This window comes from Phaethon aethereus (assembly GCF_964289735.1).
Source record: "Phaethon aethereus genome assembly, chromosome: 5".
Lineage (NCBI taxonomy): Eukaryota > Metazoa > Chordata > Aves > Phaethontiformes > Phaethontidae > Phaethon > Phaethon aethereus.
The window spans coordinates 14,660,931-14,805,109 of NC_138579.1; the positions used below are offsets into that span (position 1 = coordinate 14,660,931).

Here is a 144,179-nt window from a genome sequence, read left to right on the forward strand (position 1 = left end):
ATATTGTGATAACTCTGAGACAAAGAACTTGTTGGCTGACAACTAACATGTCTCTCTTTTTTCTGGTGATGCCACAATACATTTCTGTTGGCAAAGGATCTTAATTTACATTGCAGACTACTAGTAAAATTACTTTGAAGTCATCTATCAAAAGCAAATGGTTCACGTGTGTTCTTATCTACTACTAAAAAGAAAGGTAATACATTTAAATAAGCAAATACAAAATACAAAAAAGGCTGACAAATCCAATGTGCAGTGTCAGATGAAATCTAAAAAATCCAGAAATTTAAAATTTAATATTCTTTAGATTAAGACTTTTAAAATGAAGCAAATCCAAGGCAGCAGCAAGCTTCAAAGTGTGCTGAGTCTGCTAATAAAAAGGGTATAAGAACAAAGACAGTGCCGGTGTCCTCTCTCACCATCTTGCATGACCTTGGTACACTTAGAAATGATCGTATCTTCCAAGCATTCTTAGTACCGTCCAAATGCTTTGCAATCATTATGTTGTACTGATTCTACTCAACTCCTGCCGTATGGCTAGAAAACCAAACCAAAAAGTTAATGCATAATGTTATACCCAGTGTGACGGAAAATGCTAAGTATAGAGGTTGCAGAAAGTACACGCTAGTAAAAGGATGAGTGGAGGGTAAAAAGATGAGTAAGGGTAAGCAGTCAGCTGTTTGCTTGCAAACTGCAGTACTAGTTTAAGAAGTTGCATCTGTGGTTTATGTGAATGTCTTATTTTGCACTGGAATGAACTAGGGAGGCTCTGAGGGCCAAGCTGCTGGGACGGTAGCGTACGGGTGAGGGTCCCCTCCACTGTAAACTGCCCTGAGTTTTTGTGAGCATATGGGTCTAGGACAAGGGGACAGGGAATGGATTTTAGCTGTTTTACAGTCTCCTCTTTTTCCCCTGCTGCGTGAATCTAAGATGGGGAGTGCAGAGTGTGGACATGCATCTTCATATGCCCTAATGCGGGCTCCAAATAAGTATTTTGCTGTGCATTTCAGTAATGGCCCCGAAAAATACATTTAGGCATATATTGCAGAGCAATTTATAAAAAAGTACTGATACATTTAGTACAGCTGTTGTACTTTTCAATGAATTATAAAAATACATGGCTATTGGGAAAGCTGTAATCGAGTGAAGGTCTGAAATAGCTCTTTAAGCATAGGAAGCCTACAGAAGATGCTTGGGAAGGATGTTCAGGTTGGTACCTTTGTCCCCTCCACATCCCGGACCTGTGTGGACGGCTAGTTACAAGCAAATTCACGCTCCCCGATTGTGATAAATTGACATGCCACGGGCTACGGGCAGGCCCTTTCTCACCCACCCACCTGTGAGAAACACCAGCCAGTGAATTTCTCACAGGTTGGGAGTGAAAAGTGCTCGTCAACAGCATAAAAATAAAGGATGTAAACACAATGTCACGATCAGAGCTCAGATAAGGTAAGATGCTTGTTCTTCAAATGTGTATGTAACTCAGAGCTGCTCAGAGAAGTCTGAAAACACCAGGGAACTCTCTGTAGTTCCTATCATCTTATCTATGGGAAATTAGTCATAAAGATGAGAAAAATAATAATTTTTCTCTTTCTTACCATCAATTATCTCCTCTTTCACTTTGTGTAACTCTCTTACAACTTCCTCCAATATTTCCTGATGAGACAAAACACAAGTCAGCTGCTCAGAATTTCCTTCTAACCGGTGGAAGAAAATGCAAGTTTAACACGGTTGTGCTGCGTCCCCCGCCTCCGCTGACCGTCAGAGCCTAGCACTGCTAACAGCTACGTCTGCACTCCCAGGCCAAGGATGCAGAAGATGCTGGCATATTTATTGGCACGTTTCTGTACAGACATTTTGATCAAATAGCAGTGAGATTGTGCTCTCTTGCTGCTCACCAGCTAGCCCTTCTCTAAGCACCTAGTTATAGTGGAAATCAGAGGACTGAACAGCTGTTTTGCTTGTACAGCGCATGCATGGGGGAAAATGGGTAGCTTGTCAAATCTCGTAAGTGCAGGAGACCTTTTCACTCACCTGTTTCATTCGATCAAAATCTAAGGCATCCATAGCCACATCATTGCTGCTGCTCACTGGCTTCATCCTTGAGAAAATGGAAGGACAAAAAAAGCCAGTCAGTTCCTTGCAATGCACGCCAAGCTACTCCCACCTGATGGTGTGGATGAAATCCACCCCAGAGCAGGAGCACCGTGTTCCAGCGCTGGACCAGAGGCTCCCTCTTGTGCTGCTCGGGAGAGTTCGGCAGCCAGAGAGCAGCACGGCTCCCGTTTTCACTGCCTGACCCTCAAAGATGCTGCCTTCTCCTATTGCAGACATACTGGAGGGAGTGCAAAGACTGCACTGAAACGTAAATTTGTGGGGTTTTTTTTGTTTGTTTTTGTTTGTTTTTGGTTTTTTTTTTGTGTTGGGAGTCTCCATGATTTCAGACTAGAAGATGCTGGGATGTCTTCAGGGGATAAAGCCTGTTTAACAATGTATTTTATTACTGCATTTGCAATCTGTAAGCTGAATGTCTGGTTTTCTTTCTTTCACAGTCTCTTTTCTGTACAGCAACCCTGTCTTTGCCACCTAGGCTTTAATTGGGTGCTAAAGTAATAGCAGAATACAGGTTGGAAAAAGATTACGGGAAAACTAATAACCTAGTAATCCTTTCCTTGGAAGGCCTGACTCAGGTGGAGCTTGTTTGATAGCACAGGTACTTTTTCTTGACCCAGAAATCAAACCAATCTGCCCTTAAAGACTAGCACACTTGAGTGTTATTGGTCTTCCAGGACAGTATTAGTCAGTGGGCTGAACTCCAATGACGGCTGATAAAATAAATTAAGGAGGCAGAAGCTACTTGACTTTCTCTTTTAATCAGTAATTCTAAAACATTTCAAAAATTAACCATGCTATATAATTTATAGAAAAGGCTTCAAATAACTTTGCTGTCAGCTTTGGGCCCAAACTGGGGGCTGGCAGAGGTTCTGCTGCTCCTGAGGGTCTACTTGGTCTTGCAACTTTTTCTTGGGAAAAATATTAACATGTCTCCTACCATCTCACAGCTAAGCTGGGAGGTAAGACAGATATAAATACCATCAGATGGAACAGGAATGGAAACACATCACTGCTGAGCTTTTCAAACCTGCCCCACTTCCCCCACAAAAGGAATTCGAGCAAGTAAGACTGAGCAGTACTCTAGGTGTTAAACTAGGAAGGGATTTTTTTCCACTGAACGCCCTCCTCCTCCCAAGATGGAATGGCATCGTAGAAGATAGATGGCAAAAACCGGATGGCTGCTTTAAATAGCCCACATTTCATTCCCATTTGCAAGGAGGAATGGTCTTTCTACATCTCATATAGATGTCTACTCTCATATGTATATGAGAGTTGGAAACTCTCATATACTTCCTAGAATCAGTGTGTCCCATTGGTTTTAGGAGAGCTGGAGAGACTGTATTTTGCTCTAGGAACACGGGGCACCCCTCTGAATGTTTGGGTAGGCATGTTCCAGCATCTTTAACACAGCAGCAAGTACGTGCAGATAGTTGCCACTGGCAACTTTCTGCAGACTATCTATCTGCACTGTTGTACAAGTGACAGTTTAAAATAAAGGACATCTCTTTGCAGTAAACACTAAACACATGTAAGTCTGTGTTCTACCTCCTTATTCAGCTTCTCCATCCATCTCAGTGTTCAGTTCTGCAGTACCACTGGGTAGTCCCGGAGCAGCACTGGAAGGAAGTCTCTCTTTACCCGTCCAATATCAAACTTAAGTCTCCATGGGTAAGAACATGGGTGATACTGCAGCTGGGCTGTTCTGACCGACAGGACTTCTGGAGTCCTACTTTAGGCTTCTCAGCTTTTGACACCTGCCACCTTTTGTACCCCATATTTCTGAATGCCCTGTCTGTGCCTGAGCCTTCTTACAGCTTGATGTTGTTAACTTACTGCACCAAGCTTTGCCCTCCTTTCTCATGCACCTACGGCAGTTGCATGGATGGAGCAATAACTTCCCTTCTCCCAGTTGCAGGCTCTTCAGATCATTTCTGCCTTTGCTTTTGAATTTCTGCAGAGGTTGGACAATGAAAACTTATCCTATTGGCAAGGTCATCCTGAACCTGCTGTAAAAAGCTGCTCCAAAACCTGCCTTCCACGTGGCACTGTGCGCTGCCAAGCCCGTGCCTCTGATTCACGAGCACGGATGCTTTAAGCTCTTGGTTAAGTGCGATTAATGCCTGTGATGCCTGCGGCCACCTGAGCAGGGGGCTGTTTCCGTGGAACAAGCCTTGACAGGACACACTCCACCTTCACACTTAGTGCAGCGACAGACATAGCACATTGTCACAGAATGAGTAAACGACGTGACAGAAGACGAACATTAGTGCTGAATGATGGGATTAGCCAAAGGACAAGCCATGACAGTAAGAAGCCGGGCTGTTAGCCAGTACCTAGAAGACACGTGGGATTGTGTGGGGCTCTTAGCTTCACAGCTCTTCACCACTGATGGATTTCTACAGCAATGGAATGAAACAAGACATGAGTTGTGCACGTGCCACGGGGACAGCATGACCAGCCCGACTGCTAGCCAGCCACAGGGACACCCCACACAGCTCACCTAGAAAGTAATGAAGATACAGGCTTTTCAACAGAATTGCTCCTTTCCCATGGCTTCTTCCCAGAGTCTGGAAAACAAAAATGAAAAGTTACAGTTTATTATTTTTTCTCTAATGATAAAAAAATCTTGAAGTTGATTGTCTTGTACTGCTGCTTTCATTCAGTGAAGATGAATGACTTAGAAAGATCCATCAAAGCAGGAGTGCTGAATGAGTGTGGTTGCCTACATTAGAGAGAAAGCATTGGCAAAAATCTGTTTAGGGATCCCTTTAATTAGGGACCAGATAGTTAAACAATACTAAAAAGACATAGAACTGGAACAGTAGGAGGAAAAGCACAAATCACTTCTATTAAGAAATACAGGCTAATTGCTTCGAGGCTTATTTCATTCAATACAATACTTATTTATAAATATTTCAAGTTAAAATGTGGGTGTATCTAAAAAAAGGCAATGAGACCCCCACACTGCAAATCTCCACAGAGAAGTTATTTAATGTTGTCTACATTTCTAACTCAATAAAAGCTGCACTACATAAACCATGTTACTGAAAACACTTATCATCCCAATCTCCTCCTATGCAAATAGTCTAAAATAAAGTGAACTGTTTCAGAGACTTGAGTAACACACAACTTTATACATAGAGGTTTGCTCTTTTGTGAAGTCCTAAAAAGCTCTTTAAAAGAATTACGGGCACTCCCAGGAAATCTCTAGATCTCGCTCCTCATTTACATGCACCATTCTCCTGGCTTCTTCCCCTTCCCTTGCAAAACACGCAAATCATGGCTTTGTTCCAAAAGGAAGCTGGAATGGTTAAATAGTCATTCCCTTGGGAGAGATTTGTTTTAGCATATATGAATGCCAAGGCTGATGCAAGGATGAATCTGACAGGCTTGCAGCTTGCCTACTCAGGTACACTTATTGCAACTCATCATAGGAAAAACATATTTTGGAGGCTCCTTAATTTCACCTAGTAACTCTCAGGGTCAGGCTTACTGCAACAAGCTCCTAGGTTAAGGAAGGATAACAGTCTGAGACCCAAACCCCAACTGTATAAACCAGGACAGCTACACTACCAAAAGTAAAATAATGTAGCTTTTTTCTCTTAGAATATTCAGGTGCACAATGTTGAAGACACAGATCCTCAGCTGCATGTCTGGACCTCTTTAACTAAATTGGCTGTAATGTCATTTTCTTGACCGTGAAGCATATAAAATCACCATTTCTTGCTGAGTACAGTCTTTAAAACAATAGGTATTTGCGAATTTTTCTGCTAGTTACTGCTGCTGCACTCAGAAATAGGACAATGAACCCAGAATCTAGAGGTGGCGGAGAAGACTAGATTAAGAAGGCAACTACAACACTAATAGTTTGATTTAATACCTGACGAATTTTGCTGCTGCTGGGCAGGACCTCGTGTACTGGGTGAAGGAGAGGTGCTAGCATCATCCTAGGAAGAGAAAAATAGGACATTACTGAATTCTGGAGATGAAGCGCAGAGTCCTCTTCTACTCTGGAGACCAGCTGCAGCACAGGTGATACAAAAGCAAGCTTCCTCCAAGCATGTCCAACAGGCACTGCTGCCAAGGTACAGGCTGAAGTCCATTTAAACTTTAACCTTTCTCTCCCTTTAGCATGGGAAAATACATACTTTTTAATTTCTTGCCAACATGGACACTTTTTAATGGTTCCACTGACTCACTCTCATCCCTGTATGCCAAACCAGGCTGAATTACCACCGGAAAGTGCTGTCTGCTGTTGTCTAAATACAAACCATCCATTTCCCAAATTTAGAAACTCTCCGTGATAGGAAAGCTGAGCCACCTGAAGGAACCGTAGGTCAGAACCCAGCCTTTTAGACCAGGACAGCCACGGGTATCAGTGAGGGTAGTGCAGGTACTAACAGAATGTAACTCAATCAATGAATACTCCTCCTAAGTAAAAGATTAAACACTACATCACAGCTTTGGACTCTTTTTTACCTGGGATTTATGTGTTATAGATCATAAAACATTAACCCATATATTTGATATGTCAGTATTATTTAGCAGCCCTCAAAAAATGCTCAGGCAAAGCATTAATTGTGCATTATAAAATGGAATTGCACCCAGAAGATACCCCCACCACAAAGTGTACTCAAGATACACATTAAACAGATGTTCTCTAAAACACCTTTCTAGTTTGGTGGTATCGAAAGTTTGATTGGGGATATATATCAACACAGAGCTTCAAGGAGAGAGAAGGGGCAGGAAGACAGCAGAGGCTGAATAGTTAGAAGCTAAATGGTGCCTTTCATCTCTGAGTGTATGGTTCAAAACCAGCTTTGGGGCAAGATTAAAAGCAATGGTTGCATAGTGGGTTCAATAGGCAAATTCCATGCTTGAAGCATCCCTTGAGGAACATGCAAAAGACAGCTGCTTTTCTCCTTAAACAATGCAAGGTGCTTTTTCCTGCTCTTGCTACAAACCTTTCAGACTGGGGTGAGAGCTACATTTTCTGAATGGATTTTCTACTGGGCATCTGTTACTTTGTCTTTGGAGGGAGTATCTCTGTATAGATGATACGAGGCACACGCAATGTTTTATGAACTTGCAGCTACGGCAGAGAGCCTTCGTGAGGGCACTGGCTAGCAACAGGAATGCTGTATGAGCAGCAGCCCAGAAAAGCACCACATGGGAAGGGACACAGTGTAAATCCTGGCCTCTCTTGAAACTGGAAAGATCTCCCATGCTTTACCAGTTCAGCAGGTAAAAAAGTGGTTTAATCTGCATGCTGAACTCAAAATTGCTGCATCAAGTTCAGTGTAAAGACTGAGTCAAATCAAAACTCTTGTTTAATCACTTTTGTGGACAACATAGAGACAGAACAGTTAAAACAGAAATGAATCAAAGTTCCCCAAAGTTGTCCAAATTCTACCTCATTTTAGTGTAAGTATCATGAATGCATATCTTTCTTAACTTTTGAATGGTCTAATGGTTAATACACCATTTCCCCTTCACACCCCCAGAGATGTGTTTTATGTGCAGTCTGGGGTCCGAAGTGAGCTGATTCTTGCTTTGCATTGAGGTTGGCAATCCAAAATTACACCACGTGGTTGATGATCCACTTCGGATTAGCTGAAGCCGCAAATTTAACATGAACTTGAGATCGAGTTGACTTGCCAGAAGGTTCAGTGCATCTTCTTAAGGGGCAAGAATCTATCATACCCTACAACACTCAGATCAGACCATGAGAAAGTGCCTATTAACCTGGTTTGGACAATAACTCACCTGTGAATAAGGTGACAATTCTTGTTTATAGGGTGCTCTTCCCAGGAAAGGCAGAAGCAAAGTTACATTTAGCTTTTGATTGAATGTGCAAATCTATTCCTGGATCAGCACTACTTGTCATTGCCTGCCACACACAGTGAATGAACACAGGACTTTGGCTTACAAGGCAGCACATCAACATATTTGCAAGAGCAGAACAGTGAGGAGTCTTTCACTTACGTTTTGGCTTTCCTCTTCCTTTCTGTCAGCTGGCTTGTCTGACTGCGACGCCGCTTTCCTCCTTTGCAAAGGAACATGAGATAGGACACACAGTCAACCCGCTAGGAACACATCATGTGGAAAGGCTGATTCAGGCTCTGGTGGGAGTTATTATTTACTTGGTTCACCCTACAGAACGTGACAGAGGCTGGATGTGTTCGGTTGTGTAGGATTGGGGTGGAGGTGAGGAATCCAGACCTCGGTGATACGACTCAGGGAGAGGGGCAATATTACGTGTTTAACAGAGGAACGCAGGGTGCACATAAGAAAATGTGTCGAAGCGGAGGAAGGAAGCGCAGCTGGGTATGAAACTGGGTGAGAAAGGGATGGCTTCTCTCTAGGGCTCAGGAAGGGGTGTCCTACACAGGAGAAGCAACCCAACACCCCCCGTGGTTTCTGAGGACCAACCCAACCCCCCAGGTGGCTCAGGTGGGTATTGCAGCGATGACACTCTTAGCCAGCTCCAATGTCATTTTGCCACCTGTCCTATATCCCCCCCATCCCTGTTCCCACCCAAAGAAAGAGCTGTGGCAGTGCTCCCATGTGATGGGAGGACAGTCAAAAAAGCCCTTCAACCCCGGCCCATCCTCACCAGAAAAGATCAGGCACCATTTCTGCTCAGCCAAGACCCCCGCTCCCTCCAGGGTGGGAAAGCTCTGGCTGGAGACCCGGAGTCAGGAAACGAGCACACCAGCCTGGGTTTTCAAGTGCCTTTTGTGACCGATGGGAGATTACTGCTGTCTCAAACACAATTCAAAGGCAGCAGAGCTCCTGAGCCATGTAGTCCCAGGACTGGCAGTGTTGGCGGTGCCTACAGAAATTGAGTGAGGACCTGAGGCCCTCACTCTGTCCTGCTTCCTGAGGAGAGGCAAAGCTCTCTGAGAAACAGGTGGCAAAGAGCTGTAATCCATCCACTGGAGAAACTGGACATGAGAGTAAACACATATGTTGGTCGTTTGTATTTGAAGAACACATGGTAAAACTTCTTGGGTCTTAGCCACACTGGCTGAAGAAAACAAAATTCTCGATTTTCAAGCCATATTTAGGGTCTAAACAGTACTCAAGTGTGCCAGATACTGATTCTCTAGACACCAATTCTAGATTCCAATTTCTAGAAATTGGAAATTCTCCAATTTCCCATTTTAGACAATTAGGGGAACTGCAGCTCTAGTCTCCACATGGATTTTGGTGGAGACTTATCCTTATCCACCTGTGAACACTATCCTTAGCAGATGTATTTTAAAACACCAATATTACAGGTTTTTCATTTAGTCTTGCTTCTGAAGCAGACAAAATTAATCTCACAGGAAAAAAAAAAAATTGCCAGTGGCACTTAGAAAGGCTTCTGAGTTTCAAAACACTGCCACAAGTTTGTCAAAGGATTTTTTTGTCATTTCACTGGCAAAAGAAAAGCCTCACTGGATACATAAATTGGACAATTTGACGTAGTGACAAAAAACCAGAGGAGTAAAACACATGAACTGTGTTTCTAGGACACAGTGCTCTCTGGGAATTATTTCCAGATATTCAACTGCATTAATAATTTTATTAGCTCAGTAATAATTCGTATAGTCTTTCGTTAAGATTTACTTGATTCTTCTGAGCAAAAAAGTTCATAATGATTACAAACCTGAGCAAGGGAAATATTTAACAGGGTGAGAGACCAGTGTTAGATTTATGTCCTGCAACAAACTTAACTGGCATAGAAATGATAGTAGTTTGTGAGATAGTCCATTATTCTGCTTGCACCTTAATCCTAAAGCAAAGGGCTGCTCTCAAGGGGGCCACTAAATCTAGAGAGCTATATTTTATACCACCTGAGCTCTCAGAAGCATTTTCTTCTGTTACTTACACAGCATTAGACACATTCCCTGATCCTGAGCATGTGGTTTTCTGCTCAGAAAATGGCCCCCGAGATCTCATGCTCATCCGTCAGTGATTTCTGTATTGAACATGTTCAGTTTAAAAACCATCTTTTTTACATCCTGGCTGCCAGCTCAGTAAGGGCAACCTGAAACACAGTGCCAGGTTGTTTCCTTTCCCTCTGTCATCACACATAAAAAGGGTTCTGCAGCCAAAAAAAGTTCTCTCAGCATCAGTTTAACAGCATGTGCCCAGATCGCACCCTTGACTGACACGTACGTTATTTCCAATGACTTGCATGGCTTTGTGAAGCAAAATTTAGGAGACAATTCTGTTGCTGTCAACTCCCTGGGAAAGGATTTGCAGCTCAGTTATTTTCAGAGTAGAGGCAGCACGGTGCTCACTGCAGTACAGGTGCTTTTGTTAAGATAGCAAGGGGATTCGACCCTGAATAACTGAAGACAGCAGATCCCACAGCCAAAAGCCATACTGGAGTACATTTTGGACTAGAACCACAGAAATTTGTAGGATTTCTATATCCAAGCACATGAGATGTCCATTTAGCTTGCTTACTTGAACAGAGCTAGTTACCCCAGCATCCAGTCACTGAACCTTACTTTGCTTACAGACATCTTCCAGTTCAATAAGGTCAGTCTTGATATGTAGCAACACAAAATAGATCAGAATGTGAACCAGTAAATAATTATTTAAAGCTATTAGAATATTTTAATTCTGAAAAGAGAGAAAATTATCTATTTGGTATTTTACACGGCTAAATTTTTGTAGTGTTGTGTGTTGATATAATGCTTTCCAAAGGATTACATCCATAGTCCATGTTCAGAATTCCTTCCAAAAAGACCAGAACATGGAGAAAAGTTGGAATCAGACCCTCTGAACTGGGAACTGTTTTCATCCTAGACAACATTACTTAAAAACTCCATCTCTGCACACTATACCATTGTACCTACTCTTCATTATTTTACTCATCCTTTTCTTTCACTATTCATAAGTTAAAAAATCTTTAAACCCAAAACATTTAACACTAGGAACTTGGGAGTTACAGCCTAACAGAACATTATGGATGGAATCAGGGGGAAAAGAGAAAGCAAAAATAACTGGAATAACTGAATGCCTTTTAAAAGCTAGTAGCTTGATGCATCACAACTTGCTTTAGTGGAGAATATCTTGGCTAGACTGTCTGAAACACACTGAGAATCGATAATAATTTACCTGCCAAGATGTTGTTCTTTTATTGCACTTCTGTTTATATTGTTGGGCCCAACATTCTGAATGTGCTGCATAAAGAAGGATTTGTCTAAGCTCCTTTCACAGTTTATTCTTTCCAAAAACAGTAACTTTGAAATAGATCTGGTAAAATGGCAAAACCCCCGAGGATATATTTATCACCATCTTTGAAGGTTACCACACTGCAGGATTTGCTACAGCAGCTAAACTCTGCCAGGTATCATTGCTGCAACACCTACACTTTCATATTAAAGGCCAGGCAATGCTGGCGACTAACACCTATGCAGGACGTGTCAAATTGCAAAGCAGCACCAAAGTGACCCATTGCTAATCAAAAATGACAGCATCTTGTTCCACAGTTTGCTGCAGAGCTCATGCTAGTGCTTACTTGAAGTCTAAGTACAAACCTTTTTGCCAGTAATTTATTCATTTCTTCCATTAGTCCTCCTCCGCCTCCTCCGCTACTTGTTCGATTGGCATCGCTCTTAGAGACCCCACTGGGGCTAGACCCTCCTGAACCATCTTCTGGCTTAAGACAGAAATCAACATTGGAATTAATGAAAAGAGTTTCATTTATGACCACACCCTTAATGATTAGTTTTCCTAATTATTAGGAGCAGCGATCACAATCACAGCCCAAAACCAGAGATGGGATATGTTCTGCTTTAGGAAGAAGACGCACATGGGCCTTAATAAACCCAGGACAGTCTGGGTGATGCAAATAATATATGGGCAAATGATGAAAAAACCCACAGAGCTGTTTGCTCATGATTATGTTTATGCATGATTATGCAACCCTTACCTAAGTGGACACCCAGTGACGTGAGCCCTCAAGAGTCTAAGCTGGTTTTTGTAAGCATGGTATAGTTTTAACCACTTACTTACAGTGAAACCAATAGCAGAGAGTACAGTGGTGGACTTTGCAGAAGTAATGAAATCCTGGCAACATGAGAACTTGGAGCCATTTGCTAATTAATATTTTCTGAAGAGCAGAAATTCCACCAAGCATTTCCTGCTCAGCTTTATTTGCCCTACAAACGTTTAAAAGTTCACCTAATGGTCAGCTGAAGCGTGTTTCACCATGCTTCACGCTGGATTTGCAGACCATTACACCAAGCTGCAGGTGTAATGGTCTCTCCATTCCCCAGTGGAGAAGAGCCCATTGGGGGGTCCCAGTGCCACGTCCTTACCCGTTGAACTCTCCTTAGTTTGGCACCAGCCAGAGCCGCTGCGAGCCCTGACACTGACCCATCTTCAGTGCCGGCCCCTTGGCCGGCGCCTGCCGGCAGCGGGGGCGGCGGGGGGGGCGCAGCTCCCATGGGTGGTGGAGGGACTGGGGGGGGTGGCGGAGGTGGGGGCCCCCCGGACGAAGCAGGGATCACAGCAGCGCCACTGGGATGGCCAGGTGGAAGCGCTGGGCCTGAAACGTAGAGAAGGAGAATTAGACGTGAAGCGCGGTCTCCTCAGCCCACGCGCCAGGTCACGTTCCCGTTGCCAAGGCCGTGACCTGACTGCGTGACGAGCGCAGCGCAAGGAAGCACCAAGCACGCAGAAGAATGGGAAACGGTGGTTGCATCGATGGTCAAGTCAGCTACTGCTGTGTCCTCCTGCCAGACCCTGTCACTGAAAAACTAGCCTTCTTCCTCCCCCCGGCTGGGCTAGTGTTTTATTCTGTGCCAAAATCAAAACACAGAGGACGCTTCCCAGTTTACAAGTGCCACCTTCTACTGCTCCTCTCGTAGCTTTCTACATGGAGATAATACGCCAACTCCGTGGACTTAGTGAACATCAGCTTTTCACCGCAGTCATGAGCTGCAGCGACACGTCCTCCTTTCCGCTGAACGCAGAGCGCGTGGTCTCAGCTGGTCTTGCAAAATAGCAGGGGGAGAGTCCAGCTCCAAGCACCCCCCGGCTGAGCAAAGCTCCCCAAAGCTCAGCCTGTTGGAGGGACCGATGGTGGGCAGCTCTGTGGCAGTGTTCTGCCTGTCTGTAATGGGTCAGTTGAACGAACCCGCCTCACCGAGAGTACCTCCCCACGATACACCCTCTCAGAGCAGGCTGCTCGTGATATATATCACCGGTTCGGTTGTTCAGTAAGTGTTACCTTGAAAGACAGCCGGGTTTTGACTGAGCAACATTTGGAAACTGTATTTAACATTAGCAGCCTGGTTTTCTTCTTATCTAGGTTTTCTTACAATACTGCTTTATTCCTGTGGTTACTTCTGCCATTATTTCACACTCCCGATTCCATTCTTAAAATGAACCATAGCTGCTATTAGAAATACTTTAAACGTTTCAAGTCCTCTTTGGTTCACGAACATAATAGCTAGTAATTCATTGTGGGTACAGTTAATTGTAATTGCAAAACTACACCCACCTAATTAGAGGCCAGCCTGAGGCAAAAATTGAACTGAGTCAAAATAATGGACTGATGTGAGTTTAAAATAACTTTATTGAACTAAGTGGATTTCAAGGACTTATATCAGCTGAAGGACTGAGCCTCCAGCGGTTGCTGTAATATTTCTAGGAGAAAGTGGAAGGAAACATTTCAGCTTTTTTCCTTTTCTAGGCGCATCATTTAAGCATTATGTGTGGTTATGAACAGGAATGGATCCAAGTCACAAAACGTATGATCTGCATTGCAAACAGGCATTACTCGTAACTGTTCTAACTCCGCAGGCTTTAGATGAGCACTAGAAATCAAGACCATACGCAAAGTGGCAGACCCAAGCTCTTGATTTGCCTGCAATGAAAAAGGTTTGCTGGAATAGTTACAGTGACAAGCCTTCAACCATAAATGCAGTTTAGACCAGGAAGAGAGTTTCTAGAATGAAATAAATTACACAAGCACGGGTAACTATACTATATAATTACCCAGATAACTATAACAAAATCTATGTTATATCTTTTGCTGGTAACAGAAATGCCACTTAAGAAAAAGAGTAACAATCACAACCTCTACCAATATGGCTACACAGACAAGAAGTCTATTGCAGACCTGGCCTCCAGCTTCAGAAGAGCCCTTCCACTATAGATGGACCAGCTGAATATAGTTTTTGTACGAAGCTCGCTGCCAAATGCAATTTGACTCTGCTGAATGATAAAAATCTCCTTCTGGGCTAATACAGTAAGAACATGCATTGCAACCCAGCTACAGGGCCTTGGTCCTGTAATTCTTGCTTTTTGCCTTGCTTTTAGCTTGGAAGGTCCCTGGACCAGTCCTGAGTGATTTCGATACTTTTTCACCTTGGTTTCAGAAAGCAGGTAGAGCAGGAGTAGCCTTGGGTCTCTCAAGCCCTTTTTCTACCGGTCATGGGCAGTGCCAACTGGGCTTTTGAAAGAGCTGAAAGCTCAGGCTTTCTACAGGTCACAACTCATTCAAAATCAGTACTTACTCAAGTGGGCAATGGCTGATGAAGTCATGTAAGGAGGGGTCCTCCTGGGCATAGTCACCTCAGACACAGCAGCGTAAGGGGGAGGCAATGGAAGACAGTGTGACATGGGCTGATACCACTGCTGTGGAGGACGAGATGATGGATGGGAGGATAGGGAGGGAGCCTGGCCAAAGGAGCTGGGGGAGCTGGCGATGGTGGGCAGCAGGGAGGAGAGTGCAGCTCCTAAGTGTGGAAAGGACCTGTCCACGCTTTTCACTTGGGTCCCAGAGGGGCCTAAAGCAATTTGTTCTTCAGGATGGCCATTCAGAGGTACGTTTGCCGAGGTCTCCTGGCCTGCTTTATCTGTGGGTCCCCTGACCCTGTCAAGCGGGACAGGAATCACGGGCAGGATGGTGGGACCACGCAGCTGCAGGACATCACCCCTCTGCAGAGGCGGTCCATTTGCGGTGGAGGAAGCAGAAGACCGAGGAGAGCATGAAAGAGAAGAGCGCCTGAGAGGCTGGCGAGAAGCGAAGGGCACGTGGGAGGGACGGGGAGGTGGTGGAGACAGCGAGGTTTGCCTGATGCCTGGCGTTACAGTCCTGTGGTTTGGGCAGGCTGGAGGGGAGGAACCTGGGGCCGTCGGCAGCTCGGAGGCCGAGTGCCTGTGCAGGAGCTGCGGGGGCTCTCTGGCTCCCTGCCGGGGTCTGGAAGAGGAGTGACTAGTGGGCCCGGGGCCAGCGGGTGCCGCAGAGACAGCGCGGGCGTGAGGTGGTGGCGGGGGCACAGCGCCAGTGGCGGGAGCACCGCAGTTACTGCAGGCGGGAGAAGGAGACTGGGGCTGAGAGTGGGGAGAGCACACGCTTATCGGAAGGGTGGAAACTAAAAGGACAGAAAAGACAAATGAAAAGAGTAAGATGGGTACACGGCAAGGAACGAAACCAAGGCAAAGCAGAATGGAGAAAAAGGAACCGTGAAGTAAACGCAAACAGAAACTCAAAACAAAGAGGAGATGGTGCAGGCACCGGCTTGGGGGTTTCCAACCCTCGGCAGAACCGGCGGGCTCCGCGGAGCAGGACCCTGGCAGCACAGGGGGGCTGTGTGCTCCAGTGCTCGTGGGGCTCCGGAGTCCCGTGTGAATCTGGGTCAGGATCGCGAGCATCACCCATGCGCAAGGGGCAGCTGCAAAGGGACACGCTGAACACAGCGGTGGCCACCTCGTAGCCAGGGAGGGGACAGCCAGAAGCCCCTGGCAGCCACGTCCCACTCCTTGTGGACGCCAAGGCAGGATTTTGGCTGTGTTCCCTATGCGGAACAGCACACAGTAACCTCTGCCGAAATGGGAGTCCAACAACTTCTGTCGCTGACTGTGGTATGTGTGTATGTCTGAGCTGGTTTCAAGTCAAAAACTAAGAAGTTGTAACAGCTGGGGAAAAACATTTCACTTATGTGGCCAAATTAACTGAAAAAACTTCCCCAAAACAAAAGCCCAAACACAAGATGGCCATCTTGGCTGGCTTGCTCTGCCTTCTTTCAGAGAGGCAAAGCCATACTTTGTGGTTATAAGCTATTCCTGTCACCTCTTCTCTCAGCTTAGTGCAACTTAATATGCTATAGCAGATTTTTGTAAGCTCATTAAATATACATTTTTTTTTCCATTAAGCTCACTGAAGAATCCTGACTTCATGGCCACAAAATCCCCATCGATGAGCATTTAGAGCTATATTTTCCTCTGCGTTGCGGTTTGCTTTGAGCTGCAGAGTGAGGGGGAGCGCCTGACCTGGCACATCCAGCACATCCACCCTTTCATGCTGACATCCCCTGGAAAAGCAGAGTCAATCTTTTCTACCTGCTCTCCTCATGGGTGTGGAAGAAGCATGGCCAGGCCCCCTTGGTATGCCTAAAACCCCCCTCAGCTGTACAAGTTTTGCCAAGCGCAAAACCTGCCTAGCTCCACCTGCACGCCCCGGACCTGAGCCTCTGCGAAACAGCACAGCCAGGCCCAAACGCATGTAAGTCCCTGGCTGAAAATGCTCTAAAAGCGAATCAGAACTATACCCATTTTTAGCAGTCTAGCTCTTGTATAGCACCACACAAAACCCGACTACAGCTAGAGGAGAGAAGCAGGGCGAGACTATCTGCTTGGTTTGATACGTGCCTGTGGTAGAGGTTCTTCTTTCCAAAGATTCCTGGCGCTGTTGCTGTTGCTCCATCACTTGTCTAAAATAGCAATGAAAAAACCCTCGGTCATTACGTATTCTTTATAATTTTGAGTAAAAGCTTTACACATGGAGAAGCACTCAAGCTGTATGTCTCGGGTGGTGTGAGCCAGTCCCTCACGGAAATGCTGTTCCCGTGGGAGGGAGGTGGGTTTGATTTCACTCGCCCTGGCCGCAGCGGTGCCATTGCACACGTTGGGCAAGCGCAGCCAGGACGTCACCCCACACCTGCCGGACACTGCGGCGGCTGGTTGATCCATTTAACTCCTCAACAGGCTCTGCAGGAGGAACAGTCAGTGCCCCGGGTCCAGGAGAACGCAGCAACCATGCGTGTGGTTAACCTGGAGCGGATGAGCATTGCCAGGGAAGAGTAAGGGGCGTCTCGCATAAAATAACACAGTCCTGAGTCTTTTACGGATCGGGAGCCCAAAGGACTTGTAGGACTTAAAATGAAAATATAAAGAAGCCTGATCTGTGCTCAGGTGGTGGCTGTACAACATCTGTTTTGCCCAGCTGCACAGCCAAGCCCTTTGCTGGCACTGGACAGCCTGCCATCTCACGTGCCGGCGCAGCCACGCCTGTGCCGGCCAGCGTGGCCACGGGGACCACGACCACCAGCTCTCCTCCACAAATGCAGATCGCGATGCTGCTTTTTTGGCACCTTGCCCCACCCAGGAGCTGCTACCTCCCGTGCTACCCAGGCCTGGCGTCCTGCCGGGAAACGCACTGCCAAGCCTTGTCCCAAGCTCTGCTTCCCAGAGCCGCGCCGTTCCCAGGCTCCGTCAGCAGAGGTCTGCTCTCGCACGCCCCAACGCTGCTGCGGAAGGAGCCGTCACCCTGGCCACGAACCCGCCCCGGCACGCCTCTTCTTGTTAAAAAGCCCGAGAGCTGAAAGTTAGGCTATTTGCCGGACTTTTCACCATGCAGGTGGATATGGGCTAAAGATTTCAACAATATTAAAACATGACTCTGCACTTACCTTACTGGAGTACTTGGTAATAGGGTTTGTTACAATTTTCTTCCGTGAATTCTACACCAAGTTTGCCTTGAATTTGTTACACGTATGTTTCAACTGCATAGAGATTTCTTTTTTCTGTGACAACTGTACTTCACGGTAAGGCAAGCTTAACTCCAGGCAACACTTCTATTTTGACTCCTTATGTAGTATTTTAGAGAGATCTCCCTGATGATACATTTTTACTTGTACTTTTCTGAGCCTGCAATTTTAAATACTTCTATCTTCTTATGTACAAATAAAGCTTTTTTAGAAAAAAGTCCAGAAAAATAAAGTTACATTATGTAAGGAAAAAAGAATGCCTTAATTTGTAAAACAAATTTCCCATATTTAAAGTCTCATTCAATAGATGGGACAGGAAAATCCACAATTATAATTATTTGCTGTGGAGGGATCAATCCTAAACTGGTTTTACGTTCAGGTCATCCAATCCATTCACACTGGCAATTTCTGGAAAACTGTTATAGGCAGCTGAGACAATTATTACATGTGCAAAAGGGAAAAAGTTTTGAGGAACAGCCTGAGTTGGCTGATTCAACTAGTTTGATTTAAGCTACGACCCTTTAAACCAAATAAATAGAAATCTTTACTTCAGTACATACCCCGGCTCTGACTTGATAGTTAGGGGCTGAGCACATATACAACAGCATCAATTGCACTGCTAAAATTTCAATTGTAAACACATGTACTAAGAATTTCCTAAGCATACCATCCTCTACCTTCAGTTGGCATTTATGAGCAAAATTTGATGATGAACAACAACTTGACATACATTTTCTCCGTTAAACCTAGGGGAAATTCTACGTTTATCTGGAGGACAGACTTGGAAAACTCCAGCCTGGCAGACCAGGAAAGAAATATGGGTAAGAAAGACGTCTCCAAGTCATTAGAGCTGCGGCAGAGCAGATACGGGTGCGAGGTGCTCCCCGAAATAGGGGTCAGTCACCACCATTTAAAGTCATTGGGGTTCATGCCAGTCCTGTCTGCCCTTGGGCAGATGTGGTTTATATGTGCCAAATGCACCTTCCCACCTGTGCTAAAAGGAAAAGTTCTTACACTATTAGGAAGTAAAATTTATTCCAGTGGAACTAAATAAAGCCTGAGATTGGCGCAAGGCTGCTTAAGGAGTATGCAAGGAGTAAAGTACAAGAGGGGACAAATTACACTCTAACTTAAAAACATAGTCTTTCAACATTTGTTGTAAAGGTCTCTAAAAAACCTTTTAAACAGCCAAATTTGCAGGGTAGTTACCATAGCTTCATTTCCTTGCCTGCTTAGAAGATGATTAAAAAAAGCTAGGCCTAAAATTAGGTCTGCTCTATGCTTAAAGAATGCATCAGCATAATTAAAGCTGAAAATCCTCTAGTGCAGATGCAGTAATATCTAAGTGCATCTACTGGCATAGATTATTCCAGTCCAGTGGAGCAAAAGAAGCTTTCCCAGAAACATGTGCCCTGTAGCAGTCAAATAATACCTACCCAAAAGGCTTTTACTGTCTCTAAACAAAAAACAATAAATAAAATATTGTTTTTCCCTAACGTAGTTACGCTGCTCACACTTTAAATGTATGGACCAGACACCTAGATCTGAGGTCTGAGTTACATATGCTCCGTGATTTCCGCTGGTTAAATGAAGAGCGGGATGAGGTCCTTCAGCGGGGGGGTGGGGACAGGCGGCACCCCCGCCTCGGGGCGGGCAGCAGCTCCCCTCGGACCCAGTCGGAACGGTGGCCCTGGAGCATCAATGCAAATGATATATCGCAACACTTCACCTCTGCTGCTGCAGGAGCGCGTGACATTAAACCACCCAGCGCACAGGGCCAGGGCAGTCCCTGGACCCTGCAAGGAGGGACCCTGCCTGCTTACAGGCTGCACCTACGAAGAAACGCAGAGCCCACCGAGCGCCTGTCACATCGGACCAACAGCCGACATCTTTGGTGCTGAACTGCCCCTGCAGGTCTGGCTCCACTAAAATCCTTACAAAGCTATTTATTATCTGAACCAAACACTGGGGCAAGCCCTCTGGAGGGCTACCTGCACCGGCTGATCCTCCTCTCCTTACAGGAGCAAAGGCAGACACCTCATTTAAGCAAAGCCAGGCACCAAACCTGGGGCAGCGACGGGTCCTGCTGGTGTCTGTTCTCCAGCGCACTCCTGATGGAGCGAGGCTCACCACCTTACACGTGTCATGGCAGAATATTCTTGGGTGGTTCTCGTACAGTAGCAGAAACGCACTTGCAGTGAGCAGGAATATGGGGAACAGAGGTGCTTTTTTTGTGTGCCCAAGGCTACACTTCAACAAGGAAGCACAAGCCTGGCTAAGCAGAGCTGCTGGCGGGGCCACCACCGATGCTGGGCAGACAGATCACAGCTCTGAAAGCACGGACTACAGGTCGGACTAGAAGACTTTGTCCAGAACGGTATGGGTATGTCCTATACTTAGCAAAGAAAGCTGAAGATGCTGCCGCTACAGGGATTTCTACTGCTGCTACAGGAACCTGGGCTGCATCAGCAGGTTATGAGATGGGCCTCATAATTTCATGATGGAGACAGGAATCTAATGCCAGACACTCCTGCCCACCTCACCTTTGATGTCAAGACCACTCCTAGCAGCTAGAGAAAAGGCCATGTGCAATAATGGCACTAAGTCTGACATGTGTAAAAGTGAAGGGTATGACTTCACACTTTCATTTATTATCCTGGAGTAGAGCAAAACGTTCGTAAAAGGAACGGCATACGATATAGGAAGTAGTCATACACAAAATGGGCCTAAGCTATTACTGAGAATGTATATGGTCCATCAGATGCTCCCTGGGCCATATGACCACCAGCTGCCAGCAGGTGATCCAGAACAGGGTAAGGTTAGGCTTGCTTAATGCGCTCGAGAAACACACACTCTACAAACTGCTTTTAAATGTGTTTTGTCTTGAATTCTGAACATCGCTTGCCTTTGAGCAAAGAGTTTACCTAGAGCTTCAGTTCACCCTTTAAAAGTCATTACAGAATCATTAGCGGTAACTACAGAAAACTCAGAATCAGCTTAAAACAGGTACAAGCAAAAAGACACATTCATCCGAGTTACAAACTACAACTCTACCATAACTGATTACACTCACCTTCTCTGAGCTTCCATCTCATCCGGAGATGGCCCATTCTGGACCTGGCGCTGGGCAGCTGGACCTACAGAAAAAATGAGAGAATGCTATTATGAAAGCAAACGTGGCTGTCTTTTTCAAAAAACAGTGCCACTCAGATTAACTGATTCTCCATCTCACTATGAGTAAAAAACCTCAATTATTATTATATTCTCTTTGCTTTATTTTTTTAAAATTTTTTTTTTCCTATCGGACAAATCATTGCCTCCTATAAATTTTTAGTCCCACTGGGAAATCCAATGGCTAAATGTGCAAGCGGATTTGTCCAGAAACTTGGCATTGTGGTAGCTGTAGACTACATACTAATCCCTTGGTGTTGGTGAAGATCCGTAGTGTTGCCAGAGATGCCCTGTGGAAGAACAGTCCATCACACTGGGATGCATTTCTATCTTCTACAGGGTTCAGATCTAGCTTCCCTGGATTATTCTGTGCTTGCACAGTAATTCAGTCACAGTGCTGAGTTTGTGAGCATACATGCTAGCTGGTGCTGCTCTGATGCTGAGGTGGCATCAAGAGGCTACCTGATGGAAGGTGCAAGGAGATGCAAAATTAAACAAGCCTTTCACAAAGGTGGCTTTTCTTTTTACAACACTGTTGGCCTGCTTCTGCAGGATCCACATCAAGCTGAGAGTTCACTGGTATTCACCAACCAAACCCAACTACACACGTCACCATTTAAGTCACAACTCCTCTCTTGACTCTGATCATTTAATAGCTGTTCTTGGACATTTAATCAAGCACACTGACGCTACATGCCATTTTCAGAAGGAAGCAATTATTCTGAAAATAAAAATAATTGGTGGTAACATAAGCTACAGTGTCTTGCATCTGGTGGAAGGAGGATGTTGCAATGATTTGACAAGATGGGTTTCAACTGGGACTAAACAGATAGGAGTTAATTAAAGGCAACAGCAATTTTCCTGATAAACAGCACTGAGAAATAGATCAGTTATATGCAGGAAATTATTATGTCTACCCTGTTTTTTTTTCATTTTCAAATGTAAAATTTCATCCTTTTAAAAGTTATCCAACAAGAGCAAATCAGAATTAAACAGTTACAAACCCAAATATGTCACTCTCAAATTGTTAAGGATATTTCTCTCCATTTTCTTTATATGTTTCTGCCAGGCAGAATGCCATCTGAAAACGAATTTAGAAAGTATGACTACGTGAAAGATGGCAGAAATGCATTGCAGTCAGAAAGTCCAGAGCGTTGACTGATCCTGATGAAATGATGCATGTTTTTGAAATGTGTTTAAGGACTAACATTTGCAGAAAGGGAACACAGCACTTTCTAAAAATTGTGTCCTTGTATTCCAGTTTTGGGTATCCCAAAAATGAAGCCAGTGACAACCACTGAGTCAAAAGTTCTGACATTTAAAAATATCTTAGGTCTGGGTATGAAGTGAAGACAGTTCACTTCTTTAGTGTCTCACGACTGACAACTTAATGTTGTTTGTCACAGGCCTTTGCAAACTATTTAGACAGAAACGCCGCATTTTGTAAAGATCACAGAAAACAATGAATGGTGGGGGAGAGGGTGGTTTTTTTGGAAGCAAGCCTCAGGAAAAACTTCGCAGGTATTTGGGAAGCACAGAGCAGGCGGCTCATGTGTAAGGAGGATGCCATGTTACTGCGTGAATGCTCGTACTGCGCATCTTCTCCACTGAAGTGAAAGAAGGCTTGAGCTATCCCTGAGTAGCAGTTACAGAGTGAACTTAAACTTCTTCTTTACAGTAGAAAGACAGGTGAGGTCCCATCCCTAACCTGCGGAATTGGACCAGACTTCCCACAATTAGCAGGGTCACCAGTTTGGACCCTGGCTCTGGTGTGTGCAGGTAGCACCCACGTTCTGCACACACACACGTACCTGTGAGATGATACTTCAGTAAGCAGACTTCTGGGTGAAAGACTTTCAAGGCTTAAGTCAGTTACACCTCCCTCACCGGGTAACAAACTCCACAATGACAAGTCTTAGCCATGCTCTTCGCTGCATATGATTTCATCACGAGAAAACTTCCCTTGTGTAAAGACTCAGTGCATCATACAGAAGCCAGCACTCCGCTTGGAAAGAGGACTAAAAGTAGGCTCCAACATGAACAAGGAAGACCAGAAGATGAGGCAGCAGAAACAACAATTATTCCCTGGCAATAAATCTTGTCAAAGTATATAGGAGACTCTAATGATGCCACCTTAATCTGGTACTTTGGCATTAATCTTTTCTTGGGGCCAAATGTCCAGAAAAATCATAAAATCATGGAATCATAGAATAGTGTGGGTTGGAAGGGACAATTAAAGGCCATCTAGTCTGTCCCCCCGCCGCTGTGAGCAGGGACATCTTCAACTAGAGCAGGTTGCTCAGAGACCCGTCCAACCTGACCTGGAATGTTTACAGAGATGGGGCGTCTTCTACCTCTCTGGGCAACCTGTGCCGTTGTTTCACCACCCTCATGGTGAAAAACTTCTTCCTCTTATCTAGCTGAAATCTGCCCTCTTTTAGTTTAAAACCATCACCCTTGTCCTATCGCTACAGCCCCTGCTAAAATGTCTGTCCCCATCTTTCTCATAAGTCCCCTGTAGTGTGGCCAGTGTGACTAATACTAGACATGCAGAAGGAATCAAAGACCAGACTATCAACACCACACAAAAAAACCCCCGTCCTTTTTCCTGTGGGCACTGTTATGAACTGGCTATGTAGGTTTAAAACCAAACAAATCCAACCAAATCAACAACCCTTTTAAAGCAACTTTACATAACACATCTGGAACTTGGGGTTGCTTTTTATCATCTGGAGCTTCCTGAAGCTGATCTTGCATAGCAGGCAGGTAAATGAAAGAGCATACGAATCTGCAAACAAGTCCATCTCAGTTTTCAGCACAAAGGAGTCTTAGTAAATTCAGTGAGTTTACTTACATTTTCCGGTGTGTATGTGTATGCTTGCACTTGAAACTAAATACACTGCTTTTGGTTGCAATACACGGTTACAAAATGAACACTGGCATTAAAAAAATTGTCTGTGGTACAACAAATACCCGATGTACTCCCAGGGAAGACCACAAGTCAATTCAGACAATGCTACTGGAAATTTTTTCCCTCACTTCACTGAAAAATTTAATTTCACTCCCTTATTCAGAGATTAGCTCCATGCATTACGAGTCTTTTTTTTTTTTGTATTAAGAGCCCCAGATGATTGTTTCAGTTGGCAGCATTTTGTTCTTATTATTATTTGGTCATAGTGTGAAATGTCCTTAAAATGAAACACATAAAGCTCCTAATTATGTTTTGAAATTGTCAATATCTTCATAGTTTCTATAGAAATACTCTCCTCCTTTGGCAGACAAAAACAAGAGAAAAAATATCAGAAGGAAAGAAGCTACTTCGGACCTGACTCAGTAAATAATAGACATTCAAAAACTCTTTGCGTAAGTGGTGACAAATTTGCAGATATTTTTATTTGCATATTAATTTAAAAAGCCAGACAACTTTTCCGATGCACAGGGTACACGACTGCATGGCCACCAAATGCCTTAATTCTCTCTCTGATACCTTGAGCCATGTAACAGTGTTTTCTGAGTAATGACTAATTCCTCTTTTACTTTTTCTCTTTCTTTAGCATTAATCTTCTCTTGGGGCCAAATGCCAAGAAAAATCATAGAATCATAGAACAGTTTGGGTTGGCAGAGACCTTTAAAGGCCATCTAGTCCCATCGACCTGCAATGAGCAGGGACATCTTCAACTAGAGCAGGTTGAAAGAAAAAAAGACTTTCCTCTTTTTCTTACTCTAAGGTTTAGATTTCTTACGTAAATGAACACACTACAGCAAAACATCATTCATTTATTTAAATCTTTTCCAGACTAATTTTTCTTCTATTTTACTAGTGACCAGTAGTGAGACATTAAAGAAGTGGACTTCATACCCAATCCTAAGACATTTTTAATGTCCTCTTCTGCACATTAGTTTTGTTTAGCACAATTTTCTTCTCAAAGTGCTTTAGAAGTGAAGTACCTGACAAAGCTGGGAGACAAAAAAAGGCAAGCATGAACAGAAGAGGAGGATGAAGCTGTAGTAGGTAGCTTGTCCTCTCTCCTGTGTAAAACAAACAGCAGTGGAGTAAAAGCTGGTAAGATAATGCAACCTACACCAGCTCCAGGGGTCAAGCACAGCCTGTGGGAACAGGGATACTTGTTTTGTCTTCCTGCAGAGGCTTGTATTGATTGGAAGTGGCTGGAAAAGAGTCTGAGGAAAATTGTCTTCCTGGGGTAACAGGGTGTTCAAGGTCACACCTTTTGCTGCCAGTGGGGTTACAGCTCGTCTTGCCACCAGTGGGGAAACACACTGGTTCTGTTTGGCACTGGTTGTTGTTTCACTTGAGTTATTCACGACCATAAGAAATATATCCTTCTGGCATCCTGCTTGTGATCTTATTCAAACCAGTCATTATTCTAATACGAAACCTTAATTGCAAACCCTAAAGAAAAAGGTTAGATTCACGCTGTTTTGGCAACCAAGATTTTGCCTGAGGGTGGCAAATGCACTTAAAAGTCCAATCCAAGGTTTCAGGTCTGTTCATTGCCAGAAACAGAAAGCCTGCTAGATTTCCCTTGCTTCCCAATCCATCCAGACCCAGGCACATCACCATCTGATGTGAAGCCTGCAAACAACTTCAGTCTCCATAATGGTGGAGCTCCTCGCTTCTCTCATCCTTGAGCTTACTTTTAGTGTGCTCAGCCAAAGCTCATAGAGACACTGAAGGCAGGGATTATTTTTACACTTGGCTCCATATGTGCTCTACAGTGCACATACAGCAGACACCTGTTTGACTAAGGGTTTTTTAAATTCAAGTGGATTTCTAGGTTTAACTACTCTCCGCATTTTTAGATATTTCTCAGACTTGAGCAGACACGAACAGTAAGTGCTCTTGGTGATGGCATCCTCATTCAAACATGCTTCTCAAGTTGCCTTGTGAGCTGCCTCTGACCCTGCCAGCCTTTGGGAACAGCCTCACAAGAGAAGAGCGCTTCTCGGCACAGGAACCAGGAGAGAGGGTTTTGCTCCTGACCCATTCACAGCTTCACAGCTGCGATCTGCATTTTTAGCAACTAATTAACGCAGGATATACGCCATGAATGTCTGTGTTTCCTCGCTTCGTTGTATTGTAATAATTAACTGCGTTTTTATATAAGCATCTTGTGATTCAGCTCAAGGCAGATTTTGGGAGCACATGGACGTTTTCTGTGTTTGCTTCTTCTCCTGCTCAGCCGTCCCAGCACTGCTCTGCCCTTGCGCGGCTGTCCCTGGGGACGGCGATGGGGAACTCCTGGCACAGGGCACTGCTTCACGGTGGGTGTGATGGTTTCCATATGCTGGTGGCTGCTCCTACACCACTGCTACTGCTCGGACATGTCCACATCCAGACCCATGGCCAGCCATAAAACAGGACCAAAGTTTTCACTGAGGGAAAACCCATGCTCCTGCTTCCACTCTGGCACAGCTGCAGTGAGAAGGCACAAGGAAGCAAGACCACTCTCATCATTTCTCTCCCGCTGAGGCAGCCCCAAGTGGCATTTCTTTTTCCTCTTTTACTTATGCTACAGCTGCAAGCACCACTGACTGCATGCACTCAAGAAAGTGGCAAAATTAGGACCATTTCCCTGAGCAACCAGGATTTTGTGCTTCTTCAATATAGAAGCAGCACAGAAGGTCCAATCTAACCTTACAGATCTTTCATTCATTATACACACTGGAAGCAGCCCCCAGGTGGGGTTTCTGCAACCCCTATAGCCTCCAATGGTGCTTATGGACCAGTGTAATGAATATGGTGGGCTAAGGAAAGGGTCCGAAGTAAGAAATGAGTAACAGATATATCTGGGCTTTAAATTCATGAGATGATTGAAAATTTTTGTTCTGCATATGAACATGATTTTGTGTGAAAAAAACCACAGCAGACTATGGGAGGAAAAGAGGTTGAGAGACAGACAGACAGCCCTCCCTCATTGCTTGATGGTTGCAGCATGTATTTGGATTGCGGGAGATTCAGGTTCAGGCACCGGGTCTGACTTGTCATTTAGACCCTGGGAATGTGACATAAACACTTGCTTATCCTGACCAGAACAGAATAAATCATTCCAGATTACAAGTTCTTGCAAAGCTTTTCTTTCCCACAGAAGTATCTTTTAAATAAACTGGCGTTTTCTAACAGAAAAAGAAAAATCACAGAATCACAGAATCATTAAGGTTGGAAAAGACCTTTAAGATCATCAAGTCCAACCATCAACCCCACACCATCATGCCCACTCAACCATGTCCTGAAGTGCCACGTCCACAGGTTTTTTGAACACTTCCAGAGATGGTGACTCCACCACCTCCCTGGGCAGCCTGTTCCAATGTTTGACCACTCTCTTAGTAAAGAAATTTTTCCTAATATCTAGTCTAAACCTCCCCTGGCGCAACTTGAGGCCATTTCCTCTTGTCGTATCGCTGGTTACTTGGGAGAAGAGGCCAACACCCACCTCACCACAACCCCCTTTCAGGTAGTTGTAGAGAGCGATAAGGTCTCCCCTCAGCCTCCTCTTCTCCAGACTGAACAACCCCAGTTCCCTCAGCCACTCCTCATAAGACTTGTGCTCCAGACCCCTCACCAGCTTCGTTGTCCTCCTCTGGACATGCTCAAGCACCTCAATGTCCTTCTTGTAGTGAGGGGCCCAAAACTGAACACAGTATTCAAGGTGCGGCCTCACCAGTGCTGAGTACAGGGGCACGATCACTTCCCTACTCAATAACACTTGTCAAAATATCAGTTGTCAAAAGCATTTCTGACGAAGGCTCATCCCGGCATCCCCGTTCAGGTACAGCCTGGGCTGCCGTTCCCCATGCCAGGACACAGGGGACGGAGTCCTGGCCAGGCTGCTGCCAGCTCCCAGGGCCAACCTGCAAGCCCACGCCGGGACTCGTCGGGACGGTGCGTTTCGCTGTCTCCCCCATCTCCCCCATAACCTCTCCCCATCCCCCCCACACAGCTGGGGGGCTCCTTGCTCCCGGCTCCGCTGCTGCCCGATGCCCCCCGAGCGACGCGCAGGCGGACCAGCCCTGCGATGTGGCTGTGAAACCAGGTGGGGCCCGGCCCCGCTCTGGCGGAGGAGGGAAGTTATCCGCGTCCCCTCATGCCACCGCTTCCCCCCGCTCACAGCCTGGCTGCCGTTTCAGCTCTCTTGCCGCTGTTGAGCAATCATGCCGCCACTGCCGAGGCCTGTCAGCACTTCAGACATCTGCCCCTGCCCGCGAGGGCCTCGACTTGCTCTCGACGCCTTTGGTCTGTCCTGGCGGGGCGGCACGTGCCGCAGACGTCCTGGCACGGCCACACGCCGCGAGGCAGCGCCGGCACCGGGTGCAGTGCGGCTGTGCTAGTGACACTGCGCTCAAACTCATTAGTAGAGACAATTATCCTGGACAAAGCACTGATCTAATTAGCCTAGATAAAGCACGTAGACAAAGCCGGGTGCCTAGGCTACTTCTGGGGCCCAAGCAAGCACAACCAGAGTTGGATGACGTGGCAGGTCACGTAGACCTAAACTTCCACGGCGAGTTACAGGAGTGGGAAGCGGGATCACGCCGCTCGCCGCGGCCCATCACCGCAGCTGGGCAGAGCCACGGGCCCCTCGCATGTGCTGCCACACGGCCACGGCGTTTCCACGCTGGGGGTCTGGGACTCGGCGCGTCCTGCCTCCTTTGGGGCGCGACAGCTCAGGCGTTAGGCGTGCCGCGGGCAGTGGCTCTCTGACAGGGATGCAGGCGCTGAGGCAAACCACGGACAGACGGACAAATGGGACAGTTTTGTCCGTGGGTCACTAGTGGCTCAGTTTTAAAAATCTTAATGCCATTAGGGTTTTGTTGCGCTGTTAACTACGCGAGAGAGTGCCCACAGCTCCGTACGGGATCCTGTTGTATCCTTTGAATCTCGGTACGCAAAACCGCGCTGGCAGAAAGCGGGAGCACGCCCAAGGGAGGTTTGGGTACAGTGCCGCAAAGCCTGCTCTCAGGCGGTGTTTGCCTCATTCCTATTAAACATTAACTCAAAACAGAAAGAGTTTCAGAGGGTGTTATTCACAGGCTGGGTGCCTCCACAGCATTTGTAACAGAGTACATTAAATACCTTCTATAACATCACTTACACGTGGACCAAACTTTTCCTCTGAGAACTGCAAAGAACTTTATCAGCCTTAATTAAGCTTCACCAGTGCTAAGAGGCAGAAGTTAAGTGGCTCGATTACACCCAGACCATGTCTGCAGAAGTAAAATTTGTTTGCACCAATTTACCCACAGGTGAGATTTGCTACTGACAGTTAAACCTATGCAAAAGGTCACCCAAGGCGCTCTTATTCCGATGCAGGCCAAATTAGTTTTGGTTTGACCTAAGGCAAGAAGGGTGCAGTGAAATGAGCATTTCAAGCTCTGTGCCAGAAAACTTCTCCACCTCCTTCCCTTGTCCCTGGTGACCCACAGTGCTGCAAGTAAAACACATCCTCTTAAAACCATCCCCAGCAATGTTTTATATAACCTCATTTTACCTTGTACTACACTGGACAAGGAGCAATGTGTATCCAGGTACTAAGTCTCAGCTGAATTGGAGAAACTCCCAGATTAGAAGCTCTTAAAAGCGCCATTCCCAAGATAGCAATTGCTTTACTTTTACCTTTTAACTTTTACCTGTAAGATTACTTTAATCTAACATGAACCAGGCCCTCCGTAAACTGAAATACGGGTGTGAGCACAGGGGGTCTGCACAAAGTCTGTTCATTTAAACTGAAAACTAACATTCACTGCTGAAACTTTCTGATGTAGGTAAGATTTAAGTACAATGACAGAGCTGGAAAACGCAAGCCTGGTATTTAATGTGCGAGTGCCCTACCCTACCATTAATTCACCCCTCCTGCAAGTACATATCTACAGGAGATGTCTTTTGCTGTCTTTTTCTTCGGAAAACCAACACATGGAATTGCAGGGGTCCCTAGATGCACAACCACATGGCTGTGCATGTGCACCGAGCAGGATGGAAGACACGAGCTCCGGAGAGGAGTTGTCAAGTAGAAAGGCCATACAAAGATCCAGTGCTGCAAGATGATTGGAAAGCAATCATCTTCAATTCACCAGAAGAGCTACTGAACCCATCCATATGACACCAGTGTGCCTTTGACTCAACTGCTAAAGCTGTTAATTCAGTTATTTTGCATAAAATATGATGGCAATTGTTTGATCCTGACTATTTAACCACCATGGCACTGGCATAGCATTTGGTACTTTTTCATGCTGGTGTCTTGGTTGAGCTGGAGGAGAAAAACTTATTTTTTTCATTCTGAATGCAATAAAGATGAGTCGGTGCTAAAGCAGCTCCTGCAATAAGCAACTGCACTCTTGACAGCAGGGATCATATTTAATATGTAAAGGACATGGCTCGGGTGCATTTATCTCAGCGTCAGTGCCTCAGCTCAAGAGCACAGCTTGGGTTACCTCTCACATAAAAGACAGCACAACCAGCTTTAAAAGAAATTTAAAAATACACGTAGGTGACTGTGCGAACGGGAAGCCTTCCACAGTGAGGTGGCTCCAGGGCTATCGGGGTCAGCATCTCCCACAGAACGCAGCCTGGGGCGGGCGGACTGCATCCCCATGGTCAGGGCATGCAACAGAGGTGGGACGTCCACGGCTCTGGTCTGGGACTCCCTGTGTTTTATCCGGTGATTGAAAACACAAGAATTGCATGAGAACTGGGAATTATTTTCCTCTCAGCAGCTCAGCTCTAACAGGAAGGAAAAACACGCCTGCTGATTTAGAATAGCGTGAGCTCCTGGGGGTGGGGGGAGGCGGGAGACAAAAGCTGCCGCTCCCCTGGGCAGGGGAGGTGGCTGAACCTCGGTCCCCCACTTCCCAGGAAGGCGCTTCAAGCACCAGACCTAGAATGGCAGCAGAGTGGAAGGCGACGCCAACATGGCCAACTGCACCAGGCCCCAGCGCCGGAGAGCCCGGCAGAGGTGTCGGGACAGGACCGGGCGCCGTGCAGGGAGAGCGGGGACCGGAGCACCCCGGGAGGATTTTGTTTGCTGCGCTGAGCTCCGAGCAAGAAAGAACTACTTCAGCGACCGCTCAGTTATGCCCTGATGAAAAAACAGGCGGGTAACGCCATGCAGCGCCGAGCGACGACCGCCAGCGCTCCCCTCCTTTGCAAGGGCTGGCGCGGGGCTCTGCTGCATTTAGGGAAACTGCCTTGTTTCCGCAGGCGGTTTCATGATACGTAAGCATCCGATTTAGTTGATGGCCGATGGCTTTTGTTGTGGGAACTGCCACTGGCTCTGTGAAAGATGGTGTGTGCACAGAAAGCTATAGGAATAGTTTTTGGGTTTGTTGTTTTTTTTTTTTAGGGAATAAAAGGTGTCACTGAATTTCTAAGGGTGTGATTCCAAAGTTACTTGCTTTATAAACAGGTACAGGGAAGATGATGGGACAAGATGGCAGTCAGTGCCATAAGTGAAAAAGTAATCCATAAAATTCAGAACCATAAGACTAGCTAAAAAAAAAGTATTAAATAAAACCAAGCCCACAAACACTTCAGGTCTTTTGGTTTTTTTCCTCCTTTTTTGCATTGTTTTTTAGAATGTACATCAAGCCTACTTTCCTGCACATCCAGGTTTGAAACTTTTCAATAAAAGTTAAGATTAGCTTGTAATCTCATGCCTCTTAGGCAGTAATGGAGCTTTAAGAAAAACGCCAAACATCATCACTCTTCTTAAAACCAAGAGCATCAGCGATACTGAGAAGCTGTCACCTCCCTGCCACTGCATGGGGGTCTGGTTAACGCCAGAGCCTGGGCAGTAGATGCTCCAAAGAAGCCGAGGGTGTAAATCAATACACACCATCTAAACATATGGCTTATATCGCAAAGACATTTTCCCGAGTTTAGTTTTAACGAGGACATGAAGCGTTCCGCTCCGGTGGCGGTTTGCCAGGCGCCGTCCCAACAGAGAAGGAAGCACTGGCAACGCTGGCCTTGCACTCTGCGGCAAGAGCGTCGCTGAGCCCAGCGAGCACTTTCCCACCGGCGTCTCAAGCCCCGTGTATCTGTCCCGTGTGAGTATCTTCCTTCAGCTAAGTGTGACCGTGTAGGTGTTTGCACATGAGTACATGCATGTACCTGTTTATACCCACTTCATACTCACAATTTCTTACATCAAATGAAAAGCGGGAATTCAATCCTTTTTGGGGGACAAATTGAATCCCTGAAAATCTCTGGAGCCACAGGGAAAAAGAGCCCAGTCACTAGCATGTATGGGATTTCCATCAGCTGATATTTACACACTTAGCTGGTCAAACATCACCTCTAGTTTTGTTTAACAATAAGACTTATGACACAATAAATCAAAAAAATATATATACTTAGTGTAGCCTGGTGCAGCACCCAAGCTGCCTAGAGCACTACAGTGTATTCTTGGCCCAATTCCACATATCACCTTGCAAGGCAAGTCTTTCAGTTTTTAAAGAGTCTCCTTCCTTTTTCTCTCTCTGGTGAGACAGTAAACTCCTCAGGGCAGTCTTCTCCACAACATGCAGAAGAGCAGGGCCTCATACGTGCATTGAAGCAACGTATACACATAGAAAACACCACATTATAAATACACAATTTGCATCTAGTTAATGGTTAAGATGCAGACAAGATCCGTTTTACCAAGATTTAAACCCCAACACTGCTGTAAGACAACTAGGATGGGCACCTGTACCTGGACAGAGTACTGGAAGGCAGAGGACTTTACTACAAAATGTGACTAAATGGAGAGGTGTTTGTGGATTTGTGAAAAAAAATGAAAAAACATCTTTAGAAATGGGTAGTACTCCTTGACAATAAACTCATAAGTCTAATAAATTCAATGGATAAATAAAAAAATTCAAATACAGCACCTGATCCCATTCACACTTACACCAAAAGCCAAGCCCTCTGCTTAAGGGAAGCAAAAGTCCCACTAACTAGGAAGGTCCATAATAAATCCACCCATCCTCCTCAGCCTAATGGCCCAACCCTACGCAACCCTGCAAATTCTCATTTCCAGAAAAGCTAACAGGAATTGACAGTCACAGGCAAGTCATTATGGAGAAAAATATAGGTAAATATCCAGACAACTATAGCAGATACGAAATGCAGCCCTTGTTCATACCTATTTTTTTAAAACAACATCCATAAGTACAGGTGTTACTCATTAGCAAGTAAAGACAGAAGCAATCCAACACGTTGATTCAGAAGTTATCATCCCATACTCTTGTTGTAATGATTGTTCCTGATTTAACAGCCCCGACTAATGCCGGTGTCATCTGAACCTAATGGGTCATGTCTTTCAAATATTATCTCAGCATCCTACTGCCCGCTTGCTGGAATTAAAAGCAAGTGAAAGACAAACGATCCATCGATGAGCTACAACTGCAAGCGATTTCCCAGCACAACTGGATGGTGGAACAGAACACTTCCATGCAAAAACGCCCTGGTGCAAGCATCCCCTTCCCCCTTCCCGCTGGAGCACGGCACGCGAGGGACGGGGTGTGCAAGGCAGCGGGGAGGTTTCCATCACCTACAAGACATTCGGCACAGGATGACGCAGTCACAGTGGCAGAGGCAGAAGCAGTGCCAAATCCATTCCCTGCTGACCATAGTATGGCAGCAGCCTCCTCAGCTCACTCCTCTCCGCGCCTTCCTCATGCCCAGCACTTACCAATGGCCCCGCTGCAGACCAGGTTTCACCAGGTGTAATCTATCCACCGCTGCAGCAGTGAAGTGGGGCCGGCCACTTAAATATTTAATTGCACCCTCTTCCTTGCCTATCACAATGCTTCGGGGTGTCTGGAGCCAGACTTCATTGTCTGGACTTTCACATAATACTGTGAAAGTCAGACAGAAATTGCATTTTCTGCCTCCTGCCCCGGTCAGACCACCATATGTTCGCCTACATGCAAGTAATTACAATAAATGCAAAGTGTGAATAAGCAGAAAGTTACCTTGTACTGGGGAAAAAATGGCTGCAAATGAACATGCAGGATCAAGTTCACTGGCAGCGTAGCTGCTGAAGTCAAAGGGGTTACACCAGCGATGGATGTTGAGCACAAGTCTTAAAATATAAGTGTGAACTTGCTGGATTCAGAAATAAATATGTATGGCTTAAAATCCACAGCTACTGTCTTTCAGTTCTTTTCATCATCTCATCATTCCCGATCTCCTCTGATCCCAGCACTTTTCTCCCTTTCTACTTTGTCTGCTAATCACTTTCCTCTTTTACATCTAAGTACGGCAGGTCTCGCAGAGGCAATCCGGTTGAAGTTAATGGGCAGTTTTGCATGAGGAGGCTAAAGAGAATCTTTATGCCCCGTCATCTTTGCCTTATCACACAGAACCATAGAATCGCCAGTCCTTTCATCCATTTCTTTCCCTTCTCCTTGTCTTTGCATTATTCTGTCTATTGGGGACCTTCACACAGCCCCATTCTGTACTCAAGCAAATTCATAGCTGGTTTAGGGGATGTATCTCCGTAGCCTCAGTGACACTACTCCGATTTAGATCAATTAATGTTTTGACCCACTGAACTCAGCAGGTAAGTCTTTTATCTAATATCTAATTTCTAGAATACGCTGAATAAAAACTACAAGGCTTCTCCTATGGTTAGAGTAGGTGAAACCCCAGGTAGAGACAGGTTCATAACTACCTTGCCACTGTCAGACTACTACTGCTATCTACTACTATCAGAGCCACGCCTATCCTTCCCAAACAACACATATTCAGCATAACTGAGTAGTTGCTCACTCTCTGTACCTGCCTCCTACAACCCACTCGGAGCGTTTGAGTGATATGTAGATATCCTAATTAGTGAAGCTGCTTATCATACATTTTCTCATGCTCGTTGCTATGAATTATTTATGTCCCATTTTAAGTCTACAGTATTGATACCTCTCAGGTGTGCTCCACTATCAGATGCAGCAAAACAAATATTAACTAATTAATATTTGAGATAGCAAAAACTCTTAATAGCAAACTATCTTTTTCACTATGGTACACAGGTGGTCTAAATTCTACCTGCATATAGTCATTGTTTTCTGCTTGCTGGCATATAAAGCCATTAGAGGCACATCAGCAAACAGCAATATTACATTCAAACCTGAGTGTAAATTCAGGGTCCCATAGCTGTAAGTGCCAACAGCCTTATGTAATTACTTTCTGAGGGTTTAAGAAAATCCAGAAATACATTCAAATGAACAAAACTGGCATTAAAATGATAAAATTGTAGACTATGTTTTATCATCAGGACTCCAGCTTTTCTAGAGAAAAAGGTATGATCAAACCATTGCATTCTCAGTTTTGAGGACACTGCAAATCCTTTTTGTTCTCCTGTGCTTTCCTCCTATATCTCATAATGAAGGGAAGCATCTAGTTGGTGTGAAGTATCAGCTCTGATCTCTGAAGCGCTGACTTATCCCGCGCCAGCACTGGAACCGCTTGCTCTTTCAAAAGAAAACAGTACGATACATATGTAGGCAATAAAAAACAATACACCAAACTAATGAGGGAATCTGTAAACCCAGAGATGTGCAACTTCCTTCTGTCATGACTTATTTGGCCAAGACCATCTGTTACCCCATATCTTCTTTATTATCGTCTTACACACTTATCTTTTAAGGTTTTGACGTCTAAGGGGTTAAATATGCTCATGACTAATAAAAAAATGAAAAATATCCTTTGAGGCCAAAGAGCACCTCAGCAAATCTGACTGATCTAAGAGAGATTAACAAATTCCTGCAGAGCCTGCTGCAGACTTGCCACCTGCACAGAAAACACCCTGCCAACAAAGTCTGCCATGCAACCAGGAAAACAAATGAGTGGGTATGCTTACTTCTCCCTCCGCCTAACCCTAAAATTAACATAATATTTTTAAATAGCTCATTCAAACACAAAATAGGGCAGCAGAGTCAGTGCCGCCATGTGACTAAGTGGCACAGCATGGCTTTAGATGATCTGCAAGGAGAGCACATATGGACTGGAAACAGGTTCCCTCAGGGACTCCACCATCGCTTCTGACCCTGAAATGAAGACTGGGATCCGCAACCACATCAGCAAGAAAGTGACCCCTCAGAAGTGGGAAACAACAGCATGGACCACAGGAAAAATAATTAAAGAACCTGAGAAAGCAGCTGCCCCAGAGTATGACATAAGCCACTGCCTCTGCTTTCTACTTTAGACAAAGTTATGACTTGTTGGACACTATCAGTGTTGGTCTAAGTTTGGAGAAAAAATATTCAGGTGTGGCTGGGAGCATTGTGACCAAATCTTTTTATAACATCTGTATTGGGATTCCTAAGCTGTGGTACATGTGCCACCAGCTGTGCGCAAGTCACTTAAAAGTGATACTCTGCTGTGCAGCATGTGGTACTGTGCATGAAACCCCCAGAAACCTCGTAATTTCTTAGTATCTTAAATAGAAAAGCTCTACCTTAAATAGAAAACCTTCTTCTATTGCTTTTGTAATCAAATAAAATATATTAGTGACAATGTGGTATTTTCCACATTTAGAGTAATCAAGCTCTTTTTTTAATAGGGAAAACTGCTCAAAAGCAAATTAATAAATATAAACGTCAGGAGTTACATTTACGCAAATGTTTTAGTATTTGTTTCCCCAAGTTTATATTTCCACATCAAGCAATATTAAGTATGATAATAGCTAATACCATTTTACAAGCTCAAAGGGGCTCACAGAAAAAGGTTGTTGGTTTTCGTCAGCTGTTACTGATCTTAGCAAGACTCTTGCCTTCACAAAGGTTACAGGCCAGCTTGCCTGTACTCGCATGTGTTGTGCACTTACAGAGATTTTAAGTAACAACTCAACTGACCATCTCTTATTCCTGTATAAAAACAACCTTGACCCTGTTTTGAGCATGAACCAATACCAGCTGGCTAGAAGGCAAACACTCCCTCAACTAACGGCTCCTGTAATCTTTGCAACAGGAAATCAATCGTGCAAATTGCATTTTGACAAATATAAATCACTACTGAGTCTGTAACAAAGGCTGACAAATCATTCTTGATGCCCAGTGCTTACCTGGTGCAGCAGTCAGAGGAGACGTGCTAGACAAATGCTTCTTTTTTAAACAGAAGTTGGAAAACTGTAATTCCGCAATCTGCAGCAGTAAAAACAAAGGACAGCTCTGATCCTGCAAGTGGTAGCAGGCAGGCAGGTGATTCTCCTGCATGAAGCCTTCTGCAGGAAGACTGCAATTACCTGTTTGAGCACCTACTGATTATATCTGGAGACTGTGCGCACAGGAGCCAATATGCAGCTGATACAACTTGTGTCATTTTACTTTCCGTACATTTTGCCCTTAATTGAAAAGGTTGCTTTCCTTTTTTATTCCTAATATCTATTATCCATGCTTGGGGAGGCACTTAACAGCGCATTAGAGAGCTAAGAGCCCAGAGGCCATGCCAAAACTGAAATAACACTATGAAGTCAACTGAGTGCTTGGTTTCATGATTTTAGTAGTATCTTTATCCCCCGGCACTCTGAGAAGGTCTGTATCTAAAGAGTTCTGGAAAAAACTCAAGAAGGAGAACAATGAATGTTTAAATTCCTCAGCTAGGCAAAATATACCATGTATCATGCTGTTGCCCCGATCATTGTAGTTCTGAAGATGGAAACAGGTTTCTTTTATTGAAGATCAGTTGTCCAATGTTTTGTTGTACCTGTAGAAGCCGCTTACACTGAACCAGTCTTAACTTCTTATATTGCCTTTCTCTGTTCTCAACCTCTACTTCCATCATCACTTCCAAAGGACTCCTGGGTACCATGCCAAGGCAAGCTGAGGTGTTTCCCACCAGTACATGATGCTTGCGGGATGGCTGTTAGTCTACAGACACCACATTCACATACCCTAGCAATTTGGTTGGAGTAAGGTTGTATGGAGCAGGTTTAAGATGTGGGAGCACCTGCTCACCTCCACATTTTGTCTCTCTGGAGCTGCTCCCTGCACAGAGACCTTGGCTGAGCCCATACTGAGCCGGGACTTCGAGTTGTTGGATCCTCTCCTGAATTTCAGTGTCTGCAATACTGGCACAAGGGAGTGAGACCAACCTAGGAATACAGCATGTACCCTTCATTTCTTACATGGCCAGCCCAGATTCAGGTGCCTGAACCACGACTCGCCCATGGGAGTGAGAAGACCGACCTGGCACAGCATCTATTTCAGAACTAGACCCTAATATATATTTCCAGCTACAAACAATTTTAAACAGGATGTAAGACTGAACGTTTCTGCCAGAAATAGAGAGCAAGAAGCATTCCAGGCAGATGTGAGCCTCTCAGACTGAGTCCAGAGAAACCCCGTCAACTCAAGTAAAGATTACAGCTACCAGAAATTTATCTGCGTTGGAGCGTCTTGTACTGATGCCATTCTCTAATAATATGCTATGATTAAATCTTGTCGGTGTTTGTGGTACTATATTAAACTATTTTTAAAAGATGTGCTTGCACTTCACATATCTTTTCTTTGCAGAGTACTGCTTAGGGCAAAATAGTTGCGCAGGAAAGATGAAGGCTGGTAAGTCATTTCTGATGACAGTTGCCCCAGTTGCAAGTTATTTAAGCTGCTGTCTGTCAGTAGCCCATAGAACGGTAACAATTAAATAGTCACTAGTAACATGTCTGTATTACAATTCGTTGCTGTCTAAATTGTCTTCTACAAAAAATTTCAATTTGTTTAACTGATGGGGAATTTTGAAGTCTATGCCATGCTGCTATTAAGATAGTTTGGTATAAAGAAAGTGCTGGCATGGATTCGATACCTCTCAAGAGGGCTGAACTTTAATTAATTTAGACTTGCAAATTGGTTACGATTCACTTGAAAATGTTTAGAAAGTGCATTCTGTTCCCTGAGGGTAATAACAGGCATTTCGGGGGAGACCGTGATGTACGTTCCATATGATGCAGAAAGCCTGAGGTGCCAAGAAAAAGCCCCAAACTCCTGTAAAGAGGCTAGCAAGCACAATTCAAAATACTTCAGCTTTGCAAACTTCTGTTTGTGTCACCAGTCTTCTAAAACCTCCTCAGATATCAGTGCCAACCTGAAAGAGGGACGAATTCTCCCTGGGCGGCGTGTCTCTCCGCTGATTACAGGAGCAGCCTGGGTGAGACTCCACGCCAGGCTTTCAGTCCTGTAAATATAGCTGGGATGAGTCTAATCCTACGAGACTAAGCCATAAGCTCTACCAAAATACCCATAGATTCAGGGAGGGTTTAGGAAACGGAATATCACTCTGCGTCTTGGCTCACCATTCTGCTCGCGGCCGGTGACTCACTGTTGGCTGTGCCGCAGCGAGCCTCGCGGGGAGCACGGCGTGCCAGCGCTCCTTGCAGTGAGTAATAAATACCTGTTTGGCTCTGTCTTACCATCCACAGTGGGACCTCTCCTGCTAAATGAAACGGGCTTCCCCCCTCCCTATCCACCCCCCGGAATGAGGAGTGGAGGTTTACTATTCACTGAGCCTGGGTGACCAGCTTTCTGTCCTGTCACCTGGCTTTCCTTACTAAAGGAGGCTGGCGAGGTAAGTGGCTGTGAGACAACTGTGACACAGGGCACGTATCCTCTCTCCCAGCACAGGGAAAAAGGAGCTTCCCAGAATGAGAGTTAAAAATAGCTGGTTTGCCTTAATGGGCGTATTCACTTTGAAACACGGAAAACAAGCTGCCACCTCTAAATGGACAGGCATCGTTAGCAGTCTGTTCTCTGTTGAAATACCTACTGCCTTGCTTTTTCTGCTTCTCCTTAAATTTTTACCATTTCAAATTGTAGATGCTTTTCATCACATTATGAGAAGCTTGGGGGGAGAGAGGGCAGACAGAGCCTTCTAAATTACATTAAAACCAGCCTTATTCACACCAAAAAGGCTCTTAAGGTTTCTTCTTGGAATCTACTGCAGCCCTGCCTTTCCTCCCACATTTCTTACACCAGCGCTGTTTCAGCTCCCCAGCACCCTCTTTCAGCCTCGCTCTGTGCCCATCCACCCCGGCGGAGGGCAGGCTGGCCACAGCCCGCCCAGCCCTGAGATGACCGGACCGTCCGGTTTGGAAACTGCATATCAGCATCAGCAAAGCATGTGCCCGAGCTCGGTGCTCTCAGAGTCAAGGTGTATCCTTTAAGACATTTTTTTTTATCGGTGACGGTAATGAGCCAGTTGGGAAAACTTAACTGGGGAAGTGGTAGATTCTCTATCAATCACATGCAGTTATTAAATCAAGACCATGGCTTTCTGAAGTATGCCCTTCTAGCACAAACAGGGCATTACGTACTTGGTAAAGAATTTGTGGGTAGAATACCGTAGATTTGAACACTGAGGTTAGAGTAGATGGCTTTAATGATCTCTTCTGGCTCTCAAAATCTAGGAATCTACCGTCACCGGTTATCACTTTCTTTACACCGAAGATCTGCTTGACTCTTCTGGGAATCCATTAAAACTTAAAAGCCTGCCAAGCTGAGAAAATGATCGTGATATTTCCAGATGCTTTCCCCAGAATATACCATTAATCCTTCCCCTGGCCCCAAGCAAGTCTTGCCACTTTTCTTCCGAGCAGCCTGAGCAAGGAGCGTGGTTGGGCTGCTCCTCTCTATGGCTCCTTGCGGGCTCCCCACTCCCTGCGTGGGGAGTCCTCTCTCAGGTATTACCAAGCCAGTGAAGGAATTGGGAAGCTTTCCTTGCCATTCCCTGACATGGGTATAAGCATTTCTTCTTTGCAAGTCTGGAAGCCAGCACCACAATTCACATTGAAACAGCAGCTGACACAACCAAGCAGAGCCTACCAGGCCTGCAAACAGCTTGCAGATTTAAGTGACAGCCTAAACAAGAACCACTCTGAATGTCATTCATAATAAAGCCGAAAAGCTAGCAATGATGTCCCGCACTTCTCTCGCACGCAGAAGTGCCAAGCAGGAGACGGCCCTTGCTACCCAGCTGCCAAGAGCAGGACCTGATTGAACAGCCCCTCTCCACCCCCCACAAAAACCCACCCGAGCAGCTGAGGAACGTGAGCAATTCTGCATCATGCTGATGAAGTTCTTAATCTACATGTCACCTAAGCTGAACTGCAAAACACGGCTGCCTGCCCTAGTTATCAAATGACCTGAAATTCAGCACGATCATCTGCCGTAACAGCTGGTTCATTGACGACGAGAGAAACTCGTGCCTGGCTGCTGAACCAGAGCCAGCACCGGGAGCCCGGGGACCCGGCACGCACACCCTCCAACACCGAGATGCTGCTCCCATCCCCCTGCGTGGCACGGCCTCAAAACGTCTTGTGTTCTTTGAATTCTGCATGCCGACTCCTTCCTCTACGTACTTATTTTTCATCTGTATCATTAAAAAGAGATTTTAGAGACCTGGCACTTCAAAGGGGAGAAAAATAATTCCCTAGGAATTAAAGTGAAGGTGAGGTTGCATCTTGTCAGTTTTCTTTCTTTCTACCTAGGGTGCTACATAAATAATAAACAGCACTACGAAATCTACTTCTTTTTACAGTAGCAACCTATATAAGGTTATTATTACTATATAATAGTACACAACATTAAAATGACTGTACGAGTAAGAGTTAAGTGCCCAACACAGGCAAAGTTAGGGAGCTAAATAACTTTCACAAATGTTATGAATTCTTTTTTAGGAATGACTCGTGTTAAAACACAGTGATACTTTCTGAAGTTGCTTTGATGTACCCCAAGTTATATTTTTCTATTCCATTGACAAAAAAAATCTAATCACATATTAGTAAATTTTTACAGTTTTATTACTCCAAAAGGTAATATTAGTGATATTTATTACTCCTTAATAATGAAATAAGCAGATTTAAATGTTTGGACTGTATCTTAAGACAGTTGCTTTTGCTCTTCTTCCCCAAATAAGAATGAAGAGTGAAAGCTGAACATAAGAGGTTATCAAAGACCAGCCCCTCAGCTGGAACTCAGTTCTACTCCTTTGAACTCAATGGACATTATTTCCTGCTAAACTGGACCTAGAATATGATGTTTTCTGTGCCGATCTGTCCTCTTGGGTAAATAGCATTTTCCCATTCCCTAGCCAAAATGAGAAATGAGGATCGCATGTGTTCTTAATGTGGTGTGCCTCAGTCCTGGAAAGCCCAATAGCTTCACATTGCTAATGCTGTGTCTCAGCTGCATCTGTCCTTCGATTTTTACATACAAAGCTGGCTGCAGCTGTGCTACTGAGTCCATATACGCATAAGCAAGACCCAAGTTTGGGCTGAATATATGCGTTATTCTCTGTGATTACTTCAAGGTAGGCTTCAGAATCCTTTCTTTAGCAGAGAAAACATCCTGCAAGTGAGAATATAACCATGAATACTTGATTAGGGACAAATGAAGAGCCTCTGAAATCGTACGGTACCAAGATTTTACCTAAAGTATGCATGAACAAGCGATGTAATTAAAATTAAATGTATGCTTGCATTTTTCTTGTTCTGCAGTCTTGCCTATATATCAGTGTGAATTAAACAAATTGAAACCCCACATTGAACAGCATCACTACTAATTGTAGTGCAAAATGTTTCCCCAATGAATCTCAGTTTTCATATTTTCTCCTACCAATAGTGTTATCATGCTACTGAATAAGAGCAGAATATTAATATATATGGGTAATTTATATTAAGCCAGTTATTTTGGCTAATTTATAAGAAAAGACTATGAAAATAAACATTTTTGTCCATATTAATAAATCTTTTAGCTGTGGGCTACTGTTAATGATGCCTTGGTTTTATTTTTAGATGCTGTTTGCTAGGTGCTGACAAATACATGCATGGAGTTAATCCCTGTTCTGGACAGATCATAATCTAGGCAAGTAAGTCTCGATCTTCTAGTAAGGGGATTCCCATCTGCGAGGCAGGGACACCCTCCAGCCCTACTCCCATTAGGTGAGATCTCCTAACAGCCAGACGGGGAGGAGTGCTGCCAAGCCCTGAGCCTTGCGGTGTCCTGAGCCTGGACCTGCGAGACAGACACATACACAAAATACACCGAGGGTGCTCAGTGAAACCCAAAGAACAGGAGTCTTCCCGCTCAGGGTGGCCATGCTGCTTTTGCAAACATAGGAAAATTCCTGGCTCTATCAATAATCCTTGTTTTCATCTCACAGAAGAAAGCAATGGTGAAGACATCTTATTTCATAGTCAGGTGCTTGCCTGATTTGGGACAGGGTGCTTGAAGAGGTAAGTGAAGACCCAGTTCTGCAGAGTGCTGAGCTCTGCGCAAGAGAAGCCAGCACCCTGTCTCTCCTGGCACTACGAGCAGTCAAGAGCAGGTTCCTGAGGCTTATCTTAATCCTATCCGGAATTGTTCTAATATCTGGAGGATGTAGCACAAAAGCCTTTTCTTAAGTCCCTCTTTCATTCATTAGCTGTGCTGGAGCAGAAGCAGGAACACTGGTATTGGACCATTTAAAGTGTCCTGAAGCTTTATATTACTTTTGCAGCTTCTTGGGGCATTTGCTAGACTCTTCTTTCCATGGCTGAAGTCAGATCAGTTTAATTTTGTCTTATGATGTTTTAAAAAAGGTGCTTTTTTTGGCTGGTAATAATAATACAATTAAGTTTCTCATAAAGCTTTCTGCAACAAAATCTTATTCAGTCTATGTATGTGACACGCAATCTTAAAGTGTTGCTCTGTGAACTACAGACAAGCTACTTGGGAAATGCCAGATGAGGTATTTGGCCTTCAGCTCTATGGACAGCTAATTAAATGCTTTGCTAATAATAGTATCCTATGTTTGAGGAGATGATAAGCTTAATTACTTGTTGAATTTCAGTGGAGTTTTGCAGACACGTCTGCATATTCCTGATAGCTAAACCAAGTTTGGTTTAACAAAACAATTTACTCTCATTTCTATTTCTCTAGTTTAGAAGTATCATTAATGAACGTAAAATGTCACTGAGGGAAAGAAATAAAGCAATCTGGCATTTCTTATCTAAAACTCCATTACTACATAAAAAATAACCGTCAAGTCAACACAATAACAGCAGACATCACACAAAACCCTCAAGGGAAGTCAATGGAAATCCTTCTACTGATTTAAGGAGAAACCAGAAAACACCTAGGATTGTCGTCATTAAAATAATATGTTTGCAATTTGCATGTACCCTGTGGTCCCCGCAATACTGTGACGTTCATTACTTTCAACACATAATTACCAAAACTTTGACAGTGAGCAGGGAAACTAGAAGGCTCTTCGCTTCTCAGGTTCTCTGGGAAATAGGCAGTTTTCCCAGTGTCGCAGTTGTTCTTAGATCAAGATACCTGAGTTTTTACCCTTCACACTCCATATGCTCAGACAGCACAGCTGTGATTTGGAGCTATAGTACACAGCCCAAATTAAAAGAAATACTTTTCATGGAGCAATAATGCCATTTGTTTCATCTCCTTAGGTCATGCCTACCCAACGCGGTAGGGCCATGCCGAGGTGGCACGGCAGCCCAGGCAAGCTAGCTAGGGGCCGGGTAAGGACACTGCCCCACCGGGTATGCTTTGATTCCCACGCTGACTTCGGCACTGAAACAGGGAGATCCTGACCCCACTGCCCTGTGTTTTAAAAGATGGAGCATCATGTAGAAACGTACACGGTTTGCTATTCTCATCCTGAAAAGGTACTTTAAACACTGACCTAGAAGGACGACAGCTGAGACGAAAGGCAGTATAGCTCCTCTGTATCTAACTGGCCTTGAATCAACTCTGCACGTGTACACTGGGTCCAGCTCTCGACCTTAATACAAAAGAACCATTGACATAGTGTCATGATCCAGTGGAGGGTGATGAAGATGGCTGAGTGCTGCAAATGGCACATAAGGAGGGGCCAGGGAGTCTTGTTCGGCTCAGAGAAGGGAAGGCTGAGGAGCAATCTCACTGCTGGTGCCAATGCCCAACTGGTTCATGATGGCAAAGGCACAGCCCTGGAATAAGGGCCTGGCCATCTGGAGAAGTCTTCATCCCTGGCGATGCTCAAAACTCACTGGGACAGGGCCCTGAGCAACCTAATCAAATTTTGAATTTAGCCTTGTTTTAAGCACGTGCCTGGACGAGATAATCTCCAGAGGTCCCTAAATAACCCTGTCTGAAGACATTGGGGAAATTAAGGAAGCAAGTATCACTAGTCTCCAAAACATACAGAGATCAAACAAAAGAACTTCATCTGACCATGGTTTTTATTGCAAAATGAGTTATCTGCTGATGCCTTGGGGTCCACTAAGCAGCTTCTAGATCTTAATTAAGGTAGTTACTTCAAAGATAATTCAGCATTTAACACCTAAGTATACTTAATATTCTTTAAATGCTTTCCTGAATTTGAGCTCTGCTGTTACCGATGACCTCATATGAAACAAGGAACCAAAAAGTAGAAGAAGGATGCTGACAGTATTAAAATTCCTAGCAGCACCAAACCCAAAAAAGACACAATGCTATTCTATACACTACAGCAAAGTAGTCCAAAGAAAAAGATTTATGTTCCTTTAATAGGAAATCATTTTGTGAGACTGTGAAAACTCAGGATCTTTGACCAGGAACACTATTTGCAGACTTCAAAATTCCCAAACAAGGTCGAGCTAAATGATGACAACACCTCCAGTGCCACTCTACTCCTTCTGTGTCAAGTAAGAGTTGTTCTATGTTATGATTGCTCTTGTAATTAAAAGGGGGTTCTGGTACAGGTAAGGGCCCATGCTGCAAAACAGCACTCATACTTGGAAAGGAAAGGACAAATGCAGAGCTAAAACGGGTAGTGGTAAGAAAAGGAAAAGAGATGCTGAAAAAAAAAAAACAGCTAGTGGCTTAACGAAACTTTGAGCTGCATAAACAAGCACAGCTACAGCTTCTTGCAGAATTTAGGAAAATGCCCTGAGCAGACATGAAATGTGGCGGTTACCATGGCAAATTACACACAGTCACACATCAGACAAATCCTGTCGCTCTTTTCCAGTTTAAACTCCCAACTAAAAACACAGGATCAGGTACAAACGAGCAAATCTCTTGTCCGCATTGGTGAGAGATTGTTCACGTCAGTACTTCCATGGGGGTCAGCTCACGACCTGCGGCGAGTGACCACCCTCCACATGTGCAGAGGTTTACAGTCTGGGAACAGCTGGTTGCTCTATACCTCCACTTTGCCTGTTAAAAAAAAAAGTGCACGTGTGTGGGGGGAGTACCGCATAGAGAAGCTCCTTTCCCTAAGGGATGTGACTGAATACAACATAGAGCTGCCCATTGTACCCCTGCCACCTCTTTCCATGGCACCCTCTTCCACAGTAACGTACAGCAGCTCCTGTAAACCTTCGTACCGCACGCCGCCTCCAGGACCCGGCGCTGCTCGCTGCACCGGTGACCTGGCATTGGAAAATCAGCTGTTAGTGCTTTATGCCTGCCTGGATGCCCAGCGTGCCCTGCCCACGCACTGCCCTGTCTGGGGCCCAGATGTGCCACAAACACCACAAACACCCATGTACCGGCTCTGGCTGGGAGGGAGTTAATTTTCTTCATAGTAGCCTGTAGGGTGCTGTGTTTCGGATCCGTGTCTAAAACAGTGATGGTGACACACCAACGTATTTCATGCTCCTTTCCGATTGCCAAAATTAGGGGAAGCGGGGACAGCGTAAGGGAAGTTGGGGAGCAGCTGCGAGGCTGAATAGCAGAGGGACCTTCCTGTCCTTCCCTTCTCCCTCTGCGCATCCTCGCCAGATGACTGTGGGCAACATTGCTGCCTGTTTGAAGATGTGCTGAGGACCAGGCAAGCCCCTGCCAGCTCATGGAGGGGACGCAGGCTCCGGGGCCAAGAATGGTGTACAGCCACGGGAGCAGGCGTCCGCCACCGTGACTGGCCCGGGATGCTCCACTGATCTGGGTGGCCTGGGAGCCTGCCTGGACGTGCAGTGGGCAGAGCCAGAGTCCAGGCATCCCAGCCATGAACACCCCGAGCAGCCCTGCAACAGCTTCAGCAAGGGTGCGTGCGGAAGACTCTGACCCGGCGACAGCATAAGAAGAAAAAGTCAATACATCTGGACATGCTCTGAAAAGATGAAAAGGCAAAAAAAAAAAAGAAAAAAAGATGTAATTCTCAGGTCTATGCCCAGAGGGAAAGTAAGGGAAAAAACAGCGCGTGGGTCAGGGCGCTCAGCTGCCGGGGCTGATAATAGAGAGAGACAAGAGGATGGGTGGGGGACTGCCCCGACAGACTGCCTGGGCACTGCAGACGCGATCTGCGGCTGCTCTTAGGGATAGGGATCTCAAAACGGTGCTCTCTCAAGGGCATCCTTCCTTGCGGTCTGCCTTCCTGGTGGATACGCATGCTGCACGCAGCTGTCGTGCTGGTGCGTGTGGTCTTGGAGAGTAAGAAAAGTACCTTCGACTGAAGATGGGAACGACAAGAAATAACGAATGACAAGGAAACACAGAATCAGAAGTTCCCCTGATGATAGAGCTCTCTCTGCCAGAGATCACACTCAGTAATGCTGCACAACTGCTGAGGTTACAACTCCACTCTAAACAAAACACTTTTCATAAAATACTTCCTACCTGTGATAATGCAACCGTGCCCTCAACTGCACGGCTCATGGCGAGAGCATGCTGTACGGACGTGCTGGAGATGAGGTCTCCTGGCCCGTCTCCTTCCTGCCCCAGAGGTTTAGGAAATTTGGGAAAGAAGTTGGCAGCACAGTGAGCCCTCCCAAACATCTTGATGCCAATGCTTTGCTCTTCTGCACTGCGATACCGCAACAACACTTGGGATCCTACCACAACAAGTCGGCGAGCACGTACTTAAACAAAAATCTCTGAGCTGTCGCACAGGATGACTGCAGTGGTTAGTGTTAAGCACACACTCAGCTGAAATCCCAGACCTGGGCTGGACTGAATAAACAGAACTGATGCATTTTAACAGCAGACCTAGAAACATTGTTATGGGTTTTTTTCCACTTTAACAGTTGGAAATAATTAATTTTCAGAATGTGGATGTCTGAAAGACTTTATGTTGCTTCTGTGCCGATGCACAAGGTGTTTTATCAGACTTCCTCCACCTGCCGTCTCTTACTGTCCTAAAAAAGGAGCAAATGAAAGACAGGAAAATATTTTTTTTTATTCCTTGGTCTTTTTTCAGTTTACAAAGGATCTTTCAATATCAATTAGAAAATGTAATTATACTCTCCTCCCCCCACCCCCAAATTGGGAAATCTAATTCAAATAAATTTTGGCAGCATAATAAATCTATTTCAATATTTGATTTTTTTCCCAAAATATCTAGAGCTTTTAGGTTGATTGAATTGAAAGCCTGGAAACCAAAGCCTATCCTTTTCTCACTGAAAGGGTTTTATTTGGAGAGGCTGCATACATTTCTGCTTCCTGACTAGCTGATGTGCTTCAATCACGCTTTCCATAAAGATTAAAAAAAAAATTTTAAAAGCGTCTATAACAATGAGAAATCAGGATGATCCATGAGACAGGCAGACTTTGGCTTCTCTTCCGAGACCACCAGGGACAGCAGTTGGGATACATGCTCACACACGCTCTGGACCAGACAGAACCAGAGGGAGGGGCAGTACTCGTAGGCTCTCAGGAAGGCAGCCAGGCTTTGCTTTTGAAGGACACAGAGTGTTTTGAACTCCCAGAGACAGCACGAAGCGCCGAACTGCTCAGGACTTCTCAAATAGCTGCACAGAAGTCACTTGTTCACCCCTGGACTAGACTTGTGTCTCAACTGAAATTTGAACAAGGGAACGGAGCGGGGGAAAAAAAAAACACAACAAGAAAAGTGTCCCATCCTCCCGCTAATGCCCTCAGCAGCTGGTCACTCCACCCCATAAGACATTACACACACGTAACCCATACACTACACATAGATGACCAACCAACCATATCACAGAGCAAAGACATCCTTCCTCAGTTCTCAAGAAAGCACAAGCAGAGAAAATGCTGCTGGAGCCCACAGCAGGCCTGCTGCCTCTTGCTACAAAAATATCAGCATATTCTAATAAACCAATTATGAAACCCAGCTTGTTCCGTTAAACTTGCAGCATGCACTTGTTCTAAGCCGGCACAACAAAACATCATGCAATTCTCATTGCCGAAATATGCCACCCCTTGTGTTCATTTCATGTATTACTCTCGCTCTTCAATAGGGCTAGCATTTTACAAACCTGTTAGTCGCAACAGATTTGGCTTCCACCAAACGTGTAAATCAGAAGTGACCGCATGAAGGCAGCGCGTTACACAAGCGCCAGGGAAGAGAAGCAGACCTGCAGGATTTAGGATATACAGCAACTGAGATTCACACGTGAAAAAAATTGCAATTTCATTTCTGGCTATAGCGCAACAGCTCAGAATTAATATTAGTTAACTTCTTCTGGATGCATAAATATCTTATCCCCTCTTGTTCTCCTCCCAGGGAAAGTACTGACATCTGCTTTAGCAACCACGCAGCCACCTAACTGAAAGTAAACATTACTATCTTTTAAATAATAGTTTAAAGACCTACACAGTGGAGAGCTACATCCAGTTCTTTTTTATTTTGAAGAAGTGATACTGAAAAACCCAGGCCGGCCACCCAAGGCAGGGCAGGGGTAGTGCTGAGTGCCTCGCAAGCACCATTATTCACATGATGGTTTTACTTCCCAGCGAGTACTTGGGCTGATGACAGCCCAACTCCCAACTCACACCTTCCAGATGGCCCCGCCGAGCCAGCCGGACGGGTATTTCAAAAAAACCTTCCCGAGTGGCAACAGAGACATTGAACAACCCTGTGGAGTGACTTACGCAATCAGACACATTGTCCAAATGAGATGTTGGGAAAAGTGGGCACCTAAACACGGACCCAGCGAATGCCAGTGTGACCGGGGACACCTCGTGGGATGAGGGACTCCCTGGGGAAGGAGGGGGACATCGTCTCAAATCCATCACTAAACTTCAGGACTCCCGAGGCCGGTTTGCAGAAGCACCGACAGGAAAAATGAACACGAATTCCCCTAGACCACAAAGAGGGGACGAGGCAGACCGCGAAGAGCCTGTACCGCGAGACGGCCCACAGCCCACGTCACTCGTCCTGGCGCAGCGGCGTGCACCGTGCCCACCCGCGATCAAAGATCTGCTAAGCAGAACTCGAAACACCAACACGACGGGCAGTGCTTCTCAGCTGCGATGCGAAAGCCCGGCTTGCACGGGGCAGCACCTCTTGAAAGTTAAGGAGGGGCCCATGGCGGACGCCGAGCGAGCCGCCGGGCAGGGCAGGGCCCCACAGCACTACCTCACCCACACCAGGAGCAGAAGCTCTTTTGAACCTCCCCCTCGGGTCAGATGTCCTCTGCAGCAACAGCGAGCTGGCGAGACGTGAACGGTTCTTCACTCTTAACCTATTTTAGCAAAGCCGTGCTGAGGTCCAAGCGTGAAGAAGTTTCGGAACAGGCTGGGCTGCCGGTTTTCACTCCCTAGCAACCGACACCAGCTGGGGATGCATTTTCGTCTCACGGTTTAGGCCAAAGCAATAAAATGTTCACATCACAGAGAGGAAATGGTAACATGTGGTATTAAACAGTTGTAATAAAACCCTTTTAACCCCAGGGGCATCGGGGCACCAAATATTCATGTCTTCCGTAATGACGTGATCTATTTTTAAAACATATTATTAGAGACAAGGAGTACTTTGTACCTAATTAGCTTGCAATTTGCACTGTATTCCAATACATAAATACAAAGATACCTGATAAAAAATTTTTGTCAAAACTTGTTTGCTTTTATAGATCGTCACCCAAAATAAAGTCTAACAATAAATTCTCTTTTGCAATCTTGGCATGAACAATTCTGTAAAATCTTTTTTTAATGTAATTCCAGCTACATGCTCTGCTGCACCGGAAGGGATTCTGCTCTGTATGTTTGGGCTTACCAGCTCAGCATTAATTTACCACAATATTTGGTGAAGGCTCCCTCGCTGCATTCCTCTCGCAAGCACTCATTGTAGCAGCATACGTCCTCCCAGGAGAATATAATACAGCAAGGAGAGGCGACCAGGCAAGACCAATTCAGCAGAAGAATTAAGCCACGGGATAGCTTTAAGATGGTTGTTCTATTTTTAATCAATCATCTTAGCAGAGATGAAAAATCGCCCAAGCAGCCATGAATAACACCTCAAGGAAGTTTTGGGGAACAGACTTGCAATACTATGAAAAAGGGATTCACTGACATTTTAAATCTGGATCTCGGGAAGTAGCAGGGTCACAACAATCTCTTGCTATCATCAGTCACAACCAAAAAAGCCCTGACCGTGTTTATAAGCTCTGCAGTCACTCACACTTGGGGATGCAGGAGCATTTTATTTCCTTTCCTAACTAGTACGTTTTACTGGTGAGCACTAACCTCTCACTGAAATAACATGAAGCCCATTTCATACCATCAGCACATCCCATTACACTCAAGCTAAAACTTACTTTCACCTTTTAATCACTCTTCTCAACGTGAAGTCTAACAGCTGAAAATCCACCTCCTTCACAAAAATTTTCTTTCCCTACGGAAGCGTTGCACAAGACAGCTGTTTCCTCAAAACACTTCCTCAGGAAACCCTCCTGGGGGACGAGGCTGAACTGGGGTGGGAGGCAAGAGCAGGACAGGGACCGGCACGGGCAGGCACGGAAGAGCAGGGGGGCTCCCCCGACCCCTGCTGCAGGGACTGGGCACAGGATGGGGATGGAGGGTGGCTGGGAGCAAGAGCCAGGCCCTGGACTGAGGGAACGAGCCCATGGGCTCTGATTGATGAAGCGGGATGGGGGGATGGCTCCATCCTGTGCCTGAAGGAGAGGTGTGACACCTACAAAGCAGCACTTGCACTTTGCAGCTCAGGGCACACAGTACTGGAACGGGATATGTGGAGTAGTTCTGGATGGCACTTCACTGGAAGTGTTCAAGGTCAGGATGGATGGGGCTTTGAGCAGCCTGAGCTAGTGAAAGATTGTAGAATCACAGAATCATTTAGCTTGGAAAAGACCCTTAAGACCACCAAGCCCAACTGCAAACCTAACACTGCCAAGTCCACTGTTAAACCATGTCCCTAAGTGCTGTGTCTGCACATCTTCTAAACACCTCCAGGGACGGTGACTCAACCACTTCCCTGGGCAGCTTGTGCTTGATGTCCCTGCCCAGGGCAGGGGGGTTGGACTAGATGATCTGCAAAGGTCCCTTGCCACCCAAACCATTCTATGATCAAAACTGGGGTATGTTACTATACTGGGTTCGTGTACCGCAGATTTTCAGGAACAAGCTCACCAACGTTTTGCACACTCCTGGAGCAGGTGATCACACCTTGCCGAGAGTGCTGGGCAACCCATTGGGGCAAGAACTTGCTCCAACTGTCCAGGTCCACCTTGGTGCTGCACAGATGCGAGGTGCTGGGTGGCTCATACCACCCCAGACCTGCTCTGCCCAGAGTTGGGATGGCCGCTCTGGTGTATCTCCATGAGTTCCACCATGCCGTAATTGGGGTGGTGGGGTGCGGCACGGGAGTCTGGATCCACACCAACTGCTGCCTGAGTCATAGGAGATGAAGCACTGTTCCCCGAGCAGACCGGTAACATTAAGGATATGCATCCCTGCTTTGTCTTACCAATTGTAAACTTTATTCCCCATTGAGTTAGAATGACCTTTAATTTAACTGAAATAAAAATCTGTGTGAATAGGGTGCATTATTTGCACGTACAATGTGATATCTATTTTTATATCCGTTCCAAATACAAAAGGATATTAAGGCATGGGAGTAGGCACTTTCATCTGATAATGTAAGATTTCACTGCATTTCAACACCAAAATCCATCAGAAAAGCTTGTAACTCTCATAACTGCTGGCTGTGTCTAATTCACATGGGGAATGGCATAGAATCTTAATCTGACATGCAAATGAATATAAATCCTTAAATAATACTCTTTCTACATAGTCATAACTATAAACGTGCCCTTACCTTTACTATTCCAAAATAAAGATCTATTCTGAAAAGACAAAGCCCTGCCAATAACTTCTGAAAGTCAGTTAATAATGACACTCTCATGGCAAAGGGCTTCTTTCCTTAATCTCTGCAAGGCGTTTCAAGCCCACAAGGTGCAGCTGTTAGCCCTCTTTTAGAGACAGTTTCACACCAAGGACTCCTGGCTAGTAGATTATTTGGCCATATGACTCCGATTTTGGGGATTTCATACTTTTCCCATGTACTACGAGCTGTGTACGCTGAGCCCTATAAAAATGCACCACCCGATTCCTAGTGGCTCCCGAAGCATCTCCTTTTGGGGGAACTGTATATGCTGTGAAAAAATACCACCCCAAAACACCAGAGTTTCTTTTTTTTTTATGCTGCGCACAAAGAAGCCAGCTCAGACGCTATGCTTCACCCTATCGATGGGTCGAATCTGGGGTGTGCTCTTTTTTTAAAAAAAGTAATTGATAATATGAGCAGAATAGTTAGGTAAAAGCACTGGAAGACCATTCGACCACTGATGGGGAGGAAAAAGATTGATTTAAATTTGCTCAGGCCAACCACCTCTTGTTGACAAACCCAGCGCAGAGGACAAACCCCCAACAACTTGGATCATGAGACTACAGTTCATCCTTAAGCACTCTCATATTAACAGGAAACTTGCATGAGGGGAAAAAACCACTCCAGCTGAAAAAATGAAAGAAATTAAGATTTAACAGTAACTTCTGTATGCACTGGGCTCAGTGAGAAGGCTGAAATGTGGTGAGGAAAGCCCAGGAAAAAAACATTTCAAAATCTCTAACAAAGGCTAAAATGGAAAAAAACAACCCACCTAATTTTAAAGCACATATGAACAGGAAACAAGAGGCATCGTCATCCCCTTTGCAGTGCTGCAAAATAAAGAACGTGAAACCCATGAATCAGATGATTAGCACAGCGACTTATAGGGAACACCGGGGAAAACAACGCAAGCAGCCCCAAAAATAATGCCAAAAAATGATGCATTTGCCTCCATGCTGCTCCCAGCAACAGGGAGGCCAGAAGCAGGGACAGCCCTGGGCGGTCGTGGCCAGGGGGCAAGGGCAAGGACTACTGGCTTATACAGCTTTCTACTCTTTACATCCACATTCCTCCCGATTTTACATATATACTTCTTGATTTTATATTAGCAAATATTGCAACTTCTCAAAACCACCAGTGAAAAACCAGTACAATTTCAGAATCATTTTATGTGATTAAAATCCCAAATACCTTACTATATCTGCTTCTCACATAATATGAGAAAATAATGGTTTAATTTATGTAGTGTGAAAGCTGACAATATGTTTTGCAGCTTTGTTTAAATAGCTACTGTTCTCACGTTAGCCATAAATGAATCTTAACACTAAAAATAATCCATAATAAAAATTATGTGAAATCCAGCAATTCAAGATACCGCTGACCAGGAATCACTACTGCATTACTGCTTCTAGTGCAGCAGTGCAAAAAGAATTTGAAGGTAAAATTTTTGGGTTTAATTTAAAAACAAATTGTGAATTTTCACAGAAATTTATGGGGGGGGTTACTGTGAACAAAAGATATTCCTTTTCTTTTAAGTAATCACAGTGTTTCATTTCAGCTTTTCAAACAATATAGGCGTTTTTAGGTTGGATTTTTTAATTTACCTGGAATTTGAGCTTTAAAAGGGAAACACAAAAGAATGTTTAGTTTGAATTTCTCTTTATTTTGAATTGGAAAGCTGGGATTTTGTTATTGCCTTCAGGATAACCCAATATGGTATTTCATATTATGCACATCTGAAAAGTAAAACAAAAGGTAATTTGAAAATGAAAAATACATACTTTATCTTCTCAGGAAGGTCAAAAGTTCCATTTTGTTTTTAGTAAAATAAACAGTACAATCAGATGTAATGCATTTCTGGGAAAAAGTTTTGGTTTCTGTTAAAAGAACCTTGAAAACCCTTGAAAACATTTTTCCCAGCCTTGATGAATTGGTGACTTAAGCACCTCATGCCTGGTGTAGACCTCTCAAAGAGTTCCTCAGGCTTGACGCGCCTCAAGCACGCTCCAGAAGAAACACAGTTTGTTGCTGTAGCTGTAATTTAACTTCAGAAGCTGAAGAGAGACTAGAATGAATACAAGCCGTGGCAGTGAAATGCATGAGAAAACCTGCCTATAGAACAGACCTCGGAGCTGCGCTTGCATACTCAGTCCCCACTGACGCACCCAACGAGCTGACACTGACCTTTACAGTGTGACCAAGGACACATCTCCGCACTGCTGGGGTTTTTGCAATGGTTTCTCATTGTATCGCCGTAAAAATATCCTCCTTGCGTATTAAGGCTTGCTGACCAAACTCCCTGCTCCCAGCTCTAACAGCTCAATTCAGTGGCTGTCTGCCTACAACTTTCTGCACCATGTGCAGCGTCAGGGAAAATATTATTTAAAAATACAGCGGTGTTGAAAGATCTAACTGCAAAATAACGTGATCTAAGACAAGAAATATATACAGCACGACCCTAGTTGGGCAATTTCTGGACACGCCAGTAAACTCTGATAAGCAAAAAGAAGGTAGTTTGGGGGTGCGCTCTCAGGCTGAGGAGATAACGAAAAGCCACCCGGGGCAATCTCGTCTGTAAGAAAATCATTGCAATAACAGTCAAAAAAATGCAGTTACTCTGGGCTTACAGGAATGCTACAGCAGATAGCAAAAAAAGGAATCAAATGCCAGCTCGCCTAAAGAGCGATATATCTATGTTTATTGTTCAAGCTTTAGCCCTGAAGTCTAAATAATAAATTTAGAGTGATCAGAAAGGTCAGAGAGATGAGGAATGAAGTAATCAACAGAAAGCATGAGGCATGCTTCACTTTGGATCCTCACCTTTGTTACGCTTCTCAAACCCTTCTTTAATAAACTTGGGGTAAATTCCTCATTTATCTCAGAGTCAGGAGTTTTGTTGCTGACTCTACAGGGACCAAGCTTTCTCCTGGTGCCGCCTGCCTCCACTGACGATCCAGAAACCTGTCCACGCACTTCGGCCACACGTCTCCAGAACATGGCAGGGAGCAGCTCGCATGCTGCTGCTGCCCTTTGCCTCCCTACGTGCATCCACCCCTCCAGCCCCGCTCAAGGGTGCCCCTCGTATGGCGTTGTGCATGCGGACTCTTGCCAGCCTTTGCATTAGATGTGCCACCCTTGTTAGTCATCAGCAGCACTTAGTGATTTGGCAGGCTCCGGAGGACACCGAAAGGCTCGTTTCTTTTCATCAGAGTTCAGTTAGCCTTGCTGTTTTGCTGATTCAAAGTGTTTTCTTTTGCATTTAGCAAGGATCTCCTAAGATTTGCTGGCAAAGCATCTTGAGAAGTGAAACTGAAATGCATGCATTCGTAAATGATGCAGGGGAACCTAAGCTCCCAGATCCGAATGCACAGTCATTTCTATTGTGGATGCCAATACCGTTTGCCTATGGAATGCCAAAAAAACCCCAAACCAAATATCCTGTAAACTAAAATGCATTAGAATTGATCATCCATTGAATTTCAGGACAATCCACATTCAAAAGGATTTCTGACAACATCCAACCTTCTGAACGTCCTCCTGCTCCTCCCCGCAAAGCCCCAGACTGGCAGGCGGGTACCTGCAGTCCTGCTCCTCGCTCTGCCACACTGCAGAAAACACACCATTTCTTCACGAGAACAAGCAATTCATATTTAGAAAGTTCAAGCAGTCAAAAGAGGTGATAATCTCAATGACTTGTGACCACGTGTTTATTTTTTAAAGTGTGAAAAAAGCCAAGATACTCCTCAGTCAATGCTGAATAATGTTCTTCCTTCTAGCAAGCAGCATCATTGCAAGTAGCATCATTAGAAATACGTACGAACAACATCAACTTACATGTATCACCTCTGCAAAGACACTGTCATACTGTACGTTGACTTTTGTCTTGCAGCTACCCCGAGAGCACCAAGAGAAGCCACGCAGCCAGCTACGTGTGTGTTTGAGCCTGCTCCTTCCCAGAATGAGAGCTGTGGGCATTGTACCCTGAGGAGTTTAATACCAGGTTCCACCTCCTGTAAGTTCTACCTCAGTATCGAGAGTCTGAATTTACCATCTGAAGTCTATGACCACAGAAGACACAAGTTTGAGCAAACCTGGAGCAAGATCTTTGCCTGCATTGGCCAGGAACAAGGGATTTGGAAACATTAGCTTACCATAGCTAGCTGTGGGCATCTGTGCACTTCTGAAAATACCAACAATACTCTAATGCCTATACGGTTGGCTCCCTCCAACCTCACCCAGTCTTATCCTTTGCCCTTTTTCAAGAGAAACAAGATTTGACTGTCAGATCAAGAGGTCCTACTCTTCTCCCAGTTCTCCCAGTGTATATCTCTAGCTGTCAAACCTTTAGATGGTGAGTTTCTCAGCATGGTCAATGCACATATTGTCAGTTCAAATACTAATGCAACAACAGATTTATCCCTAACAACGTTTTTATTCACAATGACACACTGCATTCCTTGCAGAAAGCCATTTACAATATTTACATTAATTTGCTTAGACAACATTATACAAGCGAAGACTTGCAGATGACACATCATAGCTCACTGTCACCTACTACAAATAACTGACTCTAAAATTTCTGCTTTACAAAACACATCGGGATCGTCTCTCTCGCACTTTCTCCTGGGCAGTAATTTAGAAGCCCACAGCCTCCATCGCAGTTTTACAGCTGTGCCTCCTGTTTAACTCTTGCAGTTGACAGTGGGGGCATGTTTTTGGAAAGCTGCTCTAAGCCAGCTGCCTCTCAGCTTCTCCACAGCATTCTGCCAATTTGCAGAACACCACTAGAACCTGAGAAGAATTAAATTTGTAATTCCCTTGGCTCCTTCTCATGTCCTCCGAGTCCTGCATAAGATCAGAATAAAAAGGACTTCCATACCTTGAATTATGCATGGTCTTAGAGTAAAATAAAATCACGTCCCCACTGTAAAAGAGTGATAGCTCCACTGATTATATATTAAAATATAATCCTCTATGTATTTGTTGCCTGGATGGTTGTGGTACATCAGGCCTCTGTAATCATTGGCCTCAAACTAACAATATTCCTACATAGAGTTGAAACAGAATTTACCTTTCCCATAACCTGGGTACCTGTTTTTGCAAAGTACAAAATTTGGTTAATTATATTACTGGGATAGGATGCCATTATTACAGAAGTACTTCCTTCATGGATGCCTCTGTCAGTGCATATTCCCCTCTGTTACTGGACCTTCAGATTAGGAGCAGTGGTGGATCAGGGTGCTCAGTGCTTGCCTGCAGACCAGGAGGAATTGCCTTTGGAGCTTGTCACTGCTTAAGCTAAGAGAAGATACTAGTACCTATTCTTGTCTATGGAAAAGCTGATGTTTTTCTGCTGTCTCCATAAAGGAGGAAGGGAGACAGACATTAAGAAAAGAAGACTTAGAAAGGACTCAGGAGGAATGCCCTGGAGATAGGAGAGAAACGCACTGAGGAGCACGGCAAAAGGCTGAGCCTGCAGCTACAGTATACTGAGCACACCAAACGGAGGTCTCCCTCACAGGGCATCAGTCCTCCTGACTACGAAATATCAGCTCTCTGGCCCATGTATAGGGACTAGTTTCTAGCCAACATCCTCTAGTCTGGCAGTCACAGGTGCTTTCTCAGAGGGTTCAGAAGCATTTGGTTAAACCACACAGATACCTGCAGCAGATACACTTAGGGTGTTCACAGCTTCAGGGACGAGTGACAAAATGAAGCGCTGTTTTGCAGACACGCAGAGGAGGACGCTTCCTCAGACCTCTAAGCCAGGGTAAAACTGCAGTTGTTGAGCATGCACGTGTGCCAGCAAAGGCAATGCTGCTGGAAGGCCACCACCCACCACACAAGACTTGGGTCCCACCAACCAGACCTGAGAGCTGAGGGACCAGTCCTGAATTTCTTGGGCACCAAACTGTCACCTCAGTGAGACTCTGGGGAGATGAAGAAGAGCACAAGATGGGTCCTTTATGTAAGACTTGGTCAATATTGGAAAACTAGGCTCATTTAAAAGCGCTTGATTCTCTCCCTTAGCATAGAGGACAGACTTGCATCAAACTAGAGCAAAACCAGTACAGTTAAGTAACTACTGTTGTTTTCCTTCCTCTCAGAGAGAGAAATAGGCTTACATTTCTCCCTTACATTGCTGTGCCCACAGTATCTACCTCCAATACCGTGCTGTATTGCACACACGAAGACGCACCCATGGTTTTCAGGCGCTGCCCCACCCACCAGAGGCAGTCCCTGGAACCCAGCAGGGGAGGGAACAGAACGAAAAATCAATGTTTTCTGTAGAGGACTCTGGAATACTAATCAAGAACAACAGATAAAGCAATCCATGCAAATCACATTGACGGTAACTGCTCGCCATAGAACTGGAGCGGATTTTCCAATGCACCTCCAAGACCCGAACCACGCCGCCTTCCCCGCAGCGGCGCAGCTCAGCACGTACAAGTGCAAAGGATAGGCGCTTCGTGAACTAAAATCACCCGTTCGCAGATTACTTCCTTCCTGCACTGCAGGAGGACCAGAGATTGCTTCACTGCATCACAGCTGGGGCTCGCTCCCTGCTGTGTCGCAGGGACTGTGCAGCTTGTCGAGCCGCCAGCCAGCAGCACTGGGCTACCTCCACTCTCCTCATCTCTAGGTAAGCCGTCCTCTCTCTCTGGAGTGGAAAGGAACATACACAATTATTGTACACTAGATGCCTAGCATTTTTGGGGCTGAATTTCAGTTAAACGAATCGCGTTTTCAGCTGCATTGCTTCGTCGGGGCTAACTGGAGAAATTACAGCAGTCATTTCCGAGGATCTGAGATTCTGCTTCCAGAATGCCAGACAGCCTAGAGCTTTTAGGGTCCCTGACTCAGTGAAAATAAGACGCTGGATGACGGCATGGAGTCACCGAAGGCGGCAATTAATGAGACTTTGTGTGTGCTCCCCGGGGATTACCAGCCAGCAGCCGAAGCTTCTCTACACGCTTTGCTGGCGGCAGCATATGGCCATTCACTCGGTGCTTGGAATTAAACAGAAGACTTTCCCCTCAGCTGAGCCTGTCGTCGGAGAGAGCTGCAGAGCCATGTCCTGCCTCCTCAGCTGCACCACTGACCGTCCCTGCTCAGTTCTGTGGTCCTAAACACTGTGTCTTTTGACCGGGAACGTGTTTTTATTGAATGTGAATTATGGCACATAATGAAAGCGGAGTTTAAAAAAAAAAAAAATTCAAAACACTATTGATTTTATTTTGATTGCATGTGAAAAATCCTCTCAGCCCAGCAACTTATTCCTAACTTCTATCTATATACGTGTGAGTTTTTTCCCGAGTTCACTTCTGGTATACAATCCAAAAATCTGCATGTGCAGAGACCATCTGTTTGCAGAGCTCAGGCAGTCGGAGAAGTGATAATCTGATATGCACTGCCCATGTGAATACGCACACAACACACATGTATTCGTGTGAGTTCTCACTAAGTGTCCCAGGGAAAGCCACGGAGCGTCACTAAAAATACGGCTTATGTGCGTTAGTCTCCAGGTCCCTAATTTATTATTATTAAACTAGAAGTTTAATTATTATTGTAGTTACTAATTAATTATAGCATAATTAGAAATAATTAATTTATTAATTAGAAAGTTTGGGAGAGGATCATAACAAAACTGTTATAAACCAGAGAGGAGTTCTTAGCAGTGAAGAAAAAGGAAAAATAGGCTGAATTTTGCCTAGAGCTGCCTGATAGAGACACCTAAAACAGGTAAAAACATGCCCCGGGAGCATCTGTTACTACTCCTTGACCACAAAGACAGTCCAGTTTTTAGATACAAAACCCTGTGCTACAGGTGCCTACATTTCTACTCCAGTTAACAGGAGGATCGTGGTCACACAATTATTACTTGTTTGGAGCGGGATCACAGCCAGGGGAGTATATGAATTACTGTGTAGAGACAAACTATGGTAAGGTCTGGCTCTTAGCTGGGAATCCAGAAAGTCTACCAAATAAAAAAGGGATGAGTTTCTTGCCAGTTCAGCAACTAATAAACCAAAACCTATCTTAACCCCTATACATTCGTGTATCTCATCTCAAGTTAATAACTGATAAATTAGCTAGTACCCAACAATTAGCATAGGGTACCCATGAGTAGTATAAAATAAGTAATTCTAGGGGGAATAACACTAGAATTAGACATCATCATCATTACCAGAATGCACCATTTCTGCAAGATGATTCAAAATTAATAACATACATATTCCTATGTGAGGTATATTCCGATACTTATTAATGTTGTAGAAAGCTGGAGATGTCACTTACCATACAATCTCTTCGAAGTTTCTACAGTTTACTTTTCCAAAAATAGACAGCATCTGAAGGAGCACAGCACCACCTTATCTGATTTGGTGATTCGGGTTAGGAATGCCTACCGGTAGTTATCACTCTTTGCAAATCTGGATCTGTGTAACTTACCATCACAGCACACTGCCTGGCCCTTTTTTTTTCATTTAAGAATGAAGGCATCCCTTACAGCATTTTAAGTAATTTATTTTCAGTATTGTTTCTCCTCTTCTAGTGATAAAAATTTCCCAGAATGTTCTTTTCAATATTTGGCTTGAAAAATAGTGTGAATCAATCCAAAGAGTGGGGTGGGATGTCAATGTACGTGCAGAGGTAAACAGAGCATCATTCTGCGTGGAATTGCAGAACCTCTAACTCATGCAGGGTCTGAACAGGAAGACAAACTGCCTTAAAAAAAGCAATTCTTGCTCCGACACAAATGAAGGCATGTTATTTTAGAGCCTACCCCAGGACACCAAAGATCAAAGCACTTTAAGAATGACAGAAAATGAACACAAAACTGAAGTTTTCTAAAAAAAAAAAAAAAAAAAAATCAAATCTCTTCCAAGGAGCAATTTCTCTTCCACTGAAAGAAACCAGATGCCCTATCACTAAATAAATGTCCCATAGTCTATTACCTTTGAGCAAACCAAAATGCACCGAGACTCAACATGCCAAAGTACAACATTGGAAAAGGTAAAGAGAAAAATACTGTTCTCATCACAAAAAGCCATTTGCTCTTCGTTTGCTTCAGTTTTTTGAAGAGCTGCGGACCCCAAGGACAGACCAGACGCTTACGCAGGAGGTAAGACGGCAGTCCAGGGTGCAAACCCACCCCCTTGCCGGCTGCCTGCGCAGGGCGATGGGGCAGGCTCAGACAGAGCCCACCACTGCCCACCCGAGGAGCTGCGCCCGGGGCGCTGCTGGTGTGTGCTGGTGGCAGGTGCTCCTTCTCCTGCCACGTCCCCGGGCAGAGGAGAGGAAGCGGAGGAAGGAGAGTGACACGGAGCTGCTTCCGAGTCTCCTGGGGCAAGGCAGCTTTCGCACAGCCGTGGCTTGACACAGGACATGATGTACAGTCCAGACTAACCCCCCCCAAAAAGGAGCCTTGCCAGATGGAGAGGTATATTCAACAAGGAAAAACCCTACAAATGGTCTCCAAATGAATAACGCCCAAAATCTGGCCTACGCTGCTTGCACATAAATTACTGTACTACTTAAATTCTGATAATTACTTTTTTTCTAAGCTAATATATTCTTCTGCCCCTTATTGTAGTCTAGTGAAAAAGCCACATTGCATCTCCTACCACTGAGCTCCAGGAGCTTTGCCAGTTCGCACCGCCTCCAGAGAAACAAGGCTTTGAGGGCAACGGCGCGAGGGAATCTCGCTACCAGAAGTCTTCGCTCTCAGCGCGCGCCAGTCTCTCTTAAATCTCTCCATTTTCTCCCCCCACAGTTTCCTTCCTGAAGTGGTTTTCATTTCGTGCAGAAGAATTCAGCACAGCAAAAAACATCAGCAAGAGACTCAAGAGCCGTTAGATTTGTTATGCTCTTCAAAGAAAAGAGGCACCTTTTGTTGTTTCAGACGTGCGACAGCGGCTCCGGCGCTGCTGCTGCTCTAAGCAGGGATATAATACAGTCCTGCAGAAAAGTGGCTAAGACGCATATAAGCAACATGCCATGGGTTTTTATTAGCATAACACTGGGAGAGCACTTCACTGCCCTGGAAAACTTACTGTTGTGGATCCCCACCCTCTGGGAGATGGAAAAACTGGATTGAAAAAAATGATGCCTGCTTCTATAGAGCAGAATAATTAGATAGCGGTTTGATACTTCCTGACACATTAATAATAGCAACGATATTTACAGTTCTAACACTGAAAGGAGTCTGTAATCCCAGTTTATCTATTCATGAGTGAAGCAATTCACCTCCTGTGCTCCACTCAGCTGGAGCCAAGCTACTACAGAAGATTAACCAGTTTTACTCTCTGCTTCTTCTGGCTGGGCCAACTTCTTCCAGTTCTGGTTTTAAACATGTTTCTCTTAATGTGAATCCAACTTATGAAGCGTACTCAGGTTCTTAGAAATGTCATATATCCATCTCAGGAAACCCAGGTAACCTGACAAGCAGGCGCTTGAGCCGTTTTGCAGGCAGGGGAAGCTTGAAAGGCAAGTGCCCATAATTCCAGAAGGACAAGTGTTGGTTATTTTGGAAACATGGGCAGTGAGCTTGTCTGAGGACTGTTATCCCCATCAGCACAGTAAGGAAGAGCCTCAGGAGCAGGACACAACGAGCGTTACTGTGGCCTGAGGTGATGGTTTTCAGCTGGGGTCGCAAGGGACTCCTGCCCTCAACGGGTCGGGCCGAGACGGGAACCACTGAACATGCAGTGGGGCACTGGCTGCTCGAGAAAATTCACACCTTATTTGCTGCGTAACAGCTCATCTCTGTCCAGTTCACAAAAGAAGGAATTTATTCCTTATAAGCAATATACCAGAAGATTATTTATAAGTCAGGTGGATTTTTCTGGAACAGTCCCAGTGATAAAGCAATGCAGCAGACAAAAGGAAAAAAGGTCATCATCTTACTCAAATTTTCCCTCCCTCTTCATTGACTTAAAAAACACAGCAAATTAGATCAGAAATCACCCCATCTGCAGTGCATTTCTGAGTGACTAAAGTTTATACTTTAACTGGAGTAGGCAGGAGGCCAGAAACATTGTGAAATTAATTTCTTTAAACCTTCTTCTGGTGTTTTTGGAAGTTGTCACTCGGGAAGGACTTATTCCCCGGGAAAGCTTAGTTTTTTAAAGGAGCAAAAGCTTTTTGTATTTTTAACATGCATCCAACTGACCACTGCCTGTGGCTTGCTATTTTGAGTAGCACTAGGTGTCTGAGCACATGGACCTTATTTACACTAGTAAGTTTAAAAGTTGCTATTTACAAGTTCTCTATGGCTACATTATAAATAGGACCAACTTCTGGGATGATTTGGTTAAAAGACTTGCAGCAGAATGGCACACTTACGGTCCTGCAATGCCTGCACAATATGAGGTTACACCAGTCTTTAAAATGTTATTAGCGCACTCAGAAGTACAACGTGCACAGAATATATCATCTTAGTGGTTTATAATCTGCACCAACACACCTGATAGTGTGGGAAACGAGTCCGCAGAGCAGTATGCGAAGCGCCTCGCATGGGGCACGGATCTCTTTATACCAGCACGGTTTTGGAACCAGCTGGCTGCAAGTGGGCATTGTGTTCTGTGGTGGGTCCCCTCCATTATTGATGAGTTATTTTATGTATTATGCAGTACTGTAATGAAGACGCAGTCTTTTGTCTTCCCACACTGTGCCCTCTGTGGTGCTGGGACGTCTTGGGGCAATATTATCAAGTAAAACAGTCACTGCATTGTAGAAGATGAATACAGCCAACTGACTTTCCCAGCAGTTACACTTTAGTGTCACTGAAGTATCAAGAGAGATGTGGGACTAGTTGGAAAAATTCTAACGAAAAAATGAACTGAATGAATACAACATTACAAAATTCTATTGAAAACAAAAATGATGTGTAGACTTTCATCTGAAATTCAGTGCACCATAATCTTCGCACACATCCTGCACTGACCAAAACCTTGCACATACTTAAGGCATCTAACTAGGAGAGAGAATGTAAGCTATATACTGCCAGTGTATCTGCTGTTTGACCAATCAATGCTTTATTCTTCTATTTCTCCCCTTATTTTGGAGGGCTCAGAGTGCTTTACAAGGAGCTTCCTCCCAGGAATACAGAAATACAGTCACTTCTGGACTAGGACAGGAACAGAATGACTGAAGGAAGAGAAAAAGATCTCAAACTCCAAAGAACTTAATCAAATCCAACTTTACAGGAAAGGGAGCTGGAGAAATACATATCAAATAATCCACAATGGTGCAAAGGAAATGCCAGCAGATCCGCTAATCAGAGGAAGAGGAGCGAGGAGCAATCCTTCTGACTGCCAAAGCATCCTCCCTGCAGAGTTAAAGCTAGGTCTGTGAAGTGCTGTGTTGGAAGGCACAGGTCTGAACTCTGCACACTCGGTGACCCACACGTCTATATTGTGTGGTCCATAAGCCACTTATACTCAGAACAAGAAAATGGCTTTCTTACAACCAAAAAAACTAAATAGTCCTCTACTCATTTTCTTCAAACCTCTCTCCTACTATTTAATGCTTTCCTCCAACTTCTCTTTTAGTCAGATAAGGCAGCTGACCTCTAACTATGACTAACTCTTCAACATAGCCCTCTGCGTAAGGCTTTCCAGCACACGGTGTTTAGATCTAGAAATATAAATTATTTTCTTGCATTGTAAGTCAACAATAACTATCCAAGTCCCCAGGGCAAAGACATCAAAAGAAAAGCAAAAGTCCATAATATGTTATATTCACCATGTCATAGGCAGCATTTACCAGTAGGCTGCATATATGAGACTCTCGGTTTGCCCAGAGAGATGGTAGATGCCCCATCCCTGGAAACATTCCAGGTCAGGCTGGACGGGGCTCTGAGCAATCTGCTCTAGTTGAAGATGTCCCTGCTCATTGCAGGGGGGTTGGACTAGATGACCTTTGAAGGTCCCTTCCAACCCAAACCATTCTATGATTCTATGATCCTCCAAGAAGTGCCAAGTCTTTAAGCCATGTATGTTAGCCCACGACGCCCTCAGCGCTGGTCACGCCAAGCCACAAAGCTGAGCCATTGCCTCGTTCTGCAGCATGCTCTGATGGAAACATGCAGGTGCTGTCAGGGACCAGCAAGGAAGCAAGGACAGTGTCTGAAGTGAGCAAATAAGGAAGGAAAGACATGAAGCCATTCCTTTGCCTGTCTCTAGCAATTTGGTGAGTAAGAAAAGAACGAGAAAAAAGCCTCATTCCCTCTCTCAGGGAAGTGTAACCACTCACGGGGAGAAGCGCTGATTATACAGGCTTCGTTAAGCCCTGCAGAGACGACTACCTTCATCACGGGCAGCAGCAGCTTTCCTACGAAATTCTGTCAGGGAAGAACTCGCCCATTTTAACTTACTGATATCCTCGCCTTATGTTCTGCTCCAGTAACCGTGCCGTGCTGACACTGGTCATTGCATTTGTTAAACCTAAGCGCTGAAGGACATGAACCTTGCCTGCTTACAGACATCAAACAGTTTGCGGGCAGGATCCGTACAAAATGCTTTTCCTGCAGCAAGAAGAGGTCATGCTCTGTCCCCAGTGAAACCTGACTGCAGGTGACAAGGTAAGCTGGTGACACTCCTTGCACCAGGTAACTCATGCCAGTAAAAGGCCTGGCTTCACAAAGTGGACACCCATGAAAAAACCCCACAATTTAATGGGAAGTCATTTGTCATACTAATGGTCTTACTAAATGACACCATTAAAGAACTGTAAGCAAGAGATTGGTAATGAGCAAGTCAATGTTATCATTTGCTCACATTTTGCAGGCTGGCTCAGGACCAACTCTTCATTTTTTATTGTAAAGGAGAACAGATTAAAAAGACGTATAAAGAAATCAAAGTAATTAGGCATATAAACAAGCTGGCAGGTAAACAATTGTAATTCAGTGAGGCAACCGCCAACCTCTAAAGAAAGAAGGGTACATATTTGTATTATTATTTTCTTTTTAGTCTTATTTTATCTCATTTTAGATTACAACCAATGTGATCATTAGAACCCTTACAAAGCACAAGACTAACCTGAGTATGTGCTCAGCTCCCGCACTGCAAGGGTTGCCTTACCCCACCCTGAGGACGCGCACTGGGAGAGGCTCCCACTGCAGCACTGAGAATTTGGCCATGCAGAAGATGGCCAGCCCTCCCCATGGTTAAGAGCATGAGTTCATCCACTGCAGAAATATGACTAGACAAGTTTAGACTATGGCTTTCTCCCAATTTCCCCAAACTTTGGGACATCAGACTCCTGGGCTGATGTGGACACGCAACCCAGGTTAACACAGGCTGGATGTAGGGTTCGATTCAGCCGATTTAACCTTAGGTGTTTAACAAAGCACTTGGTTTAGTTTTCACTAGTGCCCCATGTAACCAGCACAGAGGGATCAAGCGCCTGCAGTGAATGATCTCGGGTCTCATAGTCCCTCTCATGAAGAAGTGGGACAGTACAGTAATTCTCAATGCCAGTTCATAATTGTATATTCATTTGAAGCGTCTCATTCATTTGAAAGTCAGCACTGCCTAAAATTATTTCCAACTCCCCAAAACATGGACTGCTATAATTTTTTAAAAACTAATTCAGCTTAATGCACCATTCAAAAAACCCACACCATTGCTTTGCAAAAAAGACTAGTTATTTTCCCAAATGTTACAGTACCCTGACTCCACGTCTGTTGAAGATATGATGCAGTCTCAGATTTTCTGCGGTAGTCTACCATGATTAATTTTAGTCTATGCAAGCGGGTGGTGGAACAAAGGGAGAAGCCGTCGTGGAAGCCAGAATCTGTATCCAACTACGGGAAGATTAGTAGCAGCTAAACACAATAATGTGTTTAGGGGAATACAAAACAAGTAAACGAATATAGGAAACAAGTAAACATTAGAAATAGCACATCCCAAGTAGTGCACGTAGCATATCCCAAATTGTGGAGCTAGCAGATACAGGGTATTCTGTACTGCGAATGTGCCAGAGGGAACCTCTGCTTCACTACCTGTTTTTGGTTGAGGACTTTACTAGTGTGTGAGCAGTTCTGTGTGTACAGATGCACTCCTTAAAGCTGTCATCCACCTGCATATGCACATGAGCAACTTTAATACATGGATGCGTAGATATAATAAATACAGTTTTTTCCTAATGATTTTTCCATATGAAAAATCAAACCCTAATGTAGCACGCAGGCAGCAGAATGGATGGAGTATGTAGGCAGCATCTGTGCCTGAAAAGATACATGGGTATGTGTGTTTGTGTGAATTGCTATTTGCATTAATTCATGCCCACAAAAGCTTATGCGCTATATGAGCAGATCTGAATAAACATTTTATACCTTATATCCATTATCTACTTTTGCTGTCAAGTCACATGCTGAGATCATTGCAATAACCGGGAAAATTATGATGATATAAAAGTCCTCAATACACCCTATCAATATGTAGCTAATATAATTTCAAAGATAAATATTTATAGAAATAGATTTTTAATTAAAAAAAAAGTTGATAAAAATTAGTATTTTTTGAATTTGTTTCATAAAATCAGAGGTTTTTTTAAAATAAACCACAAATGCTGAAATTCCCTTTAAACCAAATCTCAGTTTTTGACAAGCTCAGCTGTAAAGTAGGGGACAACTGGCAATCTTTGACACTTTTAACACTTTATGTATGAGAGAAAAGGGTTTGTTGAAGACTGAATGTTTACCAGACCATTTTTTCTTCTAGAAAAGAAAGTAGGAAATTTTTTCATCTGTGATACAATTCATGGCTGTCTATATGACAACTACAAACTTTAAATGCAAGCTCTTCAGCATCGGCTGGATCTTAGGCCTGTAAAGCATCTAACATACTTCAGTGTGCTAAGTAAATGAAAAAAGAATACCAAAAAAATGCAAATTATTATTTGCTGTATATTCATAAACTTCTCTGAAATCTAACAGGCTTTTCAAGTACTCAAAAATACTTCCTTAAAAATACCTGTTGTTCTTTGCTAGGAGTAGCTAACAAAATTAAGGTATCCACTTTAAGATAGTTTCTTTCATTTTAGCCTAAGAGCAATACATTCTCATCTTGGGACTCGTGTTTCCACAAGGCACCGCCCTGGAACAACCTCAATATCCTGCAAAAACCCACTCCCTTTGACAGGAAGAGACAAATGGAAAAAAAACCAACAACCCAAACTTAAGCGTTTTCGGAAGAAAGGCAGACTTATCATAGACATTAACCCAATCACAACATCAAGACCATAGTCAAAGTATCCAAATTTTGGAGTCTCATCTGATAGTCTAAAAGGGTTGAGCACATATGAGCAGCCAAAGAGCTCTGTACTCTTCAGACCTGCATGAGTTTAGGACTGGTGAGTGTTGGCCAAATTCCCTCCTGAATTCTCCTGCTGTGGTGCAACTAGAGTTGAAAAAGTTCAAGTTGGAAAAGGCAGAATTCAGTCCTCAGTACTTCTGAATATAGCACAGAGTTTGAGACGTTTATTGATTTTTGATGAGTTTTGCAATTGTCAGTTTAATAGAATGAGTGGAAATATCAAGAGAAAAAATATGAACTTTTACATTACAAATACACTTTTTAGTAAGATATATTGGTGTATCGAAGGTTGTCAGGAGAAAGAACAATTAGCATTTTAAGGATATTGGGGGGCTCAGAAGCTGATACAACACGGCCCATTGTTGCTGTACTTTTTCTAGAGAGCTGCTGTCCATCACCAGTGAGCACTGCAGCGAAACCTGGATGGCAGCAAGTGATGTAAACCTTGAATCACTGTGTTTTCCAAAGGAAAACAGGGCTGTGGTGTCTATTTTGCAGGAAAAAAAAGACACCACACAAAGGTTGCTTTCTGCTTTCAGACCATGAACTGCAGAGAGGTCACAGGCATGTAACTGAGGGCAGTACTTCATCCAGATACCGCAGACCAGAAACTGGTTTCCATTGAGAAACCAGGACTTTATTTTGGGCCCTTGTCAAGCTCGTGCAATGACAATTTCACAGAACAGTAAACTTCACCACAAACTTCAACTGCAGTCAATATAGTGCTTAGGAACAACACCAGTCAAAGTCCAGAGTACAAGCCTTTGCACTGTACCTTACGAAACAACTGAGACACCACACACTCCTCTTTTTGAAAGCCGTCCCACAAGAGCCAACGGTCGCAGCTGACACCCAGCACACTAGAGATACCAGCTCTGAGTTCTACCTTATAAAATGTTGCTAATTTTACTCTAGCTTCTGTTTATTTAAAGTTATATTCTGCCATTTTATATGTAACACAATGCATACACAGATCCACATGAATCAGTGGGGCTACCTGCCTGAGGCATTCCCAAATAACCACTGATTTCCCATCATGAGTTAAAGCACCAGGAAAAATTAGAAGGAAAGTGAAAAAAACCTGAAAACATGTACAATTCATATCACAGCAAATGTTGATCTAAAGGCTGTCTACCAGAGACCAATTTTTTTATTATAACATGTTTTGTAATGGCATGCTATCCAATACAACCGCACTAGGTGATTGATAACCAGCACTGGAAAATGTCACAGATTAATAAAGAGCGTGGTGGCTGCTAATTTACCTCCATCTTGTGAGTTCATGATATTCAGAGCAAACAGCATTGCATTGGAGAACGTGGTAGCCTCTTCTTTGCTTGCAAAATTCAAGCCATAGACCTGCCGTGCATCGCGCCATTGATGAAAGGTAGGTGTTGCTTGATTGTACTTCAGTCCTTTCACAATTGAGTAATTAATCACTACCTGTGATTTGAAAGAGAGGGGTGAAGATTAAAAATAGTTCTGTTATCAAGGGAGGAAAAAAACCTTTTGGATTTTTAATTGGCAGAGGCAACTCGTATGGCAGCTCCTACATGGCTGTACAGGAAGGCAGCGTGTGTTTCGATGACAGAGGACCCACATCTGGGGGTGAGATGCGCAACAGTTCAATTCAGCCTCAGGGACTTGCAAGCTAGTTTTGCAAAATCTATTACCTGCTTGTGTGTTCTACAGCACCTCTGCAGCATACAGCTGTGCAGATTCTGCAGACAGATGTGAGCAGTCAGGGCCAGCAGCTGTTGCCATCTTCTGGGGGATGATCATGCACAGTTGTCAGAAAAAGAGCCAGATAGAGCTCTTGGCACTAACCCTGCCCTAAAGCAGATAAATGTTTGTTTGACTCATTGCACCAGCTCTGCTTTTCTCCTCCCATGAGCCTGATCACAACCAGCTTCCTAACGTTGAGAGAGTTTTTGTCTGCAATCAGATAGGCAACGGCAAAACCAGACAAATAAGTTATTTCCTCTCCCACCTCCTCCCTTGCTGTACGTGCCACAATTTCCAGGTAAAGGCTAACTGCAGCAGAAGGCTGCTTCTGTATGTTTTGATTTAATCTGCTAAATACAAAGCCCTGTTTGTCCTTGGGCAGGACACAGAGGACACCCAGCTACACAGTACACCTGGGATTTGACCAGAAACCTCCAATGCTAAAAGCATAAGCTGCAGTAGCTCAAGGTGGAGGCAGAAGTGTCCACTGCACCACGAGTAAGTCAGAAGGACCCATGGCAGAGTCAGCACCCAGAGATACCCACCTATGGGCTGATAATGGCACTCTGTTATCATGCAAATTTAAGAAACAAAACGCCAACAGAAAGTATCGTAATTATTCTCATAAACAGGTACGGTGCAGTTGAAGACAGAGGAGGAGTGGGAAATGGAGGCTCCCTCAGCCCACACAGGCTGGGAGCAGAAGGAAATGAGGGACAGAGAAACTTCAAAGTACAAGCAGGTAAAGTCTGAAGCTCATTACTCAAATATAGTAAATCTGGTTTTGAATATTTGAGATTGTCTCTACAAATGGAGTTATTTTGCATGGTGTTTTATCAAAAGACTGTACAATCCCATAATTTCTGGTCCTCGATGAAGGCCAGTCAATGGAAATCGTCCATCAAACTAGTTTGTACGGCTCATCTGTAAATTAGGTGGGCTGGACACTGGTATACAGGAGAAGGATGAGGGACCTTGGTGCATGCAGTCCAGGAGCTCACTCTTAGGGCAACTGCAGCATCCTGGACTTGGTAAAATGGGAGTAACAACAGAAGACAAGGGAACAGAGATACAGTAAGTAATAAATCCTGTACACAGTATTTATCGTTACAGGTGGATCCCACACACCAGAAAACCTACCAATACATCTTTTTTGCAGTCTGATTGACTAGTACTTTGGAAAGTTTTCTGTTAGTACTACTATTGCATCTAAAAAATTCCAACATATTTTATTAGATTAACAATATTTTTGCTAAATTATTGACAATTCTTCTCCATTATAAAAGCAAGAGTTTTAAAACTAATTTCAAAGATGAATGACTCCTAACTCTGAGTTTTGAATTTTCAGTGGATTGTCAATTTAAACTGGCAGAAAAACATTAGGCAAGCACCTAATACATAAGAAGCAAATTGTTTTTCAAGCATTCCTGTTGCTGAAGGATGACATTGTCTCATTGATAAAGTTAGTTAACAGATGTCTGATAACTATACTGTATTAATATATTAAAAACCATAAAAACCAGCAAATAAGCCACTACACCAGTAGATAATTACAGAGATAGTGTATTTCTACAATGCATATTACTTACCTGAGCCAGCATTAAGCAGCGACATAGCAAATAGTCTTTCAACACTTGGTCTAGCTTTAGGCATAAATTACCCTGATGGCTATTGAACATCAGGTATCTGGTCCAAGTGTTGCTCTCAAACCAGTATCATTATTAAGTTTCCATGTAGATGCACTGGGAAGCAATCAATCATCAGACCTACATTGCTTTTTTGCCACATTTCATAGAGAGGTCCTTTACCTGTGATCCAAAGAGAGATGCAGTGCAACTGATGTTTGGTACACAGGCCACAAAGAGTTGGTCCCCTGAAAATGGGAACCACATTGCCTGCATGCTGCATGGGAAGCCACCCACACCAACCGGAATGACATAGAAATGATGTCGCTCCAGTCACAGCAAACCCATGAAATCACTCCTATAACTACAGCTTAGATAGATAGCCCTTTTCTCTTAAAAACTGATGACACCACCCCCATTCAACCACTGAACCTTGGGAGAGCCTGTATTGGCGTTGCTCACACTCGAGGGGTCTCTGGACCATCAGGTTGACTCATGCCTGGATTACTAACCCAACAGTTTTAGCATGTACCAATTTTTAAGTCTTACAATCACTTCTAAGTACCTTAACCAAGGGAAGGCATAGCCAGTATCTTTAAAGAAATGTTTAGAAAGACTGCAGTTTCTTCCAGGCTTTGCAAAATCAGTATTTCTCACCTACTAAAAGTCCAAAGAGCACCAGAGGGTGTAATGCAGTTGTATAATGAAAGAGAGAAATTGTAAAAACCTATGCCAAAAGTCATTTAACAGAAGTTCAAAATTTGCTTTCCCAGAACATCAACTCAAGAAACTCAGAGAATTTTCTTTGAGGGTCTGATCCCTTCGGTAGAATAAAGACAGAATTTGAAAGTTGACTTTTATCAATCAAACAAATATAATACCTTGTCTTCAAACTCAAAACAGAGAGTTTAAAACTGGGAAATGAAACAGAAAATAGCCTGAGTTTCATTTTATCTCCTTTGACTAATGTTTCTAGAAAACAGAAAAAAGAGGAGGGGTTCACCGGCTGTCATTAAGAATGAATGCACAAATGTACCCTGTACAGATGTTTTTGAGACTCTGCAAGGCACATGATGATAACTAAGTGCTTCAGAGCAGTAATTAAAATAAAGAAGGGCCCCTGTTTGGAACATAAGGATTTTTTACAGGTGTTTCTAAGGGATCTTTAATCTAAAGCTTCATATGGCAGTAAGATAGTATCTGCCATGCTGAGCAGATCAATGGTTCATCTTCTCATCTTCAGTTGTAGTCTGTAATTGGTGATTTGGAGAAATGTACCCAAAATCTTGCAGAAAGAAGTAATGGATTTGTCCATAACAAACAATTCTTCCTGTAACACTTTGCCTAGAGTTTGTCTTAAAAGTTGAAGCAGGACATTTTATGTGCCTATTTTTTTTTCTTTCCAACCCATTTTAATATTTTCTATCCTGAAACAAAGTAGTCTTGTTACTTATATAAATGTCTGTGCTGTTTTGAATCCTGTTAAATTCTGGATTTCAAGAATCTCATATGGCAAGGAGTTTCACAGACCAATTCTGGATAGTATTCATACATTGACACCTTTCAATGTTCCCAGGACTATAACGTTAAAAAAAGATTTGTTTCACTTCTACCTGCTACCCTCCTTCATGCTTTCATCTCAGTTTCTGGTATAGGGTCTCTAGGGCAGGCAGGGTATTTTGGGTTCTATGAAAAAGCTCAAAAACAAGAAGCCCTTCCCTTTGACTGCAGTCCATAGGCTGCTGAGTTATAAATTGTCAGCAGCGATGATGGTGGTGGTTGGCAAGACTCACAGGAATGGGGCTAGATGGATTGAGGGGGCTTCAGGACCACCATCTGGGGTGCAACCACAACCAAGATGATGGGAAGAGCTCCCATGCAAATCTTACCACCCATACTCTTGCTTATCAAACCAGAACAAGACATTTGCTTGTTTCTCCAGAGTATGAAATGGTTCAGAAGTTTGTTACCATCTTGGGGTCTGCCATGATCCCAGCGCTCAGACTCCTCTCATGAGGAGCAGTCATACAATTGCTAAAACAGGGAGGATATGGCTTGGCAGCTAAAAACTGCCGAAGTTGAGGCCAGATTCTTTATTTCTGTACGCAGGCCCAAACCTGACCAACTTCTAATAAGTTACAGCGGTGATTAAATGGTTCTTTATTTTTCAAAAAATGTGCTTTAGTTTCTATCTCAAGAATGCTGTCCCCTTTTCAGTTTTGGCCTAGGCTCAAATGTAAAACATTCTACCTTCCCCAAGGCCCTGTTTTTACATTCGCTCAGCCACATCAATACACCAAACCCTCAGGAGATATGATTCACTTTTGACTTGCACCCTCCTCCCCGCCTATTTGTTCAGCACATGCCTTTCACTGATGAGATCATGCTAAGCTGAAATCACTTGATGCAGAATTTTAAACCCTCAGTTGAGCAGGACTCTGAACTGGGGAGCTACTACTTGTCAGCTAAGCCATAAAGATGGACCGCTTGTATGTTTTTAGCTTTGCGAACTTCTTGCACGATGACCGAAGTTAACACACTTCACCTTTACAACAGGAGAGGTTACAGCAACAGCCAGCAGTTTGCGACACTGGGGTAAATCGTCTGCTTGTGACAGCTGGGCTATGAGAAAATGAAGCCTGCAAGGAAACATCAAAGCTCATGACGTTAAGCCGTCGTAATACTGATCTGGCCTTCGCTTCAAACCAGTTCTGGCCAGAACCAGTAGCGAAACCACTGGTTTGAAGTGCCTACTTCAACGCTTCAGAAGTCTACTTCTGGTTTTCTGAAGATTTCTGCTCACGCCAGCACGAGCCTATGCAAAGGTGCACACGTGCGCAGAGCAGAACGGGCAATTCATGCGCTGCGGGGCTGCGACTTGGCACTGCTGCTGCACGCAAGCACGTGATGAGCACGTCACCCAGACACGTAAGGAGAACACGAGGTCGGGTGACCACTTCCCGGTGGTGAGAATGATGCTCAAACACTGCCCTCTAAAAGCCATGTTTCTTTGCGGTGAACTTTTTAGATACCGTCAGCTAGAGAAAAAGATAAACACAGGTAAGGCAAGCAGAATGAGAAAACAGTACACAAACTCTAGCACATGCACCACAACAGGGCTAGAAAAGAGAAAGGCAGCTAGACAAAGACAACAAAAGGAGTCTACAGAAGAAGATACATGAAAAAAAAAAAAGAGGATGAAAATTAGAGAGACATTATTAGAGGTGTACTATAAAACAACAAAAATTAAAAGGGAAACATTAAAGGCAGGCAGGGGTGAAGTCATGAAGATTACTCTAGTCTGCGCCTTGCCAAACAGTACGTAATAAAACTTAGTTTTTTTCCTCCGTGGTATTGCTGTGTTACATACTTTAAACTAGTTTCTCAACGCTTGGAAATCTGTGTAGCTTCATTAGCTTCATTATATGCAAAATCATGTATTAGCTGAAGACTGGTCCTTTTCAGAAAAATATGGCTTTCCTGGCAACGCAACAGCTTTTATTAAATCTCACTTTCAGTGTGATTTAGCCCAACCTGAGAGGAAGCATGAAATGGCTTGTACAGAGAATCATTGTAATTGAAATCCATTTTTGTTCTCGATAAATGCAAATGCTTAGCAAGCCTAGCAAGCTCATGATTCTATGTGAGCCTCATATGAAATATATTAAATTCTGAATCTTGAGACTTTCAGAACATTCCTTTTAATACTACAATGCCACACTGTCTTGAATTTGCTTTATTCATAACACTGGACTTTTGTAGTCATATTTAAGGCAAATATATTCTTTTAGAAAGTTTTAAGTGACTAAGGTTAACTGTACTTTTTTGCTTGTCTGAGGGGGGATTTTTAGTCTTTAAACTCTGGAAAAATATATTCTTCTATCTGTTTACTTCTGAATTGAGATGATTTTTAGATGGCATGCAGCCTCTTCATAAGCAGGAACATTTGCAAGCAAATAGACTGTTACAGTTAATGCAAAACATGTTGAAAGTACAGATCAAGACTGATTTTTAATACATCCTACTCTTTAAATTGTATACTCTGATTAAGACAGACCTCCGGTACATAGTCTCCTTTACATATATATGCAGACTTTATGACTTTTGCTTGTTTTCCACCAGCTATTCAGACTGCAATCTTGGATTGCAGTCACATGAAAATCATTTACGTTCACCTGCTGGCTATGTAAAGTAAACCGCTAGCATGGCCTGTTACAAAGCAGTACTGGCTTTCACAACTGACTAAGCAGCCACTCTATTTCATTTATTTTCGAAAATATTTTCTATTTTTGAAATGGAACTACATTAATATATTGCCTTTGCTCTACTGAGAAGGATAAAAGCAGTGGCAAAAGATATGGCAGATGTTTCAAAAGTGCACCGCAAGGAGCTGAAAACCAACATGCTCAAAACTCCCACCTATTTCTATTCTGCTCTTCCTTTTTCAAAATGATGACTGTGTGTACGGACAGTCTAGCAAAGCCATTAACACTTCCAGCAAGCAACCTGACTAACTTCTCCAGTTGGCCCAAGCATCATCACAGCTGACAGCTGAGGGACATCCTCTGCATTGCCATGAGCAGACAGGTCAATTCAACAGTTGTGGCAGCTGAGAGGTGGTGGTGCCGCAGCTCCTGCTCCCCACCTTGGCTTGCCTTGGCTTGCCTTGCCCTGCCCTGCCCTGCCCTGCCCATCTCACACTGGCAGTGGTGCTCGTCACACCTTCCCAGGAGGCAACGCCGTTCTCTGAACCAACAGGAAGTCAACCACCCACTTCCTCCTGATTCTTCTGCCAGGTTGAGGGCTTGAGGTGAGCGTGAGAGGCGGGCAGCCCTGGCAGGCTGGGCTGCCACTGCTGTACCGGCCTCACGCCAACACACAGAGGGAGTGCCCGATGCTGAAATGCCTGCTCTAAAATGCAATGGCACTATGCTATAGCACCGCTACTCCACCCAAGCAAATTTTTGTAATTTAGGGTCTAAACGTGACATTTGGTTATGGATCTTCTGATGGACACCCATGAGCCATGCTGCCCGGAGCCACACCGTGGCAGCCCCGGGCTGAGCACCGTGCTTGGGCAGCCGAGTGGGGGTCTGATCCCACTTGTGGTAATCTAAATCCCATATAACTCCTTTAATACCCAAGGAGGTCCTGCAGACTTGGGCTGCCGTAAATCAGATCACAGTGTGCACCTAGGATTTTAAAACGCATTACGAGAAACTACTTACTTATCACAGCAATGTAACGATCACGCTTTATGAGATGGCAGCGCAGAACGATTGATTTGTTATGGTTTTTTTATATAGTACTAAAAACGAGCAAAAAGTAGGTTAGGGGAAGCTGAAATCAAGACCTGCAGAATGAAATAAGACTCATTGCACAAGGGAAAATGGAGAGGGGAAAAAATCCCAACATTAAAATCTCTCTGGCATCTACCAAAAGCTCTGTTTGCAAATAAGTAGTAATAAATTTCGATACATTCTGTGTGCAAAAAATTATACGACATCTGAATGACTGGAGTGAACAGACTTGTAGGCACCTTGCAGGGAGCAGGAAAATACATAACATAAGGTACAGAACTGACAGTATCAAATGAGATCAAAGGTTAATTTACAGGAAACCCGATACAGTTACTCACTTGTTGATCTTGCAGTTTAACTCCAACTACCCTGAAGGTGTTAGTGGCCGTGTTGTGGTATATGTTGATTCTGCTGAATCCCTGCTGTCCAGGTTTGATTGGCACCCATTTCTTACTGGTATCGTCATAGACCATAACTGAAGCCCGGGCTTGGCAAATACTCTGTTCGCTGGGGAGCAAAACCAACAAAATCAGGAAAAAAAAAGCTGTGAATTTGCTGCATACTAGTGAAAACATCTAAAGGAAAATAAACCAAGAGAAATTATCAGAACTACTTACAACGTATGTTTTATAAGAGATCTGCTAAACCGTTGAATGCAATCTGCCTGTTGAATTAAAGCTGGCATGTATGTGTTCATAGACTTAAAAAAACTCCAATATGCTGCTGTTTTGAACTGATAATCTATTTCACATAAAAATATTAGGCCCTGAGGAATAACCTGTATCACATAAACGTTATGAAAACTGTCCAACAGTATGAATGCTCCATTTATTTTATGTACCTATTGGCAAGCGAAGCTTTTCACATTTGCATGAAAACTTACCAATATTTTACAGCTTACTGACAAAATAAATGTGACATCCACAGCTGAGTTACACATTTAAAACTGGAAGCAAGCAGACCTTGAACCAAAAGCCACATTAGGTAAACTGAAGAAATCAATTACGTTAATCCAGCTAACGCCTAATACCCAGACCTGCTGACGCGCTTACAAGTCCCAGAATACACGGTGCAAAATACAGAGGAACTCTTTTTTCCTTCATCCTAGTAGCAAAGAAAGTGGGAAAGGGGAACCCGTGACTGTCTGCATTCCAGCGTTAAAGCGTATAGCTATTATTTGGTATATCATTAATATTTCTTCTCTAGATTCACAGAAATTCGCCAGTTCTTTACCCCTTGCTTGCATGTTCACGACTAACATATACCAGATTCCTGCTAAAACACATCCTTCGTGCGCAAGAAATGCCACTGGCAAATTCTGTTGAGGTGACATGTCAATACAGATCAGGATTTCAATTCCCGCTCTCCTGACTTCCCAGCCACTTTTCTTATACCAGAGGAAATAGAGTTCCTTATATGAAGAAAAAAATGAATCCTCCAAATTCTGGAGATTTGAGATCTTCACATGTAACAGGGATTTTTGGCAAGCAAATAGTGCATCTTAGGCCTAAATAAAACTGTTAGGACTTATGTCCTGCAAAAATCTCAAGTTCACGACCGTCCTATTAACTTTAAATATAATTATATATAACTCCCTTCCTTAGCCCCAGCCGTATTAAATAAATTTCAGCAATGCAGTATCAAGTGGTAATCTGCTTTGTACACAAATCCTTTTTTCCCCCCTCTTGCATATACTTTGTTTTGGTTTTGCCTCAGTAATGCCTCGCTAGCACACAACCAAATAAAGAAGAAGCTCCTGGGTGATGCTACACCATATCGCTGCGCTGTCACCGCGCCAAATTGGACATTACACCAACCGCGGCAAACCCAAACTCACCCGGCCCCGTCATTCCATCATTTTAATGAAAGGGAGCACGTTACTGTAAGTACTAAGAGGATCTAGGTAGATTACAGCAGCAATTTTCAATCTTTTCTGCTTTGTGGGTCTCAAAAACATTTCCAAGGCAGATGCATCCCCATTGTACACTAAAGTCTATTGACTCTGGCTTGTTTAATCAGCCACTTCGCATAGCCTCCAGGTTGCCCACAGACCTCCTCCAGGCTGTGGGCGAGAGCCTGAAAACTCTTCACAATGTTACAAAGGGAGCAACGATGCTGTCAGACATGTCCATAAAGAACAAGGTAAGAAAATTCAGAATAAATTGCATTTTTATTATGTAGCATGGAAACAGCTCGATTCTGTTCCTAGAGCAACACATTCAGATCAGAAAGACTAACCATTATTTTATTTATACTCCTCAGAATTTATAAAATCAAGCTCGTTCACCAGTCACCGTTGCTTTGTTATGCGAGATACCTGGAGAACAGCTGTGCCTTTGCGGATGTACTCACCCAGCAAATACCTCTCTGTCCTTTTTTTTAAGGTAAGCTCATGTCTCACGGCGGCTTCTCCATATCTGACACTAGCAGCTGAGGGATTTGAGCTCGCTCCAGCCTGCCTAATCCTCCAACTGGTGTGAGAGCTGCAGGCTGGCAGCCGCGGCAGCATCGCCTGCGTCCTCCAGACCTGCCTGGGGACCATGGCTCTGCCTCGGATTCACAGATGGGGAGGACGGGAGAGAAACGCACCAGCAAAAAGGGGAGTACGCCCAATTAGCTTTGCCGTGTGGAAGTGGAATGGCTAAAAATAATCTCTGGTGTGGTCCTGTGGCTAGATGGTGCCCACCTGACTGGGCTACCAGTTGTCTTGTGGCACCTCCAGCTCCAGAGGTGGGGGGAGCATCAGCTGCCCAGGGCCACAGCAACCCCCTGCCCAGCGAGCCAGTGGGCTACCAGAAACCTTGGTCTCTGGGAGGGTCACACTCGGCCAGCGTGACACCAGATCCTTCTTCTCAGGCTCGCTGCTGGTCGCTACAAGCCTTGCTGTACTAAAATAAGCAAGAGCACACCACTGGTTTCATCAGAGCAAGTCTGGGACCCAGACCGTCCCCCATTTCAGATGAATTTTGGAACCCACAATTGCCACGGCCTCCTTAATTAGTAAAAATTAATTAAATTATTCTTACTTAGAGCAAAGTGAGTGCACCTAACGATACAGATGTGAGGGCCTTACCGTGGCATTATTCGTAATGTCATATCCAGATTCCAGTGGATACAGCAACTTTGCCTTCGGACTTTGCTGCCATTGAAAACTGCAGCAAAGAACCTGTCTACAAGCTCATGATTGAAATACAGATATAGACCCCAGGAGCAATATTTAATGCATGACAACCAATTGTTACTGTAACATAAAGCAAGACATCAAGCTCAATCCCTGCTCTCCCTGCAGTCAATGGAAGTTTTTCATCGTTCATTTAAATGGAAACAGGATTAAGCCTGTTATCTGGCCTCCAGTGAAATAACAGAAAGGAACATAAAACAAGCACAGCACAAGGGGAATCCTTTCCTGCAAAGCACTTCATCAATCTTTCAAAACCTAAAATGCCCCCAGGGACCCATTGCTAGCTGGCTGTCTCGCCCTAAATGGAGGTGTAACTCTTTATGCCTGAAGACTCGTTACTCATCCTACCCACAAAGAGCACACTAACACTTTAAGAGGCTTCCCTGAAAACAGTCCAGAAAATGTTCTTCTTATAAAGATCAGTGAGAACCTCTCTATTACCCTCTGTGGAGTCCATTGCTTTAAACGTAAATCAAGCAACATTGGTTTTACAAAGCTCCAGCAAAATTTTCTGTCATTTTGGGACCATAAGCCATTGATACCTATGTCAACTACACATAACAGGTAATAAATATGGGGTTTAGTCACACTATTGTGCAGTCGCATTCCTTCTCCATGAGAAGAGTCTGGCAGATATCAGTATTTATACACAAAGTCATGAGTGTAGCTTCTAGAACTTGCCTTATTTTCCAAAGAATACACAAAAGTTACTGAAAAAATAGGTATGTGTTGGAGAAGATTCATCAAGTTTCACATACCTTTCCAAATATTACTAATTCCGCTATTGATTTTTTATGTTGCATTAACACGCAAGTCGTCAGACTCATCCACCTGGGTTTCCACAATAGGCGATTAGGTGCAAAAAAGATAAAAACTGCATCATGGAAGGGTCTTAATTACAATATTGTTCGTGTTTATGCGTAACATCTACTCCAATGTGCTGCAGTATGCTCTAGGGCAGATTTGAGACCTCTTATTTATCTGTGGAGGGCAAGGGGCTCTTCCTAGGGACCGCTTTATAACCAAATCCTAGTATCCACCCCTATTGATTCTGAAAACATTTTATCCTCAGTGCTTTACATCTGTGGGATGGCAAACCTCTGCATCAGGACCACTTGTTTGCCTGAAGTTAAAGCAAATCAGCTTAACTTCGTGTATGATTGAAGCAGACTGCACTGGGAAATCCTTCATTCACAGCTGGTACTTAAAATCCAGCATTCATCCTTGAGATTTATAGAACATTGTTTCAATATTGCAAAGATATAAACTAAAAGCATATATACATCCGCAGGCGAAACTGTTTGCTTCATTTGGTGTAACCCATTTTGACCCACTGTCTTCCATCTCTTTGTTTAGAATTGGTCTTCCCAATTAGCAGAATTAGCTAATTTGGAGTTAGCCCTTCTTGAAAGGGCTAACTTTGACCCTTCTTGCCCAGCCCCGGCGAGAGTGGGCAGCCAAGCACAGCGCCTGGGCTACGTGGCGTGCCCGGGCTGGCCACACAGATTGGCTGTATCCTCCTTGCTTTGATAGCTACGGTGTCAGCAGCACTTCCAGCCCCAAACGAGTCACACCAAGCTTAAAGGTAACAGTTAAGGTAGAGAGACCATTGCATTTGGGGAGAGCAGTTGGGGGTAGCAATGAGGCTGCACTTCAAGACAGTGCTGCAATGAAGGCGGCTTCATCCAGAAATGTCTCTCCTCTTCCATCTGTGCAGAACTTGAAAAATAGTCCTTTTTTCCTGGCTTTTAGTAAATTCATCATTACCAAGGTCTCATAGCCAAAAAAGAGCCACAGAGGAATATGGAAAAGATAACCACAGGGAGTCATACGAAAAATAGCTGTATTTTTTATGAATTATTATGAGACTTAAATGGAATGGGGCTGCTTGACATTACCTGGCTGACTGCAAGTAATTAAATAGGAGGAGGAAACATAGGGGGAGATAAAAATGACAGAGGAGGTTGGGAGAGGGCGAGCCACAGGTCAGGGAAAAGTCCTCTTGCTTCACTCTGCCTAGCCCAGTGGATTATCCAAATATACAGGCAAAAAGCTCACGATGGAACCACAAAAGACCTGTCATGGAGAGTAAACAGAAAAAAGGGAGTAAATCATAAAGTTTGGAGGCAAGTCTTTGGCAGAGAGGCTTTGAAGGTCTCCAAGGCCTTTCTTTCCTGTCCCAGATGGAGAAAGAGATGAGAGGCCAAGCTGCACTGCTCCTTCATTGACCTGCCTTCTCTACTTACAAGGTATCTTCTTATGAATAAAACTTTTGCAGAGCATGGTACTGACTCGCCAAGCACACCTCCGAACATTGACCCCTCTGAACAGAGCCTGCCATGGCACGGGGTTATCCCAGCCCTACCCTGGACCCCCCGTCCAGCACCAGCCCACCCAGAGGGCAATGAGAGAGGTTTAAAACACTTTCTCATAGAGCCACAGCAATGTCATACAGCTTTTGGAGGGTCACCAAATCATGCTCACAAAAGGTGTAACAAATGACAGCAATTAACCAACTTCAGGGTTAAACACCTAATTCTGTGGGCTCTACTCCAGCATGCCAGCTGGACCAGGAGACTTCCAATATCCTTTACATTTACAGGCACAACTGCTTCCCTGGGGCAGAAATTCACTTATAAAGTGTGAAAGCTCCCCTAATAGAAATCAAGCTATCATGCTTTGAACCTATTATGGATCTACCGTGTTTCAAGCTGCTCATGATTCTCCCACCTTCAAATGAGTTGTCTTCTGGTACTCCTAGGACATGCAAACAGCTACTTATAAACACTTACCTTATTTTTTATTTCCATTTCCCATCCATTCCCTCCCCTTTAAATGATTAATAATTACAAATCTTTTTCGCCTGATCTAACTATCCTTATTGGTGTCAGAAATTGTTAATACTACTTTGACCAAGGCATGTCCAACCTGGAAACAAGTCCTCAGCACACAGAACACGTGAGACAACTCACAAGCCATTTAACACATCTTGCTCTACTTGTCCACGGAGTTTGCCTACCAAAAGTCACAGCTGTGTGGTTAAACCTGACATGCAAGAAATAGATGCTGATGCTGATTTAAGAAGCTGACAGAATTCTCTCAGTGTCAGCTTACACAGCTAACGTAAATACAAAATCCAGTATATGGAGACATATGGTCTCTGTGGTACGTATCTGTGTTAACCTCAAAATTAGTAAGCTGCAAGTTGTGTTCCTGCAACACTTAAAGTGTACTGCAAACTCTAATGGACTAATTTGCTAAACGTTTTAATTGGTTTCACTACAATAGATATAATAATTACTGGGATGCAGGGAAAGTGTTTTGGTAGTAATCTTTACAGAAAGAGGTGGACATTTCTCTCTGACAACTGGATTTACAGAACAAAAAACCTGGGAGACCCTCCTAACACAAGTCAGCCAAGTCACCTGGGCTCATATAGACCATACCTGACATCTGAGCTCATTACAGATAAAACTTGCTGTAGTGCAGTGGCTCTCCAACCTTCCCACCAGAGATTCACCACCAGTTTTGTTCATGACCCCATTTCTTGTTAGGAGGCTCTTTTCTCCAACACAACATCAGTCATGCTTGTGACTCCTTTTGGGACCTCCGTTTTCAAAGTCTACTTCCCTCTGCAACCAAGGACAGTCGGTGTCACCATTGTTCACCCTACCTCTGTCCCAGAGCACTGAAGAACTTACTTCCTCAGCAACGCAGCAGAACCTCACAGTGAAACAACAGCACTTAGCCACTGATCAGACTAAAGGGCAGAGGAAACCCACAGGGACTTTACATCCAGATAGAAGCTTTCAATCCTGAGAGACATGCAGATGTCCAAGTATTTTCCAGAAGACTTTTAGAAAAACAGCAGTCACGGTTTCATATATAACAGAGGCACCACAGCCACTATTTCCCTTTACCTTTCTGAGTCCTATTTCATGGTACCCGTTGAAACACCAACCCATGGACCCAATGGTCAGAAGTCCTCAATTTGCACTCACTCCTGGTTGCTTGCCTGTGCAGAGGGACCTCCCCAACAGTGCAACCCTTGCCTCAGTCAGCCTGAAACGAAGCCCAGTTCCCAGAGGAGCTGCTATTTTTTGGCCTCCTGCTCAGCTTGCATGTACACATGGGAAGACCTGCCTTTGGCACTGGGCTTTGGCTGCATCACCCGCCAGAGATGAGTCTTTTGCAGTGAGCATCTGCCGCAGGTGCCTGGCCATCACCTTTCTCCACTGTTAGCTCCAGCATCTGAACAGTTTAATATTAAATAATTACAAGAAAATAGTGCATATGCAAAGCCTCCTTCATAAACAGCTCTCAAAATGACTGACACTGTTAAGTAAAGTCATGACACACCTGCAAAATAAATATTTTACAGAGCAGGAAATGGAAATACTGGTACCTACAGAATGAGCAAGAGTAAGATGAATAACAGTTCACCTCCACGAAGAAGAGTATTTAAGAGTTACTCTTCTTTCTGCTAGCAATGAGACATTCATTTTGAATTCTCTCTTCTCTCATTGGCATACCCAGCGGGGATTGCCATGTCTAGTACCTGTTGCAGACTTCCATAGCAGACACTTGCGCTGGAAGCTAAAAAAGAGACAGTTTATGAGGCACCTTCTGTCACTCCTCAGTGCTCCTGAGCACGGGAGAAGTGAGTAGAAATACGAAAAATAAATAAAGTATGCAAAACGACAATGCAGCGGAAGAGATGTTCCACCTGGGCCTGACTGCCAGTCCGGAGCAGCTCAGTGCTCAGCACTGCCAGCAAAAGTCCGCAGAGAGCCCTGACCCCTCGGTGTCCGCCGCGGCACGTAAATAGCACATCTGCCAATCAGTGGAGATTTAGGGCCAGCGGGGTGGCCGCAGATTGATGCCCTTGTAAGCCGGCACATCTGCTTAGTTTATGCTGCTGAGATTTTGAAACTATTTGGTGGAGTTCGTTTTAACCCATCACTTTTCTGGTAGGTTTTGCAAACTGAAGCGTAAGAATCTAAATGATTCTAAGGGGAACTCCAGTCATCAGTATCTCAACTCAACATCTTAAAAAATTGCTTTAAGAGAACTGCTTTGCAAAAGCCGCTTCATAGCAGAAGGGTAGTGATTCAGAGAAGTGTCATTGCTGCCAGGCAGCCAGATTCCCAGAGCCATGCCGTGCTCCAGGAAACCTTCCCTTCAGCTTTCACCTGCTCCAACAAGGTCAGGTCACTGCTGTCTCCTAATGGAGAAACTCCACTGCTCCGTTAATGCTTTAATTCACGCAACATTTCTTTCTGCAGTGAAGTGTGGTTCACTTTCAGATTTTGCATACCACCTTGAAGATATACTTTGGGAGTTCCTAAAAATAAATATCAAGTAAATGTTTAGAAGTTCCTAAAAATAAATCAAGTAAATGGCCTGGGGAAATACTATGAACCCACTTAGTCAAAAACAGTAAAAAGCAACTTGACTAGATCAGGTTGCTATTAATATAAACTATTTCCCTTCACCCTTAAATTACAGAAATAAAAACAAGAAGTAACTAATCTTGTAGAATACGCATTATGCAAAACCCAAAATCGAACTGTCAAGTGAAAACACATGACTGAGTGCTCTCACTCATGGGCCAGCCATACCCATATTTCAAGAGAACAGTAACTTAAATAAAGGCTTTGAAAGATCATAATCGTAACTAATAATGAGGAGAGGCAGACTCTAAGTGAGTACAGGAAATCAACATAAAGGTCTTTCATTAAAGCTGGCGTTGCTTTGCCTTGGTTGTGACAATTCCCCCCAAGCTGAGGGAGGCAGACCAGGAATGAAGGAGGCTCGTTCCATCAAGCCAGCCTTTCCCCCACTGCCAGGGAATGCATATTAAGGTAGCATTGCCATAAAAGCTTAATTACCATTTTATACAATTCTAAATTATCCGATGAGGCTGTAACCAAAACGCGGACCTTCTGCGTTTATGACAACACATGCTCTCCTTGCCACCCAGTCCCATTAACCCTGGTCAACAAACTCCCTGCCATCCTGCACAGCACCCAGATACTTACGTGCCTGCCATCGAGCAAGACCTGGTCAGGTAATCCCGCAGGAGTATATGCTCAAGTCCGGCACGCGTGCTTAAACCCAAACAGGCTATTTCACCTGATTACGGAGCAGAAGACAAATTTGGCAGGGAGACAAGCCAGAGTCTCGACGAAGGCTTATAACCAAACAGGAAAGGGAAGCGCTACCGAGAGAGCAGAAGGGCAGGAAGTAACATTGACTTGTACGGCAGGGGCGGGGAAGGGACTTTAAAGAAGAAATGTATTCTTTCTTTCAGCTGATTTGCCAAATGAAAATCCAAACAGTATAGATTAAGATTAGATGCGCTGCCTTTGCCTCACTGGTGCCATGGATATCAAACACATTTTGCTTATTTTCTCAAGGTACAGGTTTCACTGTCCCAGAAAAAGAAAAAGCAAACAAACCTTAGACCCAGAAAAAATTGCTATTATTCGTTCATGGCATGGGCGTTTGCACGGTGCAGCAGCAAACGCAAGGGCCCCGTCAGGACCAAGGGCCCCCGTCCTGCCTTGCCACCAGCCTGGTGTTGCCTGCCTGCTGGCTGCCTGGGGGCCAGCTCCAGCCCAAAACTTGAACTGGCACAGCACAGTGCCCAGGCTACTGCACACTGACTCTCAGCTACCATGGCAATAAGGTTTTTGGACAGAAGCTGCCTTACACCTGGCTAACTCAGGGTCTAGCCAGAGCAGAAGTGGGGTTCTTTTGGTCGCTCTCCAACCCCATTGTCCTACTTGGGGCATCACCATAAATATATAAACTAAGAAACACATCTTCACGGACAGAGGTAATCATAGAATCGCAGAATAATTGAGGTTGGAAAAGACCTTTAAGATCATCAAGTTGCCCTTCTTTGGACATGCTGTCATGAGGGGCCCAAAACTGAACATAGGATTCGAGGTGCGGCCTCACCAGTCCCGAGTGCAGGGGTACAATCACTTCCCTACTCCTGCTGGCCACACTATTTCTGATACAGGCCAGGATGCTGTTGGCTTTCTTGGCCACCTGGGCACACTGCCGGCTCATGTTCAGCCGGCTGTCAACCAGCACCCCCAGGTCCCTTTCCACCAGGCAGCTCTCCAGCCACTCCTCCCCAAGCCTGTAGCGTTGCATGGGGTTGTTGTGACCCAAGTGCAGGACCCTGCACTTGGCCTTGTTAAACCTCATACAGTTGACCTCGGCCCATCGATCCAGCCTGTCCAGATCCCTCTGCAGAGCCCTCCTACCCTCCAGCAGATCAACACTTCCACCCAGCTTGGTGTCATCTGCAAACTTACTGAGGGAGCACTCGATTCCCTCATCCAGATCATCAATAAAGATATTGAACAAGACCAGCCTCAGAACCGAGCCCTGGGGAACACTGCTTGTGACTGGTCACCAGCTGGATTTAACGCCATTCACCACAACTCTCTGGGCTCGGCCATCCAGCCAGAACAGTACACCCGTCTAAGCCATGAGCCACCAGTTTCTCCAGGAGAATGCTGTGGGAGATGCTGTCAATGGCTTTACTGAAGTCCAGGCAGACAATGCCCACAGCCTTTCCCTCATCCACGAGGTGGGTCACCTGGTCATAGAAGGAGATCAGGTTGGTCAAGCAGGACCTGCCTTTCATGAACCCATGCTGGCTGGGCCTGATCCCCTGGTTGTCCTTCACATCTCCTGTGAACGCTCTCAAGATGAACTGCTACATAATCTTCCCTGGTACCGAGGTCAGGCTGACAGGCCTGTAGTTCCCAGGATCCTCCTTCCGGCCCTTCCTGTAAGATGGGTGTCACATTGGCAAGCCTCCAGTCATCTGAGACCTCCCCTGTTAACCAGGACTGCTGATAAATGATGGAGAGTGGCTTGGCAAGCTCCTCCGCCAGCTCCCTCAGTACTCACGGGTGGATCCCATCAGGCCCCATAGACTTGTGGATGTTGATCAAGTAGCTTATAGATGGGCATGGGAGAAATCTCCAACATTTAAAAAACAAGACAAAATTTGCTCCAATTTACATGTTCCACATGTAAAGCAGTGCGTGCCCTCCCTCCATCACCAGCAGCTGGGAGAGCCCCTGTTTGGCTCAGCAGCGGGCTGTCCCTCAGCTGGCTGGTACATCACCTCTCCCCTGCACTCCTGCCTGCCCCGCGCTAAGCCTCCCACAAACGGCATGCGGGATTTGGCTTGGAGTAACCACTGCAGAGATCACAGCCATAAGCCGATCTCACGGCTTCTGCTGTAGAAAACGTGCCATCCGCTATTGCCTTTCAGACAGTTAGTTCTATGTACCGTCTTATCTTTTTATTAGCGTGCCTTGCAAAACTAAGCCTTCATGCTGTGCTTGCAGCATGAAGACTACAAGCCTTCATTTCCATCCTGCCATGAGCTGCCTACATAAGTGTTTGCATGCATCCACATTCCCATTAACAGGGAGGTTAGTTTTGCCCTGCAGTAACGCTTTCACCTCCCTTGCTATCTCTACAGGCTCTCATTTTGCCGGCTCTGCTGCTCCATTAACTGGGCATTGCCATTTGGCTATGGCAGCAAGACGACCCATTAACACAATCGCAACTTTGCAGCAAAAAGAGTGGAGGTCTTGAAGAGCAGAACAGCAAATTAATAATTTACTGCCACCTCACCTGGCAAAGGTGAAACTGCAGCAGTTTTGATGGGCTCCATTTCAGAGGTGACAGGCCATTGAGACAGACCAACCTTCTTTTCTCCCCATTCCTTGGTTTGGCAAACTTGTACGCATGGATGTAAACACCCTGCAAACACTTTCGAGTCTTCCCAGCTTCGCCTCAGGGTATGGGTGCATTATGGCATGAGGAGATTAACAGCAGACGGAGAACTAATGCCAGGAAATCACAACAGGGAGAACTGGATGGACCCTGCCGTGGTCTGGTTGCAAGCAGAGAAAGCTGGGGTTTGCTTCCCATTTTCACATGAAATTATCTTCAGGAGGTTTTTGTCAGTGTGCTCACAAGTTCTCTTAATGTATCTAAATACATCACCTGTTATCTGTGATTACACAAACACGGACAATGGGAATAAACCCACTGGATGTTCAGAGATCCCAACTGCCTGTCCTTGCCTCCGGCCACCACAAGCTCTCGCTGCCTGACAACTGTACATCCTTTGCCTTAATAGCACTTTTTAACACACATTTGCTTAAGAAAATACTCGTCCCGTGGCATCACTTGAGCCACCCACAATGTGATCCCAGGAAGGCAGTGCAGGATCAGCGTGTGGAAGGGGAGAGGAAGGTTTGCACCCACTTGTTTATCACTGCAGCATTTTGCTGAGCCACTCTGTGCCCACCCGGGCATTACACAAACCAGGAACGGACGCGTTACCTAATCTGAACCCAGTTCCCTAAAGCGCAATGCAAATTAACTATCTCCCTCCTCTAAACCATTGCACAAAATCTTACCTTTCTCACCCACTTCGATGCCTTTTACCCGTCTGCCCAAACTTGACCTGGAGCAGTGCTGATGCCCAGGTAACCTCCCAAAGCACCCCACAAATGACGGAGCTGCTCAGCCCTTGAGGACCTGCTGGAAACACAGTGGGGACCTGTGATTTTATCACGGAGGCAGCATGTAGTATCCCATGCACATGGGCTTTCTCTGGGAGACAGCATCGGAGGCTCTGAAGTCTCCACTAATGAGAGCAAAACCTGCAGAGCGCTGAGGAGCCCAGGCCTCAGGAGATCACACAATCCCTCATGTCCTTGCAATGGTTTCAGAGTGCAACATACCTGTGAATAACCTTAGATCCCTGTTTAATGTAGCAAGAAGAGAGGATTATAAGAAATAGGCTGAATTTGGCAAGGCATACCAGCTACATAAACACTTCAGTGCAGTTTCTGTTGCGGAGCAAGGGTACAAATGCCACTCGAGGAGAAGAGCAGAGTGGTTTTCACGCTCACTGGTTTTCCTGTTATAAAAGATTGTTTCATGGTCCAACTGAAAGACCTGCAGAAACTATTGGTGAAATGGCACCTAGTAAAAAAAAGGGTGTCAAAATCTGGTTGATCTCATGGTTGCTAGAGCATCACCCTTCAGCTGCAGCTTCTGATTCCTCTGCAGCAAATCTCTGTAGAAGGGTTTCGGTTTTCAGCTGATGGGGGAAGTTTAAAACCCCACAAGAAATAAAGTTCTCACTGACATTTAAGCAAAGCTTTTTCTGTTGTGGTTTTTTTTTTAATGTCTTTTTTTCCATTTAGTGAAACAATTTATTATCACTTTTCCAGGATTTCAGTTTGGCTGCATTTTCCTGATACTACACATTTCTCCTTTGAGGTCTGTGTGGATTTTGGACACTACCTTGTTTCATTCAAAAAATCCCGCTTTGCCTGAATTTAAAACTTGACTTTATTTGGAGCCAAGTGGCAGTTCCTCTGTACAGATCATACACTGCTTAGATTATTGTTGTAGCGTCTGTCCATGTAAATAGTACTTTGCTGCATGTATTAGAAAAGAAAGACATAACCCGAATAATGCATCTCCAAATAATTACGGACTCAAATCACTAATTGCCCAGCTCAGCCACACCGGCTCCACTGCTCTAGGCAGAAGGATGCAGGAAGATAGACTACGGAAAGCTCTGAGCAGCCTTTTTATTTCTGTTTCCATGTGTCTGGGATGGATACAGTCATTGATTTGCGGGGAAGGAGACAGCACTTAGTTGTCAAAAAAGTTTTCCTGCTAAACCAAGCAGCTGTGATTCTCCTTACACACAAATACCAGCTCCAATAATATCAAATATCAGCTAGAATAATCTGGTTTTAAAGATCTGGTTCTCCTGGGCACAAACACCTTCGAGGACATCTGAAAAGTCCCAGCCTCCCCCGAACTCCCGCTAGCAGCCTGCATGCCCAAAGCACAGCGAAGAGCAGGTCACTACTGACACAGCCAGCGTCAGGCTGGGAAACAGTGGCAGCGAGTGTGACAAAGCCCAGCGCTGCCTCTCAGAGCTCCCGTCATAAGCCAAACGAATTTCATTAAAGCACTACAGTACACATTCCAGCAGAAGTGCCTCTAATCACCCCGTCGCATTGCTAAAATGCCTCCCTGGCCCCGGACTAGAAAGGGAGCATGCAGAAGGAAACAGCACTCTGGGACAAGCGGCAAATAAGACCCAGTAGCTGATTCCTACCCAGTCCCCACAAAGGACCATACGCTGGATAAACAGATTATTTCAGTCATGTGTTGAGATCTGTGTGAGCAGATCAGGCCTCCTGAACACAGAAGTGAGGCTCTAGTTGCAATTATGTGAATATTCCCACAGGTTTCCAAGCAGCACGTACTTAACCTTTCATGTTACAAAGACGTCCAAGTAATGTATTCGCTTTCTTTTGGAGAGTTGCATTGTATGAGACAATAATGTTATATATTTCCAGTCCTTAGAGCTACAGACTGAACCAAGAAAGGTAAGTGTCTCAGCCTTGAAATGACTCATCTCCAAATACAAGACCTAGTTAATTTTTAAGAATGAAGATGCACTGTAGAATGTGTTGTGTATAGTCTAAAATGATTATTACAGTCATAATACAGAATTAAAACTGTGACCATCTAAGAGCTATTTGAAAGCTGACATGATTAAAACACTTTTTCTTAATAAGCATATATTTCACACCTTCCAAATAACTTTTTATCCATTTATATCTGTTGTTTTTAATTCAGTGTTCCTCCAAAAAGACATCATCTTATACTGCACAAAATTCAAAATTTCCATATGGCAGTGTCTTTTGTTTAATGACCTCATGAAAGTTCACACTGAAACTGTACACTCAAATTTCATAAACAAGACAATTGTATGAATTTATGCACAAATGCTACAAAACAGCACCTAAAATATGCAGTTACATATTCAGATTCACAAAACTGATTTCACAGCTGTTAATAGTCTTTGAATGTAAGACATTTCCTCACACCCCGAGATTTGCAACTGCTAAACATGCTGACTGGACAAAAACAAATTCCTTGTCCTCTGAAGGTTTAACCCTGTATGTTAATATATGCTATTGCTTTCTCAAATATTTTTTTAATACTTTTTAATACTTTTAATACTCATTTTAAAGGAGCAGGAGAGATACTGGATAGGTGAGTAGAATGTACTTATTTCGTACTACAAGAGCTAAAAATGTGCAACGAGGTAAGGTGCTAACTGCCACTTTGAGAGCAAAACAATTGCTCCTGCACTGAGCATATTTTACACATTAGAGTCTTCTTGAAACTATTAATTTAGGATGCAAGCCCATCACTGCTGAGGTCAAGGGAAGTTTTGCCATGGGCTTAAAAGAGACAAGACCCTTGGTATAGACCCATTCAAGTGCTGATAAATAAACATACAGCAGAAAAAAAATATACCAAGTCTTTTAAAGGACCCGAGTTATGAAAGATTTGGGGAGCCCTACTTTTTCCTTCCAGGAAGCCCCCGACTCCCTCATTCATGCAGTGCCCTGTCCTAAGCAGATTTCGTCTCCGCCTCCTCACTTCGCAGAGGGAGCAGTCAGGACTCACCTGCTTGCAAGGGGACCGTCTATTTGGCTGATGCAAACACCTTAGGTATTGCATTAAGGAAATAACTGTATCGCAGAGAATTAACTCTGTGGCTGCCTTCAATTTTCCTCTCTATAAACCGTGATGAGCAATGGGCAGTAAGCCCAGACCCCACGTTAAGCAGCATGGAACAAGTTATAGACCATATGGAGAGAAATAAACTGCCACTTCATACACAGGATATCTATAATGCTTTTTCGCTTGAGTCAGCTAGTTGCACATCCGCAAATCAGCACATTTATAACAAATGGAGCGTTATGATATCATGGGAAATTTATTTAATATGATCAAAGTTTGCCAGAAGAAGTTACCCTGAAAGTATGAAAGTGCTTAAGAGTCCTGAGTGCCCGGGACGTTTACAGTCCTTATTAAACAACATTTCCATGTTGTTTCATGGCAGCCAGTGGTGCCTCCATGTCAGCAGTTTCACTTGCAGGCACTGGCACAGGCATCTCCCTGCTGCAGGCAAAAGGCACCTCCTTGCTTATAGTTAGAACCAGCCCCATCACCCACACTGCCTCCAGCAGCAGATGAGCAGTTACTGCTCCCATCAGTAGCCTCAGAAGAGGCTTATCATCCTCTGTCTTTTCCAGAGGCTGAGCACTGAAGAGCACAGACTGTTACAAACTCCCTTCTGTAACTGCAGATTTTAAGAGGTGTACATAGTTTTTCCACGTAACTTTTTATGTTAAAGCAAATCAATGACCTGGATCTAAAAAGCCATTAGCAACGGTCTGAGTGTCAATATAAACTTACTTGGGGTACCAGCTGAAAAACATTCTCATACTTATGTCACCAAGCACAGGCTATCCCCCAACATTGCTCTGCAGCAGACGTGTTTTCACTTTCAGCTTGCATTTTTCCTTAGACTTTAGTAAACAGATTATTGCAAGTGGTTTCAGCAGCTGTAGGCAGTGCTCATTCAAACTGCATACATTATTTTTTGAAGCTTCTAATTTATGGGGAGGTCACATACATTTCTGGGATTTCAATCTGAAACAAGAAATACCAACTTTAACATAGTCTCAAAGACAGACTAGAAGTTTCTCGCTCAAAACTAGCACTTGCTCATTTCTAGTACTAACCTTTGCTATTTAATGCTATCCACTGCTAAGTAATGCAATTCAAACATCATCTTTTACTGAGCAGATACGATACTTCCACCATGAAACACCTCCATAGCATGTTATGGGCGTCATAACTCAGTGGAAGTGTTTTTTATCATAAGCCTTTTGGCTTCATCGTAAGCCATAAGGCACAGGGATGGCTGAGGTACAGCCTAGCAGGTGGAAGATAAGGAGAGGTTTTCCCATGTAAGGGATGCGGGAGTGCAGAGAAGGCATGTAAAAGCAGCTTAAGAGATTGGAAGGGAAGAAGCTGACAAAAAATTATCAGAAACGACGTGACATTTAACTGTATTTTTATTACTTGCAGCTCTCTAAAGGCATGTCCCTGCCTGATGTTCAGGTTGCCAGACTGAGAACATTTGATATTCATGGGGAAAGCACTTTTCAAGACAGCAACACCATCCTTAAAAGTCAAGGCCCAAAGCACAACAGTAAAGCAAAGGCCGTGCTGTACAGGACGGCTGCAAAAGCTGGTGAGCTCTACTGCTTGGGGAAGAAAGATGTGCTAGGATGGCATCCGTTGAGCTTATAGAAGGACGAGAGACTAGGCTCACACCAAGATGAAGAATGCCTGACCTTCTCCCTACACTTGTGTCTGACATTTGTGCTTCTCAGAATAGGACAGGGTGGAAATCATAATCGGCTTAGGGACACAGGGAGACTTCAACTTGCATGGGGATCCCTGAAGGTGGAAGGGGTATGGTCAGCAGTCTGTCGTGTCAACTCACCACATCTTTCACTACCACGTAACACACTGCGGTGCACACACACAGGTAAGCTCCCTCCTCTAACAACAGTAGAGCATCCATATTCCTTCCACATTTTTCACGCCTTATAGTAGGTAAGTAGTAGCTCTTACAATAATCCCCTATACCATTTAAAAGAATGCAGAGCTAGTTTTGCGTGACTCGATACCTGCTCTGTGCTTGAAGTTGGTGGAAAAAATCCCATTAGCAATTTCAGCTGCAGCACAAACTTATCTTTTGTATCATCTGTGTGATCGGTCAGTAAAACAAGGCAAATGATACTGGGCTATTGGAGCCTCATCTTAAATCCAGTGTCTGCATTGATGGGCAATGAATGCGGCCTCGATATTTGCAGATATGCTTCAGCTAGGAAGAATAACAAATTATGCCTAGGCACAAACAACTGAGTCATAGTATGTATTTAGATTAAGTACCTTCACTCTGATAAAAAGTGAACACTGCAGGTCTGATCATTTGTAGCTTTCCATCATGGAAAAGGTACAGTCCTCCTCAAGGTGGGCATAAAACAGCACCAAATGTAAACAAACTGTACTAAAAAAAATCTGTACATTAACATATTGTAATCATTGGTGAGTTGTGGGGGCTTTTTTCCCCTAAATTTCACAAGAATAATAATTTTCAGATTGTTTTAGTAAAAATAAACACAAGAAGAGCAAGTGAATGGAGATGTGCAGTAAGCAAATACTTTGTCCAAAACTACTGACAATACTTAACAAAACAAAAATTATCCTGGCAGCCCCTTCCTTCCCCACCCCCCCTCCATTATTTCTTGGCAAAGATTCGTCCCCCTTGCCTGGCAGTTAAAAATATTTGATGAGTGCCAAAATTGAAACAGGATCCCTGAACACATTTGTGCACCAGACTTCTTTGCATGCAATGTTTGGGATTTTGCAAGATGACTATGTATTTTTCTAAATCAAAGCTGCACATCGTTTGCAATGCACAAGACACCAAAGAGGATATGAAAAACTATTTCAAATAATGGCATGAGTATACTTGCTTTCCTGTGATTTGTACCCTTTTTCCCCTAGCAACCTTCCTTACCTCTTCTAAAATGATGTCCTCAGCTCTGGTATGTCCCCTGTGACATCGCCATCACGCAGAGACACCATAGAGCACTACTCAGGAGTTACACGCCTACTAAATGGCCACCTACAATACACGTGCATGCTGGCAGCGAGCGGCTGGTCAAACAGACCACGTGCTGCCTTTATCTCAGGAATTTATCTCCCAATTTGAATCACGCTCTTCTCCACCCACTTGCTGAGTCTCACAAACCAGAGACTTTTATTCCTCTGTCCAACCAGGCTGACGCTTCCGAGTCTCCTGGTCAGCTACTGGGAAAGTGGCAGAGGGAAGGAAAAGGAGGGGACAGACAAAGGTGGAGCAGTTCCATAAGGCTTATTTCCTTAGGAAAGCAAACTAAAGAGAAGCTGGTGGTGAGGTCCGCCCAAAGAATCGCTGCTGACCTTCATCAATGCCCTCACAAGCTCCTCCATCCCCAACATCCGCCAACATCACCAAAGCCCCCGCAATGGCATGCATGCACAGTCCCTTCTAAAGTCAGCTTCAGGCTACTGCCAAATACAGTATCATTTTGCTGCTGATGTTTATATGTAATAGTACCCAGGACTAAACTTCTACTAAAAGCACTTCAGGCAGTAAATTTAGGCATTTGGGGTACATGTAGCCTTTGCCGATTTCATTAAATCTTATGAAAGCAATCCCCTGTAACAACATGGGGAAGGTGTTCCTATGGTTTGCGATAATTTTCACAAGTCAGAGCTAACGACAACTCTTCCACATTTCTTGCAGATGAGCTAAAAACTCACTAGAACAATGGTCTCCAAACTTTTCTGACCACACACCCCATGAGAAAAACCTTCATGCACCCCAACATACATTTTTTTATAAATTATATACATGTACTACTGAAGTTTTAGTATCTTCCTCCCATATCCCAGTGGATTGTCTCACGCACACCTCACTTTGGAGACCACTGCACGAGAAGATGTCAAATAATACAGACCCTTGTCTGAACCCCAAAAGGAAGCAGGTCTAGTAAAATGTCAGGATTCTGTGAAGCAGCATCTTTAATTTCTACTGAGCCACAGTGTCCAGCAGAGAGAAATGTATCATGACTGGAAAATTGCTGAGGGAAAAAAAAAAACAAAAACATCAAAAATCTAAGGCAAAGCAATTTTCAGTAAAATTTCCAAAACTGTTTGCTAGAAGTTTAAGTCCTTCTGCTAATCTGGAAAGCCATAATGATTTAAAAGAAGCAGGATGGAATGAGTTTTCCTCAAGTTAATGTTGATTAAGAAGAATGAAGAACCAAATCACCTTTGAATAACCATGAGAAATGGAAGACTCAGTTATTCTGTGGTGCTGAGCTGTATAAAACGACCATGTAAATTCCCTCCACTTCAAATCTACATTTGGTAAGTAGTAGCAAACACAGTTACAGCTCATAAGGGTGAAAATTCTTTATAGTTCCTATACTCCCCATCTTGTCCTCTCCTTCATATTGGGAATTACAGACTTCTTCCAAAAGCATAGCTTTCTAATTCTCTGTCATTTTTTTACTGCTTAAAAAAAAAGTAGTTTTTTTGTCAGCACTTCAGGCAGACTTGTCAAAAGATAACCCTCCCACCCAAAGCGTAACATAAAAGTTTAGCCCTTGAGCCATTATACAGACGAGATTGTTCAACAGCCTGTATGGGTGTTGTCAAGATGTGTTTTTTATAATAGCACACTGGCTTTATTATAACAGGACTGAAATATTTAGAACTGTTCTTTTGCATAACTAAGTTTTGGGAAAAAAAAATTAAAAAGAGGACTGAAAAACACAAGTCAACAAACTACAGAAACAAGAGGTGGATGCAGAGAATGGGGAAAGTTTCAAAAGTACCTTATTACTCCTTTCCTGTTAATGCCTTTCCAAACCTGACTGCTTTCTAAAGCTCCACCTTCTTCCAAGATAACAAATTCAGGAGGGCTGAGACGAGGTGATGGACGGTTGCTGAGAAGGAGGAACAAACCACCTGCAGTACACCTTCCACTCGGCCAGTGTTAAGGGAGCCCAGCCTCCCCGGTAACGCTGACTGATAGCCACAGCCAGGTGGGATCAAAAGGCAAATTCCTCTTTCAGGTGCAGCAACCATTGTTTCTCAACCTCAACAAGAATATGGAAATCGGCATCCAAAGCTGTATTATGATTAAATCGTTAATTTAAAAAAAAAAAAGCACAAGACTTTTGAAAGATTTAATAAATTGCCATAACCTCCAAGCTCTTCCCCTACATCCATGCTGGCTTCTCTCTACACCCTGAAGAGCTTACCAAAATCAAAACTGATGCAGAAACCTTCAATCAGTTCACAGCAGGGCCGCTCACAGTGAACTTTATAATCGGCGTGTTAGCAGCTGAGCAACGTTACAGTGTTATTTGGTCTGCTGAAACCAACTCCCCGAAGTGCAAACAGAATATAAACCAGGCAAAACTCCCAGTTGTCTTTTGGGCTGCATGCTCAGTTTAGGCAGTTACAGCTTAATGGATAAAACACTGACCTCTGAGGCCCCTATTCAAATCCTGCTTGTGTTCCCGTGACGGGCACTGGAACAGGGTTAGGGAGCATTAGTTTCAAAGAATCATTTTCCTAAGTACTGCCTGCATTTTTTGCCATGAGCTTTTTCTCTTCAATATTTCTGCCTCCCTTGCCTGTCTCACCTCTTTCCGCTTAGGCTGACTGGCTTCTAACACCCAGACAATAGTCCTTACTTACTTAATAATACAACCACAGCTGGAAATTCGACCACGGATATGGGGAACGCTCCTCTGAAATACACGACCTGTGACAACAAAACTTTCCTGCCTCACTCTGAAGGTTATGGTCACCTGCGCAGGGAATGGTTCCCAGCTTCCATCTTGGTGTTAGGCGCTAGTGGACTGCTAGTTTGTCTGGTTTTCCATCCCTCCCCCATATCTTTTCTGGATAGAGGTGTTTTGCTCTTTAGCACTCCTCCCGCCTGCCCCAGAACAAGAGAAAAGGGAAAACAGAATAAACAACAGCGATTAATTGGTGTGCCATATGCCTCATTGCTGTGTGTCTCACTTCCACTGCCACTTAAGAGTTAGCTTCACACCACTTAAAAAATGAGAATGAGAATAAATCCAGCCGATACATGAGGTTTTCTCTATCTTGGTTTCTATGCAGGCTGTCTTGGTCTGTGACGTGCCCGAGGCAGGTACTGCCAGCCCTTGCCATGCACGCTGCCAGCTCAGTGCCCAGTCTGACTTTGGAGTCTCCAGGCACTGCAGTATTCAACAGAAACCCCACAGAAAACAGGCAGAATACTGCCCACTCAGCAGTTTGCACATCCACACCCAGCAAACTGGCTGTGGGACCTACCGTTCCCTGCTACACCAGTACCACACTTGCTTCGCTAGCTGGTGCTGGGTCAACCAAAAAACCTTTGGATGAGCACAAGGTTCAGAAAAGACAGGGGGTTGTGGCAAATTCCATTTTACTGGTGCTAGTCTATTCTATTCTGCCAGTATCCCTTCAAGACAGGTTTTGGGGATCAGTCTTTTCAAACCTAGCATCACACCAAGGCGATCTCAGTCACGCACCAGAAATGAGACTCGGGCTTTACGTGCATCTGCGCTCGTCTCAGATCACAGCGGCCGCACGAGCTGCAGCTCCGCGGACGGAGCCCCTGTGCACGGAGCAGCAGGAGCCGCAGGCAGAGCCGAGCCGCAGAGCTCTCCACAGGCGCGCTGAAACGGCGTAGAACCACAGCAACACTCGCGGCTCCGACGAGGGGAGGCAGACCATGGTTTCATCAGAAGGAATTAACAGTCACCCCTTGATTTAGCTGGTTGCGTAGATTTACAAAAGGAAAAAGGAGTATGATGGAAACCCTGGGAGGTCTCTGGGAAGTGAGTGTGCTCTGCTGGGACGGGAGCTGTCTGAAGCCAAGGTTTGAGGGCAGAATCCCTCTCTATGAGCCGTGACAAAGAGCCAGGAAGCAGAGGGCTGGCTGAATGGCAGGAGAGAATGAGATGGATTTTGTAGATTTACATTTTACTTCACTTTTTCATCTGTACAGTTGTCATGGTTTAACCCCAGCTGGCAACTAAGCACCACGCAGCCGCTCGCTCGCTTCTCCCCACTCCACCCCGTGGGATAGGGAGCAGAATTGAAAAAAAAGTTAAAACTCATGGGTTTTAATAGGACGGCAAGGGAAGAGATGATGATGATGATAATAATAAAAGAATATACAAAATAAGTGATGCACAATACAAGTGTCCACCACCCGCTGATCAGTGCCCAGCCAGTTCCTGAGCTGTGATGCCCCCAGCCAACTCCCCCTGTTTACATACTGAGCGTGACGTCGTATGGGATGGAATATCCCTTTGGCCAGTTTGGGTCAGCTGTCCCGGCTGTGCCCCCTCCCAGCTTCTCACTGGCAGGGCATGAGAAGCTGAAAAGTCTGTGACTAGTGTAAGCACTACTTAGCGACATCTAAACACACTACAACATCAGTGTGTTACCAACATTATTCTCACCCTAAATCCAAAACACAGCACTACACCAGCTACTAGGAAGAAAATTAACTTTATCCCAGCTGAAACCAGGACAACACTTCATAAACATCTGCAATTATATCACTCACTTCAGATGTTACAAGTAAGTACCATCACTGACATTTTGACATAACCCAACTTGAGATAAGGTTAGGTTCCGGGTACCAGACTATTACAGCGTTCCTCGAGCAAAATTGCGTTTCTGTTCATAACTGTGATGCTCTAATGAGCACCCAGCCCATTACAATAAAGGGTAACACAGTGTGCAATGACGTGTGCCCTCGCAGACGCTGCACGGAGCAGTGGGAGCGCCGGCGCTGCAGGGCGAGGGAGAGGAAGAAATGCCTGCTGCTGCGCAGCGCTGCCAGCGAGTAACCGGGCTCAGCCCATGCGGGTAACGCAGTACCTTCAGTGTGAGCTGCAGAGACTCACGTTTCCAAATCAGCAGAGCTCCCCAGCTCATTCTTAAACGTACTGGCCAACTTGGTAGCCATCCATGGCCCTCCCTGTGCCTCCTTCGCTCAGGGGCACAGAGAGCATCGCTTGACCAAGAGCCAAAATATCCCACAGGCTATACTTGTACACCGAGCCAATATGAGCCAAACTATTTATGCAAACTAAGAAACTGGTTATAGTTATGCATGATCTCCATCTAAGCCTTGCTTTACACACAAACAATAGCCAAAAATTATTTCATCCTTTTCATTTACAGCGTTTTGGTGCACATATGAGGACATTCTTTTTCTGAGGAAAAAAAAAAAAGCGGAAGTAGTAGCCATTAGTCCTTCAACTTATACTCTATAAGTGGAAAACCTAATTGAAAGACATAAATTGATAGGTTTGTTCTGCACTAACAAAAACAAATTAAGCTGAATTCAGTTAATTCAGTTCCATTTGGTTTTTAGTGGGATTTCTAAAGATATGTTAGGTACCACTATGAAATCCAAGGGAGACTTGGCACCTAGCATCCTCTGTCTGAGCTTCTTCATTGGAGCAGTGTTTATGTTGGAAGTGTGTTGCATGGTTTAATTCCAGCCTACTGAAGAGCAGCCTCCAGGTCATAGATCTGCTGCAGCTAATTTGGCAGAAGCAGCACTGTCTCTTCAGAGAAGGGCAACATAAATCTGCAAATACAGCTTCTGTCTGGGAGAATAAACAGCTTTAATTTTCTGTAGAATGACAGTCACTGAGCAAATGCAAAAAACCCCAACAAACTCCCAACCAAAAAACCGACGGCAGTAAAGCACAGCTCTTCCAACAAATGGAAAAAATTGAAAACCTCCCCTCTGCAAGGAGCTCCAGTTCTCCAGCCAGCACGGTGCAGGGGGGGACAGCAGAAAGGGAGAAGAAACTGCAAGAAATTTCAGCCGTTTCAGGTTTGCACCCACCAATTCAATCTGTAATGAGCTTTTCCCCGAGTAGTAAAAAGCACATTTCAGCATCGTGTAGGGATATTCAGGAGTTGCCTTCCTTTCCCAGATAATGCTGGGAGAGGCAAAGCACTTGAGCAGTGCGTTTGGCAGGCAGCAGCGGGAAAGCAGCAGGCAGACCCCCCCCACACCATCCTCACGTGGAGGAAGCAGCACGCCCCGACCCGCACCGGAGGGACCAGCTGTGGGCGACTCCGAGGAGAAGGCAGCCTCAGACAAGCAAGACGTGCCCACCAGTGCCACAAGTCTTTGGGCATGTTGTGTGACCCAGGACAGAGTAGAGAGGAACATGGATTATTATCCTCTGTGCTCTCCATATGCTTCAGGTTTGCTCAAGGATACGGGTGAATGAGCATATAATCTCATAATCTCTTTACAAAAACCATAAGGAGTTACCTGCACCCACCCTGATCTGTGTGGGGGCACGTATCATTGCAGGGAAGGGGAAATGGGCAGAAGAAAGGAAGCACGAGTGGTCGTGCCAAATGCTAACGAGAACATAAACCAGAGAAACCAGACCCAAGCCATCCACTGTCCACCCATCCTAGGCACTGTTCTTCAGTGTGCTTTTCTTTAAGGAGGGAAGATGGCTGTGATCTCCTGTCTACTTCCCTTCCAGAGAAACAACTAGCAGGATTAAAGCGTATACAGTAGCTCATGCCTGTGTTAGCTCATTTGTCTGTCTACTTACTCTAAGGAAAAATCCTGCAGTTCTGAAATCAGAGAATTTCCACTGGAGACTCACCAGATGCTTAGCCACCAAAACCCAAGATCACGTAAATAAAAAATATATTTTAAAATATGCTTTAAAATTATTTGAAAAATAAAAAATGCTAAAACCAACATCTAGTTTAAAATAATTTTCAATCTATTTCCATAACACTACAGGCAATTTCAGTTAGCAAGATGTGTAGTGCATTGAAAGAGAAGCAATCAAAGACATTGTCAGTAAAACAAATGGGATAAACTGTAAATAGCAATCACATCTTTCAGATATTCAAGATGGGTGCCACTGGTTTCTTGGTCTTTATGGAAAAAATGCTAAATTCTACTTAAAAACAAATCAGAAAAGGCAAAACCAAACCGGTGCCTCCAGTAGAGTACCCAAACGAGGACAATCATGGCAATTTTACTTTGCATCAGTTAACAGAAAAGAGTTTTAAGGGACAGCACTGTATTTCTTGGCCCTCATAAACTTCTACAGATTACAATACTATTATTGCTTGAGCTGTCTCTGGGAACATACGTTTCTTGTGTTTGAACAAAACCAAATCAATGCAGTAAGCAAAAATGCCTCACTCTGAAAAACAGCATTTGTAGGTTGTCACAGGATAAAAGAAACCTTAAAAAAAATAAATCGAGCTTAACAAAGGGGCTTCTTCTTAACATGGCTAATGGCTCAGGTTCCTCTACAGACAAAGACACTGTTTGACCTACTGCTCTAATTAGAGGAGTAGTGATGTTGACATTTGTGTTGTATAAAGCAGACATGTTAATAGCCAGAGGGAAAGCTGTCAGTGCCTCTACAGATCACAGCATTCATGGCGATGCACGATGCAGCCTTTAAATATTCAAATAATCAATTCAACGCTTAACTTCTTTTACTGATAACAAGAAACAACCGCCAAATCAGCAACTAAAACACAAACAAAAAACCAACCCAAACTTCAGTCAGTGTAAATGCTGAAAGATTAACAGGTAATACAAGAATCAGTGTAGTATTTCCTTCCAGACTGTACGTAATCCAGTTTTGCCATGAAGAAACACAAGCAATTTATAGTCTGTTTTTTTCACTTACTGTTAAAATAGTAACAACCAGCATAGTTAGGTAACATAACAACATAGACTGTGGTTCATACATTCGTATGTGTCAAGTTCACCTAAGCATGAAAACAGATACCTCTTCTCATTTATAAATACATGAAGTGTGTTTTAATTTAACTCTGATCTATTGCAACAAATTCCCTTGACATGAGCCACACCATTGCTACAGACAGGCCCTTCACGTTTTACAGATCAAAATCCCTGCAGTAACTCTCTTTGCAGCGCCCGAGTACCCTAGAACAATGGAGAGCCCTTAATGCTGGGGCTCAATTAGCTCCAACCCCTCACCACATTTTTTCCCCCAATATGTAATGTTCTCAAGCCCAATTTTACCCAGGGAGAAGCTGAACATTAAGTACAACAGACTGACAGGGGGTTTCATACTGCAGCCCGAGACCGAAGCTCTCCATTCCCACCTCCTGTATCCCGAGGAAAGAAGTCTCCCACAGGCGCGGAGACGGAGGGCGGCTCAGCCTCACTCATCACATCCCACAACATGCTGCTGGCTCGACACAACCCGTCCTGGACGCTTTTAGAGCCTGTTTTGTAATTAATTTCTGTAAGTGGATAATTGAATCATTAAGCTGAATTACAGCAATATGATAATGCACAAACCAAAAATCTAACTCTTACTTATCTCACTGTTCAGTCCAGCCTTCAAAACCACTGCAATGTGACTGCTAGCATCAATGACTTCTGAAGGAAACAATTTAACCTGGTAGGCAGCATGCTGTCCAAGCTTAAAAAAAATTAATTTAAAAGACCTTTACAATAGTACGTATTTTGTTTATATGCAGATTGCACCAAATGCCTCCCATTCCTTCACTAACACTTTTAATTTTTTCCCCAGCTGTTAAAGAATGTTGTACTTCCCTTTGCACGGCATCCCACGTAGCCAGCACTGCTCTAAGGGAAGGCACGTGAAGCTCATCCGTCTTCCCCATACAGCTCCAAACACAGCACACGGACGTATATGTATGAAAGATAACGAGATGATCTTCAAACACATTACGGTGAAGGGACCTGTGAGCCTGCCAACATGCTTGGCAGGTAGATTACGAGGAGACACCCCCTCTGAACGGCAGCAACGTTTTGGGGTACTTCAGTACAGTAAAATCTGTACCTTGTTTGTTGATAAGAAAAATTGAGCCTGAAATGATACTCATGTATAAAGAAGATAAGGAAACGGGGCCACGGTACACTATACATCACAGCAGGGAGGGAAAGTTAAGTTCTTGTCATTCACTCTTCACCGCACAAGTGCCGCTATTCCCTGCTGATCTCCACAGTAGCTGTAAGTAGCCGCAGAAAGCCATTTCCACTGCCAGGACAGTGCCTTCCAGAAGCAGTTTTGCCGTTTACAGTATCTTGGGGAAAAGATGGAGGAATGAGGAGGAAGGAAAGAGATTCTGCTCCCTCAAATTTGTTTTATACTGACAGGAATCGATTGATCTTGTATGAGGTTTTTTTCTCATTTGCAAGGACATATCCTTCCATTCCCTGAAATTCCCTGCTCCAAAAATTAGACCGTTTAAAAATAAACTGGGGCACTAGAGGCAGATACGACAAACACCAGAGGAAAGGGCAGACATATACACAGCAGCAGCAAGACGCGAGGCCACAGCAGATGGTTTGCAGCTACTACTGGGCAAGAGAAGGGAGCCAAGGCGGGAGATGTGGCAGGTTCATCGGCTTAACGGGGAGAGGCTGCCCCGCGTGAGAAGTGATCCAGGGAGGACAAGTTCAGAAACCCAAAGCTCCTCCTGCTCTCCCTGGAGTCACTCACCTCCTGTTTGCAGAGAAAGGTCTCCCAAAGAACCAAGCTGAGAGCCTGTCTTTGGAGAAGGGGCCAAAAGCAACAATTGTTTTGACTCCAACAGGGACAAGGTTTTGGTGGAAGGCTGCAGATGAACGTTGCAATAGAGAAACTAAGGATGGTGTCAACACCTTCCCTGAGCATTTGAGGGGCCAGCCTGTGAAAGGGCAGAATCGGCCCATGTAACGCCATCATGCACAGTTCAGTTAGGGCATTTAGACCACGTTATGGAGGGGCTCAGAGTCCCGGATTAAAGGGCATTCAAAGTCCCACACCCGCTTCCCACGCGTCACGTCGGGTTTGTCATAGCACGGGAGATGCCTCTTCCCTGCCACCACATCCTCCTTTTTTCAGGACGAAAGCAGCTTTGCCACAGCGGGCTCAGAGCTAGCAAACGAACAAGCTATATTTATCCTAGAACATTTGCAACTCCTGATGGATCTAGAACACACGAAGGTAAAAAGAAATAAACGCTATTTTCCAGTGTTGCTGTTAGCACTTGCACAAGCCAAGTGTTATAAAACAGCATCTGACCTGACAGTGCTCTGCAGGGACAAACCACCACCCGGAAGAAAACAGGGAGGAATCAGGCCCTTTATTGACAGGAGGCCCAAATGGCCCTTATCTCAGTGAGAAAGCTTTGCAAATTCCTGGTACAGATTTGTACTCTCTTTCCTCTTTATCTGTTCAGCACGTAACTCGCACACACAATTTCCAGGCATTACTATAAAACAATTCATTTCTCCAGACAACAGGAGGGAGCAGTAGGTTCCTGCTTTGAAGCTTGGCTAAGTGCAACCGTTGCAGTCTATGGTAGCTGGCAGGCTCAGCCACAGAGCCTGCTGTGAATTACTGTTAACAAACACTTTTGGTTTTATTAAGCCTTTCGTCTTCCTCCAAGCGTTATAGTCATGGTTTCTGGAGTAATCACAGGCACTGTTTAGAAACAACCTGGGAATGAGTGCTTGAAAAGCCCTCACAAGGTTCACCTCGAAGCTGCTGAGATGTATCTGTAGCCTACGGGGTCCGATGCTCCGTGGAGGGATCAGTATCAGGTCCACAGTCCTCAGCTCCTTCATCCAGGCTGTCCCCTTCCCTGTGAGGTTCCCCATCCTACCTCCCTACCCTGGCAATAGGGCTTCCTTGGCAGAAATCAATGCTAAAATTTAGATTAGCGTATCAGGGCCGCAACTCTTACTGTGCATGCTTTCAAGACCAGATCAGTGATGAAGGAGGGACCACATATGAACAGAGACCCTGCATCTGCAGCTGAGTGGAAAGGGAGTGGGGGAATGCAGAGGAAGAAACAACTTTCAGGGTTGCAGTTCCAAATTTTTGCCCAGAGGAGCTGGACCAGACCACGTCCCCCTAACACCAGTCACGTACATGGAGCAGTAGTGTTTGCAGCTATCAGGGTTTCCCCTGGGAAATCTGTGACCTCTCTCAACTTCCAGTGTTCATACGAGGGCTGTGTCCACTGTGAGGGAGAGGGCTGTGGAAAGGATGCTGCAGGAACCCACAGCAAGAAGCCAGTGGTCTGGCAGAATTTCACGCTCACAGCCCACTACCGGGGTTCGGCATCTGCCTGGGCAGAGCCACCAGCAAATGGAGCTGAGGAGAAGGGACTGGGGTGCCGGCCAGGGTGCAGGGTGACAGCAACATGCAGGTCAAGTTTTTAGGAGGCCTCCAAAGTTGGACAGTAAGTTTTGCATGTGCTGAGCCTGCCGTGCCAAGAAGGGATGTTGCTTCACAGCTGCTGAGGCTGTGAGCCTACTGCCCTGCAAATGGATCTGCTTCTCCTGTTGTCCTCCTGAAATTCCAGGCTTGGCTCACAGCACGTTTAATTAAGCTTTGAAGCTTTTTTTCCCAAAAACCCCATATTGAATAATAACACTACGATTAGCCAGCAAAAGAGATGACTGTGCTATTGGACTGAAAGCTATAAGGCATCCGTAAAGTCTCCAAAGGTACCAATCTGGGTACAATCTAATGCAGTAGACGAAAATACGTAATTGCAAGCTCATGTATTACAGAGCCAAAGCAAATTACCTGCTGCTGATGTCTTTATAGCAGTGATGCTGGGGGTGGAGGGATGCTTGCCAAATGGAAACCCATTCAGCCTTGGGAACCAACTGACATTCCTATACCCAGGAATCACATTGTAGACGCTCACAGCAGATGGAAATTGATGGCTGTAATCTCCATGAGGAAGATGCTGGCTGCACCGAGGCACCCCTGCTACCCACCCCATGTGGCATGACCATCAATCTGATGTGTGTTACTAGCACAAATCAAGGTTGCAGACCATTGCTGGAGGAAGAAACAGAAAGTCCACAATGGGAACTGCTGAGGGAAGCAGAGAAAGAGGCCGGCAATTTTTGTCAGTTCACTGGATGGAGACAGGACCCCTGAGCAGCGCTGAAGTTAACAGCTGGGCATTAGAGGGACACACGTCCGTCTCTGTTCCTGTAGCTACACAGCGCGGTTCCCTGCCCGCCCGGTCGCAGCATCCGTGCAGCTGCTTTTCACAATGCTGGGCCACACGAAGGGAGAAGAATGATAGCGGAGATGACCTTTAGCGTCGCATCAACGGTGTATTTTGAAGAGTTGCATTTCCACTGAAATACTCTTCAGCTCAGTGCCGAGTCGGTTCTGTGAGATCGTGGCATTATGAGGAGTGATGGCCGCTGCTACGCAGGGAGCGCTGCCTGCTACCTCCAGCTGCAGGAGCAAGCGGAGCACACCCGCGTGCCTCCTGTTCGGCACTGCCGGTTCAGGGGATTCGGGGCCGCCTTCGTCTCTCTGACTTTCTGGAAAAGACAGAATCAGGGCAACTAACTTTTTGCCATGTGCCACGTTTGCTGCCAGCAGATTTTCTAGCATGTGCACAGCCACAGCAGCAGCCAGATTTTGCTCCCCCTCCCTATATTTCTACGGATAAATAACCTAGCATACATCAAGATAAATTTATCTTGGGTGTAACCTGAGGAATGTCATTGTAAGAACAGATATTATGTGGCCCATAGTACAGATGAAACCATGTGCTGAGGAAAATAATTTCAGATGTATTTCTCTCACAATTAATAGCCACTAATTTTTTTAGAGGAAAGAAACGTTGAGAATATTTTACTAAATGCAAGTTTAAGAGAAAATAGAATATTGATTTTAGAGAATAATTTTCTACTACTTGTAATGATAAAATGTTCTGCTGATACATGGCTCACAAAGAGAACCCCAGGCCACAGTAGGTGGAGACTAACCCATTGATTTCATTGAAGCAGACAGAGCATGCACCAGTTTGAAAGCTGGCCTTACCATTTTCCTTCTTTGAGTCAGTAGCAGAATGGCATAACAGGAAAGCATTTTTTAAAATATCCACTGTAGCTGATACAGCTGAAAATATGTTCTGAAACATCTCTGAAGACATACAGAGTGACAGAAATGGCACTGACGATATAGCATGACTTACATAGACATCCCTGTTAGAACATGAGTTACTTCTTAGGATATATTCATCCTATAATGATTTACTGTAATTCTTAAATTAGAAACAAACACAAAAAACCCCACTCAGAAGCCCATAATAAGACACAAAATTATGTTTGCGCTCTTTCATTTTGGTGGTGGTAGACACTGCTGCAGCGCACTTCCCATCGCAAGAGGATGTTTTGTCTTTTCCACTAAGCCTTGCAGTAGTGGCAAGTTCCGCTTTCAACAAACAGCCCTGAAAGGCTGTTTTGCTTTTAAAAAGGAATATGAAGGCACTAGAGAAGGCCAAATTGGCTTGTCCTGAGCACCGCTTTCTAGTGAAAATCTGCCCTGCAGTTTCACTGAGATGCTGTGGTTGAACCCCCTCCAGTGTCATCCTCTTGTCTGTCACCGAGCGCTCCCGCTGCCAGGGCTGGAGGACCTTGCTTTCCACGTCCAGAGCCAGGTGCAGTGTTAAACCCAATACATTATTCAGCTACCAGATTTCACTGCAGATTTGGCAGTTTGCTACGGTACAAAGGTTATTCAGCACACATTGCTTAGGAATCATTTGTCTATTCACAGCACTTCATTCACGTTTCCTGGAGTTTTTTTAGCAAGGTTGTTCTAGGCACAGTAGATATTATAATAAAATGTTCAATACATATTGAAAAGTCACCAGTTCTTGTTATATTTTTGCAGATGGAAGGGTGAATTTCAGGACAGGATGAAGCACATGCATAATTTCTGATCCCCTATAGTGGTGTCAAAGAAAGAGTGAATAACCATTCCTTAAATCTGATGGCAAACTCTCTCCAGCAACAAAGACATCCCTTCTGCATCACAGGCATTTCTGAGGATTTTGCAAGGCATCCCCATCTATGCCTTTTCTATATCTACCTCTTATCCTCAGAGATCCTTTTGCCCAATACATTCATTTTGCAGCCACATCACACTCGAAATCCAGTGTCTGTACATGCACCTTAGTCACAGCAGAGTCAGCAGAAACATTCTCCCCCCCCAAACCAAGGGATATTGATAGTTTCCATCAAGCTAAATTTGTTTAAGTAGAAATTTTAGATATAAAGCAACAAATAAAAAGCCCAGAAAGAAAAACACAACAGTGCAGCATCATTGTGAGGTGTACAGACTAGCCCTAAACTGATAAAAGCTGTTGTTGCAGAGGTTATGAGTCCTTCTTACAAAGGAGAAAGTAAAATTTACACAACCCTACAAAAAATCCCCAGTTCCTCCTGGGAAATCTTAAATCTTTTCATGTATGCTGTCTTCTCTGTATGGGCTCCTCTGCTACCCTCTGAACGGGTTTACTGCTGCCTCGATACAGCCAGTACCCCACGTTCCCAACGGAGCAGGGACTCTACTGCCAGAAATCTCTTTCTAGATACGAAACCTTCTCAACTGCCCGATGGCCTTCTGGAGCTTTTCCTTTGGAGCGGACTAGAGTGAGAACAAACTATTTCTGCCACACACAGCCTCAATTTTTCAACTTTATTTAAGTTAAATTGGGACCATCACTACAACACTCCCATATCATCTTCCAGAAACAGGGACAGGAACAGAGAGGAGAATCCTTCCCCCTCTCCCAAATGCACCACCGTCCATCAAACAGGACTTGTCTCTGTTGACATCTCTCAGGGACACAGTATGGGAGTGCCTTTAATTATCTGCCTCTTGGCTGATGTGCTACAGTGTTTGCTTGGGAAGAGCAGGTAAAGAAACATGGGAGGAAACTTATGTGGTTTGTGGTTTTTCTCAGCACGCTGGTTTTACTGAGGGGTTTTTTTGTTTGTTTTAATGAGTCTCTACTGTCTCTTTGTCAGCTCTGAAGCAAGTCTTCCTGCACAGAAAGCCGAAACTTTCCATTGCACAGAGACATCAGACTACACCACCCAAGACTAAATGCTACATGCAGTTGCTTCCAGTTTGTGATGCCAGAAAACCCACCCAAACCCACCATGCAGGTGAGCAGCAAAGCCAGAATCAGACCCAGGAGCTCCAGACCAGATTGCAGCGCTGTTCCTCCTCTGCTCCCCTTTTCAAACAAACCACTATGCTTATAGAAAACTTCACCCCAAGCCCTGGACAGCTACATACGGCAGAAGGAGAAGGGAAAAGAGAAATAACAGTAGTAACAGGAGACAACTACAATCTCTAAATTTTCACCATCCACATGCTGTACTTCCTAACAAGGCACCTCCATAAAAAGAAGAGCCTTTTTAACAATGCTGAGGATTAAACCCCAGTCAAAACTGACAAAGAAAAGCTTATTCAGAAACTCTGATTTATTTCTTGGAGATTAATGACACTTGAAAGCAGAACAAACCATCGCACTACAATAAACAACAATAAGGAGAAATCAGCACATAATAGTGATTTATTTCTCTTACATAAAACAGAAAAATTGAACTATGTTGGATTAACCAAATTAAAACCATCATTTTTGGCTATAGCAAACCTTTTATTTTAAATTAAACTAGAGACTAAGTGTTGCTTTCCAATCTGGGATACTTCAAAACCCTTCTAGTAAAAGCAAAGGCTAGTTTCATAAGGGGACTTAAGAGCATGATTTCACAACCACTGCGGAGCTGCCTTGGGTCTGCGCCGCAGATCTCTGTCCTGGCCAACTCTCTTCCTTGGAAACGAGAAATTCTTGCAGAGATGGAGTGAGCTGGGGTGGGTGCTGCAGCCTGGGGTACCACCTCCCTCCCCCCTGCCCAAGCTCCTTCCGAGCACACGTTCATCTCCATGTGGGCCTGCAGGTTGTCCTTGCAAAAGCAGTAAGTACACAGGTTGATTTGTATCACTGATATTAATTATGATTTAATCAGTAAGATTAATTAAAACAGGGTTTTCTGCGTTATCTCCACTTTGGTTTGCATTTGTGCTTTTTAAAGCTATTTTCCCAAAGGATACTCTTATTGGTTAGAAGAAACGTGGTGCTTTCTTAGGTGATCAGAAGAATACATTATTCAGTATCTAAACGCAATAACCAATTACACAGATTAAACATACCTTTATTCAGAATTTTAATTTTTACATTAATTTAGGCAACAGTGAATGATGTACATTTTGCATTTCATAGATTTATTTTTCTGGTTTTGATTTGCCACGCTGTGTAGTGATGGAAATTTGATTTTAATTCACAGCATACAAAAATAAGCTTACGTAACTCTCTCTGTGTCATCTAAAAATTAACCTAAAAAATATTACAAAGTAGAGATTAATTATCATCTGCCGTCACATTGAACTGGTAGACTCCAAGCTTGGTCTCCTCCACAGCTTTAGAGCTAGAAGACCTCCTTGATTACATTTTTATTCATAATTAGAACACCAGGACAAAACCCCCAAAACTTCATGCTTATTCTATTCAGTTTCCAAATTTTGACTTCGCATTTTTCCACCGATGCAGGTGAACTAACAGGAGCGAATGCAGCCCTCTCTGTACTTCTGTAGGAAGAGGCAACAGTGGTTTAACACTTACACGCAAACTACTTTCAGACTTCCGCCTTTTCTGTGAGTAGACATTCTTTGTAACTTCAATACCCACCATGCAGCACTGACTAAAGTATTCTTAAGTGAAGGTAGATTTTAGCAATTCTTTAATGATATAAAACAAGCAAACAAAAACCATCATCCAGCCAAGCAATGAACTGTGGCACACACTGACAAAGGCTCTCAGACTAAAAAAAAAAAAATAAACAAAAGAATCACCACTTTATATGTTACCTTTTATATGTTTGTGGCTTATCAAAAGTAAAACCCAACCCCTAAATCCTTCTACTAGGCTGCCTTCTTGTATCGGTTCTCCGCTTTCCCTAGTGAATTTCCATACTTTAGTTTTAATAATAGCACATGTTCAATAAAAGCTTTACCTCTTGTTTCAGAATGAGAACTATATATTAATTTTATTTCCATAACTCACATTTACAAAGGTAATGATTTCCGATTTCGTTCACGATTTGCCACCTGGTGCTGCTTCTAACCAAGTATCAAGTAAAGAACCTTCTCCCAGCCTCTGAAGCTGCTTGGCCATGAATGGACATGTAGCTGTAGAAGTATTTCAACGTCCGTAGCAAGACTTCAAGGAGAAACTGCATCTCTCCCATCTCTCACCTTTTCCAAGCAGTGTTCAGAATAATGGTCAGGTAATCGGATCCACTGAAGGCAGAAAATAATCTAATAATGGCTTTCTCGGCCCATTATTCTTCCAACACCTGTTTCTCCTGCTGTGTTTCATATTTCAAAGCTCTTTTTAAGTAAAAGATGGTGCTGTTTGTTTAAAGTCTTCATTTTAACCAAGCCTGCTGCCACTAACAAAGTCCCACTAGCAGAGACACCAGGATAAATGCAAATAATTACAAACACACATCAATCTTAATCCTCAGTTAACTCCATCACCTTCTCTATTTGTTTCACATTTAACTGTCGTCTTCAACTGTCTGCTCATTTTTTTAATCCAAATTAAAAAATCCTGAAAAATCAAGCATTTGCCTTTCATCACCCAGCCGACACCAGACTGGTCATACCCTCCCATCTAAGCCTCCTCTGCTGGATCACAAGACACCCTTCTTGCACCAACACACTTCACAGATGTGCAAGATGGTTCAGTCGCAACTAGCGCCTGGAAGAACTCCAATGGGTCCTTCATTAGGACTTGTAAATGGAGTTTCACTCTCACCACCAGAAGGCAAATGCCCAGCTGGCTCATGCAGTCCAGGAACGAGACCTTCCAAAGGGCTGCTCCAGGGTCTTGCGCTGCTCAAGCTCTTCCTAACTTCAGTCCAGCTTCACAGGACCACTCCTGCAGTGCCATCCCAACACTTCTCCTACGCAGCTTGCTGGCCCCAGCACTGGGCTGCTGTACGCGTGTGCCACAGAATTCCCCTGTTTCTTGCAAGTTTTCCACCAGCCTTTTGCACAACCATTTGCTTCCTGGGATATCTACGTGGCAAGAAGGTAAAACTGTTCTTAAGTTACTCCAGCCAAGTGACTGGCACGTTTGTAGGTCTGCTTCCTGCAGCAGGGAGGGAGGAGAGAGAACATCAGGTGAAGGGAGATGGGGAGAGGAGATGGGGAGAGATGCAGCAAGAGGGGCCAGGACAGATCGCTGAGAGACAGAAAGAAGGGGACGCTGCTTGTTAGAAAGAAAACAAGTGGGGATTTTTGTTTTTGTGTTAATCTAGTTGTCCTGGGTCAAATCCAGTGGAGGCTGGCCAACTTCCATTAGCTAAGCAGCCAGCCCACTGCGTGTTCCGCTTGGGGATTGCTGTTTCATTTCTAGAGGCCTTAAGGACACCTGCTAGTGCTCTCTGCTACCATGGCCAAACATTGCGTACAACTAAAAATATGCTTTGTTTATTTAAATGAAACTTTTAACAGACTGTAGGGCTTGTGGACCAACGTCAACAGCAGCGAATCTCTGTTCATGCAGGCAACAGGTGCCATGAAAGCAAGGGCACTTCCCTCCCTCGGCACGCAGCAGGGTGCTAGCAGCAGAAGGCAAGAGAGAAAATCCACAAGGTAACAGAGGGCAGGTCTGGAGGATCAAGGAGGACAAGAGGGATACATTTCAACCTTCCTTCCTCAGCTCCTTGCTATCCCAGAGGATGAGATCCCACATCCACTCTTGACCATGAGGTAAGATCATGCTCTTCGGCATGAAGATCTTGCTACGTGATACATTTTTAGGAGATTTTCCAGTGCAGAAGTCTCCTTCTGGACCACACCTCGGCACTTCCCCTGCTTCATGGCCCTGCACTCCAGCAACGCTGGATGGCTGGTCACAGACCAGCTGCAACTGTGGGATCCCAAGCTGCAGGGAGCCCTGCAACACAGCTCTGTAGGCATGTGAGATACGGCACAGCTGCAGGGAAGTGAAACGGGCGTCCAAAGCATGAGTCACACATTCCCCGTGCAGGCTGCACACTAGGGAGACAGGCCAGTCTTGCTGCTTCTCTTTAACCACTGCATTCACTCACTGCTGTTTGGGGATAGCTACCTCTTCCATCTTTAGGCAGTACACCTTTCTCTGAGATAACCCGTGCTGGTGGGCAGATGATGTGTTTGGTAGGAAAGGGAAGGCGCACTGAGTCTCATCTTGCAAAGAAGATTTTCTGAGTTTAGTTCATTCCAACATGAGGATTTGGAGAGAAACACCAAGTCCAGAGACTCCAAGTCTGGTCCTTTTTAGGCAAAAAGCCAAGGAGATCCTGGGAGCAAGGCGCCACAGCTGGCAGAACAGAAGAGTTCCAGGAAGAAAGAATAGAGACTGTGTGAATGTGTCCTTACAACACCAAATATAATTCACATAGGACTCTAAAACACATTAGAGCAAGAATATGAATAGATGTTTAAATAGACTGTTGTCATCTAGGACATCTCGCAAATCTAATCAGAAGCAACTAATACTGCAAAAAGCCTCTTGCAATGGCATCAGATGTAGCATTTAATAGTCAATTTGCAGAGGCTATCAGTTTCTCCCTTTTCGGATGTGTTTAGTTGATGTTTCACATCAGGTCCTGCTCCTGTCCTAATCTATATTCACTTCAGCTTGTGACCATACAGACACCTCTGTCTGTCTCCCATTCCCCCTTTTCTTTCACCTGCCACAGCAACAAAATCTCCAGGGTGTTTCTTTACTCACCATGTTGGACTGTGACAGATTCACATCTTGGAAAGTAAATACAAAATACCACCAAGCCTCTGGATAGGCAAGTGTGCTTACCCAACCTCTGCCACCTAACCTCATCATTACAGTGAGCTTCAGCAACCAGTCTTTGGGGTTGCATTGCATAACCTTCAGACTGGATTCATGGAGCAGGACCCCGCGTTACCAAATCTGTCCAACAGAAGAGTCACTTTGTACATTACCTAAATTCAGTTCGACAAAGCACTGAAGATGTGTTTAAGCCCTAAGCTATCACGAAGCTTTGAAACACATCCTTGAATTGCACCCCAGTTCTCTGTTAAACCGGGGTCCATGTCCTGGTCAGAATCCAACTCTTCTCACCTAGCACTGAGTTCATGGAGGCCACCTGATCAGCTGGAGAGCAAGACCAGCAGGATTTGCAAAATGAGGATCAGATTCCCCTACTTCCCAAGGACAAAGGGGTTAAATTCATTGGTGTAAGAAGTGCTCAAATACAAATATAATGGAGGCAATATGAAATCTCAAAAATTAACAGTAAACAGGACAATTTGCTGACAAGTCAAGAAATCTTTATCTAAACTGCTGCTGTGCCTCATGAGGACATTTGCAGGCAGAAAACAGTAACAATTACTTTTAAGCAGCAAGATGCACAGGAAATGTTAGACACACATTTAGATATGTCTACAGTTAAGGACTTGCCACAAAGCCTGCTGAAGCCAATGGGTCTGAGAACAGTCTCAGAAATGCAAAGTTAGGTCCCTTGTAAAAAAAAAAAAAAGTGGATGCATTTCTGATCCATGACTGAATACAGCTAAAGGGAACTGGTTTTCCTAATTATATTTATCTGGAGAATCTTTTTGATTTAAACACTCAAATTTATCTAATTTTGGCAGAGCAGAATAGAAAAGACTGACTAAAATCAGATTTGCAAACATGCACCAGGAGACACAAGGCTTCACATGACTCATCCACTCCTCTAACTAGCAGTGTCCCTGATAGACTGATGGAGGAATCCTCAACAAGGATAATAATTTTTCTCAATAAAGGCAGAAGATTTAAAGTAACCGTGTTATGAGCCATAGGAAGATACTGCATTTGCCCTGTGGCAGCACATTCATTTTCAAGACATCTAGCAATAGAAAACCTCTTATCTGGAGAAAGTACTTTTAAATACTTTCCTGGAAAGGTAGTTAAATCTGAATGGATGTGTTAAAGCCTTTATATCTTCACCTCCTGCCACAGGTGGCCTTTGCTGGGAAGTCACATTATAAAGCAGAGTGACATGTAAATATACAAGCAACTTTGTCCAGGAGGGGCAATCCAAAAGAAAAATGGCTAAGTACAAGCTGTTTTCTAAAGAAGAGTGTCTCAACTTTAGTAGGTTTACACCACAGGAGTCTCACTATCCCCATTTTGCAATCTGTTTTGCCAAAAGTCACTCCAGTGCTAGCACAAACCTAGGAAGAAAACCCATGACTCCCCAGGCCCTGCTCCCAACCCACTTACCACATCCCACCATCTCCTTTCTGAAATCCATCCTGACTAGGTCTCTGTAACAGGGGTGGGAATCGGAATAAATCCGACAACGTTCTGCACTAAAGTGCTGAAGTGGCTGAGATCAGTACTTTCTTCCTTCTTAGAGAAGAGCTCCCACATGCCATACATGCCTCATGCTCTCCAAAGGCTGAGCCAAGACACAACACTGCTGGAACTGGCTCTTCTTATCAGTGCCTCTAAAACCACGCAAGCAGGCAGCAAGATTACAATAATCTGAGACGCAAAGGGGGTTCTCTGTGATGATACATTCTAGAAAATTTGACCAGTTAATCAAAACAACACTGGGCAGTGCAGTGCACATTGGTGTAGAAAAGACAAATTGTTCCACAGACAAGGATGGCAGAAGGATAAATATTGCACCTCTCCCGCAAACAAGAAGTGTGAATTCAAGTTTTGTGCATACAACTTGGTTAAAATTATCCCTGCACTAATAAAGCTATGATCATGCTAATGCAGACACTAAGTTCATCTGAGCTGACTGCTATCTGTCCAGATGAGTTTCATAGTCTGCATAAGCCCATGCTGCCAGGGAGCATCAGTCAACAATCTAATACACAGACAACCACATCCCCATTGATAGGTGCAGAAGGTCTTACTAGTACTTTTGAAGTCAATGACAGATAGCTGACAGGCAGGGAAGGTAGGCAGAAATGACAGCCCTGGGGCTAAAAGTGATGAACTGACAGCTGGTGGGGCTCAGGGAGGGGTAAAAAATGATCCGTACCAAGGAAGGAAGTCTTGGAGGCTGAGACAGGGGAGGCCATGGAAGAAGACGGAGTGGTTTCCTACTTTCAAAAGGATTTAGAAGTTCTAGACTAAACTTTTCATGCCACTTACCTACCTACCTTCTATTTCTGACTAGACTCCTGCGTCCTTATTTCAGTAATGGCTTCAAATTGGGCAGCCAGAAGAGGGAATGGGAAAATACCCACAGTTGCTCTTTGTACTGTTTCCCACAGCTTCAACTACTCCAGCACCCCACGTCCTCCCTCTTCCCACAGGCTCTTCGGTGCCTTCTGTGAGGAGCCCTCATCTTGGGAACAAGGCAATACAAAACTGCTGTAGTGTTTGACTGTCAAGGCAGGCTATAAAGAGCTCCTGATGCTGGAGGCTGCAGAAGAGAACAGGCCTGTATAAAGCCAGAGGGTTGTGATAAGAAGGAAAGCTACTGTTTAACTGGTTTAATAGGTATAATTGGAGACACCATGTCTCTTTTTATTGTAGGCATATGAAACAGTTACATGTCATTCTCTCTCCCACCTTATACCCAGAAACATAACGGCACCAACATTTCACATACTGGGAATAACTCCATTTTCTCTGCTAGCAAAAAGTCAAGGAACTTTGTATTTTTAAAATGAAACCTGAGATTAGACTTGTCATTTAGAAGTTTCCAAAACTGGCAGGCCCTAGGGCCAGGGACTTTGCAGTCCCAAGAGGGCAGCTGTGTAAGTTCAAAGAAATGAAGTGCAAGGAAATTGCATAAGTCAACCTCCTCTTTCGCAGTGGGGAGAGAAAGCCCAACACTTTCATGCTTCACTAGGCAGGCATTCATGAAGATGTGTAAAATATTATAATCAAAAGCCCAATCTTCACAAGGAAACTCACTGAGGCAGCTGGTCTCCATCCCAGCTTAAGAATTCTACTCTACTGGCCCCTTTAGAGGAGCAGGACCCTGACATAAGCACATTACCTTCGTCCTTCTTTTCTTGCATGACTTCACAACCCTTCTTATGTCTGTAGATGAATAAAACCTCTTTGCATAGCCACTGCCATTTCACTTGCCAACTCAGGCAGCAATCTCACAGTGGGGAATTGAGTCCAGCAAGCCAGTGAATGCATCTTTTCTTTCCTAAGGAAGTGCAGCACAGCATTTTCTGCTAGAAAGACGGCTCAGTTGCTCAGCACCTTTTGAACACATGCGTCTAGAAGAAAAATATCTGCCACTGTAATTAAGGGTAGGGTGCTTAACTAAATATTTCCTTTGTCAGCCATTCATTTTAAAATGAGAATTTGTTGCCACATTATAGCATTTTAATATTGGATTGCCCTCAACCAGAACATCTGTGTACTTAACCAGCTGCTTTAAACAACTGCCTTCTTTAAAACAAAGTCAAACAGATGATGTGTTTTATTATAACTAAATTTCACTGTGAAGTTAATTCTCTCTCATGCCTTAGTTGGCAAGAAGAGAACGATCAATTCATTTCCAAATTAAACCAAAAACCAAACCACTCTTACAAAAGAGACAGCAACTAGTGCCTTATAACTGCAATAAAGATGATAGCACAGTAACGTTAAAAATTATTTACATGTTCATTCAGTTGGATGCATGTCCCAGTAAACAGCCAAGTTCAGTCACTCTGCAACTGGCAAGAACAGAGGAAGAAGAGATCAGGCCCTGCAACATGTAGATAATTGTAGCCTTCAGTTCAACATAGGCTCAGTTGCTGTAACTATTGGCTTAGGATATTCACGTGCACTTTTAAAAGAGTGACAGCATCTCTCAGAGTAGTGCGGTGCAAAAGCTTAGCCAGGTGTGAGAGGGGATATGGGATTTCTTCTCCTGGAGCTCAGTTTTTAAAACAAAATTATCAGTTATCCATGTGAGAAGGGATTTAAAATGTAAACTGGATGTAATGGGCCCACCAGCCCAAGTTTTCAGAAAGTATGAACCATGCTCAAGCTCCACACTTAAGCTGTTGGCTTTCATTATTCCCTGTTATTTCACTGGTTAATGAATTATAAGATGGACCCAGTACAGGAATAAAGTAGTACCGTATGGAGAAGATCCCCAGTTACTCTAAACAAAACGCAACAATTTGAGACTTTGACAAGATGATGTCAACAGGACTACAGGGATTATTTTCTTGAAGGGAATTTCCTTTTTAGTGTTTGGGAACTACTGCACCAGTGAAACTAGACTGGTATATGATGACGTTTAATACAAAACACTTAGGAAAAACAACTGGTGTCAGGTGAATATCAGCTATCCCATCTTCATCAGTTAATTGATTCAAAGCATAAAGACCATAACATCCAACTGAGATGACAAAAGTTACAGACTGTCAAAGTCACAGACCAGGAGAAGCTCAGCATACACTTTGACAGATCCACTTTTATGTTCAATTTTTCATTACGTCTGGAACCTTCTTAAATCCCCTGCAATTCTCTCCACTACTTCTCCAGCACCCCAGTGGGCAGGTAGGTAGATCATGAAGGAAGCTATTCTCAGAGTCTTCTTCATCTGGATAGGTTTTACTACTCAGGCACAGGTAGCTATCTGGACTTTTAACTACATCTTTCCCTTGGAAAGCTTTGTGACACCGCAGTACAGACATTTCAGTAGTTTAGGTGCTATTACATGTCCAAAATAGAGCCAAAGCACAAAAAATTCTGGCAAACTACAAGGCACACCATACAGCTTAGCATACAGGGAGGGCTTTTGTAAAGAGTCTGTATGAATACACAGGGGACATACAGTATCAGTTAGGATACATTAACCTGAGAATACTAATGTAGTAGTGCTTAGGGTACCCCCATAAAGACCATTTTCAAATGGCTGTGTAAACATCACAGGCAATATATCATTAGAAATACATTTCAAATAGAAATTTAAAGTAAACTTAAAGAACGTCCTGAGGGATGCTGTAAGCATCAGGGAAACAAAGAACAGAACTGGTGAAACACTGGCCCAGGTTGCTCAGAGAGGTGGTAGATGCCCCATCCCTGGAAACATTCCAGGTCAGGCTGGATGGGGCTCTGAGCAACCTGCTGTAGTTCAAGATGTCCCTGCTCACTGCAGGGGGGTTGGACAGGACGGCCTTTAAAGGTCCCTTCCAACCCAAACTATTCTATGATTCTATGACTCTAAATGTTCACTACAAGAGGGCAGTAGGTGATGTTGTTTGAAGAGATGCAATCAGAGCTGTGAGAAACATCACAAGTAACACTGAAGCCGTGCTCGTAGCCAAGTTCTGTCTTGACTAACACCACATTTTACAAGGGGGTTTATTTACTCCATTTCCTGAAGTAAAAAGATGCATTCAAGTAATAAACCAAATCCAAAGCTGTGATCTCTCCCAAGTCAATGAATTACCTGGGTCATTTCCATGTTTGTACTCTAAAGCTGTAGTTAAACCTAATGGACACTACAACACAGGGGCCAGAAGCTGGAGAAAAGATGATGAGAAAATGAAAGTGCCACATGCAAAACTCCACTATAAGAAAGGTAAACTGCTGTAAGCCACAATTTGGGCCAGATAAAGTATTAGAGCTGCTTACACTGTCCTGAGTTCTGCTTCACTTCGCCCAGCCCAGACAACCTCTAAATTTCAGTTCTTCATTTGGACTCCCCTGCAATCAGGAGAAATAAAAGTGTTTCTAGAGCATGCTTCCTCTGCTCCTAAAATAGATGGCTAAAACAGGTCAGATGAATCACGTTAGCAGCAGCTTTTTCTCTCCATTGATTACACAAGGAGCCTACAGGGACCAGGTCAGACGCAGACGTTCAGAGTTAGGGAAATGAAGCCCATCTCAGACATATGCACAACCGCATCCACAGCACTGCTTATCCTCTCATGGCTGAAGGTGGGGCTAATCTCCACTGCAGAAAAAAGGCAAAAGTGGAAGGCAGCCAGCTTTCTGAAGAGTGATCTCAAATGTGAATTCCCAATAAGGCAAGGTCTTCCCACTTCAAACATTTGAATTAAGACTATGGGTTGAAGGAGTCTGAGTCATGATCCCCATTCCCAGCACTACATCTCATCTGGAATCTGAACTCTGGCGTGTCATTCAACCTCATTTTTCCTACTAACTGCAGAGTAGGGATAATTATAACAATTCTGCAAGAATGCTGAGTCTTAATTGATGAACATCTTTAAAGTGTTCTGGGATTCCAGTGCCTCTCATCAAAACAGAGATACTATGAACTACCATATGAACACTATCATGATTACCATTACAAAGACATCATCTATCTGACATTTACCTTTAAAACAGATGAAATTAATTTGCATGTGCTTTTTTGAGGGGTAGTCCTTCTCAGTGGTATTCACATTTCTCTGAGATTTCTATCTTCTGATCCAACTCTGCAAGTTTACCACCATGTTCCTTTTTTTGTTGCCTCTTAAAATCATGTACTAATGTACTAATTTTTTCCTTTCTGCCTAAATATGACTATATATAAATAGATCTCTCGATATATAAAAGCCCACACATTCTGCCATTAAGTTTAGCAGACAAATAGCTTTGAATTTTGGTAATGTAAACAAATCTGAAGCCTTCTGCCAAATCTAATGGACAAATATGAATAATTCCTGTCTAGAAGCCACACTTGAATCACTGTACACAGTAACTTGGGCTAGAAATCAAAATAAAGTGTCATTGCCTCCATCCTCTATTCTTACAACCCCAGCAAGGAAATCTCAAGGAAAGCGCTCGCATGATATGAACACTTTCATTTTAAACTGAAAACAGCTTCCATTTATAGCATGATGTAGAAATACAGACACAAAAATATATAGACTTGTAAGTATGTATATGTATATATACACACATACAGTCATGCTTCGGAGGGAAGGCATCCTTGGACCAGAGAGACCCACAACAGCAGGGCCACTGGAGCCAGGATCTCGCTTGTCAGTGCCACTGTCAAGATTGAGGACACCTTGTACCTCCACTTCTCTGGCTTTAACACATGGATATGCGACCTCTCTTTTCTTTGACGTTTACGGATGAAAACATCTCTGCTCATTTAATTCTTGCCACACAGTACCTCTCATCAGGAAAATCCATGGGACCGATCCTGCACATGCCCCAGAACTTTGTGCAGAGCAAAGAGGGGGAGTTCCCGTGGCTTGCAGAAACCCTGGCTACCCCATCGAGGTGGGCTTCTTGCCTGTACACTGCCACCTCAAGGGGAAGGAGACAGCGAGGAGACCTTTTGGAGGAGCTCGACTGCCAAGGCAGACTACTGCAGCAAGAGCAACCTGCTGACAGCAACAGAGACCAGCCTCAGCCCCGTCACTCACCAACCACGAGACGCGAACTTCCCCGCGTCCCCACAGAGCTGTGAGCACACCGCTGCTCCGCTGCCCCTTTTAGCGTAAACGGAGACCCCCCCGCTGCCCCCCAGAGCTTCCGGCGCCTGCAGGGGGCTGTCCGCAGCGAGGGGCGGGCAGCGCGCCGGGCGGGCACGGCGCCTGAAGCACGGCACCCCGCGTCCGCAGGCACACGCGTACCATTTCTGGCGGCATCTGCACTAAATCTCAGCCTTAGAGACAAATCCTCGGTTCTCTGGCGCAACCATCACTGTCAGATTTGATCCCCTCTTGAGGTTACAGAGATTCTGGATTGAAGACACTTTTCCTGCACACCGAACACCGACTCCACAAAACCAGATGACTCCCCCGGCCCGTGTTCCTGGATGAGCAGCTGCCAGTGACGGACATCTCGGGGGCTTGCAGCAAGCAGCGGTGTGAGAGGCTGCGACTGCGGCAGGGTCAGCGCACCCGCACCTCCTCACTCGTCCCCCAGCTCTGCCCAGCTCACTTGAACATCGAAGTCAAACTCAAAGTGACAAGCAACACCTGTTTCCACAGCTATTTTCCACACCCAGCTACATCTAATCCTTGCTTCATTGCCTCCCTCAAAGTTTAACAATGGTTTCAGTGAGCAATCTTAGTCACGTTTCTGACTTTTTTACTTAATGCTTCCATGGCTGAGCTCAGCCATCTGAAGGAATCTGGGTTTAAGTAATCTGCTCAACGCAGAAAGCCCTGGAAATACACTTTCTGCTCTTCACCATCTTAAACCACAAGTGCAAAGCTGCGGTACGGTGTGTAGTTTTCCACCGTAGCAAGGCAATGGCAGGGTTTTGCTTCCCTTGCACTGGATTTTCTTAACAGCTCCTCTAACAGATGGACTCAGTAAAGTATAAAACAGAATGCATGTCTCAAAATGTATTCTTAAAATTAAAGTTCCTATTCATGGTACCCACCAAAAGGCTCTGTATCATCCTTTTAAAGTACTGAGAAACAACAAAAAGACCTGACTGAGTTCGTAGATTAGTTGTTTTAATTTACATACATGTAATTTACATACACGCAATTTGCAGATAAGGATTTGAAAACCTCAGAGGTCCCAAGAATGCACCAGAAACTCTAATTTGGCAAATAATGACTAGCTGAGTGCCGTACTTGGATCGCCACACATACTGGGGAAACTGGGGCGGGGGGGAACTGCAAGAAACAAAATCGCAGCGGTCTCTCCAGCCTTGGCAGGACCCGGTGGGGCAATCCCTGTGCGTGGCAGCAAGGCAGCAGCTGCCCGGCTCCTGCCTGCGCCCCTGGGCTGCCGTCCTCGGCATCGCCGGGCCAGCCAGGCCGACCTCAGATACTGACTTCGGATGGAGCAAACCGAAAAAGCAAAGCAAAACACATTCCAGACCTCAGAAGCCAAATCGCGTCTCTACAGAGGAACCCGGTCCGTATCTGGCCCCTTGCTCTCCCCTCGCCCACCCGCAATGGCAGCCAGCTGAAATCCCCAGTATTTGGCAATCGAGGTTACCCTGACATAGACCCAGATCACACAAGCACGGCTGGAGCTCAGAGGGGACGTGGGAAGCTGCGGGGACTTGAGCTCGCACCCACAGCCAACGCTTGCGCACTCGCAGGCGCAGATGCCCTCCTTTTGGGGGGAACCTCTGCTCCTGGAGGGAGCATAACTGCAGCGGCAGCTGAGGCGATGACCTGAACGACCTCTCCGCTACCTCTCGGTGCTCGGAAATCACATCGTATCTCAGGGTTGATCTTCTCTTACTTCAGCCTTCAAAACTAGGATATCGTTACATCTTTGTCAGCAGTGTCAGGATCTTCCACAACAAATCAGACATCTTTTTCATGTAAAATTACCTAGATAACTTAGATGTGTTGTACCCTGCGCATACTTCATTTTCACCTTCTTCTGTAACAGGATGTTTTCCTTCTCCTCCTTTTCACGCTACGGTTTGTAAATAGTTTAAATAAATGCCTGTCTTCATTTAATGAGCCTGTGCTGTGTGAGGGAGTTTGGAAAATACCATTAGTTATATGGAGTAGCTAAAAATGGCTATAAGGGAACTATGGACATGAATGCGTTACCTATTATTAGCGCCAATAATGTCATCTAACAAGCCAGTACAGTCTTTGAAGTGTCATCCTCAAGCTTTGAGGGCAATCGTTTTCCAAAGATGGTGGTGGGTTTTTCCCCACCTTTTGAATCACTAAGTGCTTAGCATTCCTAAACCATGTGCTGGTTTTTTTGCAACGGAAATTTCCCAATACCATACTGGGATGAGTCCAGCTGCACCATATAGCATGCCTACACTTGACTCAACGGACTGCCGTACTTGCTTTAGAGCTTGGTGAAGCCTGGGCTGTATTCTCTATTTTCAAAGGACATATACTGATGGTGCAATTATCTGGCTTAACTGGGACATGCATTTATTTATGCCCAAGCGGAACTGTAACTGCCTGTGACCTGAGGCACAGGATCTGGGCAAGAACCTCTTTCTCTGGTGACAAGGTCACAAGCAAAATGCATTTCATTTGCTCTAACAGCATCCTTCTGGGTTACAAGTGAATTTTTTCTTGACTGTCCCTCTCGTATGTGCTTCTGAAAAGGCTTTAACCACCATTGCCTACCAACCATCATTGCCTAATGCTCCATCAATTGCAAATATTTACTGATACATCTTACTGATGATGTAAAAATCACACAGGGGATGTTGCAGCTTGTTTACTGTATTCCTGTGGAAGAAGTCTGCATCTGTCAGTCTTATTCTCCCACAACATGTTGCACTGAAAAATCATAGATGTAAGAAAATCACAGCTTCTACAACATTGGGGTCAAAATGCCTGCTCCCTCCATTCTGTAACACAGAGACAAGTTTAGAATCACATTTTCCACATTGTTTAGCACTGAAAAACAAACATAAATTTCGAACTAATTCAAATATTCCACATCTATGTGAGCCTTTAAAGACAAAGGCCAATTTTCTATGTAAATAGCATCCAGCTGGTCCTCCTCCCATTATTAATCAGAGCAGATACATGCTCTTGTGAAAATCTGATCCATGTAAAATGAATTTTTCTTGATTTTTCAAATGTGGTTCTTAGATTTCCATTCCCTAATTAAAAGAAGAATGTGACTTTGATCTCAAATAATTTGTAATGAATGTCAAAAAGACTCTTATCTATTACTTCCATTTTAACACAACTTTATAAGAAACAGCCCCTTGCCAAACAGCAGCAAAGCTGCGCTGGCTTGGCAGAACAGTGTTAACTACATGAAATGCAGTTAGCATGAAATGACATCAAAAAGTGCTGTCTCCTCATGCAAAGACGATCTGTGGAGGCAAGGTTTGCAGGAGTAATTCTTTCATTAGGCCAATTCTTACAGTCAGAAAAAAGGAAAAGCTTTTTGATACAAACCCCCCCTTCACTGTGAAACAAAAGTTTCACATCTTTCCCTAAATTTTTATCAGTCTTTTTCTCCTTTTATTTCCTTCAAGCTTGTTTTTTCCCCCTCTTTCTTTCTCTCCCACAGACAAATTTAATGGGAAATTAGTCTGTGGCTTTACAACATTGCTAACAATTGATAATTAAATGAAAAGAAAAGCAGAAGTTTTACTTCAGAAAATTATCCTTCTTCTGGGTGGCTTTGAGATTTTCTTAATTTCTTTGTTTGAAACTGCTGTTTCAGATCTGTAAAGAGCTTGTGTAATCACAAACTTGGCTGTTTTCACCAGTTACAGAAGTTGGTTTAATAAAAGTTATTAAACCTTCGACCACTGCCTCATTTATATCTCTAGACCGTGACCACTACAACAGCATTACAATAGCAATGTTTTATGGAAATACACCAGTTTCCATAAAGACAGCACAATCTCTCACACTCTGTAGCTAAACACCTAAAAGACTTGCCTACGATGTAGACAATCCAGATTTAAAACCAACTCTGTGATTTTAAGAACAGTTTTTCATACTACATCATCCAGAATCAGGCAAAGTAGAATTTTAATTTAAGCCTTCATATCCTGAACCAACCACGCTGCTGATCGATCCACACCAACACAACCACACTGCGATGGAGAGTATCAAAGTGTGCACTTTCACCAAAGAAGAGTTGGAAAACTTTTATTCTCATTCGCTTTCAGGTTCAAACCCTCAACTCTACATCTGTGAAACAGAGCCATCATCCTCAAGCCCAGCCTAGCAATCATCTTTGCTGGACCATTATCCCCCAGACTTCATGGTACTTTGCAATATCAACTCCATCTGCTAACACATCTTTTGCCAGGGAAATTTTCTTCCATGTTCCCAGGTCACATCCTTTCTTCTTCAGAGCCCAGCTTTGCTTTCATGGCACCTAGACGGAAAGAAATGGACTATTTCACAGAATTTTCACTCCCCTCAACTTCCCCTGCTCTACACTAACTACAAGGAAGAGAGACCTAGTGTCAGCTTTCTCTAACTGCTTTTGCAAGGTAATACTGCAAACACCCCATGGAAAAATTTGTCTTCTCATAACCTTTCCTGAGCCACATTAGGCTCTAGCAGGAGGCAGCAAAAGTTTCCAAAAGAGATAAACCCAGCTGAGCTAAGCTGTGCAGTGCAAAGCATAAAACTCAGCCCATGTCCCCCCTGGGTGGGGGGAAGAAGCTCTCCAGCTGCTGATCAGCTAGTAGTCTGCGACTATAGATATCACCTTAAAGGGAACAAATTCTAAACATTTTATTTTAATTCTGTGTAATCTTGTGAGCCAATACAGCAGCATATTAATATGAAGAAATGTCAACATCTGTTTTGAACTTTGATTTTTCAACTGCACTGTCAGCTCCTTTTTTCTTTCCTCTATGTGTGTTTTAAGAAACCTTAATGAAGCACGAGCCACTTAAATCATGGGGTTTTTAACCTCATCTTACACACAACTGATCTAAAACACACAGGGGAGTTGGACTGGATGACCTTTAAAGGTCCCTTACAACCTAAACTATTCTACGATTCTATGATCCCAAGCTGGGATAAGTGGACGGACACACCTTACCCGCAAAGTCTCCAAGTACGGAAGGCACCAAGCTTGCAAAAATCTTACAGCTAAAGGAAGTTTTGAGATACAGCTCTGGGCACAGGCTCTTGTGTAGGAATGGCAGGGAGCAACTTTCCTAGTTTCTGCCTGTTCTCACACAAAATCTGGATGGGAGAGTGAAAAGCTCACTCCTTAAAAGCACACTGAGGTCCTCAGATGAAAAGTGCTTCTAGTACTCAAGCATCACCTTTCTTGCCAGTGTTTTTTTCCCCATAAGCACCATATCTTCTCCACCTTTAATTGACGAACACAAAGCTTATAAGGATGGGGTTTGAGCTGATGCTGTGTCTAGTCAGCCTCTCCTAGTAGATGATGTTGTGAGGTCCTACCCTCCCTCCTGTGCAAAAAGAGAGAGGCACGGGTCGCCCTGTCCAGCTCTGTGCTCCTGATTCCTGCAGGAATCAAATCAGTCCCCAGGAGAACAAGGTCAAGAGTCCAGCCCAACTCATGCTGGAATAAGCAGGGAAAAAGTTTTCACCTTCAAAGGCAATGATGACCTTTAAGGACTAAAATGTATGATAGGAGGAAGCCCCCATATCCTGTATCTAGCTTATGAACAGCAGAAATAGCAAGACCAACAATTTGATCTGTTTGGCCTTGCTGCACGATAGAAGGCAAGAGGGAAGTTGGACATCCACACCACCCTGTGGATGAAGTTAAGGGCACGGACAGGGATAATGAGCATCTCTGGAAGACACCAGGATAGCAAAATCAAGCATCCACCCCTAAGAAGCTGGCGCTGCAGGTAAGAAGCTGTGGGCAGCTGCTGTTTTGCATGAAAGTTCAACAGAACTGTTTCAAATCTTTATAGACTTTATAGTAAGGCTTAAAAGAGGCAGGCAGGACTGAGAATTACTTGCTCTAATGATGCCCATAGGTGTATTTAAAAATTATCAGAAATTCTGTTCTTTAAAGAAGCCATCTGTACTCATGCGTTTGTTTTCATTTTAAAGATTGACACCAATTTCCATGTGTCTTGATAACTACCTTCAGTTCTGAAAAGTGTGTCTGGATCCTCATTAAACAACAGCAGCCACTTCTTGTTTGTGAATATTACTACAAGGATGATTAAAAAAACGGGAGAGAGGGGATAAACATGTATAGGAGATGAGCGAGACAACAGAAGAATGCAAAAGCAGGTTACCATACCTAGAAGGCAAAGGGAACAGAGAGGAAACTTCTTGGGTTTGAAAATGAATTACACTGCAGTAGGTCTCAGGTAGCCTAACCAAGTCTTTGGCACCAGTGAGACGGTTGCTCTGTAGGGTGTACAGTTGGACTGTGGAAAAGATGGGAGCACTGCATACTTCCACAGACAGCCCCAAGTTAATACACCCCCACAGGCAATTTACATTGATTTTAATGCGACTGGAAATTACCTCCTAACGTGCACACCAGAGCTCCTCTAGTCCAACAAATATCCTGGGATAAATCTCCTTTCATATTTATGTCTGGGATAAGACTCCCAGGCACCAGAATATTTTCTTCTTAAAATCTGGCCAAACCTAACCCCACCATCTCTAACAAAGAGTCTCTATTACCTTCCTCTTCAGGAGAAATATTACAACATAGCCACTACAAGAATAGTATGTGCTTATCTTCATTCCCAGAAATGGTATTCTCATATTACTGCCTTAGAAGTATTCCTCTCCTTCTCTTCAGATGTATCTGTGCGAAACCACTGAAATATGTGGTAACTGCAGTGTCAGTTCTCACAGGGGAAAATATGTCAGCAAAAACATTTGATTCAATCTGCTGTTTAAGGAAGCGACATTTCCTCAGGGTGTATGCCTTGTGTGGATAAATAACAACTGTCCAAAGATCAAGTATCTAAAATCAAGTTCAAATATCAAAGAGCAAATTTCAGGCAACTACCTTCAGCAAAAAAACAACCCAAAAAACCATAAAATTTAGCCTCTCGGTCACAAACTGAAGAGTGAACTCTTAAGTGAAGACTGGTGCAAAAGATATTATGGATCTTACAGGAATCACAACTTGCCCTCCCTGGGCACATGCATTTTCTCTGATGGGATGCATCATGTGGAATATCCACATTTGCAATGTGAACTAGACTTGCCAGTTCCTGTGTGTAATCAAAACCTTCTGTCTCAACAACGTATTTTGATCAAGATTTGTGTTCCATTTCCCAGTGCCCACACAAGGACAAAAAAGAGGAACATAGCCCGCTGGTGCGCTGGTGCCCGTAGACCATCAAGGAGCAAGCGCTGAGCAAGCATGGACTTGGCAGGCCTGCAGCATCACTTGTCTGCTGAAGCTGAGCTGGCCATTTTAAGCTTTTAGGTTCACACATTTGTGGTTATTTATTAAGCATTACAGGATACTTTGAACGTGACAATGCAATTGGTGAGCTCAGCAATGCAGGTCAGAAGGGGCTGAGATACTGCAGCCAATTATGGTTTGCCAGAATACCATCCTTGGGTTTTCTCCATTTCAAACTTGTTTGCTCCCTTTCTGTGTAACACCTTTTGACTGCAGCAATAATTACTCCCCGATTCTTTTTCCTCCTTGTCAGAAAAGAATAACTGCACTATTTGGTGTGGTTTTCACTAGCTGCTCCATCTAACCTGGGAGGTCAGAGTCACCGACTTGGAACAACAATTTGTTCCACTTCTCCATAGTGCTGCAATGCCATTATCCCTCTCCACAAAAACTACACTCTTGTAGCAACTGAAATAGTCTTTTGGCAACTCTCCTGATGCTTCTTGCTCATCAATATAATCATGTATCTTGTAGAAAAGAACAGCAGATCTTTTTTTGTTGTTTTTAAAGAGCAATTCATGACACAAGCAAATCCCTTTAAGTGCCTCACCTGCAGCTTCCTGAAGTCCCCTGACTATTCAAACAGTAGTCGCACTTCTGAAAATTAGGGCTACTTAAGAGGCCTCCTTCTTAGGAATTTGCAGCAGGAAAAGCCACAGGAGACAGGCCTGCATCCCCTCAGAGAAACAGCCTTTTGTCCCTTCCATAAATCATCTTGGTATTTCTTGGGGGGCGAGGGAAGGAAAAGCCACCTGCCTTCAAGTTTTAATATCATGATCGTGCTCGTCCTTTACACTGTTCTTTAATAAAGGTGCCACCTACCCTGAGGGCATCTGAACTGTTGGCCGTAATACGGTGAATGCTGCAGCCAAAGTCAGAGCAGGCATTTGATGGCACCTGCCACCGGAATTTATTTGCAGAATCATATTAAAATCAGAATTTTTCACTAATTTGGCAGTATTTATTTGGCAGTAGCGAAAGGAGAGGCTCAGGCATCAGAATTCCTGGGTTCGGTTCTAGTTCTGCAGCTAAACTCAATCATGAAATGCTTGTAGGTCAAGTAAATTCAATGCCTGCGTTTGCTCAAAGACACAGGGGATCACCTGTTGTCTTTGTCTTTGCTGGGATCATACACTCCCAGGAGGCACCGCCTGACTGCTGCTGTTTCGGGGATCAGCAGGCGAGAGGTTCCACATGCACCGCGGTACCCAAATGCTTTACGTTCATTTTGAACTTTGCTTTTTATTCATCAGTGGGTTTTGTTTCCTCTGTTCATAGTCAGCCTACTTTGAGAGACTCATTTTCCTTCTTGCAACATTCTCGGTTTTGCTTGGTGGATGGGGGATGCAGTTAAAAATACTGCGATGCTATGGTGGGCGGTGTGTCAGAAATAGACACTAGCTCACTGTGAAGAATACCAAGTAATATCCCAGAAAGATAAAGGCATGGCAACAAAAGAAAAAAATGCATTTGCGCTCTGCTGCTAAAGAGCTAAATCTGGACTGAACATACCAAATGAGGACGACCACTGGTGGCCAAGTGTACCATCCTCCCGTTGGCTTCACGTGCAAAGTCATTTTATGACAGTGCGGTCAGCAGGAGATCATAAAAACATGGCTGATGAACAATCTTACCTCCAATTATAAATAAAATGTATGTGAGCTTTGGGGTTTTATGAAGACAGTGCAGAAAATCAGTAAGAAAATGGACCCAACTGGTATCTCATAGAAACCAGCAGCCAATATAAACTGAGAAGGGGCTCAGCTCCTTTAAGCCTCGCTTTAAAATCAAAGTTTTTCAGGGGATATTAGGTTCTTCCCAAGAGGAAGATAAACCAAGCTTGGCTGATGCAAAGAACTATGAGATTATTTGATGGATTTGCCCCCTATTTTTTCTGAGGCTTAAGTCTCTCTTCAGCCAGCCAGTAACCACAGGGGTAATATTTCATCCCAAAGGGCTTTACAAGTAAGTGTTTCACAAACAGCACACCAGGGTCACTTATAGCCCTTAAGAGAGAGACTCCTGCAGAGCGGCCCAGCGGCTGCTTAACACTTCACAAAAATACCCCAGCACCATTTTGCTGGGGAAGTGAAGAAGGCTGCACCGACCTGCAAGCGCCGGGGGAAGTCGGGCAGCCAGACTGCAGTGACCCCTCTTGGCATTAGGCTGGGGTGCCACAGCCCCCACCGCCCGCCCGGGGAGCCCCGCAGGTCTTTAAGGCCCAGGCTGGATGCAGAAAGAAAAATGTAGAATGGCACATACAGAAAAGATGTGCAAGGGTTTGCATGAGCGGGCACCAGTGGGGTCACCACTTCTCTAGATACGTGGGTACTCAAGCCCTGTAGGTGCACCAGAAGATAGAAACAGCCGTGCTTCTGCAACATGCATGCGAGGGTCTGCTTGCAAGTTAAGATGAGAGATGAGTGCAAGCTTATGTTTTATGCACATGGAAAATGTAAATCCTGTAAAGCGTGGTCTTGCCAAGGACCATGGACCATTAGTCCAGAGAAGAGTGTCATCTACTGCTACACCAACTTTGCTTCCAGGAGCCCATGGGAGTGAGACTTCCACCTCGCTGCTCAACTAGACCCCTTTTTTGTCCTTATCTTGCAAGATACATTTTGATCCCACCAAAATATAGCCACAGGCATGAGAATAATCATACCATAAAAAAACATCAACATGCAGATACAACCTTAACAAAACACCACTGAAACGCCTAATAAAATAAATGCCATTTCAATGTTGCTATGCAGAAACCACAGCCCTACCAGTGCAGAAGATATGAAAGAAAAGGTCTAACGGTCTGCACATCAAATGTTAATACTATTTTCAAAGCAAGTCTAAGAGAGGACGACAAGTAATTTAATAAGCCTCATGGGTGTGTAATCAGCATTTGACCATTCTTGCCATAAAAGTAGGTGTCTTTCTGGCCCAAGATGTCTAGGAAACCACTGAAAGACAGCTAAGGCTTTTAAAACATAATTTTTAAAACACCTTGTTTATTCCCGTGTAGATTTATTGAGAGTTTCACTCTATTAAGAACAAGACCCAACCAACTGGGTGAAATACAAATAACTCTGCGGGCATAGTAAGTGGCACAGTAAGTGTGGGGCCCATTCGCAGCTTAATTTACTGCCAACAATCGGCGATGTCAAGATTTCAAGCATCTCCTGACAGCCCTGTGGCAACTGCAGTTACACAGCATTATCTGGTCTTCCAGTAAAATCTTTTCCCTCAGACGGCATCACGCTGCATTTCACAACAGAAGTACACACTTCGGTCAGCCTGTGTCTCCTCAGCTTTTATGGCTGAATCAGGACATGTGGGGGTGGTGAGGTGTCCTGTAGTTGCTTTTACTGCTTTTGACACTGCTCACTTCCACACAGAAGCGATCAGCAAAACACAAAATAAGGGAAATTGCCAATATATTAAATGCTTTAACTAAAGGCAGAAATAACGTTAGTAGTATTTCCTCTGAGGTTAGAAAGTTTAATTTGAAAATATTTGGTACAGACTGCTCACTGTGTATACAAAGAGAATCCATCCTCTCCTCTAGTTACATACTTGGTCAAACAATCTCTTCTTTTGAATCAAAAAGGAAAGGGTATTTTTAAGATACATTATAATGATATACAGACAAACATATCATGAGGTGATCCCTATCGCTCCTACAACATTGTCACCATGTTATCTGGACAATTTTATAACACAAGTATAAGTTACTGAACACACTAAGCAAAATAAATTAAAAAAAAGAAAAAGTGAGACACCTCCTACCCCACGACTACTGACCAGAATTTTTTTCAAGTCCAATATTGTTTTATTGCAGATAAAATAATAAACTCTGTTAGCGAGGATAGAAATTCTGTTTCATGTCTTCAAAAATCTGTTATGGTTTTAAGAGCCCTCAATACTTGCATAAGGATGGAGTTATACTGCGGGTGGGGATGGAGGAGGAGAGGGGGAAGAGGCAATACTGAGCAGAACCAATATCAAATAAAAGGTGCTAATTTTATACTCTAACAATCACAGTTGCTCAAATGTTTGCAAACAACAAACCAACCCCAACAAACTTAACCATATTGTTATTTTAAATGTAATTCATACTGAATTCTGCAGCTACAAGATTATGAAAAACAGACTCTGCAGCAGCATCAAAGATAATCCTATACACAATCTAAGCATCAATTTTCTCTTCTGTATCACAATCGGTATTCTATCTCGAAGGAGCATCTGTCAAATTCTCCGGAACCAAAAATAGCAAAGACCCCTTTAAACAGAACAGTTTCTGGTTTATATTTATAACTACACTGTACTCGCCGCTTCTGGCTGCACGGCAATGAAACCTGTGCAAGATATAATCAATTACCCAGCTTTGCACTTCATCATGCGGTTAGCTACCGTTACCTGCATCTTACCCTTCAAGCAGTTCTCCCCATGCACAGGGTAGAGATTTTAAAAGGCAGGAAATATTTGCACATTGAAGGACTAACTGTAGAGCTGACTGACATTACACAGCAAAAACCTGGTGAGAACAAAAACCAAGCACACTGATGTATAAAACAGAGAGCCTACCTGAATTCTTCAAATGCATACATGGCCTAGTAACTACACAAATGCTCTGAAATTTAAAATAATCTTCTTAACGTGCAGGAGGACCATTTAGTTTGTCAAACTGCAGCAAAAGGCATAATGACGAGACAGTATATTTGCAATATTCTGAAGAGAAAGGGTATGCAGATACTGGCCTGCAGCCTACAGCTCAGCCAGCTGCTGACAAGCAGCAGCTAACAGGGAAAGGCGATAGAGTACCATGTGATCATTCCTGCAAGTCTGATTAATGCAGTATACTCCAAGAATACAGGCTGATATCTTTATTATTCAAGCCAAATAAGTCAAACACTGTACACGACAGGCTCCACGGCAAAATTATCATTCACATGCCACATCAAAATCAGTAAACGCAAGCAGAGGATACGAAAAAGCTAAGTCCATATCGTAACCGAAGAGATTCATTAGGCCCATTCACGCTGATTTTCTTACCTTGTAGTGATATTTTAGTCTGTGTTTTTATTCATATAAACCATCAGTGATGGAACAAAAGACTGCAGCCACAAACCTCTCCTTCCATGAATGCCAGAACATTTTAAGTAGTTTATCTGCTAGAAATCATTTCCTCTGTAGTCTGTCCCCACTTTAACTCCTTCGGCCCTGAATTCGTTGCCATAAATCCTATGCGCAATGCCATGCGGGCTTTTTAGGTTTTATAGGGTTAACACCGAGAAATTGCAGCAGTGCAACTGAATGAAGCGGGGTAAGAGCCAAAGGAGTCATATCTGCGAAATTGAAGACAGGAGACAGGAATGAGGAAAGTTGAGAATTTCGTGGCATTGCAGTGTGCAAGCGAAGATGCTTCAGCTGCCTAGCAACAGCGCACGCAATCTCCACGGCAACTGCGCAGCGAGCGCTGGGGTCAGAGCATCGTCGCTGCACACACACCCCGGGGTGACAAACCCAAACCGCAGCCAACCTCCCCGGCCCAGCCGCAGCACCCCTGCGCCGGCCACCCCGCACCGGCGGGACCTGCCCCAGTGCCAGCGGGGGGAACCGGGAGCGACGAGACTGGGTGCGGGGATGAAGTTTGCACCCGCTCTGTGCAGGGCGGTCCCACCGACGCGGAGTGTGGAAGCACGTGGGCACGCGCCTGGAATAGCTCAGCAGCGGACAACGCGTCTGCTCCTCCGAAATAACACAGCCTGGTGGCATTGCACGTCCTGGTTGAATAAACACAGCTCACAGCGCAGGGGGACAGACCCCGAAACACCGGAGCCGGAGCTCACCATCCCCACAGCAAGCCCCTTGGGAACCGCGGACGTGTAAGAAACGTAGGCTGGATGACTGCCATTATCCGTTCGCTTAGGGATTGCACGGGTCTTATTCCCAGGGAGACTTCACCAAGGCTCCGGAGAGCCCCAGCTGAACGCGGCAACGTGCTCGGGAGGGACGGGAGGAGGTTCCATCGTGCGGCTGTGCACACGCTAGATTAGCCTCAGCATCTCTGCCACAGCAAGGACGTGCAGCCCCCCAAGGACGCCAGCACGGGCCGGGCAGAAGGGGAACAGGCTCGGCCACTCGGCTGCTGGCTGGAGAGCAGATTAAGGGAGAGAATTGCTGGAAATGATAGTGATTAAAATCCTGGGAAATCAGCCCCTCAGCCTGGAGGGAGAGATCATGGGGCAGTGAGAGAACACGCTGCCTGGGAACGTCAGGAGGGGAGGTAGCAAATTCAAAGTCACCTCTGGGGCTGCTTCCCACCTTGGCGTGCCTCTTCCTTCAACTGATACGGCTGGTTTCCAGTACAAGGAAATGGCTTCTCACGTGGAGGAGTTTGGCTGGAGACTGAAACATCCAGACCGATCTATAGCTCCTAAAGAGCCTGAAGTTCACCCCGCTCTAGAGCAGTGGCTGCTCCACTGAGCTACAGGATTCAAGATTGGAAAAGCATCCCAAGTACAGACAGGCACATCTCCTGGACACCGTGATCTGTGACAGGCCACGGTAACTGTGGCATCTGATCCCACAGCTCTGAAAAAGTGTAGGCAGAAAGTGCTGGAGTGAAAGGGAAAGGCACTCATGGCAAAAAACCAGCACTGGAGACAAAGAAAATCCACGATTATTTGGGACGTGGTATTTTTAATGCAGTAGTGACCTTGAGTTTGGTTTTATTTCCTTTTAAACAAATGTGAGCATGTTAAGTGACAATAAAGGCACACTGCAGGAACACTAAAACACATGCAGTCACACCATCTGACAGAAATTAATTATTCCATAAGCATCCAAAAGAGAGGGACTGCGAGGTAGGTACTTCTGGCTTGAGCCTAGTAAAAGATTAACACCAGCAGAGAGGAGAACAACACAACCATCAGGAAAAGTAATCTTCCATATTTAGGCTGCACTTCACTAGAACTATGCTTACTATATACAGTACCCAAGCAGCCGGGCAGGGGTGAGGTAGTCCCTTGCAAGCAAGTGTTCTGGTTTTACCTTCAAAGTCAGAGCTAGCTAAGATCCTTCATGGGTGAATGAAGAAAGTCTGAACTTCTTTTTTCTTGTTCACCCCAGTCTTCCTCTAACTTGAATTCAAGTGGAAGAGGGCTGTTTTTGACTTGAAATCTGTTTATTTTTCATGCTAGCTAAAATAAAACCCCTTCTACAGGACTAACAGCAAATAGTAGTGTACTGTTTCCCCAAAGTATTCATTCTTCTTGAAACAGGGTTGACAAATCACTGTTTGGTCTTCCAATTTCTGCAATTTCTTAAGAGCCACTATGCAAATAAATAGTCAACTGTTCAAGTCAAGGCTTCCGTCATCAATGAGTTCACTGTGAAGGACTCTAAAGGCAAACACCCTCCAGAAAGCTTTCATATTTAGCAGAAGTCAGCTGCTGAAAGGTTTCAGTAGGATAACTTTTTTTAACTTTTTTTTTTTTTTTTTTTAGCCAGCACTTTCACAACAGCTCATAGCATTACAGACAGCAAGAGCAGGGCTCGTATCGTGTGAGATAACTGATAGTGTCATTTCTGGTTAATTAATTACTAGGATTCCCATACTAGATGGTAAGATCTGAGACCATCATGTCATATTGTTGACATGAATGAGACTCAGCATGCAATTACCTAACAGAACTCGCAGGGGCTTCAGAAAGTCACATGAACACATGCAATGGCCAAGTACGTAAATAAATGCAGGATTATAATACCTTCTTATGACTTTTTAGCAAAGACGACCGTTAACTTCTCATGCCCTGAGCCAGACTGAAGGTCTGGAGAAGCAGACAGAAGGTACGCCAGAAACCACAACCAGCAACATAATCTTTTACAAGAAGGAGTTGTTTATTCCCTGCCTGGCTGTATAATCAGTCCAGAGCTTTGATGAAAAATGTCCTGCACTTTACCACAAAATGAAATTACATCATGGAAGAGAAAAATTACACTAAACATAGTCAGGGTGGGGCAACTAATGCAATGGGAACGGAGGGACCCACATCCCACCTTCTGATCCAAGGCCAGATAAATGTGGCAGTGGGGGATCCTTCCCAATGAAGATTATTAGCTTTTGGAAAAATAATTGCAGTTTTAATTCCAGGCTCTAACGAACAAGTGAGACCATGACAGAAGTGGTTATCCTTGATGAAAGCTTGACAAGGAAGCAAAGAATGCAAAAAAAGCCTGGAAATACAACAAACCAGAACAAGGCAGAGGATAATGGTGACATTTCTGGCTTTAACTAGTATTTAAGTGGCATACAAGGGCCTTGTGTTGATACTCTGTGTAAGAACCTAGTTTCCCCAAGAATAACATCTTGCATTATTGGTATTCAGTGTATCAGTGTATCCATATTGGTCCTCTTGACCTGAGATTCCACCAAAGCCTTGGCCAGATGCTAGGTGACATTATCCGATCATAAGCAGACTGAGATATTTTAATGAGGTAACTATTTATTCCCTTGCTGAAGCAAGGAAAAAGCTACTAACACAACAGACTTCTGCCATTAAGCCTGTATTATCATTATGCTGAATTGAAATTCAGACCGCTAAAAAAACCAACTGCACTGAAAAATCCAGCATTCGCTTCAATTCATGAGGAAGAAAACAGAAAGGAGAAGGGAAATGAGCCAACAAGAGCATACGTAATCAGTATACATCCACCGCAGCTCTAACATTTCTGCATAGTGGAGGATGTGGCAATCACAGACAGCATCCCAGAAAAATCTCATTTCAATAGGACTTTCTCTGAGTTCAGAAGTCTTTCTTGGTCTTAAGAAAGTAAGATTTAAAAGGATTATTGAAATAGGAGAAGGAATGGCTACATTAGTTTGTTCAGGTACTGGGAAAATTGTTGAAATAATTACAGTGCCCTAAAGTTTGCTGAACAATGGTATATTCAATATTGGAGTTTTGACTCAAACCTTCAGCTGTTAAAGGAAAAGGTAGGTGGAGAGGAAATGAACTTCCCCCCCCCCCTCTTTTAATCAATGGGATTGCTATTATATGTTGGCATAAAACACTACGTGAATTTTGATGAATGAGAATAGTCTGATCCACATTTCAGACTGCTCCTTTAACTCTCTGGTTTTCAGTTTGACCACTAATGTTTGATTTTGTGATGCTAACCTTCACCAAAAAAATCCTACTTATGTTCCCTCCTCATTTATATAGCTTGAAATTATCACAGCACATGCATATTTGCACTGCAAAAATCACTTTTCTCCCTCCCAGATTTGGCCCACATATGGCCCATGCCTTGCAAATCTCGAGGCTTGGCCTGACCACAGGACAGCTGATATGAGGTCTTCCCCATGATTTTCTCCCACAACTCTTATCATACTGGGAGTCGCATGTACCGTTTTCATTAACAGCTACCCTGTGCCAGGTGCTTGCAAGCATACAGCATCTCATAGGCTGAAATGGCATGTTTTTCCAAATACAGCCCCATCTGCCTCATTCTAGTGCTTAAGAGAAGATGCACTGGAGTGTACTAGAGAGAATGGGATTCTCACTGATCTTCTGATCAGCCCCTGGGAATAGCAACAAGTCACAACTTGCAATGCAACAGAACTGAGCCATCAGGATGAAGACTAAAAGCTCCATACAGATTATTAAGTTATTGATCACTGCATTAGTGCCTAAAATATCCAGTCATGTTTAGAACTGTATGGTGCTGATTGCCATGTAAAGTTGAAAATGGAAAAGGTCCCTAGCAGTTGTAATAGGCAAGACATAATAATCAGCAACAGACAAGGATATTTGCAGCCTTCCAGTACTTAAAGGGGGCCTATAAGAAAGATGGGGACAGACTTTTTAGCAGGGCCCATTGCAATAGGACATGGGGTAATAGTTTTAAACTAAAAGACGGCAGATTTTGACTAGATAGAAGAAAGAAATTTTTCACAGTGAGGGTGGTGAAACACCAGCACAGGTTGCCCAGAGAGGTGGTAGATGCCCCATCCATGGAAACATCCCAGGTCAGGCTGGACAGGGCTCTGAGCAACCTGTTCTAGTTGAAGATGTCCCTGCTCACTGCAGGGGGGTGGGAGTAGATGAGCTTTAAAGGTCCCTTCCAACCCAAACTATTCTATGATTCTGTGATTCTATGAGTTGAGTTAAATGTCAAATTAGTAAAAGAAGAAATATGGTCATACCACTGAACATCCAAAACCCTAAGATTCAGTCTGTGCAGGTTGCAAATGTTAGTTGATATGACCAAGACTTGGGTATTCCTGCCTGAGTTTCTGCCTGGTTATGAAAAGTGATTTAAAACCATACCAGATCTCTTCCAAGGAAAGGTACAGGGCTGTGCGAATTTGAAGTGCAAGGCAGTAATTTATTATTTATTCCTAGATAAACAATTATCAACCATAGCTTTTTCAATACTGCACAGATTAATTTGAATCACACTGCACACAGAAGTCCCCTTAAGCAATTAGGAATTACACTGCCTCAACATCCCCATGACAGCCACAGCACCTTATACCTGCTACATCTTTGCTGATTACTATCTTAATCTGTACAAGCACAGAGCAGAGGACACAGACGGCTCTTTCAGGGAAAATAGAAGGAAGTGTAGGCTTCCATTTGGAAACTTCCTTCAAGCTAGCTGTAATTAGTCAATTTGACTTTTTCCAAGTTGTGAGGGATTAAGCAGGAAAAAAAAAGAAGGAGGCTGAAACTCAACTTGCATTATCACAACTATCAAATGAAGCGTCAATGGATATGAAAACGGTATCTGAATAAACCAGGGCCATCCACTAAAACACACATTGACAATAAAACATTTGGAAATTTACGTGGGGTGTATACATCATGTATCAACAACCACAAACCTGGGTACTTTAGACATGAATACAAATAAAGGTATTCACATACCACCATAAATACCCTGACTTCTTCCTGTTTTTAAGGAAGCAAATGGCCTTGATCTTACAAGCATTTAAATTATACAGTGGCATGTTTGCAGTCAAAAGTAGCAGCCAACATGAACCAGGCAACTTCCTTCACACAGATGAGCACACTAATGCATTATCAAGTATATTGGCAGGCCAGAAGTTATTATGCATGGAAAATATTAGCGTCTACTTGCCATCTTCTCTGGTAAACATTAGACGAGTACTCCTAGTAACAACTGAGTCTTCCTGTGCCTCTGCGCTCTCTAGTTAAAGGTAGGATGTAGACAGGAGAAAAATCAAAGCAAAGTTTTATACTTCTGCTGTCTCCAAAAGTAACCTCACTGCAGTCAATAAAACTCCATGGGTACCATGTATCTGTCAAGCAAGCTCAAGATCACAGCGCCAAGGTCTGAGATGCTGTGAGCTTACAGGGACTTTACATAGACATAATATTAAAGCTCGGATCAGATCGTGGCCCAGAATTTTACCCGGGACATGTAAGTTTTATCCAGTGTAAGGCACCAACGGTAGAGAATTTGCCAAAACTTAGCTGCATTGCTGTCACATTAGATGGATACTGCCCCTGCTTCCAACAAAAAAGAAAAAAATTTTCTTTCCCTTGCAACTGATGCAAAAGATGTTAGAATAAACATTTGAAGGAATTATTCCTTATATACTGTGGAATTCTTTGTACAGAAACAGCTTCTGACAGCAGCACAAGACACAAGCCGTGGCAATTTCAGATCATTTTGCTCACTTCCATGAGAACATACAAAAGTTTTGACTCCTCCAAGGCTTCAGCACAGCCTAGCACCCATCAGCACGTTTACACACTAACCCCTATGAGCTTGCTGGCAGGAGGGAGGTGCAATGCCACTGGAGCTACGTTTCCACCCAGGAAAAGGTCAACATCACACTGGTCAGGTTCTGGCCTACTCTGTCCTGACAAGTCTTGGCGCCAGGAAGGCTCTTGACAGTGTCTCCCATCACATCCTCCTAGACACACTCATCACTGTGTAAAAATATGTGATGTGGGAGTAAAGAAGACAGAGTCAGACTCTTCTCAGAGGTGACAGGACAAGAGGCATGAGCACAAATTTTGAAATACAGAAAATCCAACTCAAGCATAAAAAACTTTCCTACCATGAGGGTGGTCAAACACTGGCACAGGTTGCCCAGAGAGGTTGTGGCATCACCATCCTTGGAGATACTCAAAACTCAACTGGACAAGGTCGTGAGCGGTGGGTTGAACTAGATGATCTCCAGACGTCCCTGCTGACCTCCGCGACTCTGTACGATTCTGTGAGCAGGACCTTACCATCCATTAGGCATAGCACATCTTGTTCCCAAAATATGTTTGGCTGCTACAGCAGCTGCTGCACAAGAAACATCAGGTCATTCCCACAGCCTCTCCCCTTTGTGATAACTCATCTCACGTGGAATTTATTTACTGACAACATACGCTCCCTAAGTAAAATATACATAGTGGAGGAAGATTATACATAATCTTTAAGAAAAAACATCAATGCATTTAGACTACAACATCGAGATTTCATGCTGCTGCCTTCCTGTAAGGCTGGAGGAGACTTACAGGTGGCCACAAGTATATTCGGTAACACAGGACACAGCTCAGGGATGCCCTTCTCTGAAATGCATGTGGCTTGGCAACACTGTGCTCTGCGAAGGGTCAGTGCAGTGATGGTG

The 144,179-nt window shown here is 44.2% G+C and overlaps 1 protein-coding gene across 2 annotated transcripts; it reads right to left on the bottom strand.

Annotated features, from left to right (window-relative positions):
• Window positions 1-499: 499 nt before the first annotated feature.
• Window positions 500-78,831, bottom strand: EVL (Enah/Vasp-like; the record flags this gene model as incomplete). Of its 2 annotated transcripts, XM_082000702.1 has the most annotated exons (13): window positions 78,429-78,831; window positions 70,706-70,883; window positions 20,971-21,034; window positions 16,780-16,841; window positions 12,438-12,667; window positions 11,655-11,776; window positions 8,101-8,161; window positions 5,996-6,062; window positions 4,616-4,682; window positions 4,449-4,511; window positions 2,035-2,101; window positions 1,599-1,656; window positions 500-537 (listed from the first exon to the last, which is right to left on the bottom strand). In XM_082000702.1, exons 1-13 carry the CDS (start codon window positions 78,663-78,665, stop codon window positions 500-502), a joined length of 1,314 nt encoding a protein of 437 aa, XP_081856828.1. In that variant the 5' UTR covers window positions 78,666-78,831. The 2 variants fall into 2 exon arrangements, with proteins under 2 accessions (XP_081856828.1, XP_081856829.1); XM_082000703.1 differs by lacking the exons at window positions 1,599-1,656; window positions 4,449-4,511 and having other exon boundaries at window positions 520-537.
• Between the last annotated feature and the right edge of the window lie 65,348 nt (window positions 78,832-144,179).